Source organism: Vitis vinifera, chromosome 17 (assembly GCF_030704535.1).
Source record: "Vitis vinifera cultivar Pinot Noir 40024 chromosome 17, ASM3070453v1".
Classification (NCBI taxonomy): domain Eukaryota; kingdom Viridiplantae; phylum Streptophyta; class Magnoliopsida; order Vitales; family Vitaceae; genus Vitis; species Vitis vinifera.
Window position 1 is genome coordinate 5,740,507 of NC_081821.1, and position 142,225 is coordinate 5,882,731.

The 142,225-nt window shown below is 35.5% G+C and overlaps 11 protein-coding genes and 1 pseudogene across 26 annotated transcripts in view; 3 read left to right on the forward strand and 9 right to left on the reverse strand.

Moving 5' to 3' along the window:
* Nucleotides 1–30,255: 30,255 nt before the first annotated feature.
* LOC100267350 (flavonol 4'-sulfotransferase-like) lies at nucleotides 30,256–34,209 on the reverse strand. The gene is made up of 3 exons (XM_010665577.1): nucleotides 34,076–34,209; nucleotides 31,125–31,290; nucleotides 30,256–30,738 (listed from the first exon to the last, which is right to left on the reverse strand). The coding sequence occupies exons 1-3, from the start codon at nucleotides 34,207–34,209 to the stop codon at nucleotides 30,256–30,258; spliced, it is 783 nt and encodes a 260-aa protein (XP_010663879.1).
* LOC100265628 (flavonol sulfotransferase-like) lies at nucleotides 34,047–35,386 on the forward strand. The gene has a single exon (XM_002264476.4). The coding sequence runs from the start codon at nucleotides 34,208–34,210 to the stop codon at nucleotides 35,237–35,239; it is 1,032 nt and encodes a 343-aa protein (XP_002264512.1). The 5' UTR covers nucleotides 34,047–34,207; the 3' UTR covers nucleotides 35,240–35,386.
* A 930-nt stretch (nucleotides 35,387–36,316) lies between these two features.
* On the reverse strand, nucleotides 36,317–37,488 carry LOC132252836 (hexosyltransferase GAUT11-like; annotated as a pseudogene).
* A 9,975-nt stretch (nucleotides 37,489–47,463) lies between these two features.
* On the reverse strand, nucleotides 47,464–50,832 carry LOC100246800 (flavonol 4'-sulfotransferase). The gene is made up of 2 exons (XM_010665576.2): nucleotides 50,711–50,832; nucleotides 47,464–48,193 (listed from the first exon to the last, which is right to left on the reverse strand). The coding sequence occupies exons 1-2, from the start codon at nucleotides 50,830–50,832 to the stop codon at nucleotides 47,650–47,652; spliced, it is 666 nt and encodes a 221-aa protein (XP_010663878.1). The 3' UTR covers nucleotides 47,464–47,649.
* Nucleotides 50,667–51,984, forward strand: LOC132252793 (flavonol sulfotransferase-like). The gene has a single exon (XM_059734011.1). The coding sequence runs from the start codon at nucleotides 50,831–50,833 to the stop codon at nucleotides 51,860–51,862; it is 1,032 nt and encodes a 343-aa protein (XP_059589994.1). The 5' UTR covers nucleotides 50,667–50,830; the 3' UTR covers nucleotides 51,863–51,984.
* A 1,539-nt stretch (nucleotides 51,985–53,523) lies between these two features.
* On the reverse strand, nucleotides 53,524–68,785 carry LOC100262181 (hexosyltransferase GAUT11). The gene is made up of 2 exons (XM_002262822.4): nucleotides 68,190–68,785; nucleotides 53,524–55,426 (listed from the first exon to the last, which is right to left on the reverse strand). The coding sequence occupies exons 1-2, from the start codon at nucleotides 68,340–68,342 to the stop codon at nucleotides 53,972–53,974; spliced, it is 1,608 nt and encodes a 535-aa protein (XP_002262858.1). The 5' UTR covers nucleotides 68,343–68,785; the 3' UTR covers nucleotides 53,524–53,971.
* Nucleotides 68,786–73,354: 4,569 nt separating this feature from the next.
* LOC100263960 (ADP,ATP carrier protein ER-ANT1) lies at nucleotides 73,355–84,547 on the forward strand. 2 transcript variants are annotated; one of them, XM_002264929.4, is made up of 4 exons: nucleotides 73,355–73,577; nucleotides 73,656–73,923; nucleotides 83,098–83,457; nucleotides 83,809–84,547. In XM_002264929.4, the coding sequence occupies exons 1-4, from the start codon at nucleotides 73,534–73,536 to the stop codon at nucleotides 84,112–84,114; spliced, it is 978 nt and encodes a 325-aa protein (XP_002264965.2). In that variant the 5' UTR covers nucleotides 73,355–73,533; the 3' UTR covers nucleotides 84,115–84,547. The 2 variants fall into 2 exon arrangements, with proteins under 2 accessions (XP_002264965.2, XP_010663489.1); XM_010665187.3 differs by having other exon boundaries at nucleotides 73,396–73,531.
* Nucleotides 84,548–84,569: 22 nt separating this feature from the next.
* On the reverse strand, nucleotides 84,570–86,389 carry LOC100258791 (uncharacterized). Its single transcript, XM_002264967.5, has 3 exons — nucleotides 85,953–86,389; nucleotides 85,658–85,743; nucleotides 84,570–85,241 (listed from the first exon to the last, which is right to left on the reverse strand). The coding sequence occupies exons 1-3, from the start codon at nucleotides 86,272–86,274 to the stop codon at nucleotides 84,954–84,956; spliced, it is 696 nt and encodes a 231-aa protein (XP_002265003.2). The 5' UTR covers nucleotides 86,275–86,389; the 3' UTR covers nucleotides 84,570–84,953.
* A 1,575-nt stretch (nucleotides 86,390–87,964) lies between these two features.
* LOC100257072 (truncated transcription factor CAULIFLOWER A) lies at nucleotides 87,965–106,842 on the reverse strand. Its single transcript, XM_002262981.4, has 8 exons — nucleotides 106,474–106,842; nucleotides 89,710–89,788; nucleotides 89,501–89,565; nucleotides 89,312–89,411; nucleotides 89,179–89,220; nucleotides 88,826–88,867; nucleotides 88,582–88,694; nucleotides 87,965–88,378 (listed from the first exon to the last, which is right to left on the reverse strand). Exons 1-8 carry the CDS (start codon nucleotides 106,656–106,658, stop codon nucleotides 88,273–88,275), a joined length of 732 nt encoding a protein of 243 aa, XP_002263017.1. The 5' UTR covers nucleotides 106,659–106,842; the 3' UTR covers nucleotides 87,965–88,272.
* A 4,842-nt stretch (nucleotides 106,843–111,684) lies between these two features.
* On the reverse strand, nucleotides 111,685–118,601 carry LOC100251943 (agamous-like MADS-box protein MADS2). The gene is made up of 8 exons (XM_002263003.4): nucleotides 118,169–118,601; nucleotides 114,761–114,842; nucleotides 114,295–114,356; nucleotides 114,067–114,166; nucleotides 112,865–112,906; nucleotides 112,751–112,792; nucleotides 112,308–112,444; nucleotides 111,685–112,199 (listed from the first exon to the last, which is right to left on the reverse strand). The coding sequence occupies exons 1-8, from the start codon at nucleotides 118,351–118,353 to the stop codon at nucleotides 112,109–112,111; spliced, it is 741 nt and encodes a 246-aa protein (XP_002263039.1). The 5' UTR covers nucleotides 118,354–118,601; the 3' UTR covers nucleotides 111,685–112,108.
* Nucleotides 118,602–124,484: 5,883 nt separating this feature from the next.
* Nucleotides 124,485–127,067, reverse strand: LOC104882324 (F-box protein At5g49610). Of its 2 annotated transcripts, none has more exons than XM_010665182.2 (2): nucleotides 126,930–127,067; nucleotides 124,485–125,762 (listed from the first exon to the last, which is right to left on the reverse strand). In XM_010665182.2, the coding sequence occupies exon 2, from the start codon at nucleotides 125,727–125,729 to the stop codon at nucleotides 124,596–124,598; it is 1,134 nt and encodes a 377-aa protein (XP_010663484.1). In that variant the 5' UTR covers nucleotides 125,730–125,762; nucleotides 126,930–127,067; the 3' UTR covers nucleotides 124,485–124,595. The 2 variants fall into 2 exon arrangements, with proteins under 2 accessions (XP_010663484.1, XP_019081919.1); XM_019226374.1 differs by having other exon boundaries at nucleotides 124,485–126,640.
* An 11,342-nt stretch (nucleotides 127,068–138,409) lies between these two features.
* LOC104882323 (F-box protein At5g49610) overlaps nucleotides 138,410–142,225 on the reverse strand; it is an 11,901-nt gene continuing 8,085 nt past the window's right edge. For 7 of the 14 annotated variants that reach the window (XM_010665170.3, XM_059734095.1, XM_059734096.1 and 4 more), the window contains 2 exons: nucleotides 140,195–140,277; nucleotides 138,410–139,861 (listed from right to left, as the gene is read on the reverse strand). In XM_010665170.3, coding sequence (XP_010663472.1) covers nucleotides 138,594–139,861; nucleotides 140,195–140,277 — 1,351 coding nt within the window. In that variant the 3' untranslated portion in view covers nucleotides 138,410–138,593. Of the gene's footprint in view, nucleotides 139,862–140,194; nucleotides 140,278–142,225 lie in introns of those variants that run through there. The other 7 variants (XM_010665175.3, XM_010665179.3, XM_010665173.3 and 4 more) reach the window with 4 other exon arrangements.

Below are 142,225 nucleotides of genomic sequence, written 5' to 3' on the forward strand. Positions count from 1 at the left end.
ACAGAAGCGGGGTCCGAACTCTCCTCCAAAGAAAACTTCAGGAAAAAGGAGGAAGCTGGTGAAGAAGCATGGGAAGGGTGTGAAGGAACCCACTCCTCCCAAGGAGTTTCCTCTTCCACAAACTACCTATGAGGGGGAAGTGATGATAGAGGAGCCAGTAAACGTTGCTCCACATTCTATCTCAAGCGGCCCCGGACATATCTCGGGGTTGAACCATTCGGGCACTTCCTTGGCCGCGATTGCTCGTCTGGCTACCGTGGCTGAGGAAGCTGCATCTATCAACCGTCCGGGCAACCTTAATCCGGATGCTGATGCAGCTGAAACGGCCCCGTTGGAGGAAGCGGGGGCAGAAAGCCAAAGTCAGCCTTCCGACGACCCAGATCGCTTGGCCATAGTACTGGTGAAAGGGCATCCTCCAAAGAAGCCGCGTTCGACGCGCGATCTACGGTCCGGACTCCTTGGGCGGCTTCAGGAGCGGCAACAAGAGATTGAAGTTAGCTGCGCTTCTGCCCATGACGCTCATCCGGATGGAGGCGAGGTGGAGATGGCAACTGAGACCTCAGCCGCCCCGGCAATAATTCCGGCTGAAGATGCATCCGGACATATGTGTCCGGACAAAGATGTGGGGGTTCCGATTCCGGGACAAGAGGTACCTTCTGCTTCCTCATCTGAGGAAGATCCTGCTGACGATGCCGCTCCTGCTAGCCCTTTCAGCTACGCGGAGTTGGAAGTTAAGTTAAAGCAGATTACACCCGACTGGAAAGCCATCAAGCCCTCTGCTAAGATGTTTGATATGATAGAAACGGTATATCGTTGTCTTGTGTTTTTGCTTTTTGACTTTTTGTTGCACTGATGTGTTTGTTGTAGTATGATTTATGTCTTTGCTTTTCTTGTTTGCGTGTCAGCTGGTGAGGGGCCTCCGCGGCATGGCTCAACAACACGATCTTTTTACCCAGCTGCTGCAGACTGCAGACTATATGAGGACCTTCTCCTCTCGGCGCCAAGAGATTGAAAATCAGCTGCGTTTGAGAATGGAGGAGGCTGAGGCTAATTTATCCACCATGCGGGAGGAAAATGAAGCCCTCCGAGCGGAATTGGCTGAGGCGAAGAGTCGCGAAGAATCAACTGCGGGTCGCCTACATGAGGCGGAAGGTGAGGCGGCCCGGCTGAGGGATGAAGTGAGTCAACTCCGGACCGAAGTTTCGAATGAAAAGAAACAGAAGGAAGACTTGCAGCTGCGCCTGGACGTGCAAAAAGAAGAACTTGAACGGGAGTTTGCTGTGGAAAGGGAGGAACTTGCAGCGGACTACCAGCAGCAAGTGGATGATACGTTTATCTTTGGGTATCGCTGCTGCATGAAGAAGAACGGCATCAAGCGAGATACCCCTTCAATTCCTCCGGGTGAAGAAAAGAAGCTCTATGAGAAGCCCGCTCCCTGATAGTTATCTCTTTTTGCCATTTTTCTGCTGTAATTTTTCCTTCTATCTTTTTGTGGTCCGGAGATCTCATTGTAATTATACTTATTCATATCAATAAAAACATACTTCTTTCTCATTTTGCACTTGTGTACACTTTTTATTGATAGTACTGCTTTAAATTGGACACATTCCATGGTCTGAGTAACGGAGTGCCATCTAGCTTTTGTAAATGATAGGCTCCATTTTCGTTTGCCTTAGACACTATGTAGGGTCCTTCCCAATTAGCTTGGAACTTTCCAACGCCTACTTCAGTAGTATTTTCAAAAACTTTTCTAAGTACTAGCGTACCATTTTTGAAGTTTCTGGGCCTGACTTTTCGATTGTAATGCGCTGATGCCCTTTGTTGATAATCTGCCATCCGGATGGCCGCGCTTTCTCTGACTTCGTCTGCCCAGTCCAAATTTCTTCCTAGTTCCGCGTTGGTATCTTTTTGTTTTGCTGCATCAGTCCGGGTAGTAGGAAGACCTATTTCAGTAGGAATTACTGCATCCATTCCATATGTGAGGGCGAAAGGAGTGTTTCCTGTCGGCCGTCCGGGTGTGGTTCGATAGGCCCATAGGACGCCGGGTAGCTCCTCCACCCACTTCCCTTTGGATTGTTCAAGCCTTTTCTTTAAGGCATTGATTAGAGTTTTGTTTGTGGCTTCCGCCTGCCCATTGCTTTGAGGATAACGCGGCGTGGAGTATAAATTCCGGATATTCAGTTCCGAACAGAAATTCCTGAATGCAATGCTGTCAAATTGTGGACCATTGTCAGCTATGATGATTTGGGGAATTCCAAAGCGGCAAACAATGTTCTTCCATACGAATTTGGTGACATCTTTATCTTTGATGCTTGCATATGCTTCATCTTCTACCCATTTACTGAAGTAATCAGTGGCGACAAGGAGGAATTTCTTCTGGGCAGGTGCTGCTGGGAGGGGTCCCACTATGTCCATGCCTCACTGCGCGAAAGGCCATGGGCCTGAGACCGATTTCAATGCTGCCGATGGCATATGTGGAATGGGAGCGTATCTTTGACATTTATCACATTTTTGGACATATGCCGCCGCGTCTTTCTTCATTGTTGGCCAATAGTATCCCTGTGAATGAGCTCTATGTGCCAGGGATCGTCCTCCCGTATGATTTCCGCATATTCCTTCATGTAATTCAGCTAGCACATACTGAGCTTCTGAATGCCCAAGACAGCGAAGATAAGGCCCTGTGAAGGATCGCTTGTACAGGTGCCCCCCGATCAGGGTGAAACGGGCAGCTTGCACCCGGATTTTGTGTGCTCGTTTAGGATCTTCGGGTAAAGTGCCTGCCCGGAGATATTCTGCAATATTATGCGTCCATTCTTGATCATCCGTTTGGTTTGCCTCAATGGTGTTGCAAGTGGAATCGTCTGTGACAGAGGGATTGGCTTGCACATGTATGGGCAGTAGAATGGCTTCTTTGATAGGGAGGGAGGCAGCTATGCCGGCCAAAGCGTCAGCGTGCCTATTGTCAGCTCGCCTAATTTTTTCGATTGTCCACTCGGTGAGTTGCTGTAAGGTGCTTCTTACTTTGGCCAAGTATCGCGCCATGCGTGAGTCCTTAGCCTCATATTCTTTCTGGACATGTCTTACCACTAGCTGTGAGTCGCTGTAGATCCGGAGTTTGGAGACGGATAGAGCAAGGGCGAGGTCCAATCCGGACAGGATGGCCTCGTATTCTGCTTCATTGTTAGACGCGGAGAATCCCAGCCGGATAGCTTGCTCCAGATGTTCCCCAGTTGGGGATTGTAGTAAGAGCCCAACTCCAGAGCCTGATGAGCGTGAGGCTCCGTCAACTCGTAGTGTCCACCACTCCTATTCACTTGATTCGTGGTGCTGGTTGGGTCTTCGTGAATATTCGAGCACGAAGTCAGCCATTACTTGGCCTTTTTTGGATAATCTGGGTTGAAATTCGATTCCAAATTCGCTCAATTCGATGGCCCATTGTAGCATTCGCCCAGTTAAATCTGGTTTGTGCAGAATGCTACGAAGGGGTTGGTCGGTTAGTACAATTACCGGGTGGGCTTGAAAATAGGGGCGGAGCTTTTGGGCAGCGCTTCGAAGGGCTAAGGCTGTTAGCTCCATTTTCGAATATCTGGTTTCTACGTCTGCCAATGCCCTACTGACATAGTAGATGGGCTTCTGCTCCTTGGGTGATGGGCAGCGGAATAGCACGGCACTGATTGCCCATTCTGACACGGCCAAATACATGTATAATTTCTCTTTCAGGATGGGGCTGCTCAAGATGGGCGGTTGCATAAGACAATGTTTAATTCTCTCCAAGGCGTTTTGGCAATTGTCCGTCCACCCGTGCGTTCCAGCTTCTCGTATTGCTAAGAAGAAGGGTCGCAACTCATCAGTAAAGCGGGCTATGAAACGTCCTAACGCAACGAGCTTGCCTGTGAGGCGTTGTAACTCCTTTTTGCTCCTGGGAGGAGGTGTCTCCATGACTGCTTTGACCTGATCCGGGCTGACTTCTATGCCTCTTTGGCTGACCATAAATCCTAGAAATTTGCCAGCACTCACGCCAAAGGCACATTTGGAAGGATTTAGCTTCATGCCATAATTTCGCAAGAGATAAAAAACTTCTTGTAAATGGAGGATATGCTGTTCTCGAGTTTTGCTTTTAACCACGATATCGTCAATGTATACCTCGACCGAGCGGCCTATCAGAGGTTTGAAGATTTTAGTCATCAATCTTTGATACGTGGCGCCAGCGTTTTTGAGTCCGAATGGCATGACTTTGTAGCAATAGAGGCCGTGTGGCGTTATGAACGCTGTTTTTTCTTCGTCCTCCGAGGACATAGGGATTTGATGATATCCGGAGAAGGCATCCAAGAAAGAGAGCATCCCCTGCCCGGAAGTGGAATCCACAATCTGATCTATTCGTGGCAAGGGGAAACTGTCTTTTGGACACGCATTGTTGAGATTGGTATAGTCTACACAAACTCGCCATTTTCCTTTTTTTTTGGGTACCACGACTACGTTTGCCAGCCAATCCGGATAAGAAACTTCTCTGATGAATCCGGCTTCGAGCAATTTATCGATCTCGTTCCGGATGATTCTTTGTCTATCCGGGTGGAAGCGCCTAATCTTCTGCCGGACGGGTCTGGCAGTTAAAAAGACGTTAAGCCTGTGAGATGCAATGGAGGGGTGAATTCCCTTCATGTCAGAATGTGCCCACGCGAAGATGTCATGGTTCTGTCTGAGGACTTTTTGCATGCCCTGAGTTTCTTCTTGTGTCATGAGGGAACTGATGTTTGTGAGATGATCGCTTTCCTCCGAAATTTGGACTGTTTGTAAGGGATCTGCTACCGGGGGATCCTTGTCCGCCGGACCCAATAATTGCTATTGGTCGTGCGCAATGCTAGGTTCAGGGGGAGATGCATCCTCCTGGTTAGCGACTGCTTCACGCGCTATTTGATAGCACTGGCGAGCGGCTAATTGGCTGCCATACAAGTCAGTTTGCCCTTCGTTGGTGAGGAAACTCACCATTTGATGATATGTGGAAGGGATGACTTTCATGTAGTGAAGCCATGTGCGTCCCAAGATGACATTGAAGGGTGACAACTCTTGTACCACGGAGAATTGCACGTTGAGAGTGACTAGGCCAGCTCGAACCGGCAGTATAATGTCTCCTAAGGATGTTGTTGATGACCTGTTGAATCCGGATAAGATTCGTCCGGGGTTTTCGAGACCCGCGAGACTATGTCCCATGTGGCCCACGACTGATGCTTGCACCAGATCGGCTGAACTGCCTGGGTCGACCAAGATACGTCTTACATCAAAATCTCCTATTTCTAGGGAGAGGATGAGGGCGTCGCGATGTGGTTGTAGCGTCCGGGTGGGATCTACTGGTGGGAAAATGATTGTCCCATCTATGGGGCGAGGGCCCTCTCCAGTGAGACCCGACCGGATGGAATTAATGCGTTCGCGTATTGACGCGGCTCGCAGCAATCTCTGCCTTTTCCGTCTGGAATCGTATTCCTCGTCAGATGGGCCCCCGTTAATATAGTTTATGACAGCCTTGGGGGCGACTGGGGCCCTCGGGGCCCCAGAGTTATGATGTTGAGATGCGTCCCTTCCTCCAGTATCTGAGCGGAGGTACTGTTTTAAATGTCCTGCTTTGATGAGCCTTTCAACCAGATACTGGAGGGACCGACATGTCTCTGTTGTATGACCATGGTCTTTGTGGAAGGCGCATTTCTTGCTGCGGTCTCTCATGGATGGGTCCGTTTCGAGGGGTCTAGGCCACCTGAAGTCGGACAACCCTTGGATCATTGGAAGAAGTTTTTCGTATGATACGGATAGGGGTGTGATGGGCGGCCTATCTGAACGACTCGGCCCGTCCTGCCTCCGGTCAATTGGTTTTGGCCGGTCCGTAGGTTTGGCATGTCTGTCCGCGTTATCTCTAGAAGCCCGTCCGACAACCAAAACTTGCCGAGTGGCTGCACGCACGTCATCTTCGAGCATTGAATATTTGTTAGCACGTCTGAACAAATCGTCCATCGTTGTAGGAGGCTTTTTGGCCAGCGATTCGAAAAATGGAGTGCCTGGACAAATGCTTCTCTTGAAGATCTGTAGGACAGCATCCATGCTGCAAACCTCTATTTGAGGTACGGCTTGGCCAAATCGTTTCACAAATTCCCTCAAGGATTCATTGTCTCTCATTTTTATATTCTGGAGGGTGCTGATATTCTGCTTGTGTCGAGCAGAGCACAAGTACTGTCCCACGAATGCTTCAGAGAGGTCCCTGAAATTGTCAATAGAGTTAGGAGGTAGGCGATGAAACCATGAGAGGGCCTGCCCTTGAAGGCTGGCGGGGAATACTTTGCATAGCAATGCATCGTTGCCAATATCGAGCGTCATAAGCTGTCGATAGTGCATGATGTGATCGAAGGGATCGTTGGTCCCATCGTATGTGGAAAACTTTGGTACGAGGAATCCCCTTGGGGGCTCGTAATGGGTGATATGAGAGCAAAAGGGCGTGGAGAGCATGTCATCCAGCCTTTTGCTGATGGAGCCAATGGGTGGCTCGTTTGGGAGGTTTCTCCCAGCTGGTCGTTCCGCTAGGTGTGAGTGAACGTTCCGCATCGCTGGGGTGACCACGGGGTCACGATGCGGAGGTACGTTCTGCACCATGGGAGCGATCATAGGATCGGGGCGTGGCGCCCGGGTTGTGGCTACTGGTGGCCTTGATCTTCCAGGCTCTTGTGGGCCTAGTCTTGCGCGCATAGAACTTGACAACTTGATTTTCTATCACGTTGTCTTTTTGCTGAGAAATGAGTGGAATCTGAGCTTTCTTCACGTGGAGCTCGAGGCATAGGCGTGCGTGGCTCATGGGGCCTTGCGTTGTATGCTCCTGGGACAGCTCCTGTTGACCCAAGATATATTGATTCTGGCTCTGGCCTTGAGTTTGCCACCTGGCCTCTTGAACGCTGACGACGAGGAGGACCTGACGTTGAGGCCTGAATGCGTAACACAGCGTTTTCTTCCCTTAACCTCTCCGTCTCCTGGAGGAGAGCTCTTAGCTGTTTTTCACTCGCCAACTGTCTTTTTTCGATGGCCTGACGCCATTCGAGATTATTTTCCTCCCCTCCACCAGATGATCGACTTTGGGAAGGTGTGGCCATCTTTGCTAGTAACTGAATCAAAATAAAAAGTAAAGCTTTCCCACAGACGGCGCCAATGTTGTCACCTCGCGTATCAAGTGGTCCAAGTTATTGCTAGATGGATGAACACGCGATTCTCAACACACAAAGAGTTCTTGATTCAGTGGACGCACCTGCAAAAAGGCATCCGGACAGGGTGTCCGGACGCACCCTCCGATGGTTTTGTTAGCCATGGTGAGAAAGAGGAATATAAATCAGTTGGCCTTTTTCTAGGTATCAAGAGGTTACCAGGGTAGCTCTCTTTCTTCTTTGTGCGAAGGTATATATATACAGCTGCAGGGGTACTGTTCCTCTCATTAATGGTGAGGAGATATTTTATGTTGTGATGATGACAATAGGTGTCAGTAGGAGCATTATCACCCTACGAACGACTGTCAGAAACCATGGTAGGTTACGCGACTGTCAGAGATCGTGGGAAGGTGATCATGTAGAATGATCGCGGGAAGTGACTTGCTATCACTTCATCTTGTCTTCTCACTCTGCAGGTGACAAGATGTGGGCCATGGCTGCTTGTTGTGATTGCGTGTAAGACTCGCTTTACTTTGATTGACCATCCAGACGATTTATATCCGGATGGCTCATGTTGATTATCCGGATGTGTTGTGGAGACTATCCGGATGTCTACGCTCTGCTAGCGTCGTTTGCTCTTCCTTGGATAGGAGAAGATGAAACGTCGTTTGCCTTTCCTTGAGGCGGTCCGGATAGGATAACTGTACCATGCATATCCTTAGGGGAATCCGGATGATGATGGTCCGGCTGATAACACGTGCCACGCGTCACTATGAGCTGCGTGCCATGTGTTTCCCAAGGGGAGGGGTCCCTACAGGCTTCTCGGTCTCTGAAACTTCCTCTTTCTGCAATTCAGCCGTGGCTAAATCATCGGTTTCTTGCTTCCATTGAGTGCTCTTCTAGTTGGTTCAAATCTGAAGCTTCATCATCTCATAACGTGATGTCAATTGCCTCATCAAATTCAGCTTGACTACCCTCTGAAATTTTAGCTTCCTCTGCTTCTATCTTTTCATTATTCTTGGACTCAGAAGCAGCACGTATGGAGGGCTCTCCTTCTGTTGCATGTTGAAGTTGTGCTAGCTTACTAGTAGCCTTTGTATTGCAAAGACTACAAGACCATGGAGGATGTCCAGATAACCCAACAGTTATATCATTTTCAAGCCTTTGCTTTGAATCACTTTTGACCTTTTCTGAGGTACCATTTGGAGTGCCCTCTCATTTTGATGAATATACTCCACTGCTTGTTCAAAAATCTGGTCATGGCAAGTGGCGATATCTTGAATAAATTCATTAACTGCTTCTATAACGTCATGTTTCAACTTCCGACTCCTTAAACTTCTATCAGCAGGTTTACTTTTTCCTTTAGAATCACCACCAGATGAAGAACTTTGAGGACGCAGAATGCTTCGGGCAGCAGTGGCAGCAGTGAGAGCTGATAAAACGGGGTGGTCCTCTCCCTCGCCACTTTGTTTCAAGTGAATTAGTACAATTGGCAAAGCAAGAGTTGCATTCCAACAGCTCATCAACTGCATCTGTGCATAGCCCGAAGGTGAGTCTTCTTCAAAGCCTTATGTATCGAAAACTTCATGATGGTTACTAGCATTCTCCACATCTTTTGTACTCCAGCTGTTACAGAAATAGTGATGAGAAAGCCACTAACAGCGCAGTGTAGGTCGCCATTGACAACACTCTACAGAATTATCTCCAAGACAAGCAGTCCCCCGCAGCACCAATAATTCCTTCCCCTTCTCCTTCAAGATCGCTAGCATGCTTTCCTCTGAATTAAGATGGTGGAGCTCATTGAAGAGGGTGATGGGGTACCATTACCATTTCAAACTATAGCTAATATTGGGAATGATAATTGGTGGCAAGAGGGAGTAAAGAAGTGGATCTCCTGATTTCCCTTCAACATTAACAGGTAAATTTGCCAAAGATCCAGAAACTTTCTTCTTTGACAATATATCTGCCGATGCTGAAGAAGAATGCGGCACCTTACCAGGTCCTTCGTTTCCATTTGTACTGTAGGATGAAGAGAAAGCAACCATGTCATCAACAACCCTATTCATGTCTGCTTCGTGCCAAGCCCACTTATTATCATCAAAACTAAGGGATGGATTTCTAAGGCATGGTGACATGGGTATGGTAACAGAGGGTGATAAATGGGGAGAGAGGTATAATTATGGGCATGCAAGGGTAAGGACATGCATGGACAAGTGGCCACGCACGTGGTGTAAGGAGAGAAGGGTGGAAAAGAATAGGTAAATGGGGTGTTGAGAAGTGGTGAAGAAAAGACAAGAGGGCCAGGAGAGTGCTCAAATGAGGAATAGGGTTGTCAATTTTAACCCCCTTTTAACTGGTGATAGCATATTTGGAGTTCTAGTTGAGAGAGAGGTTAAGAGAGAGAGGAGCACATTTAGCGGGGTGATTGGATGGAACTATGCATGGAGAGTGACGGATGTGGTGGGCTTGAAACAGGCAGTGGGTGAAGCATCCTAGGTGTGATGGGTATGAATGGTTTAGTAGGTGTGAATCAAACGGGTTAGATGGGGGGTAAAATGGGTGATCTGGACTGCTGCAGATGCAATCTGCATTAGATTTTCCATTTGCTTTGTTACAGGAACTTGGTTTTGAGATCCACTTGTTCCTGACATCAGTTGCATGGCCTGAGCGATTGGCTGTTGAGTATGCTATGATGATGATGACTGGGTACTTGGAGTCTCTCGAGGGGTCCCCACCATTCATTTTGAAAGCCTTATGTGCTGCTTCTGGAGTAGCTAACTCAACGTGACCAAAGCCCTTGAGCCTCTCGCCTGCATCACGATGGATGGTTTTCGCGTGTATTGGAGCCGGCATCGAGCCTTTGTCTAAACTCATGGCTAGCCAAAAAACCCATTAGCACAATTTTGAAGTCCCATTTCCAGGATTGTCTCCTCTACAATGCCATTGACCTTTTCTTTAGTCATGATAGTAGGGAATCTCAGATGGGTTGAGTAAGTCAGGTTTTCTTTGACTGCCACAATTTCCACAAGTACATCATGTTGGGTCACGTAAGCAATACCACCATGCAACCTCCTTTACCCTTTAATACGAACACTTCCTACCATGATGACATTTCTTGAGAGTCTACCTACTAATGAATCCAAAAGAGTAGACTTTCCGAAGCCAGATGGACCCACAACAGCCATGATCCTACCAGGCTCAGCATACCCAGTAACTCCATGCAGCATCAGACTATGCTCCCCCATCGATCCAAGCAACCACGGCTGTGATCGAACTCCATTTACATCTTGGGCCTCAAACACTTGCTTATGCTTAACCCGATACCTGTGCACCCATGTATTCTAGAAATGGATGGACCCACCTGCATGAGGGGAGTGAAAACACGAGATTGAGCTTCTTCAGGGATACCTACACCTTTATCCTCAGAGTAATACCTTCCTCATAAGGATCATCTGCACCTCCAACTAGTGACAGTTCATACACTCTTAATGATAACACAAATGTCTGCCACAATGGTCCCACTACAACCTTAAACTCTGTTTCTATGAGACTTGAGAAATTCTGGACGAGCTGATTCAAACACTTTAAAAACCTCCATTCTGATGCTCCAATCATCGGAATCTTCAGATTACACCGGATGCTCTAAGATGGTAGAGGACTGATCCATCCATGATTTAAGCACTGACATCATCAAATTACTGGTTTCTGCCTTATATACACCAGTCATCACACCCAACATGGAAGTGCAAGCATAAACTATTGAACGCAGACTTATCATAAATCTGAGGAGATGAAACAATTGTATGCGAGCATGGGAACAAAACATGCACTAGTTCTGACTCCACTGTGTCATCATAAGTCTCCAGAAAGAATGTGCCAAGCATCTTGGAGCTCCATGAGTCCGGACATTTTCCAACTGATCTTCTTATCCAACTGCCTGCAATTTTTCATGTCTAGTGTTCTTCTTCCTTCTCGGCTCAAACAAGTCTCCTCTCTGGATGTCTTCTGCTTGTTTGCTTCTTCAACGAAAACAACCTCTGCAAAATAACTCTCAAAGCCCAATACGTTCCTTTCAACCATAATAGATCTCTGTGGGAGTGCGTGATTACTACTCAAAAAGTGCTATTTGATAGCCTTTAATTAATCCTTTTTAACACTTTTGAGTAGTAGTTTAGGCCTTTTAACTCAATTGGCATGTTAAGGATCCTTTAAAGCAATTTTGATCACTTTGTGTAAGTTTTGGTGTTTTTGTTAGTATTTTGATCACCAAAGCAAGTCAAGAATGAGGAGAGCTATGAGGAATCTTGGGCAAAGCTTAGAATTCAATTGCCAAGAGTGAATCCGGATTGCAAGGAGAAAAAGCAAAGAGAATCTGTCATGGAGCATATTCTTGATGACAGTCGTAGCAGCCACTTTTGGAGCACTTTCTGAAGTCCAAATGATGCAAGCTATATACCATTTCAAAGCTCAGGAAGTAAACAATCCAATGCTTCAAACGGTGCGTGATTCGGAGTTGAAACGAAGAAGTTGCAGCCATTACAAGTCAATCACTCTAAAGTGTTGCGGAATCAGCATTTTGTTGCGAGAATTTCGCAGCACTTTTGTACAGTAAGGTGTTTCTCCTTCTGACGATGCACGAACCATGCCGCGAGAAGGGAGCTGGAAACTTCAAGGTGGAAGCCAACTTCGCAGCCCTATGAAGACAGCTTGGTCTTGCGAAATAATTTCGCAGCCCTCTTGGGTGTCTGCGAAATTTCGCAGACACCACTTTTCTCCTGCGAAATGGCTCCTGAAGCCTCCCGAAGCTTGCTACCGACATTGGGAGATATTTTCCATTAGATTTTTGTTGTCTAAATTCCAAAATACTCCTTGTAAACCACCAATTACATGATTCCTTAGTTTTTAAGTTAGTAAAAAGACCAAATATCTATGTAATAATTAGTTTTATATTGTTTTGATATAAATACCTCTCGGGAGCATGTTCTCAGAGAGGAGTTCCTTCTGTAAACGTTTGGTAAGCTAGTAAAGTCTTTTCTTTCTACTGCCTTACCTTCTCACTTTGTATTTTCATTTTATTTCTAAGTTATGAATTCTCTGAGGAGTTTTCCCCAGAGAATGAGTAACTAAACCTCCAATTCCTTGGAGCTAAGGTTGCCGGGGAAGGTTCCAAGTGCAAGAATGCAAAGCTCTGTGGTTTTAGCTAGTAATGAAGAGGAAGTGAAATCCTTTAGTGATTTCAATGTTTTTAGTTAACTTAAAACACCTTGGAGTCACCTAGGCCAACACTTGGTAAGGCAAGTGATTTCCAACCGTGGAAATGCACTAGTTTACCCCTTGCGAGCCTCTGGTAGGTGACTTCAAGGTAGGATTTTCCGGAATTACCAACACTTGGTAAGCTTTTGGACTCCTAGGAGACATCCATTAGTTATCTCTTGCGAGTTTGTGAAGGGAATCCAAGGTTAAAGATCACCTTGAATGGTAAGTGCTCGTGAGAGGCATGAACCATTGCAAGTTGCATCAGTGAGAGAATTAAAGTGAAATCTAATTGAAGGAGTCTCTGTACATCACCGGTTAGAGAATTAACTATAAGTTGAATCTCTAATGCGAGGAAATGAACCATCTGACCGGAGCTATGTCTTTTGCATGAGGAACCACCCCAGTGAACCTAAATCTCCAAGGAATGTTTTCTTCCTAAATTATTCCAAACTTCTGTTAAGTTAGTTAGTTTAAGTCTCAACCTTTACCAATCAAAGTTTGTGTTTTATTTCTTAAACTAACCGTGAAATGAAACAAAACCAATTCACTTGGAATTGGTATCCTTGATTGCTTGCAAATCATTCCCAGTGAACGATCCTTAGAGCCACTATACTATAGTAGCTTTGTATTTGCTACCCTAGTGTATGGTGTTATAGGTATAAATTTTGTTGATCACTTCCTCAATCAAGGAGCACCAGCTGAACACAAATCAGCTGAGACACCAATTGGGCATGAGTCAAATGGCGCCGTTGCCGGGGAGTGAGTGTCAAGTTCATTGTGATAACATTTTTGAGCACTTGTGATTTTCATCACAAGTTGGTAAAGTTTCTTTCACTTTACTAATTTTCATTCTCTCTTTGTTTATTTACAATCTAAGTTTATCTTTTTAAATGTTAGTCTAGTTTAATTTTGCTATTGTAGTCCTCTGTTTTTTTGTGTCCTCTGTTTTCATTTTTTAGTTGCAGCTAAATACTAGTTGTGTATGCCAAAGTGGATACGAGACATTGGAGGTAGGCTTGTTAAGTGTGATACACCTCAGAAAGGAGAATTTGAAGTAATCTTGAATATCATGGAGGCTGCACTTGAAGATCAGCATAGTCACCAAGGTCGTCAAGACAATCTCAATGAATTCAGATCAATGAGGGACCGTATGCATCCACCTCGTATGAGTGCACCATCATGTATAGTGCCCCCTACAGAGCAGCTAGTGATCAGACCATATCTTGTTCCACTTCTACCAACTTTCCATGGGATGGAAAGTGAGAATCCGTATGCACACATCAAGGAATTTGAAGATGTTTGTAATACATTCCAAGAGGGAGGAGCTTCAATTGACTTGATGAGGCTTAAGTTATTTCCTTTTACTTTAAAGGATAAGGCCAAAATTTGGCTTAATTCTTTAAGGCCTAGGAGTATCCGCTCTTGGACTGATTTACAAGCTGAGTTCCTCAAGAAATTTTTTCCTACTCATAGAACAAATGGCTTGAAAAGGAAAATTTCAAACTTCTCAGCTAAAGAGAATGAGAAATTCTATGAGTGTTGGGAGAGATACATGGAAGTTATAAATGCTTGTCCTCACCATGGCTTTGATACTTGGCTATTGGTGAGCTATTTTTATGATGGTATGTCCTCCTCAATGAAGCAACTCCTCGAGACAATGTGTGGAGGAGATTTCATGAGCAAAAATCCAGAGGAAGCTATGGATTTCTTGAGCTATGTAGCTGATGTTTCAAGGGGATGGGATGAACCGACCAAAGGAGAAGTGGGAAAGATGAAGTCTCAGTTGAATGCTTATAATGCAAAAGCTGGGATGTATAATTTGAAAGAAGATGATGACATGAAAGCAAAGTTGGCAGCTATGACAAGAAGATTGGAGGAGCTGGAGCTGAAAAGAATGCATGAAGTGCAAGCTGTTGCTGAAGCACCAGTGCAAGTGAAGCTGTGTCCCAATTGTCAATCATTTGAACATTTGGTGGAGGAGTGCCCTGCAATTTCAGCTGAAAGGGAAATGTATAGAGATCAAGCAAATGTTGTTGGACAATTCAGACCTAATAACAATGCTCCTTATGGAAATACCTACAATTCAAGTTGGAGGAATCATCCAAATTTCTCATGGAAGGCCAGAGCAACTCAATACCAACAGCCGGATCCACCATCTCAGCAATCTTCAAGTATTGAACAAATAATAGCTAATCTCAGCAAGGTAGTGGGAGATTTTGTGGGAAAGCAAGAAGCCACCAATGCTCGAGTGGATCAAAGAATGGACAGAGTTGATCAAAGAATGGACAGAATGGAGAGTATGTTGAACAAAAGAATGGATGGAATGCAAAATGATATGAATCAAAAATTTGATAACATCCAATATTCAATCTCCAGGCTTACAAATTTGAATACACTGCAAGAAAAGGGAAGATTTCCTTCTCAACCTAACCAAAATCCCAAAGGTGTCCATGAAGTAGAAAGCCTTGAGGGAGAATCATCACAGGTGAAAGATGTCAAAGCCTTGATCACTCTAAGGAGTGGTAAGAAAATTGAGCAGCCAACACCTAAGCCACATGTTGAGAAAGAAGAAGAGATAAAGAAAGGGAAGGAAATGGAAGATAAAGAGAGTGAGATCAGTGAAGAAAAGAAGGAATCTGATTCAACAATCAAAGCAATTCCAGAGAAGGAGTTTTTGAAGGAAGAAATGCTGAAGAAATCAACTTCTCCACCTTTTCCTCAAGCATTACATGGGAAAAAGGGGGTTAGAAATGCAGCTGAAATCCTGGAAGTATTGAGGCAAGTGAAAGTTAATATTCCACTGCTGGATATGATCAAACAAGTTCCAACGTATGCAAAATTCCTAAAGGACTTGTGTACTATCAAGAGAGGGTTGACTGTAAACAAGAAAGCCTTCTTGACTGAGCAAGTAAGTGCAATCTTACAGTGTAAGTCTCCTTTGAAGTATAAAGACCCTGGAAGTCCTACCATTTCAGTCATGATTGGAGGAAAGGTAGTTGAGAAAGCCTTGCTAGACTTGGGAGCAAGTGTGAATTTGCTTCCATACTCTGTCTACAAGCAACTGGGCCTTGGAGAGTTGAAGCCAACAGCAATCACTTTATCTTTGGCAGATAGATCAGTGAAAATTCCAAGAGGAGTAATTGAGGATGTATTGGTTCAAGTGGATAATTTCTACTATCCTGTAGATTTTGTTGTTCTTGATACTGATCCAACTGTAAAGGAAGCTAATTTAGTTCCTATCATCCTTGGAAGGCCATTTCTTGCAACTTCAAATGCAATCATCAACTGTAGAAATGGGCTTATGCAACTCACTTTTGGTAATATGACCCTGGATCTCAATATTTTCTATATGTCTAAAAAGCAAATCACTCCGGAAGAAGAAGAAGGACCAGAAGAGTTATGTATAATTGATACTTTGGTGGAGGAGCACTGCAATCAGCATATGCAAGACAAGTTGAGTGAAAGTCTTGAGGATATTGAGGAAGGTTTTTCTGAATCTCCTATTGGGCTTGCTACTCTACAAAGTTGGAGAAAGATAGAAGGAATTCTACCTCTGTTCAATGAAGAAGAGGAGGCAGCTGTTGAAGAAGAAATTCCAAAACTCAATCTGAAGCCTTTACCTGTGGAGCTGAAATATACATATCTTGAAGCAAATAATCAATGTCCTGTTGTGATATCTTCATCTCTGACCAGTCATCAAGAGAATTGTTTAATGGAAGTTCTCAGGAGGTGTAAGAAGGCAATAGGATGGCAAATATCTGATTTGAAAGGCATTAGTCCTTTAGTTTGTACTCATCATATATATATGGAGGAGGAAGCAAAGCCAATTCGTCAATTTCAAAGAAGGTTGAATCCTCATCTACAAGAGGTGGTGCGAGCTGAGGTGCTGAAGCTACTTCAAGCAGGAATCATTTACCCTATATCTGATAGCCCTTGGGTGAGTCCTACTCAAGTGGTACCAAAGAAGTCAGGGATCACAGTGATTCAAAATGAAAAAGGGGAAGAAATTACTACACGCCTCACTTCAGGTTGGAGGGTGTGTATTGATTATAGAAAGCTGAATGCTGTCACCAGGAAGGATTATTTTCCATTGCCATTTATTGACCAAGTGCTGGAGAGAGTCTCTGGACATCCATTTTATTGTTTCTTGGATGGGTATTCAGGGTATTTTCAGATTGAAATTGATTTGGCAGATCAGGAAAAGACCACCTTTACATGTCCATTTGGAACATTTGCTTATAGAAGAATGCCTTTTGGGTTATGCAATGCACCTGCTACATTTCAAAGATGCATGTTGAGTATTTTCAGTGATATGGTGGAGAGAATTATGGAGGTTTTCATGGATGACATCACCGTATATGGAGGTACATTTGAGGAGTGCTTGGTTAATTTGGAAGCAGTTCTTCATAGATGCATTGAAAAAGACCTGGTGCTGAACTGGGAGAAATGCCATTTTATGGTACGTCAAGGAATTGTCCTTGGCCATATCATCTCTAAAAGAGGCATTGAAGTTGATAAAGCAAAGGTGGAGCTTATTGCCAAATTACCATCTCCAACAACTGTGAAAGGAGTAAGGCAGTTCCTTGGCCATGCAGGGTTCTATAGGAGGTTTATAAAAGGTTTTTCTAGTCTTTCAAAACCTCTTTGTGAGCTGTTAGCTAAGGATACTAAGTTTATATGGGATGAAAGGTGTCAGCATAGCTTTGATCAACTGAAGAAGTTTTTAACAACAACTCCAATAGTGAGAGCCCCTAACTGGCAGTTACCTTTTGAACTGATGTGTGATGCCAGTGACTTTGCTATAGGAGCTGTGCTTGGCCAAAGAGAAGATGGGAAGCCCTATGTGATTTACTATGCAAGTAAAACACTAAATGAAGCTCAAAGGAACTACACAACTACAGAGAAAGAATTGTTAGCTGTGGTATTTGCTTTGGACAAATTTCGAGCTTATTTAGTGGGGTCTTTCATCATTGTTTTTACTGACCATTCAGCCTTGAAGTATTTATTGACAAAGCAAGATGCAAAAGCAAGGTTGATTAGATGGATTCTATTGTTACAAGAGTTCGATCTTCAAATCAAAGATAAGAAAGGAGTGGAGAATGTAGTAGCTGACCACTTGTCAAGGTTAGTTATAGCACATAATTCCCATCCCTTGCCTATCAATGATGATTTTCCTGAAGAATCACTCATGTTCCTAGTGAAAACTCCTTGGTATGCTCATATTGCTAATTATTTAGTAACTGGTGAAATTCCAAGTGAGTGGAATGCACAGGACAGGAAACACTTCTTCGCCAAAATTCATTCTTATTATTGGGAAGAGCCCTTTCTCTTCAAGTATTGTGCAGATCAGATTATTAGGAAGTGTGTCCCTGAAGATGAGCAGCAAGGGATTCTATCTCATTGTCATGAGAATGCATGTGGAGGCCACTTTGCCTCTCAGAAAACAGCCATGAAGGTATTGCAATCAGGGTTTACTTGGCCATCTCTTTTCAAAGATGCCCACATCATGTGTAGGAATTGTGATAAATGCCAAAGGCTTGGAAAGCTAACAAAAAGAAATCAAATGCCTATGAACCCCATTCTGATAGTTGAGATATTTGATGTTTGGGGCATTGACTTCATGGGACCTTTCCCAATGTCTTTTGGTAATTCTTACATCTTGGTGGGGGTGGATTACGTTTCTAAATGGGTTGAGGCAATCCCCTGTAAACAAAATGATCACAGGGTGGTTCTCAAGTTTCTTAAAGAGAACATTTTCTCAAGATTTGGGGTGCCCAAGGCCATAATCAGTGATGGAGGTGCTCATTTTTGTAACAAACCTTTTGAAGCTCTGTTATCCAAGTATGGAGTGAAGCATAAGGTGGCCACACCTTATCATCCTCAGACTTCTGGGCAAGTTGAGCTAGCTAACAGGGAAATCAAGAACATCTTGATGAAAGTGGTGAATTCCAACAGAAAAGATTGGTCTATTAGGCTTCATGACTCATTGTGGGCATATAGAACAGCTTATAAGACTATTCTAGGGATGTCTCCCTATCGTCTTGTCTATGGCAAAGCATGCCATCTCCCTCTGGAAGTTGAATACAAAGCTTGGTGGGCCATAAAGAAGCTGAACATGGATCTGATTAAGGCCGGAGAAAAGAGATTTCTAGACCTTAATGAGATGGAGGAATTAAGAAATAATGCTTATATCAATTCCAAAGTTGCAAAACAGAGGATGAAGAAGTGGCATGATCAACTCATCTCCAACAAGGAATTTCAGGAAGGGCAAAAAGTTCTGATGTATGACACAAGACTCCATATCTTTCCTGGGAAGCTCAAGTCAAGGTGGATTGGTCCATTTGTTATTCACCGAGTATATTCCAATGGAGTGGTGGACTTATTGAATTCCAATGGCAAGGACAGCTTTAGAGTCAATGGATATCGTCTTAAGCCGTTCATGGAGTCATTCAAATCAGAAAAGGAGGCAATTAACCTCCTTGAACCTCAAAAAGCCTAAGGGAAATGGGTTTGCTGGACGTGGTTTTACCACAGTCCAAAATTTTTGTAAATTTTGTAAATTTTCAAGTTGTTTCCATGCTTTTGATCTTAGTTTTTGATCTTAAATCATGTTTTTAGGTGTGTTTTAATCGTTTTAAATGATCCCAGGTGGAAGAAATTTCAAGGAAATTGAAAAGAAAAAAAATCGGGCCGAAATTGGAGCCGAAACAGAGCAAAAACAGGGGAAAAACAGAGCTCTGCGAAATTTCGCAGGGTGAAGGAAACTTCTGCGAAATTGGCATTTTGCTGCCAACCCATTCCGCAGCACTGTAGAAGCCTCTGCGAGTGTATTTCGCAATTGCGAAAGTGGATTTGGCACACGAGTGCCACTTCGCAGAACAGTGGCATCAATTTCGCAGCTGTGAAACGCGTTGCGAAATGAAAAAGCGTGATTTCGCACCAAAAGTCCTATTCCGCAGAGTATTTCGCAATTGCGAAAGTGGTTTTGGCACACGAGTGCCACTTCGCAGCACAGTGACATCAATTTCGCAGCTGCGAAACTCACTGCGAAGTTGCTGCGAAAATGGCAAGTTGCTGCGAAATTGGCGTTTTGTTGCGGAACTTAAACTGACCCCTGGGCTTCCGTTTTTCCTATTTATACCGGTCAAAAATGCTGCGAAAAGGGTTTCAAAAATCAGAGAGCCATTCTCGCAGCCCCTTCATCTTCTTCGCCAAGCCACGCCGTCCGAACCTCCGGTCGTCTTCTCCGCTTAGCAACGCCGGCCAAAGATCGATATCTCTAAAATGGCACGAACGCTAGGAGCAAAATCTTCATCTCCTTCGAACCGCAAAAGGAGTCTGCGAAAGGAGCCAAGTCCAGGCTCTGTTCCAGAACCTGCTCCACAGCCTTCGCCGTCGAGACCACAACCTTCTCCAGTGAAGCCGGCGCCACCAAAGCCGCCGGCAAGGCGATATTTAACAAGATCAGGCGGTCAGCCATTGAAGAAGAAGCCCAGGGTTGAGAGCTCTGAGCCAATTGATTTGACTGAGCAATCCCCTGAGAAATCCCCAAATCCTTCACCGGTTCAAACTCCAGTGCCGTCACCGGTTCCCTCGCCAATTCCCTCACCTGAAGCAACTCCAATTTCATCGCCGGTACCATCTCCGGCACCCCAAGAAAAAGCTCAAGAGCCTCCAGCGCCAATTCCAGAGCCCCAAATTGCAGCTGAAGCACCTCTGGAAGAAGTGATCCGAAGGCCATTGCTCCCCCAGCCCCCAATCGAAGGAAACTTGGATTGTCGAACACGGGCATTCCATTCTGAATTGAGCTTCGACTTAGCAGCATTCAGAGTGAGGCCAGAGCTTGCCCAATCCTTCCAGCTGCTGAGGAGATATCATATGGAGCATTTGCTAGCTCCAAGGGATTTTTTCTATCCCCGGGTAGTCACGGACTTCTACCAGACCATGACAACCAAAGAAGTAAGAAATCCAACTCTGATCCATTTCATAATTGATGGAAGGCATGGTATTTTGGGAGCAAGACACATTGCTGAAGCTCTGCAAATTCCTTTTGAGCCAACCCAATTCGACAATTTTAAAGCTTGGACAAATCCAACTGAGTTAGAGATGGTTCGCACACTAACCAGAGGAGCTGCAAATCGGTCACACCTGTTGAGGGGGGAGCTACCTCCAGTGATGTTTTTTATTGATGCCTTTTTGAGGCATAATATCTATCCCCTGCAGCATTGGACCCAAAGAAGGGGAGTTCTCTTGGAAGCTCTATACAAGATGTCTGAAGGATTCTTCTTTGGGCCTCATCATCTGATCATGGCAGCCCTTCTATACTTTGAGGAAAAGGTTCACAAGAAGAAGCTTCAAAGAGCAGATTGCATTCCACTCCTCTTCCCAAGGCTGCTATGCCAAGTTTTGGAGCATCTCGGATACCCCTCTGAGCCTCAGCAGGAAAGAAAGAGAATATGCCGTGAGCCATTTACCCTTGATAAATGGAATAATATGACGGCCTACAAAATTGATCAGCCTGGGCAGCCTCAGCCAGCAGCAAGGGGAGCCTCCCCAAGACATCCACCTGAAGGTATTACACTTGCTACTCCTGCCATCCCTCGAGCTTCACCAGCTGCACCTGCTCCATCACAGCCATCCACATCAGCTGAGCCGAGGATGGCCATCCCTATATCCGAATATCGAGAGCTGTGTCGTGCATTGGAGACTCTTACAGCTTCCCAGAGCAATCTTGCTCAGGAATTGGCAGCCATCAAAGCATGCCAGGAGCAGATGTTAGCCTCTCAGGCTCAACAAGCTGCCATCCTAAGGCAGCTTCAAGTCCATTTCGATCTGCCACAAGCTGTAGAGCCCTCCATTCCTACTCCACCAGAGCCACACTCTCAGCCTTCAGAGTCTCATCCTCCAGAACCCGAAGCACCAGCTGATCCACCTACTGGAGAGGCAGATCCTTCTGCCTAGCACTATCACCCCACTTATCAGACATTATATATATTTGCTGTTTATGTTTTTATGCATGTTTGTTTTGTTTTAGTTAAAATGAAATCCCAGTATTTTGGTACTATATATGGGATTCCTTGTGTTACTTGTCTTTTGCATTGTAATCAAATGAATTCAAAGTAATACAAGTTGAATTTTTCTTGTTAAAAGTTAGCATTAAGTTCTCTTTATTTCCTTTTCTCACATATTCTATTCTTTTTGAAACATGTGGTTTTCCCCAATCAATATTCGAATTTGATAGCAGCATGGAGGTACCACTTCCTCCCTTTTATTACAGTCACTCAAATCACATTGAGGACAATGCTCAGTTCGGTTGGGGGGTATGAGGAAGGAAGTATTCTAAACCTTTTTGGTATTGCAATTATATTGGTTAATTAGTTGTAGTTTTTACTTTTTACTCTAGTGTTACTCTATTCTCCATGAATTTTGAGGAAAAATTTTCAAATTAAACCAAGAGAAATTGAACTGTTGCTTTTTCACTTGACTTAGAGTATGGATTATGCTTACTAAAGTAGTTCAATTGTTGAAACTTCTACTGAAATTGAAGTTAGTTCTTCCACTTTAAGCTATCCACACACTGTGCACATTAGTTTCCGATTATAAGATGAAAAGCTATTTCCCTCTTGACTTAGGATAATTTTGAGACTTGGTATATTTGACCTCATTTGATAAAAATTGAAACACCCTGCAAAAGGCCAATGAGCCTTTGAAATAAAGAAAGTTGTTTGCTTGCCTTGAAACCCGAGCAAGGTCTGAGGGGTATATGGTGAAAGCCTTTAAAACCTGGTGCCCTAAGCCTTCATTGGTTGGGAGTCACCGACCTCAATGCTCGTTACAAGGGTGAATAGGTAGAGTTAGCATATGGTAGATGCTTGGGTATTAGAAATTCATTCTTAAAAGTCCGGGGAAAAATCCGAGGAGTTAGTGGTTGAAAGATCCTTAAAACTTGGTGCCCTAAACCTTAATTGGTTGGGAGTCATCGATGGACCCCCATTACATGGACAAGTCAGAAAGAGTACCCCATAAAGCTACCTTAAAAAAAAAAAAAAAAAAAAAAAAAAAAAAAAAAAGATGAAAGTGTGTTCTTTTCTTATTGATTTTGGTCAGGTTGCTAAAGTGTTGAAAAGAGTTAGGTTGGGGGGTGAGATTAGTAGCATATTATTCTCGGAACCTAAGGAACCAATACACATAGATTTTTGTGGAAGATTGAAGTTTAGTTCTTAGAAAGTGAAATGATTTTAAAACTTCAGTTTGCATAATGCACACCCTTGACTGATAGTGTCTAGCATAGTTTGTTATGACTCTTGTTGAGATTTGGGTTTGTATTTCTTTAATGATTCATGTGAGAATTAGATCATCATGCCACTTGAGAATTATTTTCCTTTAGCATGATGTTGTAAATTTTAGATTAGTTGCTATTTATTTTCATTTTTCTCTCCTATATTGCTAAGGGACTAGCAATATGTCGGTTGGGGGGAGTGATTACTACTCAAAAAGTGCTATTTGATAGCCTTTAATTAATCCTTTTTAACACTTTTGAGTAGTAGTTTAGGCCTTTTAACTCAATTGGCATGTTAAGGATCCTTTAAAGCAATTTTGATCACTTTGTGTAAGTTTTGGTGTTTTTGTTAGTATTTTGATCACCAAAGCAAGTCAAGAACGAGGAGAGCTATGAGGAATCTTGGGCAAAGCTTAGAATTCAATTGCCAAGAGTGAATCCGGATTGCAAGGAGAAAAAGCAAAGAGAATCTGTCATGGAGCATATTCTTGATGACAGTCGTAGCAGCCACTTTTGGAGCACTTTCTGAAGTCCAAATGATGCAAGCTATATACCATTTCAAAGCTCAGGAAGTCAACAATCCAATGCTTCAAACGGTGCGTGATTCGGAGTTGAAACGAAGAAGTTGCAGCCATTACAAGTCAATCACTCTAAAGTGTTGCGGAATCAGCATTTTGTTGCGAGAATTTCGCAGCACTTTTGTACAGTAAGGTGTTTCTCCTTCTGACGATGCACGAACCATGCCGCGAGAAGGGAGCTGGAAACTTCAAGGTGGAAGCCAACTTCGCAGCCCTATGAAGACAGCTTGGTCTTGCGAAATAATTTCGCAGCCCTCTTGGGTGTCTGCGAAATTTCGCAGACACCACTTTTCTCCTGCGAAATGGCTCCTGAAGCCTCCCGAAGCTTGCTACCGACATTGGGAGATATTTTCCATTAGATTTTTGTTGTCTAAATTCCAAAATACTCCTTGTAAACCACCAATTACATGATTCCTTAGTTTTTAAGTTAGTAAAAAGACCAAATATCTATGTAATAATTAGTTTTATATTGTTTTGATATAAATACCTCTCGGGAGCATGTTCTCAGAGAGGAGTTCCTTCTGTAAACGTTTGGTAAGCTAGTAAAGTCTTTTCTTTCTACTGCCTTACCTTCTCACTTTGTATTTTCATTTTATTTCTAAGTTATGAATTCTCTGAGGAGTTTTCCCCAGAGAATGAGTAACTAAACCTCCAATTCCTTGGAGCTAAGGTTGCCGGGGAAGGTTCCAAGTGCAAGAATGCAAAGCTCTGTGGTTTTAGCTAGTAATGAAGAGGAAGTGAAATCCTTTAGTGATTTCAATGTTTTTAGTTAACTTAAAACACCTTGGAGTCACCTAGGCCAACACTTGGTAAGGCAAGTGATTTCCAACCGTGGAAATGCACTAGTTTACCCCTTGCGAGCCTCTGGTAGGTGACTTCAAGGTAGGATTTTCCGGAATTACCAACACTTGGTAAGCTTTTGGACTCCTAGGAGACATCCATTAGTTATCTCTTGCGAGTTTGTGAAGGGAATCCAAGGTTAAAGATCACCTTGAATGGTAAGTGCTCGTGAGAGGCATGAACCATTGCAAGTTGCATCAGTGAGAGAATTAAAGTGAAATCTAATTGAAGGAGTCTCTGTACATCACCGGTTAGAGAATTAACTATAAGTTGAATCTCTAATGCGAGGAAATGAACCATCTGACCGGAGCTATGTCTTTTGCATGAGGAACCACCCCAGTGAACCTAAATCTCCAAGGAATGTTTTCTTCCTAAATTATTCCAAACTTCTGTTAAGTTAGTTAGTTTAAGTCTCAACCTTTACCAATCAAAGTTTGTGTTTTATTTCTTAAACTAACCGTGAAATGAAACAAAACCAATTCACTTGGAATTGGTATCCTTGATTGCTTGCAAATCATTCCCAGTGAACGATCCTTAGAGCCACTATACTATAGTAGCTTTGTATTTGCTACCCTAGTGTATGGTGTTATAGGTATAAATTTTGTTGATCACTTCCTCAATCAAGGAGCACCAGCTGAACACAAATCAGCTGAGACACCAATTGGGCATGAGTCAGTGCGCAGCCAGACCTGGATATACCCTTTTGCAGCCATTGCATTGAGCAAGGCATAGAAACAAATAGTGGCCACAAAAAAGAAGAATCCAGAGAGAATAGAACACAAAAGAAAACGAGTAAGAGTGATTTTCAGAGGCTTCACTTCATGGGTCATCAGTGAGCTTTCTGATTAGGTGAGAAAGACCATCTCAAATGCAACTATGAACATTTTCACAATAGAAGCAAAGCAATACTAAAATTAATGTTGGTAAACATGACTGCAGGATTATATTTCAACAAGCAATAAGTGGCCTTCATTATCCACCCCAAACAAACCAACAAATATCCAGATATCAACAAGAAATGCAGAGGAGTAATAAGAATCCAAACCAAACAAGAAATCAGCTGCATTCATACCTACGAGAACCCTTTTCCGGTAAAGCTCTGTTCAGATGTAAACGCCTCAAGTCCTCCTCCAATGTTGACTAAACCGGCAAGCTTACCTCTCCGTAACTCTCTCACCAGCAGCCTTCTCAAATCCCTATCCTCCCAGTTCCTTTTTTTCCTTTTCTCCCTCCAAAACCCTCTCTGAAGTTCCCTCAAAAATCTCTCTCTCGTTTTCTCTCTCTGAAGCTCCTCCAAGAAAAAAAGCCCCACTACCTCTCATAGTTTGCTGCTCCTAGCTCCACGAATCCTCTCCCTGAAGCCTCATGAAAACCCCTTGAAGCTAAACCAATCCTCCCCCTCGCAAGCTCAAGACTCTCTGAAAACAGGCAAGGAAAACTCTCTCCTCTAGCCGTCCTCCCTCCCTCAAGTCTCACGTCCTAAAATTATATTACCCCCCGAAAACTCTCTGGAATCCTTCCTCTAAAAAAAACCAAACAAAAGCTCCCCCCTCAAAAGATCTCTGCCGCCTTCTCTAAAAGCAACCCCGAAAAGCACCACCTCTCCTCAAAATATCTCTTCTTTCCTCTCTCAAAAGCACCCCCTTCTCTCTAGCTGCCAGCCCCCTCACTACAGCTTGCTCCTCCTTGTCGCAGCTTCCTCTATCTTGCTTGCCGCCCAAGCTTTTCTTTCTAGCTCCCCTAAAAAAAATCTCCCAACGGCCAGGAAAGAGAGAGCAAGCAGCTGGCCACCCCGCTCCTCTAACCGTCTACAGCTTTTTTTTTTTTTGCAGATTCTTTGGACATGTGTCGACCTATGGTTGGCCATCAAAAACACCATTCTGGTGCCCCAACAGCCAACCAGAGATTGACACGTGGCCACCCTAGATGGCCACACCTGTAAAAAATGGCTGCATAAAAGCAAGCCCAGAACGGGGGTCTACAGGTGTTTTCCATGGTTTATAAATTCTAGGTTAATAGAACACAATCATATACCAAAATGTAATTTTACATCTACCTTGTATACATTAAATGAACCACAACTATACACATTTAAATCAATTAAAATTATCACTTCTCTTATTCCATCATATGTCTAGCATATCAACAATTCTAAATTTACAAAATAAACAAGTCATTTTAGTCTTGAATAATATATTCAAACATATCATTGATAAATAATACAAATCTTTTTTTCAAATACAAACATGATGCAAATGCTTATACACAATCTAATATAGCAATGTTGTTCTTGGGATTTCACTGAAGGATACACGTCTGTACCCAAATACACTCCCTATTCGGAGTCTTTGAGGTAAACTTTTTGGTCTTTTACCTTAAGGATCTCACTCCCTTCTTAATTCGCCATCTCTAGGGTCTTTCCATTTCTCAGTGCTCTTTTCTTTTCATTGTTATCCTTTTTGAGGGTTTTTTCATTCTCATTTCCGTTTCATACAACCATGATGTCTATGAACTAAAATCAAATCATATTTTAACATCCACAATATTTTAAGACATAATTCTATTTACTCCCTGTAAATCCCAAAATTTGTCTCAATTTTATTTTTACGTTGATTTTGAGCATAATTTTATTCTTAGTTTTTAAATCCCGCTTACATCTTATATTTTTTGCCCATTCATCATCTAATTATTGGTTTTTATTATTTTATTTTATTATTATTTATTATTATTATTGTTATGTTTTTATTTATTTATTTTCTCTCTCCTTTCTTATCTCTCTTTCTACCTTCCCCAACTACTCCACCCACTCCCTCATTCTCTCTCCTCGCATAACTTCCCTCAATCTCAAGACCACCGGTCCCATTTTGTTTTATTTTATTTTTCTTCTAGAAGCTACCCACCTCTCTTCATTTTAAAGGGGGCCTCATTTTTCCCACCTTCTTCCCTATTTTTTTTTGTCCCATTTTTTTCATCCACCCACTGGGCAAAGACACCAGTGGACCTCGTTTATTTTCCTCCATTTTTTTTGCTTCCTCTCTATTTGATCTTTCTCCCACACACTCCTCGACTCCATCCAATTTTTCATCATTTTTATTATTATTATTTTTTCTTTTTTCTTTTTTCAATAGTCTCCGTCGCCACTATCGGTGGTGTGACACTGGCTCCATTTCCGGCGCCCTTCCATCCCCCATTTCTTTCATTTTCTTCATCCCATTTTTTTTATTATCTTAATTTCTTTATTTTATTTTATTTTATTTTTGTTTTATAAAAAGACATCAATCCTAATTGCCGCTGGAGACCACCACCCATTTTCCATTATTATTATTATTATTATTAATGAAATTTGAGTTTTTTTTTGTTGTTGGTGAATTAATTTAGAATTTTCTATTGGGTTAGATTAGATGATATTTATATAGTTATGCTCATTTTAATTATTCAATTTGACATGAGACATACTGTGATATATTTTGGATGTGAGTTTGATTTTGATTGTTGATTTAGGTTTGCATAATAAATTAGGCTTGGATTATGAGATATTAAATTCAGGCCTAATGAGATTTATTTTAATTTATCATGTTTTGGATTCGATTAATTGAGCTTATATTTGACTATTAATTTAGAAATTTTAAATTAGGGCTTATGACATGTGAGATATTTTTGTTGGGTTATATTTGCTAATTTGAGTCCATTTTGATTGACGAAATTTATTGGACTAATTTGAAGTTTGGATTTGGACTCGAATATTTGTTTTGAACTTTGTACATTTCTCGATATTTACATTTGAGTTATTTTTGTTTTTTCATGGGCCTATTTTGCAATTATGTTGGCTGAGCATGGATTTATGACACGTGGAGCACGAAATTTTATGAAAAAAAGTGAGAATTAAAAAGTTATAGAAAGACATTGAACTTGTTGTAAGTTTGTTTGGTTACACATTTTATTTTCTACTACTATTTGGTTTTATTTTTATTGGTTTCTGTAAATATTTGTTTATTGATATTTATTGAGTGTGTACAAAATTGAATATCAAACAAATCGAAAAATTTGTTTAAATAAGAGGAATAATTCAATAAATATGATTTAATAAAATAATAATTTTAAAATATTCTTCTTAATAAAAGAAAGTTTTTATTAATAAAAATTCAGAAAAATGCTTTAAGAAAAATCCAAAAAAAATTGTTTTTAATAGAATTTGAAATTTTTTTTTAATAATAATTGTCCAAAAATTGTTTCGTAAATAAAGTTGTTCCAAAAATTAAATTTTAATTAAAAATTCTTTTGCAAATAAAGTTATATATATTTTTAATAATTTGTATAAGTCACTTTTCTTAAATGAAAATAAATCGAAATACTTTTTTTTAAAAATAAAATTGTAAAAATTCATTCTTTTATGGTAAAAGTAAGTAAAAATAATTTTTGTTACCAAATTGAAATTTTATAATAACTTCTTTTGATACAATAAGTGTAAATAACTTTTTTTTTTGAAAATTAAATACAAATGAAATTGAATCAAATCTTTAATTGAAAATAAATTAAAACTTCTTTTTTGTATATAAATAAATTGAAATCACTAATTTAAAATTGTTTTTAATAAAATCATTTGAAATTTCTTGAAAACTAATTCTTTCAAATATCTTTTTTTCTAATTAGTTCAATAAATCAATTTGCATAATTTTATTGTCATTTGTTTTTGTACATTCTTGCAATTTTATTTTGTCATCATCTTTGTGTATATTGTTTCATTCCTTAAATCTTGGTATCCATGATTAATTAATTAATTGTTATAATTTTTTTAATTCATTTAGTAGAGACCGTATGTATACAGGTTTATAGGGGTACTACGGCTTACCATCATACCTTTCCAATAGGTAACTTGACCCTTGGATCCAGACTCGGTTTTTTATAAACCTGTTTTTCCTTCAGGAATCACACTTATGATTTTTCTTTCTTATTTTGTTTTCTCTTTAAAAATAAAACAAAAATAAGTGATAACTCTAAGTATTTTTCTAAAAATCAATTTTTCACAAATAAATAAAAAGCGAGTCTCATCGTCGAGTGGACGCACATGGAAAATATGAGTCCATACTTTCATTATATTTCATAATTTTCAACAATTCACACAACAATTTTTCTTTACTTTAATCACCATAATAATAATAATAATAATAATAATAATAATAATAATTTACAATTAATTTGTATATCATCAAAACATAATTTAAACCTTAGCCACATAAATCTTATTTATTCCTAAAATATTTTATCATTTCCAACAACCAACATAACATTTTTTTTTTGTACTATATCATCTCAAATATCAAAGAAAAATTCTCAATAATCCAAATATCACAAAACATAATTTATACCCTAATTCTATTTATTTAAACTAATCTCAATAATATAAAACAATCATTTTAAACATATCTCAGCACTCAATCAAATTCTCAACCCTTTGGTATAACTTTTATTTAATTTACTTTATTTATCGAATTATTTAATCGCATCAAACTTTCAAAAATTAAATTCATAAAATTCACATTTAATTAATTACCCTTTTGTATATCTTTCTATATTCACATATTATAATTTAATTTCAATTTAATTTTGTTTGGTGTTTTGTAATTGTTTAAGGTTTAATTCCAATTATAAAAATTAAATTGATTTGTTATAAAATTAAATTCAATTTCTTTTTAATTATCTATTATAATAATTGTTATGTGATATAATATAAATTTTTACCAAGTTTTCCTTACTACAATTATCTGATAATTATCTAATAATAATTAAATTAATTTTCACAACATACTTAATTTTCAATTTTTCAAAATATATTCTCAATTATTTTGAAATTCTCTCCCATGAACGGGAGGGCGGATTTCTATGCGGACCCACCCTGGTGCCCTTTTTTGCCATCCCTGATTGTTTCCCCGCCAATTTTGTAAGGGCAAAACTTTGGCAACAGCGGGAGCATTTTAAAGGGTTTATAGTCCACAGTTGCAGAGCAAGAAAAATTGAAACTTCGTTACTATTTAATTTCAGAGCCTACTGGCCTTATTATTGAAAATCAAAAGAAACGAAATTCAAAACAGATCAGACCAGAATCTTGATTCAACATGTTATGTATGACCAATCATGTGTCCTTGGAATCATCGAATGAGAAATCACAACCATCCAAATTTCGCTCAGTGATCTTGTCCAGGCGCTCGGCCATCTCTGCTGTAAGATGATTCTTCCAGTCTCCAACCTCACCTTTCCTAAAGAACGAATTCTTATCCACGGTCAGGTAGCCTGCTCGGAAGGTTCCAGTCTTGTTAACCTTCATATTACTTAGACTCTCAAAACTACACAATTTTATAATTTCATGCACCAAACCCTGTTTTTCTTCCTCTGAAGAGAAGGGTTGACCGATGAACTCTGCTATCCTCTTGAGATGAAATGAGGAATCCCTCTTCATATCTTCATATTTCAATAAGAGTACCCTCTCTGGCCATTTTGAGTTTGCCTTCCAATACCCTAGTATATGATCCCAGAAGGGTCCGTATGGAGAAAATCCTTTACAGTACTGTTCAAACGCCTCTTCAAACGAGAGGCGTATTGCAGAGTTGTTGTCTCCCTGCAGAAAGCAATAGAAAGAAACAAACACATCTTTTGGATTTCGGGAAACATAGACAATTCGACATTGAGAGTCTATGACAGATTGGGGTAATGAAGTAAATGGAGTGTGGGTGTGGAAGAGTCGAGGAGGAGAAAGTGGATCTGGGTCTGGGAATGGGATATTCATGTGCAAAAACATTTCCATGAAGGGAACAAGTTCATGAGGACTAGTGGTAAGCAAAGGGTGTGTTGAAGTATTAAACTGGGTTCTGTTCATGATAGCAAACAGGAGAGCTTTAAACCATGTTGTACCTGATTTCGGAGGCGTGACTAAAAGAACATCTGCAGGTCGTGGCTTGAAGTGTTCTTGCATCCATATTACTCCTTGGATGCCAGATGTGGTACGGTACCAACAGCCTTGGTATTGATACAAATGCTCCGTAGTCCATCCCTTTTCTTTTGGAAGGGTTGATATGACCTCTCTGTATCTTTCGAAGCTTCTTTCTCTATCATGACTTTGTTGTTCTTGTTCTTGTTCTTCACCGCCATTGGTACCAGGCACCAGAAGTTTCTGGGAAGAGGGAACAGTTGTCATGAAAACAGTTGCATAAACCGGATTAATAATTGAGTAAGAGAAGAAAGGGTGTGCATATGATCCATATACAAGGCATAATGCTGAGAATCATTTATATATTCGTCGTTTGTGGGTTCCTTCTAACATTCCAAACCACTGATTTTAGCCCCATGACTGACCAGTGAACGGGAGGGAGGTGATAACGACAAAGGGTGACTCGTTTTGATGAGTTTTGTAAAGGATATCGAAAATGACCTTCAGCCACGTAAAAAATGACATGACTCTTTCTTTTCACGTTGGAAATATATATATGAGATTTACTTTTTGATGATAATTTTTTTTTCCAATTTTTTTATCACTAATTTTGTCAAAAAAAATTAATTAAAATATTATATTCTTCTCATTCATTTAAAATTTTTTTCATATTACTTATTTTGTAAAATAAAATTTTTTAATTAAAATAATTAAAATTATAGTTTGAAAAGAAAATTTAAAAAACATGTATAAAATATAAAAATAATATTACTATATAATTATAGATCTCAAAATTTATTCAAAATTTATTTTTATATTAATTTTAAACTTAACTTTATCCTTAAATTTTAAATGTAATATTTTTTATTCATCCATTATTTAATTCTTAGTTTTATTATTATTATTATTATTATTATTATTATTATTATTATTATTATTACTATTTTCTTCTCTCTCCTCTATCATCCACCTACCCTCGCTTATCTTATTTTTTACCCACTAATTATTTAATTCTTAGTTTTTTTATTATTATTATTTTATTTTTTTTCTTCTCTCTCCTCTATCATCCACCTACCCTAATATTTTTTACCCATTATTTAATTCTTAGTTTTTTTTTATTATTATCATTTCTATTATTATTATTTTATTTTATTTTTTATATTTTTTCTTCTCTCTCCTCTATCATCCACCTACCCTCACCTACCCTAATATTTTTTACCCATTATTTAATTCTTAGTTTTTTTATTATTATCATTTCTATTATTATTATTTTATTTTATTTTTTATTTCTTTTCTTCTTTATCCTCCACCTACCTTCAACTCCCCTTGTACTTACCCATTCCCAATACCCCCGACCCATCAAATATTATTTTTTGAGTCTTATTATTTAACCAAAAAAACTCCGAAAAGATGTTTTTTAAAAAAAAATAAAAAACTTATTTTAAATTATGTGTAAAAATATCATTATTAATTTATTTTTCTTCCATTGTGATTTCCATCATTATCAAATATTAAAATAATTATTTCAATCTTTTATTTTATCAATTCTGAATTTTTTTTTTCTTCTTAAAAGTTTAAAATAAAATTGAAAAACTAGAGGATCAGGCACTATATCATGATGGACCATCATGGACACACTCTTTGGTTATTTTTTTCTTCAAAGAAAAAGAAAGGGGAGATATATACACACGTGCTTTACTTTTGGCAATTTCTTGGGATCAACATTTTTTGGCACCACCATTCATTACATTACAACCGCAGTGCTTGTCTGGTGGTTAGGTGTATGTGAGATATATTTATTTCAAATGGGAAAAGTGTAGTTGAGATTTATTTTTTATTTTTTATTTTTTATTTTTTAAAAAGAATATAAGAATTTTTATCTCATACTTTTATTAAAAATCTCTTCAAAACATTAAAAATACTTCTTTAAATTTCAGAAATTTCTAAAAATATTTGCAAATGCATCAAGTATATAGCTACTTTGTGTATAAAAATTCCCACATTTTCTACTTTAAAAAAAAAAAAAAATCTAAACATTTCCTTTTTTTTTAATTAATTAATATGTCATTTATATTATGCTTGTTTAGTTACTTAAAATTTTCATTTAACTATATAATTTACTATTATCAAACAATTTTATTATGAATATATAAAAGAGAAAGATAAATATATTTATAAATATATAATTAATGTTTTTTTTCTTAAATAAGTTAAATCTTTAACTTCACATATGAGTATATGGTTGAACATAAAGATTTAATTCATTTTACTCGTTCGTTCCTTATGAGATAAGCAATATATATATATATATATATATATATAGCCATAAGCACATTCTTTAAAGTGGATCTGTGACAAGTAATATATATATATATATATATATATATATATATATATATATATATAGCCAAAATCATATTCTTTAAAGCGGATAATATTTATAGGATGAAATATGAGTGGTTATAAATGGAGTCAGAATGAATGTAAATTTTGATATGAGAATTTATTCAACTGTGTAAGGAATTTTATAATTAAGTAAATTTCGATTATAATGCGGGAATTTGTTTGACTCATTAATAAATGTCTTTGATCTATCATCATGTAAGATATTAAAACTCTTGAGAGTTGATTGAGATGATTACAACTTATGATATCACACTCATAAACACCCATGAAGGTGGAGCTGTAGCATGGTTCAAAGTCGCGATATCGATTATTGATTCGAAAGGTCATTAGGTATATTGGTCTTGGTGTTTTGATTTGATATCGGGCAATATGTAAAATAAGATAATTAAAAATTTCATCAAAAAATTATAAAAATTATAAAAAATAAATAAATATAATTAAATAAGCTGAAAATTTCAATAAAACAATTTTTTTCACATTTTACTCAAAGTTATTTGTGATAATATTAAGAATTGAGGATTTAATTCTCACCTTCCCTTATAAATACTTTAATTTATCTCTAAATCCCATTCATACCTTTCATATCATTTTACTTCACTGATTTTAGCTCCCAATCTCCCACCCTTGCACGCCACCACCATTGCTGCCAAGAGCCACAACAGACGACACCACCTGCAATTGCAAATTTGCAACCGTGCAAGACCCAACACAGGAGGGGGAGCAATCTGACTGTGAGCGGGCGTAGACAGGTATCATGGCCACTGTTCACCCTCCTGAGAAATCTTTGGTGCGGGAGGATGAAGATGACAAAGAGAAGGCCAGAAAAAGAAACAATGAGATCATATCAAGCCTTGGAAAAGAAGAAGGCTGGATGGAAGAGTATACGTATGAATACCAAGGTTTTTGGTACCCTTCAGTTACTCTAGTAGAAGGAGTCATGTGGGTGCAGCAAAACTTCAAGCCGCGCCATGAAGATATTCTTCTGGTCACCCTTCCCAAATCTGGCACAACATGGTTCAAACCTCTCATGTTTGCTGTCATGAACCGAACCCACTTTGATCTCTCAACACACCCTATTCTCACCACCAGTCCCCATGATCTTGTTCCCTTCTTGGAACTGTACCTCAGCCACAAGATCCCCTTCCCAAATCCGGATACTTTCTATCCACCTCAACTCTTCCAGACCCACATCCCTTTTACTTCATTATCACAATATGTAATGGAATCTCAGTGTCGAATTGTCTATATTTGCCGAAATCCGAAAGATGTGTTTGTTTCTACATTTTACTTCCTAGAGAAAGTGAGAGATAAGAAGTTAACACCCCTTTCACTTGAGAAGGCATTTGAGCGGTTCTGTAAAGGGGTCTCTCTGTATGGACCCTTCTGGGATCATGTATTAGGGTACTGGAAGGCAAGCTTGGAAGTGCCTGACAGGGTGCTGTTCTTGAAATACGAAGATATGAAGAGGGACTCCTCTTTTCATCTCAAAAGATTGGCAGAATTCATGGGCTACCCTTTCTCTGTAGAGGAAGAAAAACAAGGAGTGGCGCATGACATTCTAGAGCTGTGCAGTTTCGAGAACCTAAGGAATTTGAAGGTGAACAAGACAGGAAAAATAATTACAAGTAACAATAATCAAGTGGAGAATCATAGATTTTTCAGGAAAGGTGAGGTTGGAGACTGGAAGAGACATCTAACAGCTGAGATGGAGGACGGCCTTAACAAGCTGATTGAGCAAAAGTTGGCTGGTTCTGGTTTGGCATTCCGTGACTCCTCCGAGGCATGAGCGCCTGTCTATCCACTGAGTTGCGGATGTGATTATGTGTGGGTTTGTATTAAGTTAAGTGGTTTGAGGGTGAATTAATATTTTGTATTAATAGTTAAGTAGTTTGCATTTATTGGTGTGAATGTACGAATTTTCCGAGTTTGTTTGGTAATTATTTTCAAAAATAATTTTAAAAAACAGTCTTTAAAAACAATTTTAAAAAATTGTATCCAAATTCTAAATAATTCTCCACAAATGCCCAAGTTGGTTGGAGCGGCTCTTATTTGCTGATTGTTGAAGAAACAGAGGCAAGAGGAAAGCCAAGTGAACAAAACGTTCTAAATGTCCTGCAATTGTTTTTCTTTTTGCCCACATTTTCTTGGTTACCAAACAGAGCACCGATGAACATAATATGGAATTAAGAGTATGAAGGCAGCCTGTGTTGTTCACTGAAATGTGGGTATCATCATTTTCTGCACCTGTCAACTTCTTTAGAACTTGGCTTAATGGGGATCATACAGAACCACTAAAACCAGCAAAATCTAAGGGCCTGGATCAGCTGTCACCAGTTTTGATCCTGTTTTTGGAAGTCACTATTCTCATGAAAAGTGCATAGCACATTCTGGGGAACTCATCTGGATTTTGAATGTTGGGATTTCGTGGCCTGTCTCAAACACCGCAAATACTTCAAAACACCAAATCATAAACAACCAAGTTCATCCTTCTTATACGATGAGTTGGTGAGAGAGCTATGTTTTCTTCATCCCCCTGAGTTCCAGCACTCAGGTATGAATTGATGTGTACCCAAGAAGCTAACCATACAAACTCATCTGGATTTTGAATGTTGGGATTTCGTGGCCTGTCTCAAACACCGCAAATACTTCAAAACGTACACCAAATCATAAACAACCAAGTTCATTCTTCTTATACGATGAGTCGGTGAGAGAGCTATGTTTTCTTCATCCCCCTGAGTTCCAGCACTCAGGTATGAATTGATGTGTACCCAAGAAGCTAACCATACAAGCAACAGGGTAGAATAGCCACAGGTTGAAGGCAAAACAGTCACCAATGGGAGATAAGGATTGCAACAGTAAGGCATGGAGAAGAGAATGCATTCTAGAAGTAAATTATCTTACAATAGAGACCAGATTATCTGGTCCATGTTTAAAATGACAGACGAGAAGAAAACAGTATCTGGTTTCAATTACAAATGAAATCCAAAAGAGCTTTGAGATTATTACAAAAATGGCTGCAGATCAAATGATTCTACAGCTTGCAGAAGGGGAAAAAAGAACACCCCATCAGCCAAAAATGAATCCTCCACACCCCATTACCTAGAAGGTTTATACTCTAATGTATAAGAATCATTTTTCCCTTTCAAGATATTATAACAAAAAAGAAAAGAAAAAAGTTAAAGAAAAAGAAAAGCTGCTAAGAGAGCCAAAATTTTTCACTTCTGACCCTACAATAAAGCGTTCACAAGTTGAGAAATAAAATATTGAGGATCGCATAAATTACCCACAATTATGAAGTAGCATGTTTCAACTTGTGACACAATCTTGAAGGTATGGGTGGCTCTGATTTACATACCGTTCCCATAGAGGCTTGTACCTGCCAATAGCCAATTTCAGCCATGGCTTCATGTTTCCATTGAAGTGAATCACTGCAGCAGTCTCAATCAGACGGTTGTCAATGTTCAGATCATAACCCAATCCTAGCACATGCCATTTTAGATCAAGTGGTTCTGTTAGTCCACAAAAGGTCAAAAGACCAGCAGGAAGGATGCCCATCTTCCATAGTGTCTGGTCAGCATTCTGACCCTGCCAGAAATGATACCTTGCAGTCACATTCGCTTTTCTCCATCCAATCAAATCAAAAACATTCATACCAAATGCCCATCCACAAGCCTGTGGGTCAAACTTTGAGCTGATGATTGTGTTTGAGAAATTGAGATACTTGTAATAACGATGAAATGCTTCAAGACAAGTTTCCACAGCTCCATTCACATTTCCATGCAAATCCAATGAAAAAAGTGAGGTCAAATCCTTCTGGACAACAACATCATCATCAAGGAAAACAACTTTCTCCAGCTGTGGATAAATCTATGGGATGTAAAATCGTAGGTGATTCAACAAATATATATACTTTGGGTTTCGAAACTTTGGTTCAACCTCCAAATCTTCAGACCCCTTAAAATAATATTCTCGTGAATCTGCATCAAGAAGCTGTTTCATAACTGGAGCATAAGAAGCATTCAACCAGGGTATTTTGGATGTTTATTCAAGTTCTAATGGTTTTAGCACCTCAGAGGCACCGAGACAAGATATTGGCAGTGATCATGTTGACAACAATGAATAGGCTGCAAATCAACTTGATATTTTGGAGTTGGAAACCTTGGGAAAGTGTAATAATAATAATCACCATGAGATGATGAGATCTTCAAAAGAAGAGTTTCCTCCCTCACCCTCTTATCATCAGAGCATTTTGGTGTCCTTGTCAACACGCTGTGTACGGAAGGAAACCGTGTGTGAGTGGACAGATCTCTTTCAAATAAAATATTATGGAAGCTCTGATAAGCCTTCAGGGTGTTTTTTTTACGAGAGCAGTTATTTAATCAGAGTTATCTGTCACAAGATGATCCAAATGAGCCCCTCCATCGGCATATATAGAGCCAGGAAACTTCTGGAGACTCCTAAAGCGGGAAGAGTGTGCAACGTTCTAGAGATGTCTGGAGAAGTCCACACAACTCTACACTATGGTGGAAGACATGAGAAGAGTCCACAGCCTTCTAGAGAATTCCAGAAGTCTCTTGTATATACTTGTACATAGGTTTGTACCTAGAATGATGTAGGACATTCTAGAATATACTTGAGTTATAAGGAACCCTCCAAGGTTCTAGAGAGTTCCATTGGTGCCTATAAATAGGTGAGGGCCTCATTTGGCCAAGGCATCAAGCAAGTGAGCTTCCAAGCACTTGTAAAGGCTTCCTTGAGTTAATAAAAGCTTTCATTCTTTAAAGAGTTGCCTACTAAGCTTCTTAAGCTTTCGAGTCTTGAGCGTCTTAGCCTAACAAGCTAAGCATTGGGAACAAAACTAACTTAGCAAGATCAAGCGTCTTTACTTGCCTAAGTGCCGCACGAGCTTAGTGAACGACTAAGTCCGTGACAAGTGGTATCAGAGCACGGTTACGAAGTGGGCATAGCAAAGAAAGCATGTCAGGCTTTAACGTGGAAGAGACTAGCGAGCAAACCCGTGGAAGGGAGATGGAGCATACTGCACAGGGTAGAGGCAGGAAGGATAAGTCTCGTGACGCCTTAGCCAACATGGAGGCAAGGCTAGCCAAGGTGCAGCTAGCCATGGCGGACACCCGGGAAGGGGTGGACTTGATCGAGCAAGGCATGGAGAAGGGCTTAGAGGATCTAAGGGAGCAGATCCAAAACCTTCTCGAGGGGGTGCTAGGCTCACAAGTTCAGCCGGTGTCACACGAGGAGTTCATGTCCTTCTAAGACAAGGTCATGAGCATGTTCGCTAGTGTGGAGTCAAGGATGGATGCCTTAGTTACGCGCATGGAGACCCAAGACCAAGAGATTCGTCAAGAGCTGGCCATCTACAAGATTGCGGTATCAGCACGAGTCATGGCCACTCATGAGGCACCAAGGGTGGAGGCGCCCAAGCCGCACACGTTTAGTGGCAAGAGGGATGCTAAGGAATTGGATAACTTCTTATGGCACATGGAGCGTTACTTTGAGGCCATTGCATTGACGGATGAAGCCACTAAGGTACACACCGCGACCCTCTACCTCACCGATAATGCTACTCTATGGTGGCGTCGACGGTTTGCCGACATAGAGAAAGGGACGTGCACCATAGACACATGGGATGCCTTTTGAGAAAGAAATCAAAAGGCAATTCTATCCCGAAGATGTGGCTTACCTAGCAAGGAAGAGTATGAAACGTCTCAAGCATACAGGCTCGATCCGTGAGTATGTCAAGGAGTTCCCTACGCTTAGCTTGAGATACCTAACATGGTCGAGAAGGAGCTACTATTTAACTTCATGGACAACTTGCAAAGCTGGGCCGAGCAAGAGTTGAAGAGACGTGGTGTCCAAGACCTAGCCACGGCCATGGCAGTAGCGGAGTCCTTGGTAGATTATAGAAGAGGAGACTTCTCCAAGTCAAAGCCACCATCCAAGGGTAACCAGGACAAAGGTGGGGGAGACAAGGGATCACGAGGCCACACTTCTAAGGAATGATCAAGCAAATGCCCTAGTGGCAAGGATGGCAAAGGTAAGGATAAGCGGAAGGAGTTCACGCCCAGGACCAATTGCTTCCTATGCGATGGTCCACATTGGGCACGGGATTGCCCTAAAAGAAAAGCTCTAAATGCTATGATCGAGGAAAAGGAGTAGGAAGACAATGCTAAAGTGGGATCGTTGCAGCTCCTAAATGCCCTTAAGGCCAAGCCAATGCCTAAGACGCCTCAAAGCAAAGGGCTAATGTATGTAGAGGCCCTTGTGAATGGGAAGGCCACCAAGGCCCTGGTGGACACTGGTGCCACTCATAACTTTGTCTCAGAAGATGAGGCAAGAAGGCTGGAGCTCCAAGCATCCAAGTAAGGAGGATGGCTCAAGGCAGTTAATTTAGCTACCAAGCCATCACATGGAGTAGCTTGCGAGGTGACTATGCACATCGACTCATGGGAAGGAAGGGTCGACTTCACAGTGGCACCCATGGACGACTTCAAGATGGTGCTAGGAATGGACTTCCTACAAAAGGTCAAGGCCATGCCACTACCTTTCCTACACTCAATGGCTATCCTAAAGAAGGAAAACCCCTGCATGGTCCCTACAGTCACCGAAGGTACGCTCAAGATTCCTATGCTATCAGCTATGCAAGTTAAGAAGGGGTTAAAGAGGAAAGAGATGACCTACCTCGCCACCCTGAAGGAAGAGAGGGATGATGGGTCGGAAGAACCCATGCCTAAGGAAATCGAGGGGGTCCTTAATGAATTCAAGGAAGTGATGCCGCCCGAGTTGCCTAAGAGACTTCCTCCTAGGAGAGAGGAAGATCACAAGATTTAGTTGGAGTCGGGAGCCAAGCCCTTGCTATGGGGCCATATCGGATGGCACCACCTGAACTGGATGAGCTAAGGAGACAACTCAAGGAGTTGTTAGACGCGGGGTTCATCCAACCATCCAAGGCTACCTATGGAGCGCCGATCTTGTTTCAGAAGAAGCACAATGGATCCCTACAGATGTGTATCGACTACCGGGCACTCAACAAGGTGACGATAAAGAACAAGTACCCTATCCCGCTCATTGCTGACTTGTTCGATCAACTTGGAAGGGTAAGATACTTCACAAAGCTAGACTTAAGGTCAAGCTACTACCAAGTCAGGATTGCGGAGGGGGACGAGCCAAAGACCACATGTGTGACCAGGTACGACTCATACGAATTCCTAGTGATGCCTTTTGGACTCACCAATGCTCCTGCGACGTTCTGCACCCTTATGAACAAGATCTTCCACCCATACTTAGACAAGTTTGTGGTGGTGTACTTGGATGACATAATCATCTGCAGTATCACCCTGAAGGAGCACGTAGAGCATTTAAGGAAGATCTTCAAGATCCTAAGACAGAACGAGTTATATGTAAGGAAGAAAAATTGCTCATTTGCTATGGAGGAAGTGAGCTTCCTAGGCCATCGCATCAGAGATGGCAAGCTGATGATGGATGATAGCAAGGTGAAAGCCATCCAAGAATGGGATCCACCAACCAAGGTACCTCAACTCAAATCTTTCCTTGGTTTAGTTAATTACTACCGGCAGTTCATCAAGGGTTATTCGGCAAGGACAGCTCCACTCATTGATCTTCTTAAGAAGAATAAGGCATGGGAATGAGACGAAAAGAGCCAACAAGCCTTTGAGGATCTAAAGAAGGCTGTGACTAAGGAGCCGGTGTTGGCACTACCTGACCACACCAAAGTTTTTGAGGTACACACAGATGCCTCAGACTTTGCTATTAGGGGAGTCCTTATGCAAGAAAGGCACCCGATCGCATTTGAGAGTCGCAAGCTAAACGACACGGAGAGGCGTTACACGGTGCAAGAAAAAGAGATGACCGCCATCGTCCATTGCTTGCGCGCCTGGAGACATTATCTTCTAGGTCTCACTTCATAGTGAAGACCGACAATGTTGCCACTAGCTACTTCCAGACACAGAAGAAGCTAAGTCCTAAACAAGCTATGTGGCCTGGCCAAGTTCTACTATACGCTGGAGTATAAGCCAGGAAGTGCTAATCATGTGGCCGACGCCCTAAGCCGCAAAGCGGAGCTAGCGTCCATGATGAGTCAGCCCCAATGAGACATAATGGATTTTTTAAGGGAATGACTGCAACATGATCCAGTGGCTAAGAGCCTCATCCCCCTGGCTCATGAAGGGAAGACTAAGCGGTTCTGGGTAAAGGACGACCTACTCTACACTAAGGGGAGAAGACTCTACGTGCCTAAGTAGGAGAACGTAAGGCGGAATCTGATAAAGGAGTGTCATGACACCAAGTGGGCTGGACACCTTGGACAACGACGCACGAGGGCACTACTCAAGTCGGCTTATTATTGGCCTCAAATACGGGATGAGGTTGAGGCTTATGTGAGGACTTGTCTTGTGTGCCAACAAGACAAGGTGGAGCAACGACAACCTAGAAGCCTGTTGGAGCCACTACCTATAGTAGAGCGCCCATGGGACAGTGTCACTATGGACTTCATCATCGGGCTACCCAAGTCGGAGGACAGCGGCTCTATCATAGTGGTAGTGGATAGGTTCTCTAAGTATGCAACCTTCATAACAGCCCCGACTGACTACACTGCGGAAGAGACGGTGAGGCTATTCCTAAAGCACTTAGTCAAGTATTGGGGGTTGCCTAAATTCATCATCAGTGATCGCGATCCGCGTTTCACTGGGAAGTTTTGGACGGAGCTCTTCAAGCTTATGGGTTCGGGGTTTCACTTTTCCACAAGCTTTTACCCACAAACGGATGGGCAGACTGAGATGGTGAACACTTTATTGGAGTTATACTTAAGGCACTTCGTGAGTGCCAACCAGAAGGATTGGGTTAAGTTGCTAGGCATAACCCAGTTCTCGTACAACCTGCAAAGGAGTGAGGCAACCAATAAGAGCCCGTTCGAGCTGGCCACAGGGCAGTAACCGTTAACTCCTCACACTCTAAGGATTGGCTATACGGGAAGAAGTCCAACGGCTTTCAAGTTCGTAAAAGGGTGGCACGAGTAAGCTGACATAGCGTGCTCATACTTGGACAAGGCCGCTAAGAAAATGAAGAAGTGGGCTGACAAGAATCGATGTCACACGGAGTACAAGGACGGAGACATGGTGCTTGTCAAGCTCTTTCCTCAACAATTCAAATCCCTAAGGCCGGTGCATAAGGGTCTTGTGAGGAAATATGAAAAACTCTTCCCCATACTTGGGAAGGTCGGCAAAGTGTCCTATAGAGTTAAGTAACCAGCAAGGTTGAAGATTCATCATGTCTTCCATGTAAGCTACTTGAAACCCTATCATGAAGACAAGGATGATCCAAGCCGAGGGTTGTCTAAGAGGGCACCCACAACGGTCGTGACCTCCTATGATAAGGAGGTAGAACACGTCCTCGCAGATCGGGTCATCAGGAGACGAGGTGTACCACCTGCTACAGATTACTTGGTGAAATGGAAGAGACTACCAGAGAGCGAGGCTAGCTGGGTGCCAGCAGATGCACTATGGCAGTTCTAGGAGCAGATTGAGCAGTTCCGAGCAGAAGGCGCGACGAGGACGTCTGTGGCATAGGTGGGGGAGATTGTCACAATATGATCCAAATGAGCCTCCCCATGGGCTTATATAGAGCCAGGAAGCTTCTGGAGACTCCTAAAGCGGGAAGAGTGTGGAACGTTCTAGAGATGCCTGGAGAAGTCCACACAACTCTACATTATGGTGGAAGACATGAGAAGAGTCCACACCCTTCTAGAGAATTCCAGAAATCTCTTGTATATACTTGTACATAGACTTATACCTAGAATGATGTAGGACATTCTAGAATATACTTGAGTTGTAAGGAACCCTCCAAGGTTCTAGAGAGTTCCATTGGTGCCTATAAATAGGTGAGGACCTCATTTGGCCAAGGCACCAAGCAAGTGAGCTTCCAAGCACTTGTAAAGGCTTCCTTGAGTTAGTAAGAGCTTCCATTCTTTAAAGAGTTGCCTACTAAGCTTCTTAAGATTTCGAGTCGTGAGCATTTTAGCCTAGCAAGTTAAGCATTGGGAACAAGGCTGATTTAGGAAGATCAAGCGTCTTGACTTGCCTAAGTGTCGCACGAGCTTAGTGAACGACTAAGTCTGTGACATATCGCCGTCGTTCATGCAATATGCCATCAGAATCACATGTTCATTGTTATACACCGATTCAAGGCAACCTTACTATTTCTATAAAGAAGCTTCAAGGAATTGCTTTACCAGGGGAGCGAAAAGGAAAATTTTGGATGTGGCATAGGTGTCTGCTATGTCCTCGCACCAATGGGTTCTCTCCAGCAACACGCAGAGTAGTGATGTCTGATGCTGCATAGGATTCGTCTTTTTGGAGAATTTCAGAACTCAGCTTTTCAAACCATGCTACTGCAAGCAGGGCCCTGATCGAAATTTCTCTATTGTACCAAAATACTTAGCCTTTTTACGTAGTAACTCTGGTCAAGAAAAACTAGAGAAAGAGTCACTACGGCTTTTGTAGTATTCCGGGTATCGTTCTCAAGGACTGGCTTATGAAAATTGTTAATACTAAAATAAATGAATTGTTTTTGTTTAAATCATTAAGTGAAAAACAATATGTGAATAATGTGAAACTAAGTAAAAGAAATTAAATTAATAAGAGAAAATGAATATTGATTTTAAATTCAATTGATTCAAGTTTGGGGTTTTCCACAATCCAACCTAGGGTATAGAAATTATAGAAAACAAGGGTATTTTAAGTAATATGATCTTAGGGTTTTGGGATCCTTGGCCACGATCAAGTTGAGTTCTATAACTCAAAATTGCATCCGAAACCTAATTTTTCCTTTTTTAAAACAGATTCCTAAAACCATCAAATGAATGAGATTGATTATCAATTTAAGATTTGGCTTTTTAACTATTCCTACTCCTTATAGCTTTGTTTAGGGGCAAATAACGGTAGGTAAAATGGGAATAACTAATGATCAAGAATTACCAAGAATCACTAGTATCAAGTAATAACCTACTGTATCATTCCCTAAACGAACTCACAAGGATAGGATAAAAAAAATTGATAAATTGTCACTCAACCAATAATTAATCTCATTGTTATAATAATTCACCCATTGTCCCTATAGGTTTCCTAGACCTTAGGTTTTCATGCTTCAAGCCCCAAGTTGGATCTTAGCCTCTCATGGGGGTGATGTCACATTCACAATCCATAATAGGGTAAAAATCCATAATTTGAATCAAAAGAAACTAAAAACAATATATTCAATAAAGAAGAAAAAGAAAACAAACCAAAGTTCTCGTCTTCTTCCTCCTTCAATGTCAAAAACTCTAGAAAAAAATCCAAGATCCCTCAAACCTAGAATTGAGAGAGTTTATATAATATCCTCAATTACCTAACATGTGGCACACTCTCATTGGCCATTTATTACAAAATAATTTCCTAAAAATGATTAAAAAATAATAAAATGATGATTTCTAGTCGTGTGGGGTCCACCTAGGGCGGATGGAGTGCTTTAGATGCAATTCCCGAGGTAGAGGAGGCGGAACATCAAAGTGGCAGTGGGTGAATTCAAAATTGGTGTCATTTCGAAGTGGATTTCAAATTCATAAGTTGAATTTCGAAATCATAAGTTGAATTTCGAAATCATTTCTAAATGACCCTCCAACTTGGTGCAGTTGTCTTCAAATGGCTATAACTTCTCCATTTCAGCTTCGATTTGCAAAACGTTTGAAGCGTTGGACTCCTGACTTCCCAAGCTTCAAAACAATATATAGTATGTATATAATGGACTCCAGAAAGTGCTCCAAATTTGTCCTCAAAGTCAGAGTATATAATGCCATCAGATTTTTGAGTTCTAAATTTCCATGCAGCTAAATCTTGCTTCATGCCTCATTTCCCTTGCTTTCTTGCCTTCTTTCTTACTCCATAATGGTCATTTATCATCCTCCAACCTCATGATATCCTTGTTTTTCCTTTCCTTACGTTCAATGAGTCTTGATTCACTTATTTCCTCATTTAGCTCTTTCTTGATCTTTCAAAATCTAAAGTCATTCAATTTGCACAATTTTCTTCCCTTGAACCTGAGATAAATCTCCAAAGTATAGATTAAACTCATGGCTAGGGCCTTAGCATTGATTTAGGTCAAGTTGGGTGATTTGAATGTCCTTTGGTGCACAAATCATATCGAATATGTGCCATTAGAGCACATATTTTGGCTCCAATCAGGCCCACAACACCATTGCATGATTTGGTGACTATCCAAGCATCTAATCAAACCTCTGGGGCATGTACTACATGGCCACCTTTAGCACGGCCACCTTTGGGCCACGTGCCATCTCCCAGTACATCATTTTTTATTTTTGAAAATAATTTTCCAAATCTTTTTCTTCAAATAATTTTCTGTATTTTAGTTTTTTTTTTAAATAATCCCAACTCCACATTTTTTTTCATCCTTAGAATTTTTAGGTTCCAAAAATCCTTCCATTTTTAATAAAATTTGTTGCCACTTTCTTTGGCAAGCAATTTTCATATTTTCTTTAATTTTTAAAAATGTTTTAAAATAAGTATGAATTTTATTTTGTAATTCCAAATGATGAAATTTATGAAATTAATTCACGCACAAAAATAAATCGGGCTTTGATGGGGCCCAACATCATTGAATGTTTTCTTTAAAAATAAATTTGAGTGAAGCTCAATACCTGTTAGTGGTGATTTCTTACTCTATTTAGTGGCATGTGTGATATACTTTGTGTTCATTATGGTTCACTAACCTCATTTCATGACAGCGCATTAGTGCTTGCTACTAAGGTTCTCATTCACACTCACTTTGACCATTCTATCTATATTGTTATGAATCTCATGTGTGCATATCATTTTGGTATCTCTTGATCTATCAGTTAATTGTCACGTCTACTTCATCTCATTAGTAGAGACCCGTTTTTAGGGACTTAGAGGGGTACTACAGTCTTTATCGTACCTTCCCAATAAGTAACTTAACCCCCGAGCTCAAATTCGGTTTTTCACCGACCGTCTTTTCCAAATAAAAAGTCACACTTAAAGTTTTCTTTCCTATTTTGTTTACCCTTTTAAAATAAAACAAAAATAAGTAATGACTTCAAGTCATTTTCTAAAAAATAAATCATTTTCAAACAAAAAAAACGAGTTTGTCATCAAGTGAAAACGCATGAACAGAAATGCAGGGTCCACACATCTATTTATTTGTTTTTCAAAATAATGTTTTATTTTCCTAAACCAAAATAAAATAATATATATATATATAGAAAACCTTTAACAACTAAAAGAATAAAAAAATAAAAAAAGTTTCATTTTAAAATTATTTAGAAAATAGTTTTACATTCTTAAAATTAGAAAACATTTTTGTATTTTTAAAAATAAAAAATATTTTCAAAATATATCTATTAATGGTTTTACTCATGTTTTTTTTTACTATTTTAAAAATAATTATATAAATATAAAAATTTATTAAAAATAAAGGTAATATATATAAGAGTTAACTTTAAAATATATTTAAAAATATGCAAAACGTATTAAGAAGATTTTGATTCTAAATAAACTATTATTCTACCTCAATTAAATGTTCTTAAATGTAAATTCAATCTTTTTCTCTCCCAAAGTCAGGAAAACACCAATATTTTTATTTTTATTTGGCATTACCTTCATCATGATACAAAAGCAAATAAACGATTTTTTTTTCCCTTTTTATGAAATATTTTCAAAACAGTTGTAAAATATAATTTTTAAAAATTATTTTATAATGTTTTGTAAAACAAAAATTTGTTTAAAAAATTAAAATATTCTTAATTTATTTTATATGCTTTTAAATATTCTATATGATTATTTTGAAAATAATTCTTACAAAATAAATGGAAACAAATTAAACAATAAAAACATATTCTAAAAAATCACTCTATACTATATTTTTAAACTTTACCATAGATGTTGTGCTCAAAATGAAGAAGACATGGTATAAATTAATTATTAGATTCACCCATTGCTACTACCACCGAGAATACTCGAGGTTGCAAGCATGTTACAGTCTCCATAAAACATTGAAGATTTAATCTGGACAGCTTACAGATCTTACTTAAAATTAATTAAAACAAATCTAATCAAAACACAAGTTAATCTAGAGCTATATAAATGGAACAGCAGATCATCTCTCCACAGAGTCATGAAATGTCAAACCAGAACCAGACAGCTTTTGCTCTACGATCTTGTTAAGGCGATCCACCATGTCATTTGTGAGATGATTCCTCCAATCCCCAACCTTACCTTGCCTGAAGAATATATGCTTGCCAATCTTACGTTTGCCTAGCTGGAATGTTCCTGTATTATTCACTTTCAGGTTGCTTAGATTCTCAAAGCTGCAAAGCTTTAGAATTTCATGCACCACGCCTTGCCTTTCTTCTTCTGAAGAGAAGGGGCAGCCCATAAACTCTGCTAGCCTCTTGAGATGAAATGGTGAATCCTTCTTCATATCCTCATACTTCATAAACAGGACTCTCTCTGGCCACTCTAGGCTTGCCTTCCAATACCCTAATACATGATCCCAGAAGGGTCCATAAAAAGAAACTCCTTTGCAGAACTGCTCAAAAGCCTCTTCCACGGAAAGATGTTCAACATTATTGTCTGCCATTCTATTCAGGAAGTAAAATGAAGAAACAAACACATCTTTCGGGTGTCTCTTCAAAAAATATCTTTCACAATTCTAAAAAATTAGATTTATAGGTGGTATTTATTTTTTTGAATTTTTGCTGAAAGCAATTTATTTCTATAATTTAAGTTGTTTATTTTTCTAATTTTTTATTACTTATTATAAACTTTTTACTGAATATAAAAAACCAAAATATGTAACTTTTTCTAAATACAAAAAATAACATATTGGTTTTTCTTTACTTTTTAATATTTAATAAAAATAAAATACTATAAAAACAAACAACAAAATATTTAACACTATTAAACATTAAAGTTCTATTTAGAATTAAGTAAATAAATATCATCTAAAAGTGTCTCTTAAAATGACTTTTTTTATAATTTCACAAAATTCAATATACACGAAAGGTGTCTCTTAAGGTGACATCTTCCATAATTTCACAAATTTTAATTTATACTATAAGTGTATTTTGAAATTGATTTTATATTAAAAAACATATTCTATAATTCCAAAAAAATTAAATTTATATTAAAAATATCTTTTTAATAGATATTTTTCACAATTTCACAAATTCCACTTTATACTAAAAAGTATCTTTTGAAGATGTACGTTTCATCTCCACCCATAAAAAGTAGGAGATCACCTCAAGCTCAATATAGAACAAGTTTGCACTTTCAATATATACAAAAGTTTTTATATTATATGAAAAAGTCTTTGTTTTCAAAAAAAATAAAAAATAAAAAATACATCCGAGCATTATTGTCTTACTTTTTATTTAATTATTTAACATGTTATTTACATTATGCTTGTTTAATTGCTTTAAAATTTTATTTTTATTGTATTTATTGAACTATCTATATATATATTTGATAGGATGAAAAAGAAGAGTGGAAATGGATATTCGGATATTTAAATAATTTAAATGATAATAATCATTTAAATCCTACTAATAAATGATATAAAACAATTTAAATTTATTAGTTTACCTTTTTATTTTTGTTCAATTTATACTAATTTTTATGGTTAATTTTTATTTATTGAATAAATATTATTTTTTAAGTCTTATTATTTAACCAAAAAAACTTCAAAAAGATGTTTTTTTTTAAATAAAAAACTTATTTTAAATTATGTGTAAAAATATTATTATTAATTTATTTTTCTTCCATTGTCATTTGCATTATTATCAAATATTAAAAATATTTCTGGCAATTTCTTGGGATCAACATTTTTTGGCACCACCATTCATTTCATTACTACCGCAGTGCTTGTCTGGTGGTTAGGGTGTAGGTGAGATATATTTCTGGGGACCACATTTTTTGGCACCATCATTCATTACATTACTACCGCAGTGCTTGTCTGGTGGTTAGGTGTATGTGAGATATATTTATTTCAAATGGGAAAAGTGTAGTTGAGATTTATTTTTTATTTTTTATTTTTTAAAAAGAATATAAGAATTTTTATCTCATACTTCTATTAAAAATCTCTTCAAAACTTTAAAAATACTTCTTTAAATTTCAGAAATTTCTAAAACTATTTGCAAATGCATCAAGTATATAGCTACTTTGTATATAAAAATTCCCACATTTTCTACTTTTAAAACAAAAAATAAAAAATAAATCTAAACATTTCTTCTTTTTTTTAATTATTTAATATGTCATTTATATTATGCTCGTTTAGTTACTCAAAATTTTCATTTAACTATATAATTTACTATTATCAAACAATTTTATTATGAATATATAAAAGAGAAAGATAAATATATTTATAAATATATAATTAATGTTTTTTTTTTCTTAGATAAGTTAAATCTTTGATTTTCACATATGAGTATATGGTTGAACATAAAGATTTAATTCATTTTACTCGTTCCTTTCGTGATAAGCAATATATATATATAGCCAAAAGCACATTCTTTAAAGTGGATCCGTGACAAGCAATACATAGATATAGTCAAAAGCACATTCTTTAAAGCGGATAATATTTATAGGACGAAATATGAATAGTTATAAATGGAGTCAGAATAAATGTCAATTTTGATATGAAAATTTATTCAATGGTGTAAGGAACTTATAAAGTAAATCTCGATTATAATGTGGGAATTTGTTTGACTCATTAAGAAATGTATTTGATCTATCATCATGTAAGATATTAAAACTCTGATAGTTGATTGAGGTGGTTACAACTTATGATATCACACTCATAAATACACATGAAGGTGGAGTTGTAGCATGGTTCAAAGTCGTGGTATCGATCATTAACTCGAAAGGTCATGAGGTATATTGGTCTTGGTGTTTCGATTTAATATTGGACAATACGTAAAATAAGATAATTAGAAATTTCATCAAAAAATTATAAAAATATAATATTAATTATAAATAAATAAGCTGAAAATTTTAATAAAATGATTTTTTTCATATTTAGCTCAATGTTATTTGTGATAATATTAAGAATTGATGATTTAATTCTCACCTTGCCATATAAATACTTTAATTTATCTCTAAATCCCATTCATACCTTTCATATCATTTTACTTCACTGATTTGAGCTCCCAATCTCCCACCCTTGCACGCCACCGCCAAGAGCCACAACAGACGACACCACCTGCAATTGCAAATTTGCAACCGTGCAAGACCCAACAGAGGGGGAGCAATCTGACTGTGAGCGGGCGTAGACAGGTATCATGGCCACTGTTCACCCTCCTGAGAAATCTTTGATGCGGGAGGATGAAGATGAAAAAGAGAAGGCCAGGAAAAGAAACAATGAGATCATATCAAGTCTTGGAAAAGAAGAAGGCTGGATGGAAGAGTATACGTATGAATACCAAGGTTTTTGGTACCCTTCAGTGACTGTAGTAGAAGGAGTCATGTGGGTGCAACAAAACTTCAAGCCGCGCCATGAAGATATTCTTCTGGTCACCCTTCCCAAATCTGGCACAACATGGTTCAAACCTCTCATGTTTGCTGTCATGAACCGAACCCACTTTGATCTCTCAACACACCCTCTTCTCACCACCAGTCCCCATGATCTTGTTCCCTTCTTGGAACTGTTCCTCAGCCACAAGATCCCCTTCCCAAATCCGGATACTTTCTATCCACCTCAACTCTTCCAGACCCACATCCCTTTTTCTTCATTATCACAATATGTAATGGAATCTCAGTGTCGAATTGTCTATATTTGCCGAAATCCGAAAGATGTGTTTGTTTCTACATTTTACTTCCTGGAGAAAGTGAGAGATAAGAAGTTAACACCCCTTTCACTTGAGAAGGCATTTGAGCTGTTCTGTAAAGGGGTCTCTCTGTATGGACCCTTTTGGGATCATGTATTAGGGTACTGGAAGGCAAGCTTGGAAGTGCCTGACAGGGTGCTGTTCTTGAAATACGAAGATATGAAGAGGGACTCCTCTTTTCATCTCAAAAGATTGGCAGAATTCATGGGCTACCCTTTCTCTGTAGAGGAAGAAAAACAAGGAGTGGCGCATGACATTCTAGAGCTGTGCAGTTTCGAGAACCTAAGGAATTTGAAGGTGAACAAGACAGGAAAAATAATTACAAGTAACAATAATCAACTGGAGAATCATAGATTTTTCAGGAAAGGTGAGGTTGGAGACTGGAAGAGACATCTAACAGCTGAGATGGAGGACGGCCTTAACAAGCTGATTGAGCAAAAGTTGGCTGGTTCTGGTTTGGCATTCCGTGACTCCTCCGAGGCATGAGCGCCTGTCTATCTACTGAGTTGCGGATGTGATTATGTAAGGGTTTGTATTAAGTTAAGTGGTTTGAGGGTGAATTAATATTTTGTATTAATAGTTAAGTAGTTTGCATTTATTGGTGTGAATGTAAGAATTCTCCGAGTTTGTTTGATAATTATTTTCAAAAATAATTTTAAAAAACAGTCTTTAAAAACAATTTTTAAAAATTGTATTTTTTTTTTTTTATGTTTTATAAAATAAAATTTTATTTGAAAACATAAAATATTTTTAACCTATTTTTAATATTTTAAATATATTTTTAAAATAATTTTTATATCTACTATTTTATTTTTAATCATTTTACATGTTAGTATAATTATTTTTTTAAATAACCTTTAAAAAGTAATTAAAATATATCACATGAAAACATCGTATTTTCTATTCTTAAAAAAATATCTTGGATATTTACATATATCTTATTAAAAAATTATCAATCACTTAAAAAAAAATTTGAAACTCTTCTGAGTCTCCTCAACCCTAAAGGTCCAAGTAACAAGATAAAGAGTACCAGCAACAAGGCATCATCAGTATGTGTGCATTTTATAAAGAAATGGTCTCACAATGATAATTGATCAAATTAATGAACTGATTTTTTTTTCCTGTATTTTAATAAGGAAAAAACCCTTGAAGACAAATTTCCGCAGCTCCATGGTTCTAATGAAAAAGGTAGCTCCAAGATTAATTAATTGCCAAGCTCCATGCTCTGAAAATTGCAGCCACTTGAGTATGGGATTTCATTGTCGTTATTGTTCAGGCGACATCAGAATGGGCATCACATGCCTTAAAGATCAGAGCTGATAATAGACTCTCAATTATTGGCTCTGCTTCCTCTAGTGCGGTGGGTTGCTGTCACATGGCAGCTTTTAACCTTTCAGCTATGGTGATGATGACTCAAGCATTTTTTAATTAAAGCATCATGAAAACCATAACTTTTTCTTTTTTTAATATGGAATATCCAAATTCTAAATAATTCTCCACAAATGCCCAAGTTGGTTGGAGCGGCTCTTATTTGCTGATTGTTGAAGAAACAGAGGCAAGAGGAAAGCCAAGTGAACAAAACGTTCTAAATGTCCTGCAATTGCTTTTCTTTTTGCCCACATTTTCTTGGTTACCAAACAGAGCACCGATGAACATAATAATGAATTAAGAGTATGAAGGCAGCCTGTGTTGTTCACTGAAATGTGGCTATCATCATTTTCTGCACCTGTCAACTTCTTTAGAACTTGGCTTAATGGGGATCATACAGAACCACTAAAACCAGCAAAATCTAAGGGCCTTGATCAGCTGTCACCAGTTTTGATCCGGTTTTTGGAAGTCACTATTCTCATGAAAAGGGCATAGCACATTCTGGGGAACTGATCTGGATTTTGAATGTTGGGATTTCGTGGCCCGTCTCAAACACTGCAAATACTTCAAAACACCAAATCATAAACAACCAAGTTCATCCTTCTTATACGATGAGTTGGTGAGAGAGCTGTGTTTTTATTCATCCCCCTGAGTTCCAGCACTCAGGTATGAATTGATGTGTACCCAAGAAGCTAACCATACAAGCAACAGGGTAGAATAGCCACAGGTTGAAGGCAAAACAGTCACCAATGGGAGATAAGGATTGCAACAGTAAGGCATGGAGAAGAGAATGCATTCTAGAAGTAAATTATCTTACAATAGAGACCAGATTATCTGGTCCAGGTTTAAAATGACAGACGAGAAGAAAACAGTATCTGGTTTCAATTACAAATGAAATCCAAAAGAGCTTTGAGATTATTACAAAAATGGCTACAGATCAAATGATTCTACAGCTTGCAGAAGGGGAAAAAAGAACACCCCATCAGCCAAAAATGAATCCTCCACACCCCATTACCTAGAAGGTTTATACTCTAATGTATAAGAATCATTTTTCCCTTTCAAGATATTATAACAAAAAAGAAAAGAAAAGAAAAAAGTTAAAGAAAAAGAAAAGCTGCTAAGAGAGCCAAAATTTTTCACTCCTGACCCTACAATAAAGCGATCACAAGTTGAGAAATAAAATATTGAGGATCGCATAAATTACCCACAATTATGAAGTAGCATGTTTCAACTTGTGACACAATCTTGAAGGTATGGGTGGCTCTGATTTACATACCGTTCCCATAGAGGCTTGTACCTGCCAATAGCCAATTTCAGCCATGGCTTCATGTTTCCATTGAAGTGAATCACTGCAGCAGTCTCAATCAGACGGTTGTCAATGTTCAGATCATAACCCAATCCTAGCACATGCCATCTTCGATCAAGTGGTTCTGTTAGTCCATAAAAGGTCAAAAGACCAGCAGGAAGGATGCCCATCTTCCATAGTGTCTGGTCAGCATTCTGACCCTGCCAGAAATGATACCTTGCAGTCACATTCGCTTTTCTCCATCCAATCAAATCAAAAACATTCATACCAAATGCCCATCCACAAGCCTGTGGGTCAAACTTTGAGCTGATGATTGTGTTTGAGAAATTGAGATACTTGTAATAACGATGAAATGCTTCAAGACAAGTTTCCACAGCTCCATTCACATTTCCATGCAAATCCAATGAAAAAAGTGAGGTCAAATCCTTCTGGACAACAACATCATCATCAAGGAAAACAACTTTCTCCAGCTGTGGATAAATCTCTGGGATGTAAAATCGTAGGTGATTCAACAAATATATATACTTTGGGTTTCGAAACTTTGGTTCAACCTCCAAATCTTCAGACCCCTTAAAATAATATTCTCGTGAATCTGCATCAAGAAGCTGTTTCATAACTGGAGCATAAGAAGCATTCAACCAAGAGAACTCCTCAATGTTCTGTACTTCAATCGTGGACCCTTTGAAGTCGTTACTGAGGAACCAAGCTTGCATTGCTCCATAGTTGATTCCATTTGTGACAATATGGAAGACAAGCTGCTTTGGATGATCAGCATTGGATATAGTAGAGTTGATAACTACAGAGACAGCCAGAAGATTATCTGAAAATATGCAGAAATGATAGAGATTGTTGTCTACGAGTCGGGGAGAGTTTCCCTTCTCTTCTGCAAGGTCTTGCAGGGATGACTTCCTGAGCCAATCAGTTGTGAGTTTAACATTTAGGCAGTGGAGGCTCTTAGGTAGTGCCTCAGCTGTCAATTGCCCAAACACTGTGCTCTGAATTGTCGCTGCCTTTGCACGCTCTTCAAGGGCTTGAATATGGGATTTCATTGTCATTATTGTGGTAGCAACATCATAATGGGCATCTTGCGCCTTAAAGATTAGAGCAGATAGACTTTTAATAATGGGCTCTGCTTCCTCCAATGTGATGGGTTCCTCTCTCATGGCAGCTTTTGAGAGCAAAAGCTGGCAACTTCTAATCTTTGAGCTGAACTCCCAAGCAAGCTGAAGGTTATTGTGCTCTTTTGCGATAATGACATAAGCCTTGGCAAGTGATATTTGCTCAGCCAGTTGCCTGGCCAATGAGGTAGCACTTAATATTTCTTCAGTAAAATTTAAACCCTTGTATGAAATGTGTTCACTTTTTGCATTTTTCTCCTGAAGAAGAGGAAAAATCAAAGTAAGTGGACCGTATCATACATCAACTGTCATATTCAGTCTCTAAAGAAAAGAATATTATCACAAATTCAAGGTAATTTTAAGATCCTGCAGGTCTATTCAAAGGGTACAGAGACATAAGAAGCACAAAGAGGTTCAGTAAGTTCAAAAGCAAATAAATCTGATAACATAATGATTTTCAGTAAAATAAATTTGATTGTATCCCTAACTGCTAGCAAATAAGTACTTCTCATATGGAGATCAGAAAAAAACTGTCCAGATCTCAGTTTGAAAATTATCAGGATGACCATGGTAGCCAGTCTTGGTCACCCTGAATTTCCTCATTTTTTTGTCCTAGAGTAATTAAAACAGATCAATTCATGCTCTCAAGTTCCAATGAACTAATTATTTATATTGGTCAGCACCCCAGAATTTTATTATGATTCAATGCCTTAATGTTCGTTATAGAACTGGCTCCTTTCCTCTGAAACACACAAAAATATCTAGAAAAAACCCATGCCAAGAGAATTCAACAAAAGCTGTTTTTGATTCAGGCACCTGGAACTCACATATCGATTCTCAAATCATTTAAAAAGGAAAAACAAAGGAGCGTTCCAACTGAAAACATAAGGAAACCTTTGATCTGGAACATATGAAATTAAATCCTGCCACTTGGATGAGTCTTCATAATTTAAATTCTTCTTGGGATTGGAATTGAATTCACAATCGAAATTGGTAGGTAATATGCATGTCTACATTGTTTGTTGGTGATTACTAGGTGCATGAAGTAGTGGTTGTTATTAGCAGCAGTGATAGTTGGATTTTGATAGAGACAAATACCCAAGGCTGGTGGCAGGTGGCAGGTGGCTGTTGATAGGGGTTGCAGCAGGCAATAGTAGGATAGGGGTTGCTGAAGACGGTGACCAGGTGCTAGTGGTAGTGGTAGTGGCATCAGTTGCAATAATCATGATAACAGTGGGAGCAACAGAATGTTGAAAATGAACAAATGGAGGTTAATATGGCCTATGGTGCAAGTGAAAGGCTCTTGGTATCGGTGTTGATGGTCAAGCTTTATGCAGGTCCTACTTCTGCTGCTATCTGGATCTCACATGATGGAAGGGATCATGATATCACAAAGAAATGGCTTTCCAAGAATAATGATGGGAGTTTTTAACAACGTTACTGCCATTACATTGTCTTACAGCCAGGAAAGTATCACAATGAACTTTTCTCCCTGGTAAGTTTGCACAAACCAAATCCCACCGTACAAATCTAACCAAGCCATGCACTCCCACCATTTCAAACCTAATTGCCAATACTTACACATTCCCACCTAATTAAATGATCTGTAATATACTCACATGCTGACACAAAAATGTTTCCTTCAAAGTTTCTTCCTGGATACTACTCTGACCAATATTCTAAGATGAGAAGGAATTAGGTCAGAATATGAGAAAAGCAACACTTGATAAGGAAGATAGGCTTTCTTGCAACCACCTAACTTGGACCTTCCAAAGACCAAAACCCAAGAGCTCTGAATTAACTCAAAGAAGAAGGCTAAAGAACTCTAATGAATTAATCTTCAGGCCTGAAACCATTTCAAAGGCTACAAGAGAAGCTTGAGTTGCAAACCTCAATGATTACTACTCAAAAAGTGCTATTTGATAGCCTTTAATTAATCCTTTTTAACACTTTTGAGTAGTAGTTTAGGCCTTTTAACTCAATTGACATGTTAAGGATCCTTTAAAGCAATTTTGATCACTTTGTGTAAGTTTTGGTGTTTTTGTTAGTATTTTGATCACCAAAGCAAGTCAAGAATGAGGAGAGCTATGAGGAATCTTGGGCAAAGCTTAGAATTCAATTGCCAAGAGTGAATCCGGATTGCAAGGAGAAAAAGCAAAGAGAATCAGTCATGGAGCATATTCTTGATGACAGTCGTAGCAGCCACTTTTGGAGCACTTTCTGAAGTCTAAATGATGCAAGCTATATACCATTTCAAAGCTCAGGAAGTCAACAATCCAATGCTTCAAACGGTGCGCGATTCGGAATTGAAACGAAGAAGTTGCAGCCATTACAAGCCAGACACTATAAAGTGTTGCGGAATCAGCCTTTTGTTGCGAGAATTTCGCAGCACTTTTGTACAGTAAGGTGTTTCTCCTTCTAACGATGCACGAACCATGCCGCGAGAAGGGAGCTGGAAACTTCAAGATGGAAGCCAACTTTGCAGCCTAGTGAAGATAGCTCGGTCTTGCAAGATAATTTCGCAGCCCTCTTGGGTGTCTGCGAAATTTCGCAGACACCACTTTTCTCCTGCGAAATGGCTCCTGAAGCCTCCCGAAGCTTGCTACCGACATTGGGAGATATTTTCCATTAGATTTTTGTTGTCTAAATCCCAAAATACTCCTTGTAAACCACCAATTATATGATTCCTTAGTTTTTAAGTCAGTAAAAAGACCAAATATCTTTGTAAGAATTAGTTTTATATTAGTTTGATATAAATACCTCTCGGGAGCCTGTTCTCAGAGAGGAGTTCCTTCTGTAAACATTTGGTAAGGAAGTAAAGGTCTTTTCTTTCTACTGCCTTACCTTCTCACTTTGTATTTTCATTTTATTTCTAAGTTATGAATTCTCTGAGGAGTTTTCCCCAGAGAATGAGTAACTAAACCTCCAATTCCTTGGAGCTAAGGTTGCCGGGGAAGGTTCCAAGTGCAAGAATGCAAAGCTCTGTGGTTTTAGCTAGTAATGAAGAGGAAGTGAAATCCTTTAGTGATTTCAATGTTTTTAGTTAACTTAAAACACCTTGGAGTCACCTAGGCCAACACTTGGTAAGGCAAGTGATTTCCAACCGTGGAAATGCACTAGTTTACCCCTTGCGAGCCTCTGGTAGGTGACTTCAAGGTAGGATTTTCCGGAATTACCAACACTTGGTAAGCTTTTGGACTCCTAGGAGACATCCATTAGTTATCTCTTGCGAGTTTGTGAAGGGAAGTCCAAGGTTAAAGATCACCTTGAATGGTAAGTGCTCGTGAGAGGCATGAACCATTGCAAGTTGCATCAGTGAGAGAATTAAAGTGAAATCTAATTGAAGGAGTCTCTGTACATCACCGGTTAGAGACTTGACTCTAAGTTGAATCTCTAATGCGAGGAAATGAACCATCTGACCGGAGCTATGTCTTTTGCATGAGGAACCACCCCAGTGAACCTAAATCTCCAAGGAATGTTTTTCTTCCTAAATTATTCCAAACTTCTGTTAAGTTAGTTAGTTTAAGTCTAAACCTTTACCAATCAAACTTTGTGTTTTACTTCTTAAGCTAACCGTGAAATGAAACAAGACCAATTCACTTGGAATTGGTATCCTTGAGTGCTTGTTCATCATTCCCAGTGAACGATCCTAGAGCCACTATACTATAGTAGCTTTGTATTTGCTACCCTAGTGTATGGTGTTATAGGTATAAATTTTGTTGATCACTTCCTCAATCAAGGAGCACCAGCTGGACACGAATCAGCTGAGACACCAATTGGGCATGAGTCACTCAACATGTTGCCCAGAAGCAACAAGAATGGGGTCAGTGAAGAACCTGGAGGTGAGTAACCTGAATTAATCTTCACTAACTTTGAAACCTTCCAGTAAGCCTAAACCTTCATCCAAATCTGACATACTAACCATCTTGGTAAGAACATTAGTTATCAACATGGATGAAGCATGTCACAGGGGATATCCATCCCTCAACAAAGGCCAATTGGAATAAAGATGTCAACTTTTGAAGAACACCTCATATTTCTTACAGCAATTATCTTGCAAAAGCTCATAATAAGGTTGATAGGTCTAAAGTCTTCCTTGAGTTAGACCTATCAGAAAAAAAAAAAAAAAAAGTCTTCCTTGAGTTAGATCCATCTTTTCAACAAAACTAAAGAAGCAAGGATGCAGCTAGAGCAACAATTTCTCTCTTCATTAGTCTGAAATTCCCCTAAGCCTCTAATGATATCCCACTTAAGGATCTTCCAGCAATCCCAACAAAAGCCATGTAACACCATTCAGACTAGCTCCTTTCTCCATCTAAAAGATAACTCCTTCCATCTCCTCCACCAAAAAAGGTCTCTCCAACCAAAAAGCACCCTCCTCAAAGATAAGGACCAGTCAAGAACTCTACAACTTTGAAGTCCTAGTACCTCATATACTACATGAAGGAGAGCAATATCAAAATCTCACTAGAAACCAATTTCAAGCACTCCAAACCTCCTGCTTCAAAATGAATGAAGAGTTCTAATCAACTTCGTTATCCACCTCCCGTTTACCATCCTAATAAACAACTTAAAGTTACAATCTTTATCCTCAACCCATGTCTCTTAAGATTTTTTACTGCAGGTTGCTTTTTCTTCAAGCATGGTCCCCAGATTCAATTTTCCAGCTGCTAGGAATTAATGCAGCACAAGAAAGGAGGAGAACAAAAATAAATAAATAAATAAATAATAAAAGAAATAAATTATGGCATTTTTAACTTTGTTGTATGTCAAGAACATAAGATTCTAGCTAGCTAACTAAAGCACAAACACAAAAATATTTGAAGCCTTAATCAACCATGGTCCCAAAAGAAAATAATAAACATCCATCACTTAGTAGACCACACATAGATAAGACAAAACCCCTTCAATAGGTCTGAGCATTATGTCTATTTCTAATTTTTGTTTTACCTGTCAAACAATTGTCTGATTGAGATTTTTGAGTGAAATAATATACAAAAATCTGTCAATAATAAACATCCATCACTTAGTAGACCACACATAGATAAGACAAAACCCCCTTTAATAGCTCTGAGCATTATACCTATTTCTAATTTTTGTTTTACTAGTCAAACAATTGTCTGATTGAGATTTTTGGGTGAAATAACATACAAAAATCTGTCAAAATACACATTCTATTTTGTAGCACTCATGTATGGCTGATATGATCATTTCTTTTTATTTATGAACTACAAGAATTTCACTCCTGGTGTAATTGGGAATGGATTTTTGCTAATGGGTATGTTGAACCCATAACTCAAGAGGATAATGATTTTTTGACTTTGATTTGTGCTTAGTCTATGGCTGGTTCAGGAACAGGTATCCTGATCTTATTACACCTATTCCGGAGTTTAAATCATGCACAAAAGGCCGCAGTTTGGTGTTCAAATGGGAGTTTACAATACCCACAAAACTTTAGACATTGTCTCATGATATGCAACTTTACCTATTCAGAAGACAATTTCATTGTGACTTCATCTGTCTAAAAGACAATTTTAGTACAATTTCATTACAAATTTGTCTATTTAAAAGACGATTTTTATTACGACTTCATCTGTTCAAAAAATGATTTCAGTACATTCTTATTTCATCAAACAAAGAACTTAAAATAAATAATGAATTGAGAACAAAGACAGAATAGACTGATCAAAGTGAAACTATTCTGACAAATCATCTTCGAACATTAGTATGAGCATTCTTAAAACGTACTAGAGTGGGACTAGCCATTGAGGCAGAGACTTTAGCTTTGCTGAATGGTATGAATCTTTTAGTAGAGGGAGATTCGGCGACAATTATACCTTGGGTGAATACGAAAGAAAGAGGTTTACAAAAGTTAGACAGTGGTTCCGCCAAATCTTTGATACCGCCTTAGTGCTAGAGCACTCTTTTTGTTGGATTCCTCGCTTAACTAATCAAGTGGCAGATTTGTTAGCAAAAAGCAGATTTGACCTTCTTTGCAGGGGATTTCTACCTCCATGAGAAATTGATTTTATAGTCGTAATATTTTTCTTATTTTTTATCAAGGTGTTGTAATCATGTTAGGGGGGAAGGATTTCTCACCCTTCCATGTACCAAATTATTTCGTTGCAATAAAATGTTTGTTTCTAATAATAATAATAATAATAATAATAGAAGTGAAACTGTCCTCCCAGATCAAGTTATCAATATCTGTTGATGTACTAGATTAGGTTGACAATTTTGAACTGTTGATGCACTAGATCAGGTTGACAATCTTGTTCCATTATAGCACTGAGTCAAAATGTTTGTTTCTAATAATAATAATAATAATAATAATAATAGGAGTGAAACTGTTCTCCTAGTTCAAGTAATCAACAATTGTTGATGTACTAGCTTAGGTTGGCAATTTTGTTCCATTATAGCACTAAGTCCAATCCATTTTACCTCCAATGGTGCCAGTCAACTTTGTGCTAACTCAAATTTGGTTAATTTTCTAGGTATGTATGTATTTAGAGTAATTAGTGCAAAAGGAATGGCTATGGCATGTTTAGTAGGTGAATATTTGGAGAAAGCACAAAGAGTGAAGTTGAACACACAAAAAAGGGGGAGGACTTTCAAACATTCCCCTAAGAAGGGTTCAACCGCTGCTCCAGCGTTCAAACATTCCCCTTGAGGCGTTCAAACGCTGACCCTTTTTTTAGCATAGTTTCATTTGTTTTTTTGGGTTTTAAAAGGGTATTTTGGTAATGCTTCATATGAAAGATCTCCAAAATCATCTTCTAGGGTTTTGGTATAAAAAAATGATTATTGAGTTCAACGATACAGGCAAGAAAATAGTCATCCCTTTTACCCTTAGTTCTCCATCTCTCAAGCTTTCAAGAGCATTCTTGAAAGATCCTTTAGTGAAAAAAAGGGTGTTCGATCCAATAGCCTCAGCATGGAGTTGAGGTATTTGCTAAGAAGAACAAGGTGCTGCATTGAGGATGTATATGATTGTATAGTCTTACTTGGTATATAGTAGAAGCATTTGAATTAGGTAATTTTGTGTACAATTCCTTTCATAATCAGTGGAAGGTCAGGTTTACTAATCTACAAAATTTCTAGGAAATTCTATAGATGGTTTTTCCAAGTTAAATCTAGTCTTCCTATGTGTGATTGATTATCTCTTACTTATTGTTGAAATCATTGAGATTAACTGAAATTATTAAAATCCCAATAAAATTTAAAATTTAGGGATAACTTGCTTGTTCAAGACTTTAATTTGCAATAATAATAATAAAATAAGTGAGACTATGGGCACGTCACCATTAACTGGTAACACTTCACAAACATCACAGCTCTTGACCAAGGACCAAAAAAACCAACCCATTGAATAAGGAGTTGAAAAACTTTGGAAATTCTTTCAAATTGAGCATTAAACCTTCAACCTTCTCTACATTCACACCAGATTCAATGAAGATAGGCTTCTCCTCTGCAGGCTGATTGGAAAAAGAAGATTTGAGAACAAACCCTAGATTCACCCACGCCCAACTCCTCATGCCCACTGGAATGATAAAGATCAAACTATTTCCTTATTGGAGATTTCTTTATTTCTCAGAAATCAAGGTCTTCAATTGCTCAATAGTTACAACATGTTAGAACTCGATTTTATTTGTCTCTTTTCTAGATATAAGATGAAACAGTCCAAGAAGAATAAGCTATCGTTTAGAGAGAAGAATGGCAAACAACAAGCAAAGCAAAAGAAGCTAGAAACATCAAACAAAAAGTACAACTCAAGGTGGCAAAAAATCTCCCACAAAGAACACTGTAGAAGAGGTCTCTCACTTAGTCAAGCTATCCACTATGTGGCTATCCATCCAAGCATCCAAGAGCAGAGCCTCAAAGCTCTAGACATATCAATGTATTTCTACAGCCAAGATTCTAATGTAGACCTTGCTTCCTATAAGATACCTAAGCAATAACTAGTCCCAAGTCTCTCTGAAACAGAAGCTGCCTGGTGTGCTTGCAAGAGTCAAGCCTCCAATAAAGTAAGGACCTCATATTAGATGGCTAACCCCTCCTTAATTTAAAGACACTCCTTCCAAGATGTACTGGTTTACACAGCTTTTTGTAATCAAAATTAAGCTTGATGTGCCTTGTTAGAGAAGATTCCATTCTAACAAACTTCCACAATAATCACACGAATCACTAAAGAGATTAAAGCTCAAAGGCAGGACGCTAAAGATGTCAAGTCCAACCATGGCTCCATGGATCCATATTTATCCTCAAAAATTATGATACTTATCAATAAACAGATCCCCCAAAGGAAAGTGAGTTTGGCTCCTACCAAAGAACCCTACTCATGGCATTAGCTCCAAACCCCATCAAGGGAATGATCTTCATATCAGCCACACTTTTAGGAGGAACCTAACTAGTCTCAATCAGCTGAAATAACCTAAAGTCACTAAGAAATGAAGAGACAAATGGTTATTCGTTCCTCCCCAACCCAAACACACGATGCATAGTTTGGGGCAAGGATCTTTAGAAAGTCTCATCAATTGCACTATGTGGTTAGTACTGACCATTTTGTTTTCCACCAGCCATACATAAGTGTTGACTCTAGATGAACCTTTAGACTTTCAAATAAAATTTACCTAGGCTGAAGAATTGGGAATTTGGCATAAAAAAGAGCTAATAAGAAGGAACTAAAGAGAATGACCTTGAACAGTTTAGAGTCATATTATCTCATTGAGAAAGGAGAGCAACAAATAAATATGACAGAAGATATAGAATGGTAGGTTAGTCTAAAACAAAAGACAAATAAATAGAAAAGCAAAGATCTAGAATAGAACAAGATGAGGAAACCTTTAAATCTTGGGACCAAATAGAGGTTAGGATAAAGGATTTAAAGTTGGAACCCTTCTATAAGTCTTTCCAAAAACAAATGTTAGAACCACCTTCAATTAAGAGCAAGTATACTCAGAAAAACCACTGCAGCCTTAGGCATTTGCATTCAGTAGCCATTAACAAGACCACCAAACACATCTTAACTACTAGAGTGCAAACAATAAAAGCTTCTTTACCTCATGCAACAAAGCATCACTCCCTAGGAAACCTCCAAAACTGAATGTCCTATTTAATCTTTTCAAGCATCAATTCCCTTCAATCTTAGGTCTACATGCCGACTTCCATCCAATAAAATGATCTTTTTTCCCTCCTCTAAAACCCAACCGAAGAAAAATTGTTTATACTATTCCAATCCTAAAAGTAAACTTGAACTTTGAAACCGAGAGAAAATAAATGACATTTGAGATAACAATATTAGATAAGAGAAATTCTTCCTCAATTCCTCCTAAGCTCAAATAGGCTTTCTTCCAACCATCAAGTTTATGAGAAATCCTCTAAATCCATGGTTCAAAATTGAGGTGACATTCCCACCAAAAGAAAGGTTTAACAAAGGTGGTCATTTAAAGTTTCTTAATAGTTCATGGGTTTACCTCAAATTTTCTTTAGAAACATTTCTATTCTACACATCTAACAAGCAATCTCCAAGTTCTGCCAACCAATTTGCCACTTCCTTCTCAAACAATAGCAACTCATCCCTACTCAAAGAATGCTAAGATGGCAGCTCCTCTGGCCCTTTTTTTCTTTTTTTTTTCTTTGTTATTGCTAATAATATATATCTCCACTTCTATCCACCTCACTGAGCTTAAGGAACTGTCCTCCAGTGGTACAAATATTTCTTATCAATTTTGAAAATTGATAAATGTCAGGTCTTTCCTAGATTTCTTTACCTTTTTCTTTTTTTTCTTTTCTTCCTTTTTTTCTTGAGGATACATGGAAATGAACCTGGAACCTCTCTGATTCCAACCTTAATCCCTTCTTAGCAAAAGCCTGAAGGAATGTAGCCGCCATATATAGATCCATGGAGAAACTTCCCTTAATACTAGCTTTTGGCATGAAAACATAGCTAGAATAAGGTCTTGATTTCTAATCTCACTGCAATCGATGAAGCAAAATAAGACATGCTTTTCATGAAATATTGGCTAATATTCTTAATCTATAATTACAAGTTCATTTTTAAATTTTCTGAAGGAAAGTGATACCTATCTCGGGCCCACCCTAAAATTTGCATTCAACCTCATGCTTCCACTTCACATTCTTCTATGGCTTCTTATAAATTTAACTTGGTAGGAAACTCGCAGTTTGAGTTGCAATTAGACATCTAGACAAAGAAGGAATTTCCCAAATGTAGAATGTAGATTGCAATCATGAAGGAGTCAATAAAATAAACATTTTAGAGAAACTGTTGAGGCATGACACCAATATCATTTTGATTTTTTTGGATAGGTAAAAGCAATTGTATTAATAAGATAAGTATACCCTACATCATTTTGTTCCACTCCAATAAGTTGAACTAGATATTTGACGAGATTGACAATAATTCAACTATGAAACATGACTGAATTTATAATCTCTTACTTCCCAATTCTTCATTAATTCATTGCTTGGTATCACAATAATAATTCAACATCTGGTACACTTTGTCATAGAATTCCAAATTTACAGACCAAGAAAATTTTAGATTAAAAAAAGAAATGGGAGCATTTTTATCAATGGACAGATAGAAGGGACCCCTCACCTAAAGAGAGAAACAGGCTACACACCTGACCTTATTGGAAAAAAGAAAGAATCTTTACAACAAATTATGCTCTTGATACAATCTCAGTACAAAAATGATGATAACTAGGAAGAGATCCCATAATTGCTAAGAACCAATTCTCTATTCTCTTGGTCAAGGAGAGCAATAGAGAACATTGGTTTTCCCATTTAGACATCATTAATAGCTCAGACAGGGGTTAGGCTATGTGTTGCCATTTGGATTTCTTTGATTCATTCTTTTGTTTGTGGTGCACTAGTGTGCTTCCTGAGCACTCAAGTATGATCCTTTTTGTCATTCACCTTTACATATAACACTTAATTTGCCTATTAAAAAAAGGGGTAATGGTTGTGGTAGTCGTGCCCATCAAAAAGTAGTTGTGGTAGTTGTGATGGCAACTAAGTTGTAGCAAGCAATAATAGAAACAATGGTGCAGCAGCAACAGTGTGGATGGGGCTGGTGGTGGTAGCAGTGTGCTGGCAGAGGCAGTAGCACTGATGGCTTTAGCAAGAGTTGAATACTAAATATCAGCAAGAGTTTTTCAGAGTTTTCACATATGTAGCAAAGATGGTATCAAAATCATAACTTTTGGATTTTATCATCATACGCTTAGTAGAATTGTATAAAAACTGGTAGCTCCAACTGGCTCTATGTACAATGAAGATTAATCCTTGAGAAATTGATTCAAAACTCAAAAGCGATAAGAGAGTTGGATTAGCATTAGTAATTAAAGATCTCAACAACACAGAAGTTCAAGATTGCAAAAGCATCTTCATACAACACATCAAGTTTTGGTGATGTTACAATAGAACAAACTCATGGTGGGCGTCGCATATATTAGACCATAGAACAACCTTCAACAAAACATTTTCCACTTGAACTCTGGATATCAAGGGATGCCAGTCTAGATTAGTGAAATAAAACTTATGAGTTTGGTTCTTTGACTTTCTTTCTGCAAATATAAACTAGATTCATTCAAAAAGGCTCTAATAAAAATAGATTCCCTTCCTTTGAAAGATCTATAGGCAAAAATTTTATATTGTGAGGGGTGGAAAAAGAAGACAAAGGAGCAACGGAGAAAATATAAATTTTTTTTGAAATGATACTTCAAAAAGTCTAACCAGTCAAAGATAAGTACTGAGATTTAAAGAAAACAACTATATGGAACCAGAGAAGAGTTTATAAAACATGTTGATAGCATAAAAGAAAGATAAGATTATAACTTAAAAAATAAGTTAATGGATGATTAATAATCACAACTGCAGGTTATCTCAAAGTAGACTCAGTCAGTCAAATGCAGCTGAAGTTTGATTAACTAGGGACAGGGCCCCAATTTTAAATAAGGAAATTCAACAAAATTTTGGATATTGTTACAGAACCAGACTAGCAAGTAAAAGTCCATACAACCATATAGGAGTAAGCTTCAAAAAAATGTGGGTGAACTATATTAATCCATGTGCCTGGGTATCTTTGAAATCTACCATGGGTAAATATCCAGTAGAGAAGATAGTACATAATTTTTAGCATTCATGAAATTCTGGCTCTGCATCTCCATTGAGTATGAATATGGGAAAAGAGGACCTCCGACCAGTTCTCAGACGCACAGATGCAGATTTGTTATCATTTGGAACCAAAAAGGTGACAAACTAATAAAATTGAATTTAAGGTCACATTTGAATCATACATACAAAATGCATAAAGTAAAAGGATTTATTGGCGTTAAGAAAATGAGCATAGTTGTTGAAAGATCACCAAATCATCATTTGAAGCCTCCCTCTCCTAAAATTGGTTACTTGACAAAATACATCAAGACCTGACAAATTTTAGAACTGGAAAAGATAAATATATGGATATAAGATAGCCAAACCCACTTAGAATGATGAGGCTTCGTGAGTTGTTGAGTTGATATAACCTAACAAGAAACCATTACACATACATGTCCTAATGCAATAGCTTAATGACCCAAGCAGCAGAAACATTTTCTAAATGTCAAGCCTATAAAGCATACGCAATAGTCACAAAAGAACCCAACAAAGTGATAATTCATATCAGAACACTTTTCTGTACATTACAAAATACAAGCACAAAACGCAGATTCAAACATCAAATCCAAAGCTTCCAATTCCTAAATCAAATCAAAACAAAAAAAACAAAACAAAAGAAAAGAAAACACCTTTTTATTCCAAAACTAATGAAAAGCATAGCACCAACGTACAAAATCTATCCAAACAAAATCAAGATAGGGTTTCAGACATTCCACCGATTAAATGGGCTTCAACAAAAAATAATCAGATTTATCAAATTGTAATCAATTTCAAAAGAGAAAAAAAACGTCCAATATGATCAAAGGAAATCAAAACAGAATCTGGGTCGCTACAGTCTTACCAGTGTCGGCTGTTCGACCCGATCCTCGTGATAATTATGCTGAACCATAAACAGAACCAACCCGGCAACAGAGAACAACCCAAGAAGCGCCCAGATCCAATATGAAAACCTCCTCCGAACCGGGCGCCGGTAATCAGCCGGCCGCCTCCGCATCTTTCACCGATTCCTTCCACAATTCACCACCAAATCAAGATTCCACGACGACCCATCACCCAGATTGGATCAAGAAATCACTGAAATGAGGTCGCCCACCGCGCAATCTCCCTCGGGAGTTTCACACACAACAAACACTAGTGCTTCCTATATATCAACTCGCAGTCCATACACCTTTAACCAAGCATTAAAGATGGGCTACAAAAGGAAACGAAGAGTCATGAAACACGCTTAGAATCTTAAGATTCTGGCAAACAGTCGAAGGATAAAAGGCCTTCGAACGTGAGAAGATCACAATGGAGCTGTGAATTGGAAGCGGCAAAGGCAAAAATGTAGAGGTGTATAGTGCCAGTTACCAAGTACAAAGGGGCCAATTTTAATAAAAATGCGAGGGCCTCCACATGAAACCATGTGCCACTGGCCTTCTTCCATCATAAATTATACATATGCATTTTCCTTTGCCTATTACTAATTTACTCTCCTTAAATCAGCATTCATTCTTGTACTCGATTTGTAGACTTTAGGACCTTGAATAAAAATCTTTGGCGAAGGAAACTGTTTTTTTATTCTTAAAAATAGAAAACTAAACTCAAAAGTCAAAACACATTTTTTGTTTTTTTTTTTTCTACAGAAAATAATGTTTTTTAAAATTTATTATGAAAATATGATATTTTCTGATAACATATTTTAATTATTTTTATCTGTTTATGTGCATTTTAAAAAATAATTATATAAAAATTAAAATATATTTTAAATATTTAAAAAAAAAATAATTTAAAATAAAATATTATGAAAATATGGTGTTTTTTGATAATATATTTTCATTTTTATTTATTTATTTTCACTTTTTATTATTTTAAAAAATAATTATATAAAAATATCTAAAATCACACAAAAAAAAAAAGATTAATAACATTTCAAGTTCTCAAATGTATTTTAAATTTTTTTTAAATATGAAAGTTTTTAAAATGGTTCTAATAATTGCTTTAAAAACATTCCTAAATAATCCCTAAAATTTGTTACTTTCTTGTATTCAAACATATATTTTTTTAAAAAAATTAACTTAAAAAATAATATTAAAACTTATTAGAAAAAACAAACAACACCTTACACTTATTTTGTAATGCTTATTAAAATTTTGGTCCTATTTTTCAACAATATTTCTTTTATTTTTATGCAATAAATGATATTCAAAGTTCAAACAAATATAAGGGGTGAGGAAAGGGGCTAACTTTTAGCAAATTGTGTAATCACTAATAAATCATGTGAATAGTAATTTGACAAAATTGATGATAAGGATTAATGTTGCCATCTAATTCCATGTTAGATTAAGACAGCCATGTACGTAGTCCATGCTTTAGCCAATTAGCCTTCTCACTGATTATGGTGGAATGACATGACTAAAGAAAATATCATACCCAATCAGATAAATTTCCTAATAATTAAAATAATAGAAATTAAATTGTACCTGCAAACGTTGACTTTGTTTAGCTTTCATAGTATTTACTTTTCCATGGTAAAGTTGATCATCACCTCCTAATCTTTTATTTTGGACTATTCTATTTTCTTTGAAGTTTTTGGATTTCTGCATGCTATTGAAAAATGGGAACCAATAAAAAATAGTTATGTAATCACATAGCCATATTTTTAAAACTTGAGTATAGCTTCTGTTCTTTCTATTTGTTTCATATTTTTTATATTTTAATATATTTTTGTAGGTATTTGATAAACCAACTTAACGATTTAAAGTGATTTAATAACTTAATTTAAATTATTAAATAAATTAAGTATATTTGATAAAATAACTTAATGGTATAACTTAAAATCAAAAATAAAAATAATTAACTTCTACTTAAATTCACATATTCATTTTACTTTTTACCTCATAATTATCTCCGTGATTTCATTTACAATTTTACAACCTTCAATGTTACTTGACCTCCTTTGTCCTAATTATAATTTAAGAAGATGAATATGTCAATTTAATAATTTAAAATAAGTTTTAGATTAATTTTATCAAATAATGTTAATACTAAAAAATAAGAATTAACTAATAAGTTTTAAATTAACAATTTAAATATAATTTAACTAAAAGTCAACTTAATTCATTAAGTAATGAGAATTAATTTTTACCGAACACCTCCTAACTATATACCTTAAAATTTCAAATCAATAGTTGGGTATAATATCAAAAAGGTACAATGTGATTTTTCATTTTTCATCTCTTTCCCTTTTGATCCTTTGATTTTATTTTTATATGATACTATGAGGGAGGAAAAAAAAAACAGTCAATGTGATTAATATAAGTGTATGGTTGTGACAGATTAAACTAACAGAGCTTACTATATTCCAAGGTCCCACAAAAAAAAAAAAAAAAAAAACACCATTTTCATCATGGTGTGGATATGGGTTCATATCATAATAGTGCATTTTTGTTGAGTCCCACCACTTGTTCATTTGTCATTTTTCCATTCAATTCGAACTTCCATTAATTGCAGACACCATGGTCTTCAATTACTTACAAGTAACCAATTTAATAGGCAGAGAATGTCCAAAATTAGAGTTTCTAGTATGTATGAGACTTTTGCATCTTTTTTCCTTTTTTTCAACTTTGATGTTTTTTTTAATTTTTTTAGTAATTTTCAATTTATTGTGGGGGCCCAGGGCAAAGAGAGGAAGTGTGAGCTGGGAAGGTGGCAAGGGGCATATACAATAATTGAATAAGGCAGCACCGACTTCGAGAGTGAAAATTTTTGCCTCATCAAATATATGGCTGTGAATATCTATGGACTTTGGACCTCGCTCTGTCAAATAAAAACAATTAAATTTACCCAAGTTTATTTTCGTATGATCCACTCAAAGATCAACCCCGTAAATGCAAACACATCGAGAAGGTATATATAGAGTTTTCCTGTCCAATGTAAGATGTTACAATTTTTTATTTATAATCATATAGATATTATCCATTTTACGTCCAATGGGTTATTACGAATTTAAAATGAATCCATATGTTCATATGTCTACATAATTGAGAGGAATTCATATCTATATAATGTTAAAAAAAAAAATTTATCTCTATCCTATATGTGATATGGCAATCATCTTTCATACAAACACAACATTCTCATTATGATCTTATACCAATAAGCAAATATTCATTTTGGGGTAGAACAAACTCTCAAATCAATATGGATCATTATTTGTTTAGCCCAGCCAAAAATGTAATTTGTTTAGTCCTACAATCATATGTAACATAACGAGGGATGACTATGATATCCTATAAGTAAAAAGGTTTATAATATTATATGTATATATAGATTCATTTTAATACTATAAACGCATTTTAAAATAATATTTTTACGATTAAAAACAAGTCATTAATTATTTTCTATGATCAATTGCTCGTTCAATTTTTATTTTTTTTTAAAAGAAGATAAAGTTAACATTCAAGAGAGAGAAAAACAAATAAAATTAGAATATTTTTGTAATTTTTTATATGTATTTAAAAAGAAAACAAGAAAAACAAGGATTGAATTTAAAAAATTGGTTTTACATGGGAGTGGATGGGGTGCAAGAATTATTTTGTGAAACCTGTTTTGGTGGCAAGTAGCTAACAAATTAGGCCAACCATCACTACAAAAATAGTTTTGTCCTCTTATACACGGAAAATATGCATGACTATTTGCCATGTTCCATCCCACTTCTCATTTAGTTATCCTTCAATTTATAATAATAATAATAATAATAATAATAATAATAATAACTAATGTTTTGAATAAATAAAGTATCCCAAGATTTTGTACGTACGAATCATGGTGATAATACTCTTATAATAAACATTTCCTTCCATATATTATAATATTCCAAGAATATTCAAAATGCATATGAATAAACTTCATGATTATTCTTTCAAATGACCAAATAATATCCAAATATTAAACATAAATTAAGTTGTTGATAGTTCTTTTATCATGGGTTATACAATCATTAGCTCGATATTTTATGTATTCAATGAAAATTTTATTCATTCTTATCTTTTCTCGAAGTTTTTATGTATGTTTACTTTGACCTATCGCAATAAATGCTCATAAGTCTCTCTATAAACCCAATAATCTTGACTTTGTTCCCTTGGGTCTCCTTTGGCTGAGAAAGCCTTAGTATTGACAATATGGATTAAGGAACAATAATCAACCCATCATTGTTAGGAGCATTAATAAAAAATTAATTTATGATATATGCTAAAGATTTGGAACTACCTTTCCTTTCGGGCCTTTTTTTAACAATCATTCTTCATGTTATAAAATTAATTTTTTATAACATTTCTCTTAATATGCATTGATATTTTCTATTATTTTAAATTGCTTTTATTTTATTTTCATATTCGACATAATGATGCATTTTAAGCCAAAACAAATAATTTATATTTTAATTCATTTTTGTGTTTAGTTTTAATTTTATTTTGACAATTTTAATATTAACATAATGATGATTAGTGAAGACCAATAATATATCAATGATTTTTATTTATTTTTAACTCTTATTAATTTTAATTCATATTATTAATCATATTCACGTGGTGTTTATTAAATCATAAATTCTTAAATTAATAGGTGTCCATATTATTATAGATTTTACTTATTAAGTATTTACTAAATTTAAATACAAAAGACAGGAAAATAAGACATTTAATAAAATGTAGCTAAAAAGGAATTACCCATTTGACTTTTTTGACTATATATAAAACCATAATAAAGACATAATTTTTATTTTTTTTCTAGACGTATATGGTATTTTGATTTTTTTATTGAAATGTGATTGATTTCTAAGATCACTTCCTAGGCCTTTTATTATAGTCTCGGTAGAACAATTAGATGGCTTTTTTTTTTTTTTTTTGAAATGAGGCCCATATATATATATATATATATATATATATATATATATATATAGTATAATATAATATTGTTTTGAGAAGAAAATATATTTATTTTATTTTTCATATTTTAAATATTCCCACCTTAAAATGAAAAACCATAAAAATTAAAGACATCCCAAAGTGAGACTTTTTAATTCTCCACGAACAAGTGGTGGCAACCAGCCTCATGCGTCCAAAATTATATCTTCTTTCTCTTCAGGTTCGATATGGGGGTGGAGTGAACAACCCAAAGCCTCTGGAGGAAGAGTACAAATTTGTATGTACCACAATCTTCAATCAAAATCTGAACATTTTGGGGAGGGGTGAGTACATGGGTAATATTATTCTTCAATTTTGGTATTATAGGGGACCTTGAATTGTGATTGTGAGTGAATTTGCAGAATGGGGGTGCGGAGGACGCAGCAAGAGAGATTCTCTGTAGATTTTGTGATGGGAGGAGGGGCAGCGGTGTTAGCAAAGAGCGCAGCAGCGCCCATTGAAAGAGTGAAGCTTTTGTTGCAGAACCAGGGGGAGATGTTGAAGAGGGGTCATCTCAAGAGGCCTTATATGGGCGTTGCTGATTGCTTTTCAAGGGTTTTCAGAGAGGAAGGAGTCTTGGCTTTTTGGAGAGGTAACCAGGCCAATGTCATCAGATATTTCCCTACCCAGGTATTTTTATGTTCTTTTCTATCTGGTTTTGTGTTTGGTTGCTTTATCTGCCAATAAATTTGGAGACGGATTTGAGTTTCAACCCAGAATCCACAGCGGCAATTCCATGATAAAAGCAAATTGTTTCGTTTTGTTTTACGTTGTTTTTTTCCTTCTTCGGTATTCCATGAAATTGGGATTCCGAACTTTGACGAATCTAAGTTGATTTCTTTTACATAGCTATGAATTCAAGTTGTAGATTGTTTGTTTGTTCTTTCAATGTCAGCGTGATTGGGATTTTATCAAGGCTTCATATGGTTGCAGAGAAGCAGAAAATAAAATATTATTTTGAATGTAGGAAAATTTGTTTCCATTATTTATGGCCTGAAAAAACATAAATTTAAACTCAAGAGAGTATCTTATGGTCATTTGGTTTAATGGAGGTGAGTTTTCGTCTCTAAAAGACGGGGAAGGAATCAAACATAAGGTTGGAAAATTTCTTTACTTTTGTTTTCTTTTTGTCAGTTTTCCCAAGAGTCAAAAAAAGGAGGGTGCAGAATTTGTTAATGCGTTTGAATTGAAAGTTTAGGTTACAGGCACTGGTTTCTTTGTTATTGGTCTATGGCATAACAGTGTTGGACAACTGGGGCTTATGTGTCATGTGGATGTGTATGCACCTGTTGACTAGCAATCAACCTCTTCTTTGGAGCTGGTCCAAAGTTAACACCTTCCCCCAACAAGCTTCCCTATTCACCAAATGACCTTGCAGCTGAAGAAGGAACCTCACCACAAAATCCAACTTCCAATCATTAAGATTCCTAGCAAAATGGAAGTTCCAAATCCCTTTTCCCTTCATTTTCTCCCACAAATCTGCTATCCATGCCTCTTTAGTCTTGGATAAAGCAAACAAAATAGGGAACATCATTTTCAAAGGCTCTTGAACACCAATTATCTCTCCAAAACTTCACTCTCTTCCCATCCCTAATAGCACAACAAACTTTTAAGTTGAAGAAATCCCACTCCTTACTTATAGCTTTTCATATGTTGACCCCAAGAGGGTTTCTTACCTTACAAGACTACCACCCTCCTTCCTCCCCATACTTCCCCTTGATGACCTTCTTCCAAAGCGTATCCCCTTCATTTGCATAATGCCAACACCATTTGTAGAGAAGAGCTTTATTCATCAAAGAAAGCAAACGAACACCTAGCCCACCTTTTTTCTTTGCCCTATAGATGGATGATCACTTCACTAAGTGGGGTTTGTTCTCTAAGGCTCCTCCTCCCCAAAGAAAGTCCCTTTGAATTTTTTCTAATCTTAGCTTGACTGGTTTTGGAATGGTGAACAAAGACATGAAGTAAATTGGTAAGCTACAAAATGTACTACGAATTCGCGTAATTTGTCTCTCTTTAGAAATGTATTGTCTTTTCCATAAAGAGAGCCTTTTGCGAAATCACTACACAAGTTAGCTAGACTTTTCCATTGTATTCTTTTGGTTTTGATTATCAACTGAACAAATTTCTTTTGTACTTGATTACATTGCTCATTATCCAATCTCCATCTCTTATGTTATTGTTCCTTGGAAGATCGTATTCTTCACTACCCCTCTTAGTTATATGGGCCCTAATCACCACCTTTGAGTATACCTCTAAATCAAGAATAGAAAATTTATTCCATATAAATGGATTCAAACCATCTAGGAATTGATTGGCCTTATGTCTCTTAGTAGAGATAAGATTTGAAGCAAAACAGGAAAGCTCGCTAAACTTTTACCTTAAACCAATTGTGTTAACTCATTCTCCTTTTGGCGCCAAATACTCTTAGGAAAGTAGTTCCCATAGAAAGCTTCCTTAAACTAATCCTAAACAATTGGTTTGTGACTTTCCAAAATCCTTTTCTCTATCCTCCACCAATGTTCAGCTTCCCTCACGAATACGAAGGTAGTGAAAGTCACTTTCCAAGTTTTGGAGCAACCTAAAACATCAAAAAGCTTCTCAATATTTAAAATCCATGAATTAGGCTTTGAAGGATTTGGCTTCCCCTTCAAGGAAGGAGGCTTAACTTCTTTAACCGCTTAAAGAAACCACCAGTGTGTTTGAATCTCTTTAGCTTAGGCCTAAGCCTTAGTGGTGAGTGTTTGGTGCTCAACCAATTTGGCCCAAGTATCCATAATGTGAGTCATCCCCTCAAGTGTCAAAGGAGGTACATCATTAGCCCTTAGTAAGACATCCACATTCCTAATGGTTCTAGAGGTGCCTTTTCCCTTGATGCCTAACTACTAGGGGAAGAAGTGGTGCATCTTGGGGCCATAAATATCTATTCATCATAAGGTGCACAAGGATTAGAGCAGAAGCAATACAAAAGGTTAGAACTAGAATAATCTGTTTATGAAAAGAAACTTAAACTTCATACGGAAGTGGAGATGATCATCATTTGGTTTCTAACCTAATCCAAACTTAGCTAATAAGTATACAAGACTATATTCTAAAACTCTAATACTACTTTGTAATGACTCGTTCCCTCCTATGTAAATATTGTTCACTTTGGGGCCGAGTGGGCCCTCATAGTCATAGCTTTAAAACACGCCTATCTAGTAAAAAGGGGAGCCCACCACGTGCTAGGCACTTCTTCCCCTAACCAATATGAGATGTCACAAATATTTTAGCGCCCTAACCTAAAGCTTAGGTAATTTTGTAATTTAATTGAAGGAAATAAACAATTAAACTATTTAAGTATTGAAGGGTTTTAATATCGAGTCTAGGCTTAAGTTATCCAAAATTGTTGATGGGCTAATTTAATTAGTTTGGGTCTTTGAATTCAACTATTAGATTAATTGAATTGGAAGAATAAATAAATAGAGGGGGTAGAATGATCTTTTCTCCATTAAAAACCATTTGTGTGTGTATGTGTGTATATATGTGTGTGTGTGTGTATACACACACACTATTAGCTTATTTTTCTGTACAATAGCCTTTTTGCATTGATCCATCTATTGATCAACTTGTATTGCTAATCTTTTGATTTAGTATTTTGGATTCATCTTTTAGGGTTATTTAAAATAAATAGTTTTAAATGGTCTAAATATCCTTTTGACAATCTAAATCTAGATTTGGGTGTTGATTTATTTATTTCAAAATAAAAATTAAATTAGGAATATATATATATATATACACGTTGATTAGTCTATGGAGATTGTATTAAATCCTAATTATCCAATATCCTTTTGAGAATCTAAATCTAGATTTGGGTGTTGATTTATTTATTTCAAAATAAAAATTAAATTAGGAATATATATATATACACGTTGATTAGTCTATGGAGATTGTATTAAATCCCAATTATCCAAAAAATAGATGATGTATAATAGAATCAATGATAGAAAAATAGCTAATGTTAGCCAAATGATTAATTTGGCTATTTTTAGTTGTTTAGATTCGAGCCTCCCCTATCATTTTTTATTTTTTGGTGGAATATTTTTGGGTTGTGGTTGGGCAGTGGTGCAATCACTGGAGATGTGCTGTTGGATTGAGGAAAGAAAAAGAAAAAGAAAAAATGTTGGTGTGGGACATTAGATTTGGTGAAAAGGAAGAAGTATAATTGAGAGAAAATAATAATAATTATGTTGAAGGATTTTTGGGGTTTATGCCATATTGGGAAGAATAATAATAATAATAAATTAATAAATGCTTTGTGCTTGGGGATTTAATAAATGCAAGCTTATGACTGATAAGCTTCAGAAGTAAAATTAGGGAGTTAAATAGAAAATAGAAATAATAATGATAAAAGGTTTAATTTAAATAAATAAAAAGATTATATTATTGAGAAGAAGAAATTTACAAAAAAATTGGGAATTAATTAGTTAAAATAATATTGTAAAGAATGTTAGTGATAAAAAAATAATATTAATACAAAATATTATTAGGAATGCAATTATAATTTTAGATAAATAAAAAATAGTAATAATTATTTTTGACCTATATCATATTAGGTGGATTAAACTTTTTAGAAATATGAGTGGCTTCTTTCATATAATGGCCAATAGTGTGATAAATCATCTTATTACTCCTTTAAAAGAATCAAAATACTTAATTTCTTAAAGTGGATTAAGTTTTATTTTTTATTATAGACTTTGATTTGTTCCTTTATTTATAAAATAAATTGGGAGTTTCATATGATTTGTTTGATTGTTATACATGTGAAATTGACTTTTTATTTTATTATAATTATTTTGAAACTTTGGTTGTTAGTGGTCTTGATCTACAAGGATGAATTGTTGACCTTTATTACCCTTGGTAGGAGTTCTAATATGGTGAAACCCTAGCCAAGGAGTTGGCCTTTGGCAATACCATTAATTGGAAGTTGTTTAGTCCACCAATAAGAGGAACAATTGAGGCTAGCCACCTAGTGCAAGTACTACTGTTTGAGCGTAGTATTATTATCAGTAGACCAAAGTAAAATGTTTACTCATAATGTTTTTGAATATAAATTGATTATATAAAGTGCATAATGTTATTATACTTTTGTATTTAATTGAAAGCAAATTTATACTATCTATCAATGCCTAATTTTCCGAAGAAAGTGAACTTTGTTGTTGAACTAAACAAACATAATTGTTAATTGATTTTTGTAAAATGGTGATATCTCCTAATGTTTAATTCTGCATTGTATTTGATCCTCTTTATTGTGTTGTTTCTCCTTATCGAGTTGTCAAGTTCACCTCTTTCTATTGTCCCACTTTTTAACTGCAGTCTGCATGTGATATTTATGATAAGTGATCAGGATAGGAAGGGTGTTTTTGTTAGGACCAACTTTTAAGATTGATAATTTAGGATTCATGATTTAGGACTCAACTTAGTTATGATTTCTAGAATTTTTGTTTAAAGTGTTTGGGATAATTATTCAATTTATTGTTATAAGATTTGGATTTGTTTAGGAGTAATGATTTAATATCTTTTGAATTATGGTTATGCTTTGATTGCTTTTTTGAATCAATTTAAGATAGCTGATAGCGAGTTACATTACGAATTTGGTTAGTTAGGGTCATTTATGTATTGGGCTTTCAAGCTCGACATATAAAATGACCATGGTGGTCTTAGCTTCTTGCTTTGGGGCATCACAAAGTGGTATAAGAGCTAATCCTTGACCTCATTTTGGGATTCTGAGTAGCCTCGCAATCTTGTGAGACACAATGAGGACATTGTGTCTACATGAGAGGGTGATTGTGACATCTCACATTGGTTAGGGGAAAAAGTTTTTGACACAATATATGCAATGGATTCTTCTTAATTAGGTAGACAAGTTTGAAAGTCGTGAGGGCCTATTATAGACCTAAAACAGACAATATCTACATGGGAGGAAGTGGAACGTTACAAATGGTCATTATTATGGTAATAGCAATGGTTGGCAATCAGAACAGGTATAGTTGAGAACAAAAAAGTACTCTACATAAGCAAGCAAATATAGATGCACCTAGACAAGCTTCAATTAAAGAGCTTTTTGGTTTTCTTAAGCTTTCTATGAGAAAACGTACAATTGTATTGGTTCTTGGAAACATCACACAAGGAATTTCTGTGGATTGCCTGTTTTTACACCTTAATGTACATGCACAATGTTTGTGCCAAAAGAGGTCATCATCTAGTAGTGGCCCAATCAAGCAGGGTCAAGGGAGGAATGTCTTGGATTTGATCCTAACCTTTGGCATTTTTCACAAAGTGACTGCTCTCAGATCCCGAATCTGTATATTTTTAGTTGAAAGCTCAAGATTTTAACTGGTTGGACTTCTTAGATAGCCTTACCTGTGAATAATTTTGGTTTTCTTGAAGGGTGTTTTTTCTATATGCCTTTTGGTTTTTTCGAGGCTTTTTATATTCCACCTGTATGCATAGGCTGTGGTCCCTTTGTTTGGCGCTCTTAAATAAATGCTCTGTTTGTTAAAAAAAAAAAAGAAAAAGAAAAAAACATAGTTCCTCAAGAAAGTCTCTGTACACTGGAAAAATAAGCACCATCTTGTTATGGGCTTGACTGTGCTCTATAACTCTTGAAAACTGCTCACTAGTACGGAACAAACATTGTTGAAAATTGAAATGAATAGCAAAATTCGAAAAGCAAAAGGCCATATCTGCTAGAGGGCTTGTAAATAACTAATTAGGTTGACTGTGACAACAGAGAAGCAGCAGAACCTTAGGCTTGTTGTTACACATGAAATTTTTGGTGCAAAATAAAAGTACTAACAATAGGGATGAGTTTAGATTTTTTCCTATAAAATGTAAAGGGATGGATGGATATTTGATATTGGAATACTCATTTCTTCCAACTTGAATCTCTCCCTTTGGTCATCTATGCATCTCCTGCCACCATAAACTGATTTTATTCAAGTGTTTCTCAGTTGTGATCATATGACCCATCTCGAATTGACACATGGGTGCTACCAAAAAAAATAATTTGAAGAAATATGAAAAGATCTTTGGATGAAGTTATTATGTTATACATTTTAGTGGAGACCCTTGTAAGTGAAGCAGGACTAAGATTTAGAGTAGCAACTTGTGCTTTCAACTACATTATAAGTTCAGAAAGTTTGCCCTTGGAAACCCTAGGAATCTTTTCTTCTTAAATCTTTAAACAGAAATAATCCTCTAAATCAGCTCTTGTTTTCTCCCAGAACTTGGGAGCTCCAATTCATCAGGACATCTTCAGTGAGGTTGATATAACATGACGCAACAAACCACAAGCAAATGAGGGAGCTTCTTTAGAAGGCAAAGTGGCTGTGATTGAGAAGGCCATCCAAGCCTCTTCAAAGTTGAAGTGAGGCACATCATACACTGTTTGACAGGAACTGTTTCTTATGATTGTGCTGCTCCGCAGTTATTATCATATCTAGGATAGTTATCCTCCAAGAAAAAAAAAGTGATCTTGGATGGAATATAACAGCTCAAAATCCATCTGAAGAAAAAATCATTGGAGGATGGAATGTGAGAAAGAGATCATGAAGAAGGTGCTTTTAGGATCAGGTAACCATCACCTCCTGTCTTCCCTGAGCCCACACATACTTCTGTAATTCATCCTTAATTCTCATTTTGTACTGAATACAATTTATATTCTTTAGGTTGTAATGCTTGTTTTAACTGTGTGGGTATTTGATTCTGCTAAAGCCATTTTTTCCTCAAAAAACATGATTGTGTTGGTATCAATTAATAAAGAAAGGGCTAGGACCTTGTATGGGCAAAAATGCAGTGCTTTACAAAGGCAAAATAAAGTCTACAACAAAGATGAGAGGTTTAGAATAGTCAACATAATATTGTTCTATTTTGGCCCCTTCATGACGCTATTTTTGGGGACTCTTGTTCTCCCTTTTTATTTTACTCAAGAGTAACTCATCCTTTCAATATTTGTCTAATTTGTGATGCAATGAATTTGTTGTTTTCGATTAAAAAGAAACACATATTATTGTTATCTCATTTTTTTTCCTCTTCATTCCAACCACTCCGCCATCAAATACCTTAGCGAATTGCAGTCATCATCTTATGATTAAAATTTTTCAAACATTGTAAACAATAGTTCAGCATGCTAAACAGTGTCTTTCTGTTCAAAATAGCAGTAACAGTACTTTCTTGCATTGCTGGCCCTAGGCAGGATAATTGTGACAGGCGGCCTGCTAGTTTAAAATCTTTGATACATGAATCCTGAAATCTTTGACTGGCGGGTTGATTATGCTAGAATGTGAAGATATTGCCTTAGACAGAATGTAGAGGGAAAATAGGATCAAAACCATTCAGTAATCTTAGTTGATTTTAGCTGAGTCCAATGATATTCATGTTAACATACATTCTCAGTTCTCAACTGTATGTTTGTGCACTGCAAACTCTTTCCTTTTCATCCCCCCCAAGATATGATAATTAATATTATCAGACTAAGAGAGGGCATGAAGATCTACGATCAAAATAAAGTTCATAGAGCTTTTATGCCTCCTGAATCACCCATGCTTAGGGTTTAGTGCGTATTTGGCTACACAGAGAGCTGTTTTATTACACATCCAATTGATCAAATGAGTAGCTTTGGAAAAAAGGATGCAAGGTGATGGTTTTCCAGTTTGCAAAATAATCACTTCCATGTAAACTTTCTATGAACTTTTTGGAAGGCATCAATTCTGCTTCTTTGATCTCCTTAAAACATGATTCCTGGATATTGGGTATCCTTGTTTTTTCCACAAGATTTAGCCCTCAGGACTGCCTTTGAGTGCCTCTTGATACATTGAAAGCCTTCTTATTCCTAGTTTTTCACAATCTGCAGCTATAGTCATAGCTGCTAAGCCTTTTTTTTTTTTTTTTTCCGGACATCCTCCCTTAGCATACTCTTTTGGTTTAGTTAACAGGTTGGTGAAGCAACTTGCCTCCAACAGATTAGGTCCATGTGTAAACAAGGATTCCAAACTTTACACTTATCACTGATATATACTTTGAGCTGTGGCTAGGACAAAGAGGATCCATTGCTATTCTTTCCCTAGTTTTCTCATACTAGAAGCATTTACTCTCCACTCTTTCAGCATTCCAAGGCTTTCTTCCTCATTGTTTCCTCCATATTACTTGGTTCCTCAACATGATGACCTGGGTCTCTATATGGTTTCTCAACATGATGGACTGTTTCCCTATTTCAGCTAAAACCCTTTTAGCCAGCTGATCAAGTGGTATTTCTATTCCTATCCAAGTTATAGGTGTTCTCAATACTGTGTCAGCTTAACTCATCCCCAGTGGTGGAGGTCCCTTAGCAAGCTTCTAAAGCTTGTTTAGCAAGTGTCCTGTTGAAAGCCAGAAGATCTTGGAAACCAAAGCCTCCATTTGATTTGTATCAAATATTTTTTTTTCCAATTCAACCAGTGGAATCTCCTGTCTTTTCTTGTTTCTCTTACTAAAATTTATTTTAGGTTTATTTTTATTGGATTGAGTAAACTTGATCAACTGAAGGATCCTAGCTAAATTTTTATATAATTCTTTTGGTCAGGAAAGAAAATTAGGCGAAGAGTTATGATGATGTTTATAGAATGATTGGTTTAGATGATTCTGCATTGTCTATCAGGAAAATTGCTTTTCTTTTGTTTGGAAAATATAAGATAAATTCCAATTCAGAAGTACACTGTATATGAAGTACATATTAGTTTCCTGCCGTTCCATTTTACCACTCATGAGATGTTGTTTTGTCCTTAGGCTTTCAACTTTGCATTCAAAGGTTACTTCAAGAGCCTGTTTGGATGTTCAAAAGAGAAAGATGGATACCTAAAGTGGTTTGCTGGAAATGTAGCTTCAGGAAGTGCTGCTGGAGCAACCACTTCATTGTTTCTGTATCACTTGGATTATGCACGTACCCGACTAGCTACAGATGCGAGGGATGGTCAACGCCAGTTCAAAGGCCTATTAGATGTTTACAGTAAAACCCTGTCAACAGATGGAATTGCAGGCCTATATCGGGGATTTGGGATTTCAATCATGGGGATTACTCTATATCGAGGCATGTATTTTGGTATCTATGACACCATGAAGCCCATTGTTCTGGTGGGGCCTTTCGAGGTCAGTGCCTCTTCCCTTTGTTACTTTATACAAATGTCATCAACTTGCATCTCATCCTTCATTCTGAAGTATGGGTTCTTGACTGTTATTCAGAGACCCATGATATGATGAGCCTCTCTAGTAGGAGATAGTCAAATTCCAAAACTAATATAGTAAGATGATTTTGCTCACCTAATTTGTGGGCCTTTGAAAATCTCTTAGAATTTCTATGATAATAACTAACAGGGCCAATATCATCTCATATTCTTTTCTTACCCCACAATAACTAAGTTAGTTCCATTTATTGATCAGTCTAAGATATTTTATATACATGTTACATGCAGTAGGTTTATTTTGGATGCAATTTTGCAGGGTAATTTCTTTGCTAGTTTCTTGTTGGGTTGGAGCATAACAACAGTTTCCGGGGTCTGTGCCTATCCCTTTGACACTCTGCGGAGGAGAATGATGCTGACCTCTGGACAACCCTTGAAGTATAGCAGTACTATGCATGCGGTTCTTGAGATTGTCCGTCTTGAGGGTTTCACTGCACTCTACCGAGGAGTCACTGCAAACATGCTTCTTGGCATGGCAGGGGCTGGAGTACTTGCAGGCTATGATCAGCTCCACCGAATTGCCTATAGACGTGGTTATGGTTTTGAGCCTCTTCAAAAGGTCTAGAATCAAAATCCTGCTCACCATTTTTATACTACTACACCTTTGAAGATTGGTTCTTACCAACGAAGGTGCTACTGAAAATTTAACCAAAGATGATAACAAATAAAATTAAAAAAAAAAAAAAAGAGAGAGAGAAAAGGAGGCAGAAAGGGGCAAGGAAAGGGAATGCTGCATTGGGATGGCTTCCTCACTGAATGCCTACAGAAGATCAAAAGCCTTCCATATGGCTCACTGTACAGTTGAACAAAACAAATTATATTCATTTATTTTGCAATATCATTCTTGGACTTGCTGGTTTTATTAGTGGAACCATTTAAAGAAAAAAAAAAGTAAAAAGTTCAAGCAGGAAAAAACATTATTATCCTCCAATTTGTATAGCTTTTGTTTTATGCTGGAATTTTAGCTATGGAAATTGTTTCTCTTTCACGTTGCAAAATATTTGTGGTCTCAAATAAAAAGCATAATAAGCAACAGTAAACTGTTTCGCTTAGCTATAGCAGCACCCATTTGCCATAGAACACTTAATCTCTGGGATTGGATCCATCAATGAGGTCTTGAATGCTTTCTGTTTATATTATGCTTCACCCACTTTATGCATTGTATTCAGATAGACTTTGGTTTTCAGATTGGATCAATAAAAACTGAGACTGATTTTTTTTCCAATCAATCCAGAATTTGATGAATTCTACGCTGCAATACTAGTACATAGTGTAGAAATGCCACCAACAATTTTCTTTAACCCACAAATTCCCTCTTTCTTATGAACATCTATCGCAATCACCACATCTCTGTGTAGTTAGGGCAAAGTTTCCATGGTGAAATTATCTTAAGTAACAAAGCTATTAAGCCAAAAGCCAAAAATCCTTATGATTTTTAGTGGTAATCAAATACCCTCCAAGTTTCTTGCCCTTCCTCCTCACTGCAACTGTCATGCAGTCAGCATTTTGTATGCAGTAGTCCACAACACCTCTGCAGATCCTGTCTGTTGCCCACTTCACCAACCCACACCACACCATTGATGATTGTTTTCTTTTTCCTAGGATCAACAGTGACACCCTCTGTTGCTTTGCTTCTTCCACTATTGTTGGACCCTTTTCCTTCCCTTGCTGCAGTGCTATCTCCACTTGCACCTGCTCAATCCAGAAATGAACATAATGATTAGTAAGAAAACAAAAAGGTTCCATACAAACAGGTTTCCCTTTTCTTATCATCTCCCTTCAGATTTTGAGAATCAATATTGCAGACAACGCAAGGGACTATGACATTTAACTCTCACCAAGGCTTTCTTTATTATATAATTAGGTGGAGATGCATGATGGGCAACTACCAGCCTCAATAAATAAAATATGGCCATTGGAACTGCATTATGCCAGGCTGACTTGCAATCCTTTTTAAATTGACAATTATCTGATTTTTTTAGTGATAAAAGCATTCAATGAATCTTCTTTTGTGCCCCCAAGTGCATGAGTATATCAAATATTTAAAATAAAGAATAAAGCACATCAAATATTTAAAATGAAGAAGAAAGAGATTGGATGTTACTTACCCCAGGCTTTCTCATCTGGGACATGTTTTTCATAGATTGGAGAAGTTGATAAGCCTTTTGATTAAGGTCCCTACTGGAATCTACACCTGCAATAAGAAAATCATCTCCTATGACTTCATCAATCTCTTTCAATTTATCCTTCTTATATGCATGTCTTTCAATAAAGTTTCAGAGCAAGAACATGGTTGATAAAACAACAAGCCCTTTGAAAAACCAAGACAGATGCTTCGCAACTGCCCTTAATTCAAAACGGAAAGCATAAAGAAGAAAAGGAAAAACCAAATACAAATCTGACCTGATCTGGTGGACTTAGTCACATGAAAAAGAAGTAGAGTGTCCTGGGGTTGAACAGCATGAGACAGTGCCCATTCCAGAGCTCCCTTAGCTTCAATACTTGAATCAACCACCACCATGATCCTATTCCCACCTCCGCACCATCCCATCTCCACGTTACTGCTAAAGCTCTTCCCCATGCCATTGCCGGAAAACTCATTTTTCCAACCACGTTGAATGGAATTGGAAGTGGGTTTGGACCATGGAGTCCAGGAACGAACTCGAACGCGAGCCATGGCGCGACTCGCGCACAGACTAGGCAGTCTGGTACGTGCCCGACCCATCTCGTACCCTAGTGTGTGAAGTGCCTAAAGTGGGAAACTGGTTCTCTTTATAGACAAGAAAGAGGTATGACTTTCACGTCTAATCTGTTTTGTGATCATTTATTCTTTTCTTGTTTGTTTCTTCCGATTTCTTCTTTGTGGGGCTCTCCCTCCTCGACGTGCTTAACATGAAGCTGTCTTGCCTATGTGTGCTTCTCATGCCAGTACCTTATCATTTTTCTCTAGTCTCAGTATCAATAATTCTCTGTACCTACATAATTCTAAATAATACTGATAGTCAAATGGTTGGTATATTATTATTTTTTTGAAAGGCACGATGGGTTTGGATATCTTGAAAAATAATTGAATTCCAGTTCGTATCATTCTTCCATTTTTTTTTTCCAGCTTGTAGCCATATTAAATTATTCTATATGTTTCACCAATACATATATTTACCACCACCCTGTAGAAGAGGAATGAAGAAGTCAACTTCTTAATTCGTCAGTGTTAGGCAGTCCTGCAATGGTTTTTCAAATGGCAGTTTTAGTCCAATTACTGTCCCCACTGGCAGGGGTTTTGGCAAACTTCCACTTTTTCTTGGATCTGAAATGATTTCAAGTCATTTGGATGCATGTTTATCAGCTCTGAAAGGTTTGAAAACTTCGATTCACCCTGGGTTCGTGTATCATGCCCAAAAAAAAAAAAGCTTGTTGAATGCTTAGTTATTTGTCTCAGAATAGGATGATATTACGGCAAAAGTAGTGTAGAAAATTTGGTAAAATTCCTGATACTCGGTGAGATATGTGAAAAACATGAAACTCATAATAGCTCAGCTGTTTAGATGGATAAAATTGACAAGGTTTCCACTGGTGAGACGTGTTTTCATAGTGCCTAAAGGCCAAACTCTCACTCTGGTCATAGACTAATGGCGCTGATTCTGTTGAAAACAGTATAAACAAAAATGGGAACATTAAGTCCAGGAAGACTAAATCCGTGGTAGAAACACCTTACAATTGGATGATTGGGGTCCCTAAGAGATGGGTCTCATGTGATCAATCCGCTCAATTTGTTACTTAATGATCTATATTCATATCATACATCATACACAGGTACACATCAAACAATCTTTCTGAGAGATATGGTTGGGGGGGGGGGGGGGGGGTGTCAAGTCTTTGTGATTGATAACATTCTCTCAATTTTCCAACTGCCTCATCAATATAGCGGTGTGTGGCCGGTTGTAAGAAAACTATTCCATAGTTTAAGTCAAATTTGGAAATTCCACAGCCTTCATGCTAGAATTGTTTTCACACCTGATACATGTAGTCTAAATGGATACAAAAAATGCCCATTTAGGCAATTCTTATGTTCACATGTCACAAGGAAACCAGCCAAGGCTGAATGCCTTTGAAGGGCAAGGGGTGGGATGAAGCTGATTGTGGGCTCATAGTGTTCATAGTGTTCATGTTCTGTGACACTACAGAACAAATAAACCAAGAAAATGTAAATCAAAAGGCCGTAATTCCAAGATCAGATTCAATATTGTTTTATATGATTCTATCCCAAAAACTAATCTAAATAAAGGAATTAATCCTTATGCTTATGCTTCCTGAATTCTGCAAAGGAATCATGTACAGGACTTTGTGATCTTCTTTGCAAAAGATTCTCAAAAACAAAGTCAATCACATAAGGAATAAGAAGATAACTAGATCCATGCATGAAGGTGAGGATATATATGTATTCACTTACAGTTGTTTACATATATCCAGTATATGTACATATTAGTATTGGAGTTGGTTTTGATGCCCTTCTAGTTACTCTGCATTTGCATTTGGGCCTTCTGACTATATAGAATATTACATACAAAGAGTAGTAGTTTGAAACTACTGGATTTGCAAAATAAGTACAAACCTTAATTTTGGGAATGTTCTATAGATATACCAGACATTTTCACAATGTCTCCTAACCACTAGATGCATATATAGACATCAAAATGGCATAGTAGAAAGAGTATCATCTTGTCTATTTATTAACATGGCGCAGCATCCAAGCAGGAAGGGGTGTATTGGTTCGATTTTGAGGTGGAATTCCTTGATCATCTCCACTATCCCTTGCCAAGCAATTACCACTGCATTCCATTTATTTTCCACTCTTAGTTTTCTTATATAATCAGCCATTACTCTGAATAACAGCGCAATATAGTCTATGATATCAAAGCCAACCATTATTTGGAGGAGTTATCATGCATAGTATATCTCAAGGCATTTCAATCTTCTAAAATTGTTGTTGTTATTATTATTATTTGAGAAAGAGAGAGATAGAGAGAGAAACCTAATATTTAGTGCATGCAATGGCTGTTGTAGAAGAAAGGATGGTGAGTCCAGGTCCTGGTTTTGCTGATTCCATTGTGCCTGTTCAGCCTGTTCCTTCTCCTTCTCCTGCACCTATTTTGGGCTCAAAATATTAAATGGATTAGGAAAGGGGGAAAAGGTGAAATGAAAGGAGACAGGGAAGTTAGGGAATGCTATCCTATTTTCAGTAATGGGATTTTATTTTGTAAGTAAAAAAGATTCACCTTTGCAGTAAGCAAGTCATGTTCCTCCTGCAACGCCTTACCCTGTTACAGAACAAAATCAAGTGATGTATGAAATAACACAAACTGATTGCTCATAAGTTATATTATGCTGCATTGAAAACTCAACATCAAATCAATTAGGAGTTCATATGTTCATTATCTTGAATATGTGCTCCCAACGACATACAACCTGCCTATTTACATTTGAAACTTCTATTCTCCTGAACTATGGAAAATATGCAAGAAGATTGAAGTGGAGGAACCTCCTTCTCTACTACAACTCTAAATGTGACACCCCCCCACCCCCAAAAAAAATAAATTAAGGAAAAAAGACTGGCTTAGCTTGGTCTTACCTTTTTATGAAGCTCAGAAAGGGATTCATACATGAGTTGGTTCTGTAAATAAAAGGTCCAGAGTCGAATTAACTAGATTGTCAATTGATCAAACTATAGGTACTACTAGAAATTTAAAAAATGCCGAATTTACCTTTCTTGTTCTTGTGCTTTTAAGAGAATTATCAAGCTGTTGCTCCAAATTCTGAAGCTCTTTGAGACTCAAGGAGTCAAGGTCTTCTCCCATAAAATTTCTGAGTGCAGATGTCGACAAGTAAACTTCCTTGTGTCTCATTTTGTTATACATGTGGTTCAAGATGGGGATTTAGGTTAATATATTTACCTTTGGCTTTTTTGTAGAACCTCCATCCTAGCCTTGAGCTTTGCATATTCAAGTGTCCAGCTTCCCTAGACAATGTTTATGGTGAGTTTACTAGTATGTTGACTACTCAGTGATGAAACAAAAGGAAGAAACAGGGAAATGGGAAAATGATACAATTATATAGAGACAAAATTCACTACTTTGACATTGTTCAGAAGATGGTAGCATACTTGTGATTCAAGATCGGTGGCAATAAGCTGACTCTGTGCATACGCATACCTCTCATATCGTTCGAGGATTCTTTCCATGCTGTTACCAAAGGAAAGCAGAGAATCTACTGATAAATACTCACTATCACAATCAAAATCTTGAAGCACAACATGCAGTTTACTAGTGAAAGATGCCTAAAAAATTATAGCACAATGTCATGGGATCTGTGAGTAGAAGGCATTTTTCTGAGAAAAATTTCTGTTACAATGGTAGAGATGCCATAAAATATTCACTTTCTCTTGTTAGCTCTTCCTTCTTTTCTTTTTCCTTTGAGAACTTCCTGTTTAGCCCATGAAAAGTGTCATGTTTTTGTTTCGCTATGGGTAAGTTTGGGCATAAACAGACTTGTTATCAATATGGAAATCTCTTTCATTGACATTCTGTTTCTCATGTCACACCATAGAAGTTAGATTCCAAAGAAGTTTGCAATAAAAAAAAATCCATGCATAGAATTTTTGTTCAGGACTTGAAAACATTTTAGCATCTATGCAGAAATGTTCTATCTTACCATATTTTTCGTACCTGGGCCAAACAAATATCCTAAGCTATTGTCAAGGAAGTTGAACACCCCTAACATGTCTTTCTCTGCAAGTAACTGACAAATGAATAATCGTTTACAAAATTCCAGGAATTCCTAAATACATCCAAATTTCAGTGATATGCAAGTTATGTGTCAGAGTCCATCCACAAATCTAAAACATGAATTCTCAATGAAAACCATACTCCTAATGGCCAAGGTTTTGGGAAATTTTTATGCCAATAAATAAATAAAGTTGAGCCATAAATGGGATCACCAAGTTCACCAAGGAGCATTACAAGGCCAACTCTCACTCTTAGTGGAAGATGTGCTGTGAATAGTTTTAGCAGCAGAAGGAAGGGATTAGATAAATTAAGGAGAAAGCTATATTCAAGAGTACCCTGAAGATAGCTAAGAAATCTGATGTACACCTAAGGATACACACAAATTGATAAACAATTCAGTAAATGTGAACACCGTTGTGAGAAATTCACAGAGAACATAATGTAGAATATCCTTTTATGCTGAGAAATGTTAAGTAGCTCGTAAAAAAACTATCATTTGGATGACCAATGAAAAGAAGACATAATTAGTTGCTCCAAGTCAACTAAATTCCATCACTAAATTTTCTTCATGAACATAGCAGATGAATAATCACCATAATTGCAGCAGCTGAATCATCTCCTAGACTATAGATGTGTGCATCCTGTACATAGTCCATCTATTGTTTGTCCTATCAATTATTGCTTGTAATTATTTCCTCTTCTTCTTGCAATGTATCTTGTATATATGAAGACGATTACATACTAAACATGATGAGATTCATTCATACTCAATTTTCAGTCCTTGTGGCATCAGAGCACTCATTGCTCTAACTAGTTCAGTTCTTCCTCCATATTAATCTAGTGTGTCAAACAACCCTCATCATACACCCAAATGGCTAACAAAACATTGTCAGAAAGTTCCCAAATCCGTCACTAACATTGGCTAACCACCCCAAATCACCTCTCTGGTATCCAGCATCGCCCTTGCTCAACTGCAGCTGAAGCTTACAGCAAGCAGCTATTAGTTGTGAAGGGCTCAATTCTTTAATCTTCTCTATGGATATGATCTTCTCAGGTATATTGGTGGTCATATACATGTCCATCAACCATGATTAGCAAAGGAACTGAAACCTTGCCCAACCCTAAACACACAATTTGGAAACGGCAAGACAGCCTGCTCCTTCACACCATACTTGTGCCTGTTTCCCAGTCCATTGTTCCACACTTTGCATCAGCAACTTCTGCTCATGCAGCTTGGTCTCATCTTCATTGACTTTATGCCAGCAAGTCATAATCCTGTATCATGACTCTCAAGGAAAAGTTGACCATCACAACCAAAGGCACAAAATCAATTGCTGAATATATGCAAATACTTAAAGAGTGTTACTATGAGCTTGCTGTAGTTGGTGCTCCAACAATGGATGACACGACTTAATAATCCATGTCCTTAATGGTCTGATATCTTAATAAAAGGATATCATTTGAGGAACTCCTCGATAAGCTCAAAGATCTTGTGACATGTCTCAAATGGGTAGAAGCTAAGGATTTCAATCCTACCAAATCTCAATTCACGGGCACTCCTCCAATAACAACAAACAAAAGGTTGTGATCAAAACCATAAGAAAGGACAGGACGAAGGAACAGGAAAATGACCACTGAACAACAACTATCAAAATAGAGGAGAAGGCAATTGCAAACTTAATCTCCAGTATAATCACGCTCCTTCAAACAACAACTAGCTGAGGGGTTGTATGTCAACTATGTGACAAAATTGGCCATAGTTCAAAATATTGCAGATCTCAGACTCCACTATTTTTCCAAATCCCAAGCCAACTGCACGCTGAATGGAGGTCAAATTACAATTGGTGTTGGACTTGGGTGTTTCTCATCACATTACATCAAACCTACAAAATATCCCTATACAGTCTGAGGATGGAAGTGGTGATGACACCATAATAGATGATGGTACAGGAGGTCCTATTATTCAAACTAGGTTCACCAAACTTGTGACACCCTCTTCTATTTTGTGTGCACCTTCACTTAAAAAAAAAAAAAAAAAAAAAAAATTCAATTTCCCAATTTTACAAATAAAATAACACCTCAATTGAATTCTTTCCTTTTCCTTGTTGTGAAGAATCTAAACATAGAAGCATCACTGTTCAGGGTGGGAGTAAAGCAAATACGTATAAGTGGCCATCATTTATTTCCTCATCATCTAATCAACCATGAGCTCTTGTCTCCCCTAAAGCTCTAGTTCATCAATGACATCGTTGACTTGGTCATCAGTCTATCAGGATATTACAGCAACTAGTCTCTAGTCAATTTGTTACCAGCATCAATGTCTGAGACCCCTTACAAAATAAATATCATAACTACGTATGTAACAAAATTCCTTGCTTGTTATTTGGTATTTCCTCTCTCACAAGTTGCAGTCCCCTCGACCTAATTGATACTGATGTTTGGGTCCTTCTCTTATCACCTCTTCTGATAATTATCATTACCATATTATGTTTGTTTATCACTACACAAAATGCATATGGTTTTATCCTCTCAAACTTAAATCCAAAATGATCATGTCCTTGCACCTTCTTAGGCTACTCCAAGGCTCATAATGCTTACCGTTGCCATGATCTTAACTCCAGAAAACTCATCACCTCAAGGCATGTAGTGTTAATGGATACCTAATTTCCATTTAAGACAACACAATCTCATTTGCCATGAATCAATTTTGATATCCTCAATCAATCGGCTTCATTAGATTAGCCTTTGCACTTTCATGTGCCCTCCATTAACACCTTAATGACTCAAGTCACTTTACCAAACAATGATAACCCTCATACACATGATCTTGTTGTGGAGTCAACAAGTGATGTCCCCACTTCTTAAGTAAGTCCTCTTCAACAACATACCACTTCTACTCCAGAAACTGTTACACCTCCTCATCCCACCTGCTCTCACCACATGATAGCCTGACCCAGAAAAACCTTTCCACCACTCAACCTTCTAAAGCTATTGAGCCTACTACCATTTTTGTTTTAATAAACAAAAAACACTTCCATTAAAAGATTAAACACAAGAAGGATGAGAAATCTTTCCTTGAATATAAAACGCGCCCACTACCATCACCCATGCCCTTAAACATCCCCCGTATGCTATGAGTGAAGAATTTAATGCACTCACTTAGGATCTAGTTCCTTCTCATGATTCATAAAATATTACTGTGTGTAAATGAATTTTTAGGGGTAAGAGCCATTAGATCGCTCTCTTGAATCCTACAAAGCAAGATTAGTCACTAAAGGTCCCATCAAAGATCTGATTTTCTTGCTACTTTTAGTCCTATTGTATAAGCTACAACTATTTGCTTGGTTCTCACATTAGTAGTGACTTGCGGTTGGCACCTATAACAAGGCTTTGTGGAGCCTTAGCATCAAACTCATGTGTGCAAATTAAAAAATGTTATCTATGACCTTCTTCAAGCTCCTTAGGCATGGTATGCTGAATTGAAAGGCTTTTTACTTTCATATAGCCTCATCAACTCCCAATATAACTCCCCATTGTCCATTTATAATCAAGGATTAGTTACTTTTAACGTCTTAATATATGTTGATGACCTAGTCATCATGGAAGTTACACACACATTCTAAATAAGTTCATTTCATTATTGACCACTCAATTTTCTTTGAAAGACTTGGTTTATTGGGCTACTTTGTTGGATTTGTATCTCTCTCAACCAAGCTTGGTTTGTTTTTCTTCGAACATAAATATATTTGTGATTTTCTTGAGAAAACTAACATGTATGAAGCCAAAAAGGTATCTATTTGGATTGAGCCCCTAAAAACAAGACATTATGTAATAGGGTTAAACTTGACCGTCTTTTAGCTATTTCTTTTATGTAGTGACATTGATTTAAACATTTAATTTATATCTCTTACATTGTATATGACTTGGGTGCATTAGGAGTTGCATAAAGAATACAAGTCATAGGTTCCTTGTAAGTAGGTAGATAAGTTCATTGATTTAAACAATCTAATAGAGACTATAGTACACTATCTCCTAATTGAAGGAATGACATCTTGGCTGTTAGGATGAGTTTCTATGTTTAGTGCACTAGTGTATGAGATGCACATTAGATAAGACCTATGGTGAATCATGACGTAAGACTATCGATTGTCATGATTTACCAAACTACTATATCGCATGAACTCTCAACCTAGAGAGGATATTAAGCCTATGCCAAAAATCAGCAAGAGACATTGTCGTATGGGTGAAACCCTAAAGTGGTCAATGCCCCTACGGATTAGGCCACTATTGATGGATATTGGTGGAAATAGATATTCTCAATAAAGACATCATGATATTTCATGGTATTGAGATAGTGTGTCCCCTTGAGTAATTTAAAGGACATGTGATCATGAAATCTATGACTACTATAATTCCTTTAGTGGAATTTGATGTATACTCATTGGAATTAGAGTATGTCAGTTAATCACATAATAAATGAGATCTATAACTCAAATATTAGAAAGGTAATCTTGATAGATGACAACACTACCTTATTAGATTATGGACATCGGTTCATGGGGAGTTTGCATGTAGTAGATAGTAAGTCACGGATTCAAGTTTTGTTTCGTTGTAATTTCATGAGATATTGGAGTGCAGTTAACTCTCTTTAGTGGAATGTTGAATTAACTTCAGAATTGAATTATGAGAAAACCATATTTTCCTACGAGTTCCAATGATCCCCACTTGAGCTCCTATTTCATTGTGGCACATGTTTTGAGGGTATTTTAGGTATATAATTCATAAGTGTGCAATAAAGGCATTTTGGTGAAAATGCAAGACTCTTATGAATTGATTTTCTGGACTAGGCTAATTAATTCATTTGAGCCCATTAAAGCTAATTAATGAATTATGACCCAAATAGGTTAGATTAAATGACTCAAGCCCAATTTGACCTCGAGTCACTTAAGCTTAAATGGAACCTTATATAAAAGCCTTAAAGGGGGTTAGGGATTCATTCTTCCTTCCATATTTTTTTAAGATTCTGGAGAGAGGAACCTTAACCACCCTCTAGATAAAGAGAGATAAACTCGCCTTTCCTCATGCCAAGACCCATGGAGGGAAAGATCAGGTAGAAGATAGTTGGGTAGATGAGTTTTATAACGACTACCGCGGTTTCAGAGTTTCCATTATGGAAATTGATCTAGGAGTATTTAGATTACGAGTTTGAGTATTTTAACTTTAGATCTACATTAATAATGGTTTTTAATGTCATTTGTTTTTGCTGTATTAGATCTAGAAAGAAAATAGGAAAAATGCATGCACCCTGCATGATCCGGGGCAAGGAACGTAGAAATCCAAGTATTCCCAATGGTATTGACTTTACTATCATGACATGTCATTTCCATTATTAACCACTTTACTTTTCATGTCATTGTTCTCACATTAGCTTCCAAATGAGTCTCTCATATGGAATAATGGAATTATTTAAAAAGCCAATGTGAATATTTTTGGAAGAATCAAGGAAAATATCCAAGGTTGAAAAATCCAAAATTGCAATTTGAATGTACACAAAGATTGGAAATATTTAAGTCAAAGTAAGTTGCTCTATCATTGACATGTGTTAATGGAGCATATTCTTTGTTATAAAAAAATAAGTTTAGTCTCTCTTGCATATATATTGAATCTCTAAGGTGGAAATATTGAAGTGTCTGAACGATTTGAGTCCATAGATGTGAATAAAGAGTGTTTTGGCATACAAGGAAGTCATAATATGGAGTAAGGATTTAGAAGATCGAGTTTTATAAACCTAAAGTTGGAGCTAATAGATGCTTATTTAATATTCCACAACTTAAAACTTAAATTTCGGTAGTGTGGTTCAAACAAGTTTTTAGGTGAGGTATATACATTGACTAATTGCCTTGATAATAACATTTGGGAGTGGTCATGTGCTCATAGCTATATGAAGGTGGAAGCATGTGTCACGGAAGATGAAAGACCAACCGTATGAAAGTCAGATCAGTGTGAAGATTGAAAGTATCTCAGATTCTTATTTGATACATATTCTTTTGGTAAAGAATATTATACATTTTTATATATTGATATTTGCTTATGAAAATAGGTTGTGTATTGTAGAATAAGGAAATGTGTTAGAAATAACTCTATTAGCATTCAAGATTATAAGGGAAAAAGTTATAGGATTGAGATAGATATGTAAAATTTGTATAAATAGGTAGAGATGAGAGAAAGCGTAGGAGAATGAATCAACAGGGCTATCACTTTCTTTGGTAGATCTTCCATTCTTTTTCACAATTATGTTTCACTGTGCCCTTTACTAAATTACTAATAAATGGGTAAGCTTCAACTATGAAATGTTTACAAAAGAGAGGGCTTAAAAGTGGCTTATGCTCACTTTGTAACAATTAAATTGACTTGCAAAACCAACCATTTATGAGATGTCCATTAGCAAAGACACTAGGTCTTAGATGGTAGAAAATTGAATTTTTTTTTTTTTTTTTTTTGATAAGTGACTATAGCAAATTGAGATAAGAGTTAAGGTAAAGATTTTTAGAAGAGTTAAAGAAAATATCCAAGTTAGAAGATTCTAAACACAATTTGAATGTAAAGATGGTATAAAGGATTTGGAACTAAGGATGCATAGATGGACGATCAACCTAAGCTCAAGTTATATATGAAGCTTATTTGTTGAAGCCTAATCCAACTCAAGCTTCAACCCAAGATGCTCAATTCAAGTCCAACCCGAATTTTTTTGCGTAAACTTAATATCCATTCACTAAAAATTATATGGATCATCCTACATTTAAAAATAAAACTATTAATAATATTTATTTAACTAAAAGTCTAGAACCTCAAATGACAATATATAGTTATATAAAAACTACCAATGATAATATATAATTTCATAGTATCTACTTGCTCATTCAACCCAATAACTACAATTAATAAAATCAATCCAAAGCTCTAACAAAATAAAACAAAAGATTATTACATAAGATGATCGAAACTTTCCAAATAATTTCCAAGTAAACCATCATAATTAAAATTAAGATTGCACTTATTACATATTTCAAGAAAAAATGTCAATTTATAAGCAATCATCCCAATTACTCATAAGAATGACTTTTGTAATTTGTCCTTACAAGAAACTTAAAAGTTCATATAATAGCAAAAGTAAATCCCAGAGGTAAAACCAAGAAAAACAAGTTAATTGTTCATAATAACCAAGTAATCAAGCCTTCAAAGGTGCATCAATCCTTTTTACATACATACACATGACATGCTCCCAAGCCAAGACCCCAAATTAGATAAGGATTGATATTTTTTTTGCCTAAACCTAACCCAAATTTCAAATTAAGTTACACATCTTAGTAAAACAATTGGGTTGGTTATGTTTGAGCCCACTAAGTTAGAGTCCTACTTAGAATGTGCAAGAGGATTGCAAAGGAATTCTAGTTGAAGACTTCCCTTATTGGCATGTGATACATGAAGTATAAACTTCATTCTTTGGAATTGAGTGTAATATCTATATACACTTATTAGATATTAAAAGGTGGAAAAAGGTAAAATGTCTAAACAATTTAAATCCATAGAGATTTACTCAAAGGAAAACAAATGGTATTTATGATAAAAAAAAACGTCATAATGTGAAATAAGGATTTAGATGCTAGAGTTCTATGGACCTAGGATTGGAGACAATGGATTGTTATATGGTATTCCTTCACTTAAAACTTAAATTTCTAGTGGATGTGATTTAGTTAAGTTACATGAATGACAACCTTGATAATTATGTATTGAAGGAGCTACATATATTAGTGAGAAGTTGTGGAATTTGAATCAAAAAAATCTTAAATTTCTAGTTAAGTTGTGATTTAGTTAAGTTACATGAATGATAACTTTAAATTTCTAGATAGAGGCAACTAACTTGATGGAATTTGAATCAAGATGAAAATTGTTAGAAGTGTCTTAAATTCTTATTTAGTACATATTTTTTTTAAAAAAAATTATATAAAATATTTTTTATAATTGTATTTCTTGAGGAAATATGTTGCTTCCTAACTTCCTTCAATATCATGTCGTAGCTGTTGTGAATAAATGTAAGAAATAGGTTTTTGACTTCTAGAAAAGTGCTACATATAAAGGATAGCTAGCACTCTATTGCACCACAAAAGGATTGTAGTGATCATAATTATGTAAATCTTGTGTTAATGGAGGGTTTTAGTTGGTTCCTTTTATACTAAGGAGATTAATGTTTGTATCAAAAACCAGCTTCCCTAGGGAATTTTGGATGGTAGAGATTGTTTATGAACTTTGACTTAGAAGAAGACTATATTATAGTGTGGTAGAAGTAGATTTCCCTTCCATGGTCACCTAGTGAGAGTGGCCGGTTTCAAGATTTTCATGTTTTCTCTTAAAATCGTTTGTATAGCACTTGACTGCACAATAAAAACCAGGGCCATTTAGACTTCCGTCAGTGGCCAGATTTTGGGTATTCATATCTTAAGGTGATTAACGAGATCATTGAAGGAATCTATATATCAAAGGTCAACTTTCTTAATTTTGGATGTCAGACATATTTTGGTTTATTATCCAATGTGAGTCTTACATTGCTTCCAAAATTTTCATGTATTTTTCATTGAAAATTTGGTGTTTTGAGTTTGGATATCATTACCATAATTTCTAATTCTTAATATTAACGGGAAGAGAAATAAAAATTGTTCAGGTATCATTCAATAGTGTTGAGGAAAGGCATCCTGTAATAAAACACACCAAAAGGAAGAAAAAAAAAAAAAAAGAAGAAAGAAAGCTTTTTCTTCATTTTTTTGTGGCTGAAGTAGGATATCATCACCACGAAAAATGGGAACCAAAGTGGATAACATTTGGCACTTGATCTTCTTGCAAAGGCCTATCCTTTTATTCCCAGGAATCAACTTAGATTCCATGGCATGCTCCTCATCCTGGTAAGGTACTTTCCTTTGAAATTAAACAGTAATAATAAGATTTTCAATAAAAGTTCATGACTCAGTAGAATAGAGCCTGAGAAAAGACATTCAACAAATGGAATCCAACCATTAATACAAGGTTTCCATATCCTTAAACTATGGCCTCAAGCTTGCGTATCAAAACATTGTTTTGGTTTAACCAAGAGGGTAACCTTGTATTAGCATGTGCATATATGTAGAATATGTCCCGGATTATGCTTGAGATCTGGCTTCAATTATGTATGACTAACGAACACTTGAATAGCACATTATCAGATAATGTATTGCCAAACTGAAGCATGTTTCACAGTATATATTTCATGTCCACCCAAGCAACCAGAAGGTAGTAAAATATTAAATCCTAACCTAAGCATATAACTATTAAGTTTACGGCAATGTTGCTTCCTAGATAAATGATGATTGAAAAATGACTCCGTGTGTAAGGCTGGAGATGATTAGGTACCACCTTAGCCCTCGGGATGAGTTAAAGCCCTGAGATGAATGTGTTGTGTGAGATGGGCCAAGTTATGTACCTGAATAGTTAAGTTCAGGATGAGTGTGAATAAATGTAACAACAAATCAGATTAGTTTAACCATATTGACAACATTTAATTTCCAGATAAGATGATTAGGTTATCCTAACTATAATAATATAGAGGTAGTTTGTTCTATTGCTAAGAGAAGACTGCTAAGTGTTTTTATAAAAAGAAAAGAGAAAGACAGAAGAAAGAAGACAATAAAATAAAAGAAAAATATGGGAAGTGTAAAGGAGTATTTGGTAAAACTTAATACTTATTCCTTAACAACTTAAGTTGACTTTAACTTAAATTATATTTAAGTTGTTGACTTAAAATTTATTACTCAATTTTTACTTTCAATATTAAAGTTAGATAAAATTAAGTTAAAACTTATTATAAATCATCAAATTAACATATTTATCCTTATTAGGGCCAAAAAGGTTGAGTAATAGTGGTAGTCTTGAAGTAGCAAAGGAGATTGTAAAGGTAACTAAGGCAAATGAGTATGAAAAAGTAAAATGAAGACGTAGACTTAAGAATAAGTTAATTATTTTTATTTATTACTTAAAGCCCTGAGATGAGTGTGTTGTGTGAGATGGGCCAAGTTATGTACCTGAATGGTTAAGTTCAGGATGAGTGTGAATAAGTGTAACAACAAACCAGATTAGCTTGACCATATTGACAACAATTAATTTTCAGATAAGATGATTAGGTTATCCTAACTACAATAATATAGAGGTAGTTTGTTCTATTGCTAAGAGAAGACTGCTAAGTGTTTTTATAAAAAGAAAAGAGAAAGACAGAAGAAAGAAGACAATAAAATAAAAGAAAAATATGGGAAGTGTAAAGAAGTGTTTGGTAAAATTTAATACTTATTCTTTAACAACTTAAGTTGACTTTAAGTTAAATTATATTTAAGTTGTTGACTTAAAATTTATTACTCAATTTTTACTTTCAATATTAAAGTTAGATAAAATTAAGTTAAAACTTATTCTAAATTATCAAATTAACATATTTATCCTTATTATGGTAAAAAAGGTTGAGCAACAGTGGTAGTCATGAAGTAGCAAAGAAGATTGTAAAGGTAACTAAGGCAAATGAGTATGAAAAAGTAAAATGAAGACGTAGACAAAATAAGTTAATTATTTTTATTTATTTCTTAAAGCCTTGAGATGAGTGTGTTGTGTGAGATGGGCCAAGTTATGTACCTGAATGGTTAAGTTCAGGATGAGTGTGAATAAGTGTAACAACAAACCAGATTAGCTTTACCATATTGACAACAATTAATTTTCAGATAAGATGATTAGGTTATCCTAACTACAATAATATAGAGGTAGTTTGTTCTATTGCTAAGAGAAGACTGCTAAGTGTTTTTATAAAAAGAAAAGAGAAAGACAGAAGAAAGAAGACAATAAAATAAAAGAAAAATATGGGAAGTGTAAAGGAGTGTTTGGTAAAATTTAATACTTATTCTTTAACAACTTAAGTTAACTTTAAGTTAAATTATATTTAAGTTGTTGACTTAAAACTTATTACTCAATTTTTACTTTCAATATTAAAGTTAGATAAAATTAACTTAAAAACTTATTATAAATCATCAAATTAACATATTTATCCTTATTAGAGTAAAAAAGGTTGAGTAACAGTGGTAGTCATGAAGTAGCAAACGAGATTGTAAAGGTAACTAAGGCAAATGAGTATGAAAAAGTAAAATGAAGACGTAAACCTAAGAATAAGTTAATTATTTTTATTTATTACTTAAAGCCCTGAGATGAGTGTGTTGTGTGAGATGGGCCAAGTTATGTACCTGAATGGTTAAGTTCAGGATGAGTGTGAATAAGTGTAACAACAAATCAAATTAGCTTGACCATATTGACAACAATTAATTTTCAGATAAGATGATTAGGTTATCCTAACTACAATAATATAGAGGTAGTTTGTTCTATTGCTAAGAGAAGACTGTTAAGTGTTTTTATAAAAAGAAAAGAGAAAGACAGAAGAAAGAAAACAATAAAATAAAAGAAAAATATGGGAAGTGTAAAGGAGTGTTTGGTAAAATTTAATACTTATTCCTTAACAACTTAAATTGACTTTAAGTTAAATTATATTTAAGTTGTTGACTTAAAATTTATTACTCAATTTTTACTTTCAATATTAAAGTTAGACAAAATTAACTTAAAGGTTATTCTAAATCATCAAATTAACATATTTATCCTTATTAGAGTAAAAAAGGTTGAGTAACAGTGGTAGTCATGAAGTAGCAAAGGAGATTGTAAAGGTAACTAAGGCAAATGAGTATGAAAAAGTAAAATGAAGACATAGACCTAAGAATAAGTTAATTATTTTTATTTATTACTTAAAGCCCTGAGATGAGTGTGTTGTGTGAAATGGGCCAAGTTATGTACCTGAATGGTTAAGTTCAGGATGAGTGTGAATAAGTGTAACAACAAATCAGATTAGCTTGACCATATTGACAACAATTAATTTTCAGATAAGATGATTAGGTTATCCTAACTACAATAATATAGAGGTAGTTTGTTCTATTGCTAAGAGAAGACTGCTAAGTGCTTTTATAAAAAGAAAAGAGAAATAAGAAAGAAGACAATAAAATAAAAGAAAAATATGGAAAATGTAAAGGAGTGTTTGGTAAAACTTAATACTTATTTCTTAATGACTTAAGTTGACTTTAAGTTCAATTATATTTAAGTTGTTGACTTAAAACTTATTACTCAATTTTTACTTTCAATATTAAAGTTAGATAAAATTAACTTAAAATTTATTTTAAATTATCAAATTAACATATTTATCCTTATTAGGGTAAAAGAGGTTGAGTAACAGTGGTAGTTGTGAAGTACCAAAGGAGATTATAAAGATAACTAAGGCAAATGAGTATGAAAAAGTAAAATAAAAACGTAGACTTAAGAATAAGTTAATTATTTTTATTTATTACTTAAAATCGTATTTGATATTAAGTCATACCATTAATTTATTTTATCAAACATATTTAATTTACTTAATGACTTAAATTAAGTTATTAAGTTAGTTTACCAAATACTCACAAACTAAAACACCAAAGTTCAAGAAATAGCTACAAATGTATGTTTGCCTCCTCTATCTTCACAACTAATGAACAAAAAAAAAAAAGGAAGAAGTTAACCCATTTAATTGATTGGTAAGTATAAATAACATGTACCACTTTCAAAGAGACTATTAAAACCACTTGAAATTAGGATTGAAATTTGAGTTGAAATTAGGATTGAAATTTGAGTTTGGTTGGATTGATGGCTAATCCAAATCCAATCTAAATTAAGAAATAATTAACTCAAATTAAACCCAATTCAACCTTTAATTTGAAGTACTCAACTCAGTCCAACCTCATTTATTTAAATTTGAGTTGAGTTTTAGTTGATTAAAGTAAACTCAAATTGGTTGGGTTGATCATATTGTATAATTCAAAATTCATTTGAGATGTTTTTTAAAAAACTTTTTTCTTTTTTTATACCAAAACTTAAATAGTAAATAAGATAAAATTTCAAAATGACACCAAAAAATTAAAAATAAATTTATCTATCTTTCTATTTTTTTTATAGGTAATCTACCTTTCTAAAAAAATAAAAAGTATATATAAAAAGAAAATAAATATTATTATATAACATAATATATATAATAAATATTATAAAAATATTAAATTCAGTTCAAGTTGTGATGGTTGACCTGGGTCCAAACCTATATTGATTTTGGGTGAGAAAAACCTAACATAAGTTCAATCAAAATATTTAAAATGATGGTTCAATCAGGTTAAAGTAACTTTGACCCAACTTTGACCCATCCCCGCTCAAGGTGTACCCCTGTATGAAATGTATGTACTTAATAACGTCATTTCTCGACTTGTCCAACTCTCTCTCTCAAGTACGGTTGCTAGTCTGCATATAAGCGCGGCGGGATCAAAAGTCGTCGCATCACAAGGTTTGATATTTGAACATTTAGTACCGTGGAGATTTATTCGAATGGATTTCATGGCTGAAAACCTGATGGGAAACACTGAAACAAACAATTTTCTCCTCGAAGGATAAAAAAAAAATATATAAAAAAAAAGCAGAAACGTGGAGATTTATTCGAATGGATTTCATGGCTGAAAACCTGATGGGAAACACTGAAACAAACAATTTTCTCCTCGAAGGATAAAAAAAAAAAAAAAAAAAATCAGAAACGGGAAAAATCAGAGGTTATGATTAATCATGCTAGGAAGAAAGTAATCACATGGGGCATTGATGCTTTACTCAAAGGGCATTCTTTTAGCCTTAAGGATGATTGATTAAAGTGACTTGACAGGATATGTTGGTGGACACACTCACGTTCAGTTCTACCAGATGATAGTGCAGATGACATCTCGAAAATCAACAAGTCATTGCCAGTAAGAGATGCTGGCTGCCCACTTACGGAGATTTGTGATTGAGGAGACACAATCATTATGGAAAGTCAGCGATTCCTGTAAACTAGGTAAACTAGCTAGCTTTGAAAGGTGAGCTAAGATGTCATTTAATGGTACTAGAAAAGTATCCAGATGCGTTATATTACCCATGTCTATGAACGGAATGATGGAAAAATGCCATAATTTATTTGATCCCATCTATGATTCTTATAGAGATAGAAAAACATATGTGATAACAATAAGAAATGGGAATAATTAGTACCTGATCATCCCAGAGAGTTTCGACTACTTTCTGAATTGGAGAAGTTTGATGAAGATTGAAATATCATTATGACTTTGAGACTGGATGGTCAGTCATTCAAAGATAAAGAATCCTCATGAGACATGGGGATAATGTAAAATCTAGTATCCTACGAACTACTGTAATATCTGATAAGAATATCAACAGGAGAAGTCCCAAATCCAGAAAGATACTGAACCCATCATTGAACTATGAGAAAATATAATTTTTATATTCGTGAACAAAAGTAAAGTAAAAACATACTTGCTACAATTTTAAGTGAGAGCATGCTGAATATAGCACTAGAACTTATATCTTATTATCTTCAAAACTAATACAGATTCAGTTGTTGATTGAAGAAGCGCCTTCCAGTTACCCACACAAACCTTATGCTGGCAAAAACTTTCCTCCTACTGTGTCAGGAAGTAACGGTTATTTGGTCAAGCAATCAGTAGCCTTAAAACTCAAGTTCATGACTAGCTAGAAGCCAAAAGATCAAATAATTCCAATAGTTCAGGGATCTAAAAGAACTGATCATAGTCAAATGTCAGACAGGAGAGCCAAAGCAAGGGCCTTTAATTGGCTAATGGAGTCCAATAAACTCTGAGATCTCCATGAGTCCTTATAATGGCTCAAGCTCAAGTGAAATAGGTCAAAGCATAGAGTAGTAAGCTAGGGATCGTTGAGTTCTACTAGCATACATGTAAACTAATGTTTGTACAGCTCATTTTGTTGTGTGTGTGTTTAGCCTTTCATTACTGCAATTGAATGCTTAATTTATTATAGGACAGGCGTTGTTCACATCCATATGCCCAGTAAAGTACATAAATCCTACCCCAAGTGCATTTCAGACAATACCCACTTGTTTGGCTGGTGAGGCACTAGGAGGAAAGAAGAAAGAAAATAAAGTAGAACTTGGAATTTGGAAATTTATGTTTACCATATTCAAAGGTCCATCTCACCTAGTCGGCTGCCTTCTTTTCTACCAGTGTTCTTGATGACCAAACACCACATAATGAAAAACTATTAGCTGGCTGTGACACACAGCCAGTGAAAAGACTTCACTTGAAGGAAGCAGTAGAACCTCATAATGTCTGATCAATTATTAAACAAAAAAAAAAAGATCACTTTATTCCTAAAGATTTCCCAGCAGATTTCGAGGTACTACGTTGTGTTAATAAAGTTATAATATCAAAAAAGGAAAAAGAGGAAAAAAAGTATAATGAATATCAAAGAGGACCCTTTATAACAAAAAAGGAAATAGAGGTAGTACCAGTACTTTGAAATGAACAGCCAACAACATCCACCCAAACAAAATAAATAAATAAATAAATAAATAAAAACCATAAACCTACTAATTTGGCATAGGAGCCCTTTTTTTACCAAAGAGGAAAATGGAGGTACTACGTACATGGATCAAGAAACAAATAAAGAAGTAATATTAAATAGAATGATAGATCCCTTCACTGAGCTCATTTTCAGTGCCCAGCAAGTCCATACCAAGGTAAATGTAAATGCTTTGATCAGGATTCTCTCTCAGACAGACAACACACAAAACAAAACTGCTGGGTGGTGTATTTGCATGAGATTTAAGAGCAAAGCCAACATTTCAATGTACATAACTTTCACTATTGGATGATAATTTGAAAACTGTTCAATGATAATGAAACCTAAATGAAAAAAGCATAAAAGATAATAAGTGGGAATTGCTTTTGTTTTTTCCTGTTATTCTGAGACAAAACCCAGATGAGAAAGGTATTTTAATATATGCAAAGAACAAAATCTACAGTTCCATTAGTCTCAGGGAAATATATATCCAAGATTATTAACACAAAGCAATGGATGAAGCTCATGAAATAATAGAATTACCAAGAGAAAAACCAACAGATTGAATTCCAGGAGAAGAAGAGGAGGAGGAAGAAGAAAGATCTAACCAGGAATCGGTGGAGTACTCATAGAGCTTCCCCTTAGTGGAGAAGACAATCAGGGCCACCTCTGCATCACAAAGAACTGAGATCTCATGAGCCTTCTTCAACAATCCAGACCTCCTCTTTGAAAAGGTCACCTGCCTATTTACCTTGTTCTCAATCCTCTTCAACTGAACCCTGCCCCTACCCATGTTCTTCCCCTCATATAGCAGCAGTCCAGAACCAAGCCAAGAAAATGGAAGAAAAGGAGAGAAAAAAGGTGGGGAGAGAGAGGAAGGATATGAAAAAGGTAGGGAGGGGGCAGCTGCAAGTAGAGCTAGAGATAGAGAAGTCTCATTCTTCTCCCTAAAAATGGTATATTTTTTCTAAAACAAAAATACCGCTTCTTTTGGGTTGCAGTGTGTCTATATATGAATCAATAAGAGTGTTCCAAACAGTGAAAGTGGTTTGCATTCGGGATTTGACTCATTTGAGACATGGGTATAGGTGGTATTGGGAAATAGTGCTGGTTTCGTCAAAAACGTTGTCGACTTGTGATTGGTTGGTGAGAAACTTGCACAGTTGCCCCTGTCCCTTTCGTCAGCCCGAACTGTGGGGGCAATGTCCGTACAACCCCACTCTGTGAGTCCGTACTGTGCACAGCTATATTTTATTGGTTGGTGTTGACGGCGCCTTGGACTCTCTGTATTTTACAAGGTTTAGGAAATCGGATCGCCGGTCTGACTGATTCAATCGTCCGAGCGAAGGTTTTTGCTTTCTTATTTTCAAAAGTATTTTAGAGTACCAAAAAAAAGAAAAAAAAAAAAACACCACCGCAACACCTCCCACATCTAAATACACGTCCTATTTTTTATTTTTCCTTTTAAATCATTTTTTTTTTCATATTGGTTTATGTAAAGAAATTAAAATTCTTAAGAAAAACCCATTTTACTTGATTTTTAGAAATTATATGTAATCAAATTTTATTTTTAATTGATTTATGTTGAAATTGGATTTTTTTAATATATATTTTTAATTATTTAATATAAAAAATTAAAATTATAAATAAACTTTACTGATTCATTTATAAAACCATTTTTTCATTAAAGAGTAAATGAAAAAAAATGAAATTACAATTATTTTTATTTAAATGATTTTAATAAAAAATAAAAATAACAATAAGGTGAATTATGTATTACATTATTTTTATTTATTATAGACTATTTATGTTATATAAGATTTTTTTTTTCTTTTTTGTAACAACCTTCTGCTTTATAATTTGTTTTCATTGATTTTCTTATCATAGATTGTTTTTTTTTTTAAAAAAAAAAAAAACTATATTTAATTATAAAAAAGTTTGAAAACAATTAAAAAGAAAAAATAGAAAAAAAGAAAATAATATATAAAAGTTTCTTTTAGTAAAAATTAAGATATATTTGATAAAACTTAATATTTATTACTTAATAAGTTAAGTTGAATTTAAGTTAAATTATGGTTAAATTAAAACTTAAAATTTATTATTTAATTTTTATTTTAAGTATTAAATTTATTTGATAAAATTAACTTAAAATTTATTTTAAATTATCAAATTGATATATTTATTTTCATAAAGTATAATTATGGCAAATGAGATTGAGTAATAATGCAGGTTGTAAAGTAGTAAAAAATATCATGATGGAATTAGAGTAAATGATAGTAAAAAGATAAAACGAAGATATGGACTTAAGAATAAGTTAATTCTTTTTATTTATTACTTATTGTTGTTGTTTTTACTTTAAGTCATATCATTCAATTATTTTATCAAACATACTTAATTTATTTAATAACTTAAATTAAATTATTAAGTTGACTTATCAAACACTCACTAAGTCATGGACAAATATATTTTCTCAAACTTTCCTTATTTCCTTTTAAGGAAAATATCTATAACATTTTAACCTTTTTTTTTTATATAATATATTCTTCCTTGGCTTTTTATTTTTTCCATCACATAGATCCTGTCACTTAACTTGAAGAGAATGATTTCTCTTAATGCCTTTTATTTCTAGTTTTCTAATATTTTTCTAGAACCCACCATACTTTAAATAGTTTTCATAAAAAAAAAAAATAAATAAATACAATAACAAATTAAATAATTCAACATTTATTATTATTATTATTATTATTAACTGTTTATGAGATATTTTTATGGTGAAGTTAAATTGTATTTAATCATATATGTACATATAACCTATTTATTATTTATAATTAAATTATATTAATTAAGATGAAAAACATAGTAACAAAAATGACAAATTAATGAGGAGAATACTTAATTTTTTTTAATTAAAATTGAACTTAAATAAACTAAAAATATAAATAAAATTTTTATTTAATTAATTTTATTTTTAAAATTAAAATTTTGAAGTTAAGACAAAGTATTAGATGGAGGTTTAGTACTAATTATTTCTTTAGTAGAAGATAATTCGCCACAAAATTTTAACTTAGTTGAAAAATAATTGTTACATTTATGGAACAAAAATTGATAATATTTTTTTTATAGTTTTAATTATAACATACAAAATTGAATTATTAAATGAAAATTTAACTGCTTCACTTAAATAATATATTCTTATCTTCATAAGATATTATTTATAATGCTTAAATTTTCAAAGATGTCATATAATTAGTATAAAATTAATATAATAGAAATGAATAATTTAGTTTCTATTATCAAATGATCACATTAAATCCAATACTTAAACCTAAGATAATACAAAATACTTTTTTTGCTTTTACTAATTTAATATTTATCATTTTTTTAGTAATTAATTTTCAATTTTATTATACACTACATTACCTTTTTCCACCAAGCAAAACTTGTCTTACAATATTAGTGTCTTTGACTAATAAGGTTGTGGTGGTGAGTTCATTAATTTTTCCTTTATAAGGTTCAAGTCTCTCTATCTCTCTTCTATTTTTTTTCCTTCCGATCAAGTTCTTTCACCTATTTACCTTTCACTTTAATGATATCCCCCAATTGTTGGTTGGAAATAGCAAAGAAACATGGATCAATGAGCACATTGGACACAAGCTTTAGTCAAAAAATGAATCTATTCATCTCATCTAACAAGAGCAAAGAAAAAAGAATGTTTTTTTTTTTTTGTTATTTGTTATATTTCTTGATGAACATTTCATTGAAAAGAACACAATAATAATTATGCAAATAATGTTTTGCTTGAAAAACGGATTAGAGATAGGGATTGCAGTTAGTGTTAACATATTTAATAATCTGTTAAATATGCCGATTTAAAAATGACACAAATAATAATGAATTAAAAACATCAATTTAAACACGATCTAATTATTTTTATAACTCAATTTTACTTTATTTATTTCAAATATATTGTAGTTATAATAAGGTTAATCATTCGTGTTATACAAATTAGATAAAAAAAATAACTTATTTATTAAATAAGTTATGTAGGTGGATGCCAATTGAATCCAAATATAATTACATTCAATCTAAAACCGTAAAAAATATGTTGGGTTCAAGTTGTACCAACAATTCACTTCACAACTTTGTTGCTCCTAATTAGAGGCAGAATTGTTGGGCATAATCCTATTTGAAATAAAGCTTCCAGGGAGCCAATACCATTTCTGACCATGTTTGGCAGTACTAGAGTTCGGTTCTTTCGTTGTTGGAGCTGAACACTAACCCTCAACCAAGGTCGGCTTAGGCAGAAAGCAAAAGGGAAAAAGAAGAGGCTTGATCAGACAACTTGTTTAAGGAATATACTTCTTGATTAGGGCCAATAAAGTTTAGGGACAAGATCAAGTTGTAATGATTGTTTTAGATAGATTTTGAGTGACATACAGACCCATTTGGTTGTTTTATTGGTTGGAGTTGACCAGATTGGTTCGTTATTAAAAGGATTTGATTATGTTTTGGTTTGGATTTGATTGCTTTTTGCTTAATTGAATAATAGGGTTTCCTAAACAGGCAAAAGCATAGTCATTACCACACAGTAAACACACAGCCCAAGAAGACAGACACAAGAGAAAAGCTTCCTCTCCATTGCACATGCACACTGCTTTTACTGTTCCACCCCTTTCTACTTTCATGTGTTGGTATATGATATTATCATATTAGGGGAGGAACTATAGTTTAAAATGGTAATTACCCTTGTTTGTAACACTCATGCACAGCCTATTAGGGTGTTGGGATCAGTCTTAAGACTTGTAGGGTTAGGGTTTAAGAAACCATTAATTTTGAAAATGCCCAAAGTTTTAGAAGGGCTTGTGTTAGTTTTTGGGCTTGTAAAGCTACACCCATTTAATTCATTTATATACAATACAACATAAATATAGATAGGCCTTGATGATATTTTCAAAAACAATTCTCAAAAAAATAATTTTATTTTTGTTTTAAAAAACAAAACACCATTTTTTTAAAACAATTTCTAATAAAGGATGTAGACAAAAGTCAACAACTCTGAAAAAATGGTTTTAGAAGGCAAAATTTGAAAGCAACTTTAAAAAATAATGATTTGAATAAAAGTTTATTTGGAAACTTGAAATAATTTCAACAAGTTTTTATATATTTTCAAATATTTTTAAAAAATAATTTTATCTTGTAATTATATTTTAAAACAAGGGTTAATTTTATTGAGACCCTTGAGGTTTTGTGTAAATACACTTAACAGCCACTAGCTTTAAATTTCATCAATTAACACACTCTTATAAATTTATTTTGTTTATCAAATTTATTTTTTTAGAGAGATTTTAAGTAAAAATATTTTAAATAAGAGTGTTTAACTATTCTCTAAAAACTAAATTTTATTTTTTACATTTACAGGGTACCACCCGATTATGGTGACTTAGTATATTTACACTAATTCTCGGGTTTTAATGAGATTAACCCTTAAAACAAACACTAGAAAAAAAAGTGAAATTAATTAAAAAATTATCATACTGTTTTCTAGTCAGAAAAACAGTTCCAAAGAGGCTGTTTAGTTTATGGCTTGTTATGGCTTGTTACCTTTAATAGCTAATCCTTTAGTGTATCTTGGAGGGGGCTGTTTGGCTTATCCCAAGCTCGATTCTGCAAAGAATAGGCTGAAGAAAATGTCAGAAACAAGCAAACAAATCTATATATATCCATCTATCAGCCCAATGTAGCAGATCACTGCAGAGAGAAAAGCAACGTAGAGCCGACAGATTGAAAACAAAAAAACGTGTGAAGAAGAGACAACTTGCTGAAGATAAATGAACACATCATATACAAAGTGACACAAAGTTATTAGGCAGGGCGTCATTTTAGTTGTTGAGTCCATTTCACAGATTCTGGGTCTACAATCCCGGGGAAAAGGATACACACTTTTTTGCCTGGGAGAGCAAAAGATGAAGTAAAATTTCCCTTTCAAATGCCAACCAAAAGAAGCCTAAGATACTCACAAAATCCACAAGCTTACAATTCAAACAGTCTCATGCCACAGGGGGTGTCATGGCTACAAGGTTTGGAAAGCAACTGCATGTTGTCCTTTATGCCATTACAACTGATAGATACTTATTGTCTTGGATGATAATTACAAGTTGCAGTAGACAGATATATCGATATCGGAAAAATTAAAAAGAAGCTGAAAGGCATTTCGTGAGAAAATCCCATCAATCTCCCACTGGATTATATCCAAAGCATCCATCCGGGGCCAAATCCATTGTCATTTTGGGATGGGGCCGCAAGAGTTATCTCATTGGATCCTGCAGCATTGTATCTGTAACAAGGAGACGGACAAGTTAAAAGTGAAAATTAAGCAGTTCCTGGCATGTTCATGTTATAATTTGTATAGAATCCAAGGCTGATATCAAGGGGTGAATGGTACCCCATTTCCAATGTGGAATTGCGTTCCAGAGGCTGGAAAAACCCCTCTGATTGAGCAGGAAGGCGACTGTAGAGAGCACTGTTTCCTGCCGCTTCCCATGACTGTTGAAGGGGATGTTTTCCATTAGATTCTTCCAGCTAAAGATCACAAAATTGAGAGCGAGTTAATGGCTTGGCAGTGATTAATAAAACAAGTATAGGTAATGGGTGTGGAGACTGGTGAAAAGTAGCAACAAGGCAGGCCCAAAGGTCCCATAAGAATGAAAGTAGGACAATTCATGCAATAAATCATTTTCAGAATGAAGCAAATTCCTAAATCCCCTTTAACCAAGCTGGACTTAGAAGGCCTGTTAATGGCCTTTGGACTAGACTGACCAGACCCACTTCCCATAACACAGGATTTCAATCTGAAATCAAAGACCTGGTTCATTTGAGAATTTGTACCTTCCTTCTCAGGGCATTGTTAGCTTCAATTAGCATATGTTCCTGCACCCACAATTTAGACCATAAACATCACAAGCTTATAAAATTAAAGCCCAAATTTTGAGATACACATACCTTATTTTGAAGATCTGCTAGTTGATCAAGCATATTTTGAGTCTGAAAACCATACACAACGGTCAGAATATCCCCGAATACTGCAAACTTCATTTGAAACAATCCTTTACCCACTCAATTCTGTCATCAGAAAAATGTAAGGATATGGCTGCCATATTTAGTTAAACAGCCCTTCTACAGTCTAACCATCCCAGCTATCAATCCCAAGTGCTCAAAACCGAGCTCGGCATCGGGCTGATTGGTCAGATTTGGAATTTTACCTACCTTTATTTTAAAGTATATATTTTCTTAATTTACTTTTTCATGTCAATTTTGCCATAAAAGTCAAGGGACGGTGCGATTAGAGCCAACCAAACTTTGAAAATTTGGCTGGGCTTTGGCCCTGATCAGGTTCAACATAGGCAGTGTGGAATTCTAAGGGCAAGTCAGACAAGTAAACAGTAGATACTTCAATTCAAACCAATAATTCCCATTGTTGAGGTTAGTGTGGGCTTGGTTTGGTCTTCGACCTCTCAATTTGCGATCCTAGTGACATGATGAGAAGCAGACATGGCTATCATAATATTCGACCTCACGTGGGAAAGATGAAAACATCAATTTAGAATCATGTTGTAAATGTAAGGCATGTCTAGTGGTATCAATTGTCTTGTGTAACGCCTACAGGGTGTTACTCCTATTTTAGAATTGTCTTGGCATCATATAAGGGTGCACAGAATAATGTCAGCTGTTTTAGGCCCCGACAAACATCTTACAGGTTATGTTGTTTTCTTAGTTTGCTGAGTCGGACACCTCACACCCATGCTGGAAATTGACAACCATTTCAACATTATTCCATAGTGGAAATCAGAAAGTAGTGTGGTGGAAAGCAAGTATATCATGATAAGTAGTGTGGTGGGAAGCCAGTAGATCTTGATAATGATGATGATAATGCATATCAATGTCAAAATCAGCTTTACAGCATTATGGAGTCTTTGTTTAGCCTAGTAAGCTAACTGAGTGGGAATGTTGACTAAGCAACTTCAAGTGTCTTGAATTATCTAAGAGTGCTTAGAAAACACCTAAATCCATAACAATATGCTCTCATATTACAACCTTAGATAGACCATGAAATCGAAATCGAGTCTTTTGGAAAAAAAATAACAATGATTTTCAAACAAAGATGGTATACTATAGTTTTTCTATTATAACAGAAATTTTGTTACCTTTGTGGACCTAATTTGCTTCAGGGACATCTCGAGTTGATGCTCAAGCTGCTCAAGCTCCTTTGTGTTTAGCGGGTCCAAGTCTTCCCCAAGAAGGTGTCTAAATCGTTCAGGAGATTCAGAACAAAGTTACCAAGAAACAATTAGCTTTGACACATTGTGCCAAGAATTAACCTCTAACATGGTATAGCAGCTTGGTTTTGCATGCATGTAATGATAGTATATTACCTCTGAGACCGCTGTAGGACCTCCACTCTTGTCTTTAGCTTCAAATACTCCTGATAGCTGCTCTGCTTCAGCACATAATCACCATTAGATATTGCCACACTTGCAAAGTCATAATAAGCTCTCATGGAAGTACAACATATTCCAAAGAAAAATGACCATGAACCAAATGATAATAGTAGATCCAAATGGAAGCACTTCAAAGTTCACACAGCCAAAATGGTTTATTATATGTTAGAAAATCATGTCACCAAAATTCGAGCTTAATACTATGATGGTTTTTGTGATTCAAGTCCCTATGATTTTTTGTTCTGATGCCAATTATTGGATCAAACTTTAACCATCTTATCTTAAAGTCAACCGATGTTTAGTAAAAATAACTCAAGTCTTATAAAACATTCGACGTAACACCAACGGGATATTCTCAAATTTAAAAAGTGCATTATTGAGAAAATGTGAAGGTACGTACCTGAGTGAGTTCATAGACAGGTTGGCTGGCTTCCAATGCACCATAGCTGCACTTTTGGTACTTCTCAAGTGTTTTCGCCATGCTAAGACAGATGAGAGGAAGGAATCAGAATGAAAAGATTCGGAAACCAAACTAAAACATGGGGTGCAAGACATGATGCATGATTAAGATGTGTCCTAGGCCTTCAAGAAAATTTTAAAATTCAAGACCAATAATTTAGTAATTATTCAAGAATTTGTTATTACAAAGCATAAAAGAGACAAATTTGGTTATGTTTTTCCTTTAAATATTGTATCATTTATGGCTATTAAATCTTAATATTTCTACTTTTGATAAATTTCATGGGATCATATATATATTTTTTATAGACGTTTTTTTTTTCTATTTTTGGATTTTTTTTTATATTTTTCTTAAAATTTTCCTTTAATTAATTAAAGAATGAAATATTTGAAAGTATAGAAGTTTTAAAATAACTCATTTTATTTGTTTTTCTATAGTACTTTTTTTTAATGAATTAAACTAGAGAATTTGATATATTTTTTTCTATTTTTTTCCTTTAATTAAATAAGATGAAATTTGAATGCACTTTTTATAATAAAAATGTACAAAATATTAGACAAATAATAAAGACTTATTTAGATAATAATAATTTTTAAAAAGATTTTTAGCTGTTGTAGTAAAGAAGTAGCCTAGCTAGCACAACAATGGAAGTCCGATTCTTCCTTGATTTTTCTCCTTTTTAGTGTTGTGGTGAAAATGATGCAATATTTTGTTTTGGTACTAAAATAAAACTTGAAGATGCATGACAAAAGGATTCATAGAATTTAGTTTAAGTTGGAGTAAGTAAGGTTACATTTGGTTTCGAGAAGTACTAAGAAAATAAAAAATATATGTTTAAAAAATGATTTTTTTTTCATATTAGATTGTCTTATAAAAAATTACAAAAGAAAATAAAATATAATTTAAATTAATTAACAATTTGAGCATTTTCAAATTATTCGATCTTTTATCAAATGGTTAAAATAAGTAAAATGATTTTGAAGTAGTATATATAAATAATTTATTAACTTTAAATCTATTTTTTTATATTATTTCATTTTTTTATTTTTTTTTTCCTCTTTTATCTTCTTTACTTGATATTTTGCTTCGTATTTTTTAAGAACCAAATATAACCTCACAGAGTGTGTAAATAAACTTAATTATAAGCAAATCTCCCTACTTCAACATAAGAAATCATAATAAAAAAGATTTGGAAATTGAACAATTTGGATGAACTAGATACTGGGAATTACAATAATTAACTACCATGTTTTGGATTTTAATGATAATGTTTTACACATAAACATATATGCATCACTCTAACACAAAAAGTCAGAAAGGGTTCGTAAAATTACTACTTCAAAGTTTTGAATTAATCAGATGATGTTAATTGGATCAATATACAAGGTGATGCTATGCATATATGAACTAATAAATTTTTCTTCTTGCCAAATGTTGCACCCCTTTAACTCCCTTATCAAAAGCCACCAAGCAAACAACCCAACTACCTTTAAGGAAACAATAAGACTATTCCACTCACTAGCTGTCCTGGAAATCTCCATTCACTTCTAACTCGTCACAATCACTCCAAGGAGAACTTTGTTCATCCATTACATGCCTTGATTTGAGTGCTCCAAGACCTAACCCACCTCCCTCCTCCCACCCCCCGCCCTCTTTCCATTAGAAACTTTTGTGTAGATGAAAGAAAAGCTAGGAGTTAACATAGGGAGAGAAAGGAACACCGGAGGATTCTCTATTTACAATATTGTATTCTACAAACTGGCTTAATCTTAGTATGGACGTTTTGTTGAAAATATATGGAACACATTCTCGGTATCAAAGTCACTATGTTATTAAGAAGCTGGGACCAAAGGGTATATTTAGTCACGATCATGTACAGTTAATATTGTTAGTACTTCTAATTTAGGTATTTGACTTCATCTTCATCATCTCCAATAGCAGCTTCTTTACACCAGTTACCTAGAGTTGTGCCCTTTGTTTGTTAATCGAAGTATTTGAATGCTATTCTATTTCAACATGATCCATTTCTTTTAATCTCAAATTCTTCTGTTGCTCTATTTTTTGGGTTCGATAACATACCTTTGGCAATGGAAGTTCGATCTATTATAAAAAATCGACCTCCTAAATAAATCATTTGGGAAATAAGTAGAAGAATGCAATATTGTTGTCTACATTCCCAAATAATTATGATAATTTAATCACCTAATAGGACACAATTGATGGCAGCAGATTCTAATTTCCAACAATAAGATCTATAGAGGCATAACTTATTGTCTAATTTTTGAACTTGACACAATCTTGGAAGCCTTAGACAAGTGAGACTATCTTCAAAAACCTTTCATAACCATGTCCATAGCTCAAATGTGTAAAGAAATCTACTATACATGTTCATAGTATCTCTTTGAAGATCTACCTCATGCATTACTTGACAAAATAACAAAAACCCTAGCTAGCTAACATGCCAAAATAGAACAATAATAGTAACTGTTGTATACAGTACCATAATAGCATGCAATCCATTATAAATATGTATAGAAAGAGAGAGAGAGAGAGAGAGCCATTCATAGAAGGATTATTCACATTTCAGATTGATGGATCTTTAATTACACATCTGCACATGTTGGTAACTAAGAAAGGAGGAAACAAAGTAAAAAGAGAGCCTCACCAAACAATTTTACACTTTTCTTTAAGGTTTTGTTTAGATCTGCAGCTTTAGAAAACCAAACAGGAAGCTTTGCTTTTTCTTTTCTGAATAAAACGGTTCTTTTATTGCACCAAGTGTAGCAAATAACATTACAAAAGAAATCATCACATCTCTGGATCAAATCTTAACGGCGAAATCATCCTTACTGGTCTACCATAGTCTCTAGCAATTAATAATGGTTATAACTCACTCTGAATTCCATTTTTTTAATGTGACAGAAAATAAATCAGAAATAATTAAACTCTATATAGGTGTGTCTTCACTTATAGAGACCATAGCTCTATCCGCAGGTTAAGAAACTGACCCAGCACACTAGGACTCTGCGGATTTCATGTAAATGACTTTCAAAGCTTGGCATGTGATGTGTTTCAGCAACATAACAATATAAAGAATAAAACAAACAAAGGAATAGATCTTCCCTTTGGTTGGTTGAATGAGACAACATCAGAATCAGAAGAGAAGCTTTGGGTAATGGAAGTTACTGAAGTCTCATCAATTTGTAAAGAGAACAAGACAAAGGATCAAGAGCATACAGATATTTCACAGCAACAAGACTAGAAGGCTTTACAGATAGGGTAAGATCCAAGGCATAGAGGTGAAGCAAATCAAGAGCAAAGGAGAGGGAAATGAAGAGAAGAAAATACCTAGGGCCGCTGCAGAACTCATAGAGTTTGCCACGGCTAGAGAAAACGATGAGAGCAACCTCAGCGTCACAGAGAACAGAGAGCTCATAAGCTTTCTTGAGAAGACCATTCCTTCTCTTAGCAAATGTCACCTGCCTGTTAATTTTGTTCTCTATCCTCTTCAGCTCCACTCTTCCTCTCCCCATTCTCTCTCTCTCTCTTTTTCTGGGCTATGTCTCTCTCTCTCTCTCTCTCTCTCTCTCTCTCTCTCTTCCCTTGTTGTTCAGCACCAAGAATAGACTGTGGAGTAGTATTAAGAGAGAGATAGAGAAAAAGAAAAAGATAAGAGATAGAAATGGAAACCCTGGGTGGTGGGTATCTAAGGTTATCTTCTACCTGGGTTTTGCTTACTTCACTTTAAAACACAGATTTTCCACAGAATCCACACATACGGACCACATCTGACCTCCTTCTCTCTCCCTTGAAAAATTAAATTTTTATTTTTTTTATTTTTAATTTATTATTTTATTTCGTAATATATGTCTACCGGACGCCAGCAACAACCTTAAAAGTGACGACTTTTGGGTTTCCACGTGTCGAGTTTACACAAGCGGATCTCTTTTGGTGCTCTTTTTTAACCTCCCTTATACTACTTTATTAACAAATTGTCTCCACCATTTTCCTATTAATTTGGATGGTGAGCACCTTGGAACATGCATTATTATCTCAAAATTCCCATCATTATGCCCTTTCAACGATTTTCTAGATTTTGATTCTTTAATTTAGTCATCCATGTCTTTTTTAAGTCTAAAACCAACTCACTTAACGGTATTTTTTTCGATCAAAATACTTTTAAATTACATAATTATAGCATTATATATCTACTGTTCAGATAATTTTGCGTAGTTGAAAACCAAGTTAAGTTTTTTTGTTGTTATCATCATTATTGTTTTCTTGTTTCTTTTCTTTGGAATAAGATTCCATACTTTACCTAGGGTTGGATTATAGGTATTATGCCTTAAAACCTCAACCTCATAAGTGACTTTTTCCAAATTTGCACAATTATTATAGATTTTGGCAATATATACCCCATGTTCGAAACCCTAGTCTTTATGTATCTACCACAAGAAAATTAAAATATAGTCACACAACTATAACATGGACAAGCAATAGCCATTATTAAAGAGTGTCTAAAGTGGCAAGGACATGCATTATCGATTTTTATTTGGTATTGAAAAATACTTTCAATATGATAGTATATCACTATATCATATCAAATGTCCTACTACACTTTCACTTGATGATTAATAAAACAAGTATATATCTAATTAAGATATAAAAAAATGTAACCAAAAGTGAGAATGATATGATAAAAAGTATAAAGAATGCGAACACTCCTCTCATAGTTACAAGATTATTTTGTTGAGTTTCTTAAAAAGAGTTGTTTCATACTTCTAGATAAACTCTATTTATCCTTAAGTCAATTTTGGATACAGATATTTTTTTTTGTTGAAAGTCGTTCAAGTTTTTTTAAGAGTATAACATGGGTTACTTCAGCGTCGTGGAGCATATTTTTATATATGTAATGTAATACAATGGAGAATGTATAGCAGGACAAAAACATAATTTTCAATTAACATGCAATTGGGAATAGCCCTCAAGAATGGAAGGACTAAATTTTCTAGACCACTAAAATGATAATTAATAATTTCTAGGAACATATCCTTTGGAATCCCCTTTTTCAAATTTGTTACCAACAAGAATATATAGTTTCCTCCTTATTTTCAACCTTTCTATCTTCCCTTGTCTTTATGAAATATGGAGGTTGCTTTCGTGAGACATACACTATACTCTTATTCATAGTTGAAATTATTATGCGCAATAGCAATAAATTGTTACATACCCTAGTTGTACCTAGGTTCTCCACTAGAAAATATTGAAGGTGACAACTAGCTGAAGTAATGAAATGTGAAGGTTAACTAAGACTTATAATAATGATCAAGTAATTAACATAGTGACCACCAACCGTGCCTTGGAAAAAATGTATCAACACTTACATATATATATATATAGATGTTAAAAGACTGAGGCATTAATGGATTGATTTTTGTGGGTTTAACCCATAAGGTAAATGAAGTGGAAAAAGACAAAATAGATTGGAAAAATGGAGAAGTTTTCACATCAGGTGTCAAATTAATGCATAAGGTGGCCCTCATATATATCTTGGACGATAGGATATGCACCATTGGAGTGGTAAATAGTATTTTGTTGATTGTCCAAAATAGTCACGTGTATGGGACAATTGGTTTTTAATTTTGGCCAAGCATGACACCCTCTTGTTACGCATCCGTTTCAGGGTGGGGAGCATGTATATGTACTAATGTACCCCATAATGTGCTCATAAAAGTGACTGCATTATCTTTGGAAAATGAAATTATATCTAGAAAGAAGGAATTGTATTAGCTTCTTCACGTCCACCTTTTATTAAAATTGATAATAATTTTCAAATTAACCTGAATGAGCTAAATCAGTTTTATTATACTTCGTTCGGATGTTAAGGGTTGAGTTGTCTAATTAGCTTGTGGGATTTGAATGAGACAATGCTTTGGGAGAATTTTTTGTTTTTTTTTTTATGTGATGATTGATGAGTTTTACCCTATCATATATTTAACTATTTTATGTTTAAGATTTTATATCTTAAGAGAGCATGACCATAATTGAGAGATTTTTTTCAAGAATTTCACCATTATAACTATTCTCATTTGTTTTGATTAGTGAATTATTTAGTATTAATACACTCCGTGTACGTAGAGATCACATTAGTTATCGAATCATGTTAAATTTTTATTTTTATTCTATTTGCTTATGTGCATGATTTAGTTAATAAAATGAACATAATTGAGTTAGGATATGAACTATTCTTTTAAAACCTGTTATTTCAAATTGTTAGTTGAAAAAATTAAGTCTTTTAGTTGAATAAGTTTATAATATTATATATATGTAATGAATTTTTATTAATTCTATGGCCTATTTTAATATAGTAAGAATCCGATTTAAAGCATACAATACCGATATGAAAAGAAGTCACTATAAATGATATCAATCAATGAATGAGGTAAGTTATAAAAAAGAAAAATATTATTTAGTCAATCCTTGATAAATCAGAATTCTGAAATTTGTAAAAGAAAAAATTGTATACGAAAGGTGGCAGAAGAGATAGAATGAGTTAGAATATGATGACTCGAGTCGACCGGCGACAAAGGAGGGGCTGCAGTTACCGTTGGTTCATAAGATGATGCCTTATCGACACGTGTCGAATGTCAGAGCCTCTGTCAGTAGTGGAAGGGAGGCAGTGATAGAAATTTGGCACTAAAACTAGCCAGTGAGGGTCAAGTACAGATTTCCATTCATATATCGACACGTAGTTGATCATTGTGACCGCTACTGTTTGACTACAGTTACGCTTTTAATCAGCTCCCGGGGACAAACAAACACACTCCTTTCCCATTGATTTGCTTTCTTTCACTGTCACACTTCTCTTCCCTTTTTCTTTTCTTCTCTTTTCTTTCTTGCCTCCCTTTTGTTTTTGTTTGGCCCCCTAGAAATTTTTTCAGTCCTTCTCAAACTGATTTTTGTATATGAAACTTATATAATACCTTATTAGTTCACCATTTATTGTTTTAGTTTACATATCGGTTTAACATTTAAATTAAACCAATAAATTAATGATTGGTTCCAACTTCCAAGTCTAAGAAATTTGGTTGAATTTAAATAAGATATTGGTTTCCAAAAGTCCAAAAATCAAAGGATGATTCTTAGGAGAAGAGAGCAAATTATTGAAATAATTAGTTAATAGTAGGAAAATTTTTTACTTAAATTATTAATTCTTACTTTCAGAAAAAAGTAAGTATTCGAAGAATTTAGGTTTTCATAAATTACTATTTTTGAGTTTGATTAAGACCGAAAAACTTAATGTTCATTGCATATAAAATTTGTAGTCATAATGAAAGTAAAAGAGATAAACAGAGACCATATGGTTTTACATAGGAAGATATTGAAAGAAGTTATTAAAAAAGTTTGAGCATGTGATTTTAAAACTTATTAATAAATTTAATCTCCTCTATGTAAATCTTTTATTTTCTTTATTTTACCTTTTTTTTTTTAAGTAGTTTGAGTGTTGTGATTTTTCTAGGAATAAGATATCAAAAGAAAACTCACAACCATCTCCTAAATCTCGAGATTTTTCAATTTGAGCATATATATAAATATATGATGTAGCTCTCTAGATTAACTCATATATTTTAAAACAGATTTTTAGTTTTTTTATGTAGACATATAATCCAAATTAATTAGTTAATTCGAGATTAGTTGAATTACAAGATACCATCATCAATATCCCAAAGGCCTTATGATTGCAACCTCTCAATGGTGAAGACTAGTGAAGATAGTAATGAGCACTAGTCTCTATATGTGTCCAACTTAAATTCTCAGGGCCAAAAAGAATAAGATTTTTCATGCATAGAAAACATTGAATTATAATTATTCCCTTTTTTCTTTTGTTGTTTTCCCAGCATGATCACATTTCTTTATTGGGAGAATAAAGGAAAGAGAGGCCTATGTGTGGACATGACGACTGGTGGAGAGAATCAGCATATAACCAAAGTCTGATATTTTGCATTTGGCATCAGTGGATTTGATTTCATGCATTGAATTATTTGGATGCATGCACTTCTTGGAGGCTCATGAGCATATTGTTCTAGTTCTCTACTCCAAAGTTTCTCCAAGAACGACCCAGTGGATGCTAATACGCTCTTGATGGATACTGGGTTGCACTCATTTTGGTTAATTAAGTGCATGCAATTACACCCATGTTTTTCTTGACTGCCAAACAAAGGCTAAGGAGCCGGAGAGAATGGAAACAGTGAAGCAAGGCTTTTAATCATAAAAGTACCACTAACAATGGCTTTTACACCCTCAAACCCAACATTATCTCAACAACTTTTGACCATGAAAAATGTCCCTCTGATTTCTAAAGTAGAAAAACACCTGACAGTTTATGTAAACTATCTTCCAGAGATGCAGAAAGATCAACTTAGTCCTTAAGGAAAAAAAATAGATAAAACGAACACCTGTACTCCTCGGCCTAACTGTACGGCGTGTCAGATCCAATGTTGAGGAAGTGATGAAACCACGAAGAAATCAAGGTGACCGCTAGAGTCAACCACTTCTTCTATAGTCCCTACATAAAAGGATAGTACTCCAATAACATTCCAAGCTAAATGATATCCTATCCTCTATAATTGAGGTTTATGGTTTATACGTGGGGAAGACACAGTCTCTCATAGAAGATAAGACCCTTGAGTTACGTACAACATTGAGAACTGGGGTCCAGCCACCACGGCTAATGAAGCAGACATCCTCCAATGGAGCAGTATAATAGTTTCCCAAAGTTGTTCGTCGTGTAGCAGTCTCGCCGACACCGCGTCTTTGTCATGGAGTCAGGGCCATGTGAGGTCAGTTCAGTTTTTGGACTTCTTTTTTATTTTCTAGTGGCAAACTCGCTAGTGGGCTATGATATTTGTTGGACCTTGATCACTAGTTGCTTCCTTTAATGAATTTTGGCATCGAGAAGGCAGGGACATACTGTGTAGTCATCTCATGCAATAAACTCCAACCACTCTCAATCAACCCAACGAAGCTTCAGTCCTTTTATGCATGTATGTGGATACCTCACAAAGTAGGTAAAGGATTGCATCAAACAGCTATCTATTTGCTTATGCCCAAACCTAGGATGTGTTCACTGCAACAACCCATTTATCTCCTTGTAAAGTTTTACCTAGATGCCTTGCACCATCCCAGAAAAATAGTATGGAGACTCATCAGAAAGGATACGCATTTGTCTACATTTTTCCGTATTAACAAAGAATCCCGCAGGTGGCACAGGGCTGTTGAACATGCTACGAAGACCATTGAATTTGTCCATCCTTGCGAAGCCCGATGATGGATTTCCTGTCATTGCCTTGATTGGTAACTAAGATATCGAGGAAATGTGGTGTACAATGTCTTGGTCCTTTAACAAAAGAAAACCCAGGTCATCACTTTATTCTCTGACCACTTTTCTCAATTCTATGTTTGGAAAAGTGGTTCTTTTGAGTTGGGTTGGATTTTAATTTGGGTTTTAGCCATGGGAACAAAGATTCGCAGAAGTACCAAAGGAAAGTATCACTGCACATCGACCAAAAGGGCAGTCATTGACTCAAATATTGCACAGAAAAGAAACTTCATGTAAACTTTAGCTAGTATGTAACTTTACCGTCATTTCTTAAAGAAAAGAAAGTAATCTTTAACCAGGAAAACATGTATATATATTGGCATGTGCAACATTTCATTCAAAAAATAACATTAAAAAAACAGCACAGTCTAGTGCTATTAGCACCAGATTACACTATCAGGAGAGCCAGCACTCGAGAGGAGAAATAAGGTTGGGCTTGAAACTACAACTTCTAAACCATTTTGGAAGTCCACGGATGTGGTGACCAGCATACTGTTTCCTTTCGGGGAAATACTCTACGAGGTCACGCTCCGAGTATACCCCAAACTTGCTCACTGACAGCAAGAGACTGTCTTTACACCAATCAAGCAACACTGGCTGTGAGAAAACACTCCAGCGACAATGCATGTCACTTCTACGGTAGCGAACAGAAAAGCCTCTATCCCTGTTTCGCATCACTTGCCATATATGCAGAAACTGGCATTCATCGGCAATGACAGTCAAGCAACCTGCTACATTCAACAAGTGCAAACTACCATTGTACAGACCAGGATTACCCGTTGGCATTCTGATGTTGGGAGGCAATGCTATCATTCCAAACTTCTCCTCTCTTAAATCAAAAGCAAGGATGCATCCGTCGCCATCATAGTGAAACTTCTTATCAAGGATCCAATAGAGTGCACCTTCACAATATATTGGCCTCGAATTGCGCCCACAAACTACTCTGCATGGAACATCGAGTTGCCTCCATGAAGCTTCCCCCAGTGTAATAATTTCAAATCTGGTGAACTTCGAATTGTCAATGTAGGATCTTACCACTTTGTACTTCATGTTCCAAGGATCATAGCCCAATCCAACTAGTTGAATGAAGGAGTAAGAAGCATTCACTGATTCTGGCAAAACAATATACTTTCTTGTTATTGGGTTAGAAATGATCACTGGATTAGGCGATTCTTCTGAAGCCAAGCAAAGCAAGCCATTGCAAGAACTCATGACAATGAGATTGCGTCCGAGCACAGTTGGTAGAGCAATCTCTCTCGCCTTACATTGCTTACCGTCCAATAAAAACACGCTATTTTCTGACTTTGATATAAACATGAGTCGGGGCATGTGATAAAATGTTCTTCTAAATTGCAACTTGAAAAAATAAGAATCCTTCGTCAAGCCATACCAGGTCTTGCATACACTCCTGCATCGAAGGATGTCCTCTATAGGAAGCAAAGACAGGATATCAGCCATGATGTCTAATGGCAGATTCAATAATCCTCCTCCTGTCCGAAGGCTGGTCCTTCTTCCACTCCCATCTGCCATTTACCACTGGAAATTGTATCTAATCTACAAACCCTGAGAAAGTCATCAAGGAGATCCAACATACTGAGATTGAAAATAGATATATTTCAAATCCCTATATCTGAATGAAAATGGTTACAAGGAGAAGTGAGGAAACACACCCAGTGAACTGCCAAAAACAAAGAATTATTTAATTATCAAATCTTTTCATAATTTTAATTCTAAAATTCAAGCTGATATATGTTCATAAGATCTTCCATATGGAACAAGGATCAATGTCTGGTCGTTTCTATGCCCTCTCTCCACCATACAATGAGGTATAAGAACTGCACCAAGCAAGAAATAAAACCACAAAACAAAGAATCCAAACAGTCTATGAGGCACAATATGGCCTGAGTCAAGAACAAAATTATCTTTTGAAGTCAACCATTTTCAATAATCTAATTTGGTCTTTATTCATAGATGGAACCAGCAATTTTGAAGTAATGCAAAGTGGGGGCCTAAACCTAAATTGCTGATTTAGGTAAAATCAATCAGACAAGTATCCATTGCTTGATATTGGTACTCATCCAGATAGGACTTCAGCATGATTAACCATGAATGCTCAGAGCTGATGGCACTCAGCTTGGAATCAAAATGATATCAATATGAGATGCAGTTAAATATGCCAAAAAGGACTAAACATTGTTGAATAGCTGAATGGAAAATATATACAAAATCAGATTCAAAGAACAATAAAAGAAGAAATATCAAAGTAGTAAAGCACATAGCAATATCCAAATTAAGAACAACAACACAAGAAACATTAAAGTAGTCAGGCACATAGCAATACCACATTGACATATGAATTGTCATCATTTAGAAACATATTTCATCAGAAAAAAAAGGGCAAAAATTATGATTGGCTCCATAAACAGCAGACCAGCACCCACCTGCACAAGTGTGGAGGGGAATTCTGGGTCAGGGTAGGGTTTCTTATTTATTTATTTTTAAAATTACAAAAGAAAAAGTTTTTAAAAGGTTTAAACCATAAGTTTGGTGGACATGAACAGGGAAATTTTTTCTCCTAATTCCCATAGTATTTCCCACATTCCTCATAGATTTTTCCAAGATCCAAATACAACCCAGAAAAACTATCATATAATCATATCGCAGAAAGCAAAGGTAAAGCCTTTAGGGAAAAAAAAAAAAAAAAAAGGAAAGAAAAGTGATAAAACAGACCTGGGTTACGATTCGGGTGTGTGAAGTCTGTAGCCGAGAGAAAGGGAGTGAGGATGGAGACGGCGAACGTGGGTGGTGGGTTTAAAAAGGGAGAAGTAAGGGAACACATGCCTCCTCTCTCGCTCTCTATTTGTTACGATGCCGTTTCGTCACTTTGTATTCCTTCTTTTCCTCTTTTCCATATTTCTTCAAATCAACTATCAAATTACCTTTTTTTTTTTTTTTTAATTTTCCTTTTTTTCAAATATATATATTTTTTTTCCTTCAAATTATTATTTTCTATTTTTCAGAAATTTATTTGCCCAAGTTGTCAATAAAATGACTCAATTCTAAAATTCGTTCTCATGTTTTTTTTTTTTTTTTCACCTTCTATATATTATTATATTTCCTTTAAATTATTTATTAAAAAAAAATTATTTTCAAAGATGTTTATATAAAATAAAATAGTAAAAAAAACTTAAAAGGACTAATTCCAATAAATATATATGTCATAATATTAATAAAGAAAAAAAAATATAAAATTAAGATTTATTAATATATATATATATATATTATAATTAGGGAATTGCATAAAATAGGCTAGGATTCCGCTCCTAAATTTAATTGGGCTCCCAAAAGTACTAAAATTGCTCGCAAAATCATACAATTTGACTCTCAAAATTTGGTGCAAAATTAGTTATTTTACTCCATAAATTTATATTTTTTTCTTTTAAGAGCCAAATTAGGATATCATTTGTTTGTTTCATTGTCTTGTCCCTTTACTGTCGTTCTTTTATATATTTAGTCCAATTGCTTTGTATTACATGAATTTGTATTTTGATTAATTGTTTTTTATACCTTACTCCCCACTTATTATCATGACGTTTTGTATGATTGCAATGCATATCATTCAATTGTCAGCTCTTTCGTACATTTTAAGTCATGCATTTTCTCTCATCCAATCACTTTGTATATAAATTTCTTTGCTTTGTATTAATATCCTATTGTTTTATACCTTAATTTTCATATATTTATATTTTTGTTTTATTTTTTAAAGAAATGAGTGACATAACTTAAAAAATTCTTGAGTGAGTGGAATTATTCCATATTGGAACGCTTGAGTGGACAAAAAATGGTTTTTCAATCCATCGATCACTTTTAAAAACCTAATCATGAGACATTTTCATTGTTTAAGGAGCAATATAATTAAAAATAATTTGATAATATTTATTATGTTATTTCATAATTTACAAAATGAGATAACATTTATATCACGTAGACGACCACATATATCAATCTACTTCATCTATCCGTAGTTTCGCATGCAATGATAGAATTTCATTATTTCAACATAATTTCGTTCCTAAATGATGTTATTCTGCTCCAGAAAGCTATTTCTAATTTCTCATTAGAAAATGGATTCTAACATTGCTAAGATGAAATTTCAACATAATTACTCCTAAATATTGTTATTTTGCTTCCAAAAATAAATTATGCTCTCAAATGTAAAAATTTCACCCTCAAAAGCTATAATTTTGATGTGAATGGCAAAATTGCAAGATGGATTGAACAAAATTAAAATATTGCTTTTACCATCATTATTTTATCCCAATGTGGTGGTTTAAGTTGAATAAGACTAAATTTTATAAATATTTAAGTGCACTTAAGAATTAAAATATCATAAATTCAAAAGTATTTGATGAAAAATGGACAACACATAAATTGATAAAAAAAAATTCATATAAATATTTTTTTTAAAAACTCAAAAAAACAATAAAACAAATAATAATATACATGTTAAAATTGTCTTATGATAGAAAACTAAAACAATATACATACATACATATATATAACAAGACCAGTGTTGAAAAATAAAATATTGGGAAACATCTAAATCTTAGAGATTTGCTACCTATTATAGTTAACACCATACATACATATAACAAGATCGGTGTTGGAAAATAGAATATTAGGAAACACCCGAATCTTAGAGATTTGCTAGTTATTATAATCAACATCAGTAAATTAGGACAATATCAGAATTCTCTCACTAACTTTTCATCTGAGTTCATTTTTTCTCCAACCAACTCATCGAAAAACATCAAAACCCAAGCCTCCAATCATAATTTGCATTCTATTCAAATCACCACTATCCGTTCCAATGGTGACAATTTTTTACATTAGTCTCAATCTGTTTGAATGTATATTTGAGGGCAAGGGTAGATCGGATATTTGACTGGAGATAGGAAGGAACCATAAAAAGAGGATCAAGCATACGATACTTGGGATGCGGAAGACATGGACTCCAACTATATGTGTATCCGACAGCTAAGGAACTCTAGGACAATATCAACCAAATGTACTCTGATTTGGGTAATCAATTCCATGTTTATGAATTGACACTGAAACTTGGAGAAGATAATGTCACCAAGTAATCCAACTTGTTGAAAATGTTGTGGTAAAACCTAGATTTGTTAAATGATTATGAGTGGAAATCTATATAGGATTGTAATTGCTATAAGGAAACAATGGAGGACAATCACATATTCACATTTCTTGTTGAGCTCAACATTGAATTTGATGAAGTGAGTGGAAAAATAATAGGTAGACAATCTCTTTCCTCAATTGACGAAGTATTTTTTTGAAGTAAGAAGAGTCGCAAAAATGTTATGCTTGGGAAGAAGGTTGTTGGTGTTTCCATCCAAAATACCACCATCAATCAACAAAGGACATATGAAAGATCCCATGTGGTGTGGGATTTTTTGTAAGAGTACGGGTAATTTTAAAAAATAATTCTTAAATTACCCTAATGGGAAAAATAATTTCAAATCTAGGGTAGTTTTTACCAGGTAGGCGGGAATGATATTTGTTTTTTTATAAAGTTGGAAATTGTCTCTTGAAAAGACAATTTCCACAAAAAAAAAAATATATATGTATATATAAAAAAAATTGACCAATCAGAAATCGTCTCTTCAATAGACGATTTTAAAAAATAAAAATAAAAATTTAAGCAATTGGAAATCGTCTCTTAAATAGATGATTTCCACCAAAAAAAAATAATAATAAATTAAGCAATTGGAAATCGTCTTCTAAAGAGAAGATTTCTCAAAATAAAAATAAAAATTAAGCAATGGAAATCGTCTCTTGAAGAGACGATTTCCACAAGCTCCACATATATTTATTACCCATTAATAGGTGTGGTTTGAGTCAATGTATAGTGGGCTTGATTTGTTTTTTATAATCCATCACTAGGTGTGACTTGAGCCAATTTATTGTGCGCAACCCATTTATTTATATGTTTGTTATTTATAGTCCATTAGTAGGTGTGGCTTGAGCGTTCAAATCATCTTTTTTTTTTCTTTTTCTTTTTTTAAAAAAATCATCTCTTTAATAGACGATTTCTCACTTCTTAAATTTTTTTTATTTTTTATTTTTTAAAAATCATCTTTTCAAGAGACGATTTCTTATTTCATTTATTTCAATTTTTTATTTTTTTAAAAATCGTATTTTGAAAAGACGATTTTTCAATTCCAATTTATTTTCTCTCTCCTACTTAAACAAAACTACTATAGATTTGGAATTATTTTTCCTACTACGGTAATTTAGGAATTATTTTTTAAAACTGTTGTACTCTTATCAAAAATCCATGTGGTGTGACTACTACAACAAACCTCACTATACTCGGGAAACCTATTGGAAGATTCATGACAAATCAACAAATTGGAAAAGTAGCAAACTTAGTGACAGGCTTCATCTTGTATTTCCTTCTGCAAACAAAGTTGAGCCGGGTTCCTATAGTAAAGAGCATACTGATCATATTCTGAAATTGCTAAAGTCCAATGCCTCATATGGTATTCCTAGTGTTTCTCTTGCACAAACAGGTAGTAACCCTAATGCTATATCTTGTTATTCAAATTTTATTCCATGGATTATTGATTCAAGCGCATCTTACCACATGATTAGTTTCTCATTTATTTTTGGTAATGAAAAATTAGGATTGTCAATGATAGTTTCTCACCTATTGTGGGAAAAGGCTTCATAAAAATCTAAGAGAATACAAATCTTATCTATTTTCAATGTCCCTAAATTGGTTTGTAATCCTTTATCTGTGAGTAAATTATCCAAAAACTCTAACTGTCATGGTATTTTCTTTGATTCTCACCAGGAATTTTAGGACCAAAACTCGAGGAAGATAATTGACAATGTTAGGATGATAGATTGTCTTTACTACTTTGATGATAACTTTTTCAATAATAATAATAATAATAAAAAAAGCTCAAGTAGTATTACTTCAATTTCTATTCATGAACAAATAATATTTTGGCATCTTGATTAGGGCATCCTGATTTTCTTTATCTTAAACATTTATTTCTTACTTTATTTAAAAAATTGGATTGTTCATCTTTTCAATGTGAGAGTTATCTTTTATCAAAAAGCCACCATACTACTTGTATCTCAAAACCCTATCATGCTTCAAAATCATTTTATTTAATTTATAACGGCGTTTGGGGTCCTTCAAAAGTACCACTTTATCTAGAAAAAAAAAAGAAAAAAAAAGGTTAATGACTTTTATAGATGATCACAATTGATTATGTTTGATTATGTCAAGTATATTTGATGAGCAAAAAATTTGAAGTGGAAAATTGTTCAAAGATTTTTATAATATGGTTGAAAACTACTTTCAAACAAAAATCAGTTTACTCTAACAATGGAACATAATATTTTAATGAATGCTTGAGAAATTTTTTGAAAGAAAAAGGCATCCATATCACTCTACATGTTGTGATAGTCCTTGACAAAATGGAATTGTTGAGAAAATAAATAAATATTTACTTGAAGTGGCACATGTCATAATGTTCCAAACTAATTCTTAGAAGTTGTTTTAACAGCATCCTATTTGATTAGCAGGATGTCTACCCGAGTTTTGAAATATATCACATCTTTAGAGTGTCTCAAAAAAAAATTTCTAGAATTTAGAATACATTCATATTTGTCATTAAAAGTTTTTTGCTGGACAATATTCATTCTCATACCCAACAAATTGTGATCTAAACTTGATCCTTGAGAGTAAAAATGTGTTTTCATAGGCTATGCTCCACACAAAAAGGGATACAAGTGTTATAATCCTCGAACCAAACAAATTCATGTAAGTATGGCTGCCTTCATTTTGGAAAATCAATCTTACTTTAGCAAAAATAATTTTCAGCGGGAGGAGAGGGAAAAAGACAATTTTTAGGACATTTATGTTCTTTGCCTAATATAATTCTTTCCAATTCTACTTCTCTGATTTTTTTTTTCTCATAAACTCAGGAAAATTTTGTTCAAGATATTGGAAACAAAGGAAATCCTAATCAACCATTTCCAAGTATAGATGTATCACAAACTAGAGGAGAAATACTGTAGAATCAACTAAAAGATATGCTTATTATTGTGGTACAAAACCTACCAAAATCTCTGAAGGATAGTTCTTTGAATTTCTAGGTAATCCTATTCCTATTTCCTTTTCAATTCCCTATTATATTGTGCCCTTTAAGAATGAGCCCTTAGATCTTGATGTTCCTGTAGCTATTAGGAAAGAAGTCTAAACATGTACCAATCATCCTAATGCTAAATATTTATCTTAGCAAAGACTTTCTAATAATCATAGAGTATTTAACTCTAAATTTTTTCACTTTTTTATTCCAAGAAACATTTAAGAAGCTCTAGATGATCCAAATTGAAAGTTAGTAGCTATCAAAGAGATGAATGCTCTTTAAAAAAAATGGTACTTAGGGAAGTAGTTAACTTGCCAAAGGATAAGAAGACAATAGGGTGCAAATAAGTATTTACTAGAAAGTGCAAGGTTGTTGGTAGCATAGAAAGGTACAAGGCAAAACTTATAACAAAAGGATTTACCCAAGCCTATGAGATCAATTACCAAGAAACATTCATTCTAGTAGCCAAAATAAACTTAATTCGGGTTTTATTATCTTTAACAATAAATTCCAATTGGTCCTTACATAAGTTGGATATATAAAATGTCTTCCCGAATGGAGATTTGGAAAAGAAAGTTTTTATGAGGCTACCACTTGGCTTCGAGAAAAAGTTGGTAAAGATAAAGACTGTAGATTAAAAAAGTCTTTGTATGACCTTAAACAATCTCTTAGAGCGTGGTTTGAATGTTTTAGGAAGACTATAAGAAGTCATGGTTATTGTCAAAGTCAAGCAAATTGTACTATGTTTTATAAACATTCAAGAGACAGGAAAGTTGCAATCTTGATTGTTTACGTGGATGATACAATCCTAACATGTGAAGATGATGTTGAATTAGAAAGATTGAAAAAGAGACTTGCAGATGATTTTGAGATCAAGGACTTGAGTATGTTAAAATATTTCCTTAGGATGGAGTTCACCAAGTCTAAGGAAGGTACATTTGTTAATTAACGCAAATATGTACTCGATCAACTTGGTGAAATAGGTTTGCTTAGTTGCAAAGCATTTGAAACATTGATTGAACCCAACTTAAAGATATGGTGAATAAGGAGTAGTACCAAAGGCTTGTTGGAAGACTGATTTATTTGTCTCAAGACTTATTTATTTGTCTCATACGCATCCAAATATAGTTGTTGCAATAAGTATGGTAAGTCAATTGATGTATTCACTAGGACTAAAACACTTTGATGTTGTGTATAGAATCTTAAGATATTTGAAAGGGACTCATGAAAAAGGTATATATTGTTTAGAAACATGGACAATTACAAATTGAAGCCTATACCAATGCATAAAGGGTTGGAAGTATAACTAATAAAAGATCAACCCCTGACTATTGTACCTTGGTTGGAGGAAACCTTATTATTTGGTAAGGCAAAAAACAAAATATGATGGCTAATAGTAAAAAAGTTGAATTTAGATCAGTTGCCGATGAGATTTGTGAAGTGATGTGGATAAAGGACTATTAAAAGAGTAGAAGATTTCTGACCCTTTATCTATGAAGGCAAACTATGATAATAAGGCAAATTTTAATTATTCGCAATCTAGTCATTCATGATAGAACAAAACATATGGAAGTAGATAAACACTTTATTAAAGTAAAACTCAATAATGTATTGATTTACATGTCATACATTCCAACAAATTGTTGATATACTTACAATAGGGCTACACAAGAACCAATTTGACAATTTAATTGGCAAGCTATAGTGGAACATATTTTCAAGCCAACTTGAAAAGGAGTGTCGTAAAGATATTTTCAAGCTATCAATGGAAGATATGACAAAGATATTTTCGGAGCCTTAGAGATTTGCTGACTATTGGAGATTTGCTAGTTGTTATAGTCAATACCTATAAATTAGGAAAACTTGTTTATATACATAGTTAGATAGTTATTTTGCTCCTATTTTGTATCTTGTATTCCATATAAGGGTCTCCAAAAAGCCCGCGGCACGAGCCCATTTCTGGATGGGCCCCAAATTAGGCCCGGCGGGCCGACCCGTAGGCCCGCCACTTTAAAAAATATATATATATAAAAAAAAATTCAAGAAATATAAAATGTTATATTAATAAAAATATTCATTGTTAACTATTTTATTCATTGAATATATACATTACATTTGAAAATGTGGGAAAAGTTTACATTACTACAAAATAAATACATCCCAACTAGGTTGACACCTACTTATTTGTCAATCATTTGTACTTTTCAACCATAAAAATAAAAATAAAAATATGACATACATTTAGTAAAATATTTTAATCATTATCTCTTGGCGGTGATGGCGAACTAGTGAAATTGAAAGGTTGTTCTGCTCTTATTATATAATCAATCATTTCTTCACGACAATAAGATTCATCGTAAGAAAATGTTTTTAAATTTCCACTTTCATCTTTATCTAATTGCATATAATTTCTAATATCTACATTATTTTTAGTTTTACAATTTTCATGATGCCTTCTTAAATACATTTGAGCCACCACTAAGAAGTTTGTTACAAATTTTACATTTTGCTTTTATTTATTTTTTATTATTTTCTAAATTTATTTCTATTCTATCAAAAAAATTTCATATATTTGAAGTAAATTTTTTGCTATCACATGCATTAGATGAAGAACAAGAACCACTTGCCATAATTATAATTATTGATAAAATATTATGATAAAAATAATAAATGTAAAATTAAAATGTAACAAATAAATAAAAGAAAAGGTGAAGTATGTTACTAAATTGGAAAACCGAAGCAGAAATTCCTTCAAATTTGAACTCTTTGAACCACCAATGCTTGTTTTTCACCACCAATAATATTGAATAATTTGAGACAAAATGCAATAATCGGAAATATTGCGGAATGGGAGAGAGCTTAAGAGTTGAGAGAATAGAAAAAAATTGAGGGTATTTAATATTTATAGGGATTTAAATATTAGGATTTAATTTTTTTTTTTTTTTTTAAATTTCAAGACCGTTCAACGGTCATATATTTGAAATTGAATTATGAGTGTCATGTTCAACGATCATGTGACCGTCGAACAGCCAACTCACTTTTATTTTTTTTCAAAAATCATACAATATTTCTAATATATATATAACTAATGCAAAATAATTACACAAAAGATGGTTAGTTCAATTGGTGGCTAGCTCCCTTATCATTCCATAAGGAAAGGGGTTCGAATTCCCTTCCCTTCCCTTCAAAACTAAAAATTATTTTAATTTTTACCCCAGCCCGCAAGCCCGCCCAACTTGAGGGCCCACGGGCTGGGCCACGGGCCTTAGATATATCAAGGGTCCGGCCCGTTGACCAGTCAACGGGCTCAAACACCCTTAAATTTCCGTATAGGAAGGAAGAATGTGAAAAATGAGTCAATAAATAGAACTTATTTTCTCTTCCAAATATCTCTCTTGGTCTTCAACTAGTGACATTAGTCAAGTATGGATGAATACTAAAATAAAAATAGAAATTTCACGTCACCTAAAAAACATTATAGTTTAATATTTTAAAATTAAAAAACATTACATTTACAAAATAATTAAAAATATGACTATATATATAACACACATAAAAAAACAATTGAAGTAATTCATCCATTTTTTAGGTTATGTTTGACTCTCCAAAAAATTGAAAGAAAATGCAAGGGAAGAAAAAAAAAAGTAAACGAATAAAATATAATAATAAATAGATTTAAAATTAATAAATTATTTTTAAATATTATTTTAAACTCATTTAATTTATTTTATCTATTTAATTTATTTTATCTTTATAATATAAGAGTTAAATAATTTTAAAATATATAAATTTCTAATTAATTTTAATTATATTTTATTTTATATGATATTTTTCATTCAACAACCAAATATGAAAACAATCATTTTATTTAATTTTCCTTTTTTCTCTACTTTTCGGAGCCAAACTTAACTATTTGGGCAGTAGATGTTTTTGGAGCAACACTTGGTCATGAAGCCGAAAAGTTTACATTACTACAAAATAAATACATCCCAACTAGGTTGACACCTACTTATTTGTCAATCATTTGTACTTTTCAACCATAAAAATAAAAATAAAAATATGACATACATTTAGTAAAATATTTTAATCATTATCTCTTGGCGGTGATGGCGAACTAGTGAAATTGAAAGGTTGTTCTGCTCTTATTATATAATCAATCATTTCTTCACGACAATAAGATTCATCGTAAGAAAATGTTTTTAAATTTCCACTTTCATCTTTATCTAATTGCATATAATTTCTAATATCTACATTATTTTTAGTTTTACAATTTTCATGATGCCTTCTTAAATACATTTGAGCCACCACTAAGAAGTTTGTTACAAATTTTACATTTTGCTTTTATTTATTTTTTATTATTTTCTAAATTTATTTCTATTCTATCAAAAAAATTTCATATATTTGAAGTAAATTTTTTGCTATCACATGCATTAGATGAAGAACAAGAACCACTTGCCATAATTATAATTATTGATAAAATATTATGATAAAAATAATAAATGTAAAATTAAAATGTAACAAATAAATAAAAGAAAAGGTGAAGTATGTTACTAAATTGGAAAACCGAAGCAGAAATTCCTTCAAATTTGAACTCTTTGAACCACCAATGCTTGTTTTTCACCACCAATAATATTGAATAATTTGAGACAAAATGCAATAATCGGAAATATTGCGGAATGGGAGAGAGCTTAAGAGTTGAGAGAATAGAAAAAAATTGAGGGTATTTAATATTTATAGGGATTTAAATATTAGGATTTAATTTTTTTTTTTTTTTTTAAATTTCAAGACCGTTCAACGGTCATATATTTGAAATTGAATTATGAGTGTCATGTTCAACGATCATGTGACCGTCGAACAGCCAACTCACTTTTATTTTTTTTCAAAAATCATACAATATTTCTAATATATATATAACTAATGCAAAATAATTACACAAAAGATGGTTAGTTCAATTGGTGGCTAGCTCCCTTATCATTCCATAAGGAAAGGGGTTCGAATTCCCTTCCCTTCCCTTCAAAACTAAAAATTATTTTAATTTTTACCCCAGCCCGCAAGCCCGCCCAACTTGAGGGCCCACGGGCTGGGCCACGGGCCTTAGATATATCAAGGGTCCGGCCCGTTGACCAGTCAACGGGCTCAAACACCCTTAAATTTCCGTATAGGAAGGAAGAATGTGAAAAATGAGTCAATAAATAGAACTTATTTTCTCTTCCAAATATCTCTCTTGGTCTTCAACTAGTGACATTAGTCAAGTATGGATGAATACTAAAATAAAAATAGAAATTTCACGTCACCTAAAAAACATTATAGTTTAATATTTTAAAATTAAAAAACATTACATTTACAAAATAATTAAAAATATGACTATATATATAACACACATAAAAAAACAATTGAAGTAATTCATCCATTTTTTAGGTTATGTTTGACTCTCCAAAAAATTGAAAGAAAATGCAAGGGAAGAAAAAAAAAAGTAAACGAATAAAATATAATAATAAATAGATTTAAAATTAATAAATTATTTTTAAATATTATTTTAAACTCATTTAATTTATTTTATCTATTTAATTTATTTTATCTTTATAATATAAGAGTTAAATAATTTTAAAATATATAAATTTCTAATTAATTTTAATTATATTTTATTTTATATGATATTTTTCATTCAACAACCAAATATGAAAACAATCATTTTATTTAATTTTCCTTTTTTCTCTACTTTTCGGAGCCAAACTTAACTATTTGGGCAGTAGATGTTTTTGGAGCAACACTTGGTCATGAAGCCGAATTTCCAAACCACATCTTACAGTTTCATGTTAGTCGCCACTTTGATCAACATAAGCTATTCAAACTGGGTTTCCATCTTGCATGTCTACTTCTCTCACAGGTGGTTAATTGGTTATCAAGAGTGCTGGAATTTCTCCTAAGAAATTGGTCACTCAAGGTTTCAGAAACTCGAGTTTTACTATCAGAAAAGGGTCATGCATCAGAGGAGAAAAGGATCTTGTAACAGAGAAGAGAAAACGATTATGCAACAGAAAAGATAAATGGGATCTTACCTTACAAAGGTCTAGGAGTCCAACGCCCATTTGGGTAACCCAGAGTTTCAAAGTACAAAATTGTACTCTCCTAAATTATTATGCAACAGCCAGGAAATAGAAAAACATTAAACAGTTCTACTTTGCAGATTGAATTTGAAAGAAAGTTCATTTCAGCCATGGGGAACAAAGTGAAGCTGCATTGGAGAGATAAGAGTGGGCCTGAAAGAAATGGTCTTGAAGCAAATGGGAATGCTAGGGATGATCAGTGACAAGAACTGCTCCATTTTCGGAAAATACTGCGTTAAGTATCTCCTCCAAGCTCCACCAGGGCCTCTGTGAGTGTTCACCTGTAGCAAGTAACCTTCATCAATATACCCACGAATTATTTCACAGTTAAAGGAACTGTTCCACCGCACGTTCATACAATACATGTCTTCATAACAGACAGATAATCCTTCAATCTTCTCTCCTGTTACTCTCCATATTTTCATTTGAGTATCATAGACTTGTACCAAACTCAAATGGCCATCCAACTCCACCATCTCAAAATCATCCGGAACATCAGCACTGACTGGAAAACGGGTCACTGCAAACTTCCCAGAGCTCACATCAAATGAAAGCATACATTCACGACCAGGTTTCTTCTTTATTTTCCAGTGGAGAGCCCCATTCCAGAATACGGACCCATTGATGGTACATTCAGCAATAATGTCAGGGACTGTTAAACTTCTCCATGAGTTTTCTCCTAACATAATAGCCTCAAACTTGTTGACTTGACTTTTGCTTTTATCTGTATACGCTCGCACGACAATGTACTTGCCATTAGAGGAATCAAACCCGAGACCAACCTGATGTCTGAGTAAACTAAAACCTGTCTCTGGGGATGGCAAGATTACAAACTCTCTAGTTATTGGATTAGATATGTAAACAGGACCTAGCTCACTATCTGAAGTTATACAGAGCAAACCATTGCAAGAAGACATGATTTGGAGACCACTAAACCGCCAGCTCTTATCATGAATTCGTCTACTTTTGCGTTCCTCAGTATCCAGTAAAAATAAGCTGTGCATAGTTGTCGCTGTAACCCCGCCAAATATTGGTTTGAGGATGACCCGAGATGGTTGATTATGGCTTTTTCTCGCTTGCAGGTTGATGAAAAGAGGACTTTGAATCACAGAGTTCCAGGTCTTGCATACGCTTCGGCATCTCAAGATTAATTCTATTGGAAGTCTGGATAGGATCTCAGAGATAAGTTCTGGTAGTAAATCATTTACCGGACCATCTTTTTTAGTCGTGCTTGCTCGACCATCTTTTTTAGATGATCTCACTTGACTACCTTTTTTAGATGATCTCGCATGCCCATCTGTTTTAGTCGTTCGATGTCGCTTTGGGCGCAACATTTGAAAAGGAGGATTTAATGTGCCTCCTTCGATCACTCCTTTGAACAAAAAAATTGTGACAAAATGTTAACACTCAAATATAGAAGACAACTCAAACACAAGTTAGGAAGTAGAGAAAAACAGGATCTGAACTGTAACATGCATATCTATTGTTGTACTGTTTACTCATCAAAAGTTTACAGCATAGTCAAACACAAAGAGCAACCAAATTGTAGACCAAAAAGTTTGCAAGTAATATTGCAGATTTTCTTGCCAGGAAGCACTCAAAAGAAAAAAATAAATAAATATATATATATCAAAATGCTTATAGCATAAAAAAGGAAACAAGAAAAAAATGATAATAAAAGAAATGCTTCAAGAAAACATTTCACCTAAAAGCACTTTTGCGAAGGGAACTCTTCTGCAGAACAAGAAACCTGTACAATGTTCTGGTAAGATAGCATTATTCCCATTTCTGAAAGATGACAAAAAGAAGAAAAATGCAAGAACTGTTCAGACTATGAAGACTGCACTTTTTCTACCAACTCATTCTGGCCAAAGCAAGTAAAAGATAGCAACTATATTAAATAGGGAAATAATAATACAGATCTATTCATTTATCAAGCGTGTCTTAAAACAAAAATGATAAAACTGCCCCATCCCTAAATGTTTGCAAGATGAACACATTCATTTAGCAGCTGTTGAAAGAGAGAGAGAAAAAAAACTTTAATTCTCATTCATATTCTTAACTTCTTACAATAGAAAAATATATATACAAGGCTAGATTGAACTAACTACCATATGTGACCTATATTAAGAAAGGAAAGAAACTTGTACACTATAAAATACATTATATTCAACACTCCCCCTCAAGCTAGAGCATATATGTCATATGCACCAAGCTTGTTACAAATGTATTTAATCCTAAGACCTCTGAGAGATTTAGTGAAGATGTCTACTAGTTGATCATTTGAATTAACAAAACTTGTAGCAACACACCCTGATGTGATCTTCTCTCTAATGAAGTAATAATCAACTTCAATATGTTTGATCCTTTCATGAAAAACTGGATTGAATGCAATATGTAATGCGGCCTGATTGTCACAGACTAGCTTTATCTATTCATCTTTCCCAAATCTCAATTCTTGAAGGAGTTGCCTCAACCATATGAGTTCACATGTTGCCAAAGCCATAGCTCGATACTCAGCTTCGACGCTTGATCTGACCACTATATCTTGTTTCTTACTCTTCTAGGATATTAAGTTACCTCCAATAAAAACACAATACTCTGAGGTGAAACGCCTATCTGAGGGTGAACCAGCCCAGTCTGCATTTGTGTAACCAACAATTTGGGTATGGCCCTTGTCTTCATACAACATACCTTGGCCTGATGTTCCTTTTAATATATCGAAGAATGCGGATCACAGCATCCCAATAGTTGTCACATGGTGACTGTAGAAATTAACTAACCACACTCACAGGAAAAGAGATGTCTGGCCGATTGATGGTGAGGTAGTTTAGTTTGCCTACAAGTCGTCGATATCTCCCAGGATCTCTTAGAGGCTCTCCCTGTCCTGATACAACATTTGGATCCATAGGAGTGTCAACAGGTTTATATTCTAACATACCTGTTTCTTCCAAGATGTCTAAGACATACTTCCTTTGTGACATAACCACACCTGAACTGGATTGAGTTATTTCAAATCCTAGAAAGTACTTGAGTTTGCCCAAGTCTTTGGTTTGAAAGTGGTTGAAAAAATGTTGCTTTAGTCTTTGGATACCCTCCTGATCACTGCCTGTAATGACAATGTCATCCACATAAACTACCAAATAGATGCACTGGCTCGAAGAGTTATGATGATAGAAAATTGAATGATCTGCTTCATTCCGAAGCATTCCAAACTCTTGAACAACTGAACTAAAACGCCCAAACCATGCTCAAGAAGACTATTTCAAGCCATATAGAGAGCGAACTAACTTGCACACTAAACCAGACTCCCCCTGAGCGACAAAACCAGGTGGTTGCTCCATATAAACTTCCTCGAAAAGTTCACCATGAAAGAAAACATTCTTAATATCCAACTGATAAAGAGGCCAATGACACATAGTTGTCATGGAGAGAAATAAGCGAACAAAAGCAATCTTGGCAACAGGAGAGAAGGTGTCACCATAGTCACAACCATAAATCTGAGTATAACCTTTAACAACCAAGCGGGCCTTAAGGCGATCAACCTGACCATCAGGACCAACTTTAATAATGTAGACCCAACGACATCCAACTGTAGATTTACCAGGAGGTAAAGAAACAAGATCCCATGTGCCATTGGAGTGCAGAGCAGTCATTTCATCAACCATTGCCTATCGCCACCCAGGATGAGAAAGTGCCCCACTAGTGCTCTTAGGAAGAGAAACAGAAGATAAAG

Excerpts from the sequence above, each read along its gene's own strand:
- LOC100265628 (XM_002264476.4), top strand. The coding sequence starts at position 34,208 with ATGGCCACTGTTCACCCTCCTGAGAAATCTTTGGTGCGGGAGGATGAA.
- LOC100267350 (XM_010665577.1), bottom strand. The coding sequence starts at position 34,209 with ATGATACCTGTCTACGCCCGCTCACAGTCAGATTGCTCCCCCTCCTGT. Across the intron at positions 31,291-34,075 it reads AATGGTGGTGGCGTGCAAGG|AAACTTCTGGTGCCTGGTAC; the intron begins GTGGGAGATTGG and ends CCCTCTTCCCAG. Across the intron at positions 30,739-31,124 it reads ATACCAAGGCTGTTGGTACC|GGAGACAACAACTCTGCAAT; the intron begins GTACCACATCTG and ends TGCTTTCTGCAG.
- LOC132252793 (XM_059734011.1), top strand. The coding sequence starts at position 50,831 with ATGGCCACTGTTCACCCTCCTGAGAAATCTTTGATGCGGGAGGATGAA.
- LOC100246800 (XM_010665576.2), bottom strand. The coding sequence starts at position 50,832 with ATGATACCTGTCTACGCCCGCTCACAGTCAGATTGCTCCCCCTCTGTT. Across the intron at positions 48,194-50,710 it reads CTTGGCGGTGGCGTGCAAGG|ATATTTTTTGAAGAGACACC; the intron begins GTGGGAGATTGG and ends GAATTGTGAAAG.
- LOC100262181 (XM_002262822.4), bottom strand. The coding sequence starts at position 68,342 with ATGCGGAGGCGGCCGGCTGATTACCGGCGCCCGGTTCGGAGGAGGTTT. Across the intron at positions 55,427-68,189 it reads GGGTCGAACAGCCGACACTG|GAGAAAAATGCAAAAAGTGA; the intron begins GTAAGACTGTAG and ends CCTCTTCTTCAG.
- LOC100263960 (XM_002264929.4), top strand. The coding sequence starts at position 73,534 with ATGTACCACAATCTTCAATCAAAATCTGAACATTTTGGGGAGGG. Across the intron at positions 73,578-73,655 it reads TCTGAACATTTTGGGGAGGG|AATGGGGGTGCGGAGGACGC; the intron begins GTGAGTACATGG and ends GTGAATTTGCAG. Across the intron at positions 73,924-83,097 it reads TCAGATATTTCCCTACCCAG|GCTTTCAACTTTGCATTCAA; the intron begins GTATTTTTATGT and ends TTTTGTCCTTAG.
- LOC100258791 (XM_002264967.5), bottom strand. The coding sequence starts at position 86,274 with ATGGGTCGGGCACGTACCAGACTGCCTAGTCTGTGCGCGAGTCGCGCC. Across the intron at positions 85,744-85,952 it reads GACTAAGTCCACCAGATCAG|GTGTAGATTCCAGTAGGGAC; the intron begins GTCAGATTTGTA and ends TTCTTATTGCAG. Across the intron at positions 85,242-85,657 it reads CCCAGATGAGAAAGCCTGGG|GTGCAAGTGGAGATAGCACT; the intron begins GTAAGTAACATC and ends TGGATTGAGCAG.
- LOC100257072 (XM_002262981.4), bottom strand. The coding sequence starts at position 106,658 with ATGGGTAGGGGCAGGGTTCAGTTGAAGAGGATTGAGAACAAGGTAAAT. Across the intron at positions 89,221-89,311 it reads AAAGCACAAGAACAAGAAAG|AACCAACTCATGTATGAATC; the intron begins GTAAATTCGGCA and ends TTTTATTTACAG. Across the intron at positions 88,379-88,581 it reads TTGCATGCACTAAATATTAG|TGGTAATTGCTTGGCAAGGG; the intron begins GTTTCTCTCTCT and ends AATGGAATGCAG.
- LOC100251943 (XM_002263003.4), bottom strand. The coding sequence starts at position 118,353 with ATGGGGAGAGGAAGAGTGGAGCTGAAGAGGATAGAGAACAAAATTAAC. Across the intron at positions 114,843-118,168 it reads GAGTTCTGCAGCGGCCCTAG|CATGGCGAAAACACTTGAGA; the intron begins GTATTTTCTTCT and ends CATCTGTCTTAG. Across the intron at positions 112,907-114,066 it reads AGCAAATTAGGTCCACAAAG|ACTCAAAATATGCTTGATCA; the intron begins GTAACAAAATTT and ends TATGGTTTTCAG.
- LOC104882324 (XM_010665182.2), bottom strand. The coding sequence starts at position 125,729 with ATGGCAGATGGGAGTGGAAGAAGGACCAGCCTTCGGACAGGAGGAGGA.